At 56.2% G+C, this 139044-nt stretch overlaps 2 protein-coding genes across 4 annotated transcripts; one reads left to right on the top strand and one right to left on the bottom strand.

The window, feature by feature from the left end:
• The first annotated feature begins 34105 nt into the window (after positions 1-34105).
• On the top strand, positions 34106-68420 carry TOLLIP (toll interacting protein). Of its 3 annotated transcripts, none has more exons than XM_031015799.2 (6): positions 34106-34334; positions 48344-48493; positions 53055-53237; positions 54476-54628; positions 56981-57071; positions 65530-68420. In XM_031015799.2, exons 1-6 carry the CDS (start codon positions 34302-34304, stop codon positions 65742-65744), a joined length of 825 nt encoding a protein of 274 aa, XP_030871659.2. In that variant the 5' UTR covers positions 34106-34301; the 3' UTR covers positions 65745-68420. The 3 variants fall into 3 exon arrangements, with proteins under 3 accessions (XP_030871659.2, XP_055211765.1, XP_055211766.1); XM_055355790.2 differs by lacking the exon at positions 34106-34334 and adding an exon at positions 43579-43924; XM_055355791.1 differs by lacking the exon at positions 34106-34334 and adding an exon at positions 46369-46387.
• Positions 68421-80566: 12146 nt separating this feature from the next.
• MUC5B (mucin 5B, oligomeric mucus/gel-forming) lies at positions 80567-120655 on the bottom strand. The gene is made up of 49 exons (XM_063710824.1): positions 120586-120655; positions 117924-117980; positions 117217-117457; positions 116786-117121; positions 116518-116632; positions 116264-116354; positions 115881-115987; positions 114897-115098; positions 114366-114491; positions 113854-113971; positions 113519-113657; positions 113059-113169; positions 112188-112257; positions 111633-111770; positions 110930-111094; positions 110546-110640; positions 110318-110444; positions 109820-110075; positions 109241-109296; positions 108789-108889; positions 108414-108565; positions 107717-107855; positions 107527-107637; positions 106377-106553; positions 105776-106015; positions 103914-104070; positions 103374-103502; positions 102996-103140; positions 102851-102894; positions 102564-102761; positions 90401-102088; positions 89700-89881; positions 89244-89415; positions 87890-88143; positions 87361-87547; positions 86975-87200; positions 86687-86862; positions 86436-86505; positions 85890-85990; positions 85390-85421; positions 84951-85131; positions 84458-84562; positions 84283-84320; positions 83589-83708; positions 82887-82973; positions 82644-82766; positions 82394-82436; positions 82059-82161; positions 80567-81398 (listed from the first exon to the last, which is right to left on the bottom strand). Exons 1-49 carry the CDS (start codon positions 120653-120655, stop codon positions 81179-81181), a joined length of 18321 nt encoding a protein of 6106 aa, XP_063566894.1. The 3' UTR covers positions 80567-81178.
• Between the last annotated feature and the right edge of the window lie 18389 nt (positions 120656-139044).

Here is a 139044-nt window from a genome sequence, read left to right as displayed (position 1 = left end):
GTTGGGTGGATGTGGTTAACCCTTGAATGATGCAGGCTGAGGGGCAATGACGCTTGCACAGAGAAAACCCACATAGAACTTCTTTGACAGGGTCTTGCTGTGTCACCCAGGCTGGAGTATAATGGTGCAATCTCAACTCACTGCAGCCTCGAAATCCTGGGCCCAAGGGATACTTCCTCCTCAGTCTCCCAAGTAGCTGGGACCAAAGGTGCGTGCCACCACACCCGGCTAATGTTTGTGTTTTGTAGAGATGGGGTGTCCTTTCATTGCCCTGGCTGGTCTTGAACTCCCGGGCTTAAGTGGTCCTCCTGCCTTGGCCTCCAAAAGTGCTGGGATTACAGGCATGAGCAACCGCGCCCAGCCTGATTCCCTAAAACTTAACTGTTAGTAGCTTATTGTTGACCGGAAGCCTTCCCCAATAACATAAACAGTTGATGAACAGATATTTTGTATGTTATATATGTCATCTACTGTATTCTTACAATCAAGTAAACCGGAAAAAAGAACGTTATTAAAAAACTCATAAGGAAGATAAAATATATTCACTAAGTGGAAGTGGATGATCATCAATGCCCTCATCGGTGTCGGCTTCACATTGAGTGGGCTGAGGAGGAGCAGGGGCTGGTCTTGCTGTCTCAGGGGTGGCAGAGGCAGAACAAAGTCTTTGTTCAAATGGACACTGGGTTATTAGCCAGCACCATTTATTCAAAATTCCAGCCTTGCCCCTGTGACTTGTGCAGCTACCCGTGTCCTGAGGTCTCCTGTCTGCAGGCCTGGGGAATCTGCACCTGCAGCCACCCGTGTCCTGGGGTCTCCTGTCTGCAGGCCTGGGGCATCTGCACCTGCACCAGACACAGTTTCTTTCTTTTTTCTTGTCGGGGGGACACAGTCTTGCTCTGTCGCCCAGGCTGGAGTGCACTGGTGGGATCTCGGCTCACTGCAAACTCTGCCTCCCGGGTTCACGCCACTCTCCTGCCTCAGCCTCCTGAGTAGCTGGGACTACAGGCACCCGCCACTACGCCCAGCTAATATTTTTGTATTTTTAGTAGAAACGGGGTTTCACCGTGTTAGCCAGGATGGTCTCGATCTCCTGACCTCGTGATCCGCCCACCTTGACCTCCCAAAGTGCTGGGATTACAGGCATGAGCCACCGCGCCCAGCCTGCACCATCCACAGTTTCTGCCTTGAGGTTTCAAGGAGTGTTCTGTCTGCTAGTGTGTTCCCACCTCTTCTTACCTGAGTGCTTTCCTGTAAAAACTTTGCTATCAACCCGTCTAACTCCATAAAACTGCAAAAAAGGTGTGGGGACCTTTGCGGCATTTCACTGACCTCGCCCGATGCTTGGCCCCACGTACATCTGCTCGGGACCACTCAGGTCTCCTTTGGGGGTCTTAAGGTTTTCCCTAGACACGTTTCAGCATTTCTCAAAACGGTGGCCCACTGACACCGCCAGGGTTTTCTTCTGAGTGGCTGCTGACAATTTTGCAAATTCTAACGCTGGCACCTAAGAAAAAATCTCACTGAAGGGTGTTAAGCCAGGCTCCAGCCAGGGGCAGGACTCGTGTTCCTTCTCCAAATCATCCTGAAATGGCGTTTTGCAAGACACCTGCCGAGGGCCACTGCTGTCCAGCCTCGCCCAGGGAGGAGCCGCCCGGGTGGAAACTGCCGACCGTGCCCGTGTCAGCTGTCCTAGGCAGTGCGATGACAGTCGTTAGGAGATGGCGTCCACAGCAACGTGGAAAATCCATGCCTGAGGAGTCACCGACCCAGGACCCCATGAGCATGCAACCCGTAGAAATGGCATCCGTGCATGCACCACGTTAGCAAAGGAAGGAAGAAAATCGCACACTCATCTCCACAGACGCCAAAAGTGCTTTTGATAAAATCCAACATTCATTCATGGGTTTTTAAAAAAACAACAAGAAAACCTAGCAGACCGGGAACAGCAGGAAACATCCCCAGCGTAACTGTGGGTGAGGCACAGGAGCCGTCCCTGACGGCAGGAACAAGGCTGGGGGCCTGGTGTCACGCTGTGTGCGGCGCTGGGCTGAATTCCAGTGCCCAAAAGAAGAGAGATTAGAGGAGAAAGCAAGGTGATGGCATCACACAGGACGTGGTTGGGTGCGTAGAAGACGCAGAAGAACCTCACGTCCCGGGCTGAACTGTGACCCCCGCCCTGCTCTCGGACACTACAGCCCTGACCCCCAGGACCTCAGAGGTGACCCCCGCCCTGCTCTCGGACACTACAGCCCTGACCCCAGGACCTCAGAGGTGACCCCCGCCCTGCTCTCAGACACTGCAGCCTTGACCCCCGGGACCTCAGAGGTGACCCCTGCCCTGCACTCAGATGCTACAGCCCTGACCCCCAGGACCTCAGAGGTGATCCCCGCCCTGCTCTCGGACACTACAGCCCTGACCCCAGGACCTCAGAGGTGACCCCCGCCCTGCTCTCGGACACTGCAGCCTTGACCCCCGGGACCTCAGAGGTGACCCCCGCCCTGCACTCAGATGCTACAGCCCTGACCCCCAAGACCTCAGAGGTGACCTTGTTTGGAGATAGGGCCTTGCAGATGTAATGAAGTTAAAGTGAAGCCATCAGGGTGGGCCCTAATCCAACATGACCAGTGTCCTAGCAGAAGGAGGACGTTTAGACAGAGCTGTGTACGAGGGGGACGCTGTCTACAAGCCAAGGTAAGAGGCTTCAGAAGGACCCAGCCCTGTGCGGGTCCAAGAAGAAAGCTTGATCTTCGGCTCCAGCCTCCAGGACTGTGAGAGTAACTGTTTGCTGTTCCTGCTGCCCGCCCATGAAGCTTTGCTTTTTTAGAAATGGCGTCTTGCTCTGTCACCCAGGCTGGAGTGCAGTGGTGTGATCTCGGCTCACTGCAACCTCCGTCTCCCAGGTGTTCAAGTGATTCTCCTGCCTCAGCTTCCCAAGTGGCTGGGATTACAGGCATGTGCCATCACGCCCAGCTAATTTTTGTGTTTTTTAGTACAGATGGGGTTTCACTATATGTTGGCCAGGCTGGTCTTGAACTCCTGACCTCAAGTGGTCCACCTGCCTCGGCCTCCCAAAGTGCTGGGACTACAGGCGTGAGCCACCACGCCCGGCCAACTGTTGGGCTTTGTTAAGGTAGCCCTAGCCAGCTACTTAATACCACCCACAGGAAAAATCAAGCACTGGGAAAATGCTTAGTGCTGCTGAACTACACACTGAAATGTGTTTAATATGAAAAAATTAGCCGGGCATGGTGGTTCGCACCTGTGGTCCCAGCTACTTGGGAGGCTGAGGCGGGAGGATGGCTTGAGCCCACGAGGTGGAGGCTGTAGTGAGCTGTGATTGTACCACTGCACTCAGCCTGGGAGAGAGTGACACCCTGTCTCAAATTTTCAAAAAAAACTTTAATACAGTAAATTGTATGTTACGGGTATTTTAACATAATAAAGAAATTAATATATAAAAATTTACACATCAGTAACCACTGAAAATCAAATTTGGAAGCGATTATTTATAATAACACCCAAAATATCAAGTGTCTATAAATAAACTTAACAGAAGATGCGGAAGAACACGGTGGTGGAAATTATGACATTTCAAGAGAAATTAAAGATTGTCACTGAAAATGGAGAAATAGACCCTATTTAGGGACCAGAAGACTCGGTGTTGTTAGGGATGTCAATTCTCTGCAAATCCCCACCCACATCTTATTCCAGAGTTTCATGGATGCCTCTGAGGTTTTAGACTACGTAAGACAGACACTGTATGTTTTAGTAGACACCCTGGATGGAATGCAGGGAGTGCTTTTCTATTCCCGATTTCCTGAGACTGCACCCAAGCTCCGGGTGTACTGAATTGCATTAATAGACTTCCTAATGTCAGAACGCCCTCGCATGCTGAGATAAACTTGCTTCTGACTATGACGAGGTGCTATTTCCATCCCTTGCTGGCTTCTGTCTGCTCGTGTTTTATTTAGGCAAGAAAGAAAGCAGCACTGTGTATTACCATAAGCAGCAAGGACGCCATCCTAAACCATGCGGACAGCGGTCACACCGTGTGTTTCCATATGCAGCAGAGACCCCACCCTAAACCATGCGGACAGCAGTCACACTGTGTGTTTCCATATGCAGCAGAGACCCCACCCTAAACATGCAGACAGCAGTCACACTGTGTGTTTCCGTATGCAGCAGAGACCCCACCCTAAACCGTGCTGACAGCGGTCACACTGTGTGTTTCCGGATGCAGCAGAGACCCCACCCTAAACCATGCTGACAGCGGTCACACTATGTGTTTCCATATACAGCAGAGACCCCACCCTAAACATGCAGACAGCAGTCACACTGTGTGTTTCCGTATGCAGCAGAGACCCCAACCTAAACCAGGCAGACAGTGTCAGCTCTGGGGAGGTGAAGGGGCTGGGCCATGGGACAGCCATGGGGGATCTAGGCACTATCTGTGTCGTTGTATCATCTATGCATGGCTTGTGAAATTAAAACTGTAAAATGGAAATTTATAGAATGCTTGCATCCATATTTTTGTGTGATATTGTCCTGTGGTTTTCTCTTTTCCATTTTTTTCTTGCTGTATGTTACTGGCTGTGTCTATGTGTATTACTGGGTGTCTGCCTCTGTGTATTTGTGTGTGTGTCTGTGTCTCTATGGGTCTGTGTCACTGGGTGTGTGTGCACCTGTGTGTTTTTCTGTGTCAGTGTGTGTGTGTTACTGTGGGTGTGTCTGTATTTCTAGATGTGTGTCTCTGTGTGTGTCTGGATGTGTTTGTGTGTGTATATCTCTAGGCGAGTGCGTCTCTGTGTGTGTCTGAATGTGGGTATGTCTGTGTGTATTTCTAGGTGAGTGTGTCTCTGTGTGTCTGGATGTGGGTGCATCTCTGTGTGTGCCTGGATGTGTTTGTGTGTGTATCTCTAGGTGAGTGTGTGTCTCTGTGTGTCTGGATGTGGGTGTGTCTGTGTGTATCTCTAGGTGAGTGTGTCTCTGTGTGTCTGGATGTGGGTGTGTCTCTGTGTGTGTCTGGATGTGTGTCTGTGTATTTCTAGGGTAGTGTGTCTCTGTGTGTGTCTGGATGTGTGTCATATTTCGAGGTGAGTGTGTATGTGTGTCTGTGTCTCTCAGTGTCTGTGTGTGCGTATTTCTGGGCAAGTGTCGTGTCTGCCTCTGTGTGTGTCGTGTCTGTCCATGGGTGGGCCACAGTAGGAGGTCCGGGCGTGCCCAGGTCTGGCCCCACGGCCATGGGAGCTGTCCATCTGTCCCTGGACGCTGTGTCCATGTAACACAGGCCAAGCCTGCTTCTTAGAGATTTGCGGGGCTGGCTCTGCAGGTCTCCCGGCTGCTGGTGGGGGTACAGGCACCATCTTACGTCTTCCTGGTCATGGCTCATGGTTTTCTGCCTCGCTTGGGTCCTGTGAGAAGGTCAATGTCTCAAAGGCGGGGGTCCCTGTCTGTTTGTCTGTCTGCCTCCTGTGGTCTCAGCAGCCTGGCTCCTGGGAGGGCCTCCAAATATCTAGGAACGAATGAGTTAAAGAACAAGTCCGTTTTTCCGACGTTGCTTTAGAAATGACCCATTTCATCAAGGTCTTCAAATGTATCAGTATCAATGTGTGTGACGCGTTCTCTCTTAATTTTCAAATGTCTTCAGAATCTATCCTTGCTCCCTTTCCTCTTTCCCATGGTTGTTCTTCCTTCCTTCCTTCCTTCCTTCCTTTCTTTCCTGTTTCTCTCTCTCTCTCTCTCTTTCTTTCTTTCTTTTTTGGAGTCTTGCTCTGTCGCCCAGGCTGGAGCACAATGGTGTCAACTTGGCTCATTGCAACCTCCACCTCCCAGGTTTAAGTGATTCTCCTGCCTCAGCCTCTTGAGTAGCTGGGACTACAGGCACCTGCCACCACGCCCAGCTAATTTTTGTATTTTTAGTAGAGACAGGGTTTCGCCATGTTGGTCAGGCTGGTCTTGAACTCCTGACCTCAAGTGATCCACCTGCCTCGGCCTCCCAAAGTGCTGGGATGACAGGTGTGAGCCACTGCACCTGGCCAGTTTTGTCTTTCTATTGATCCATTTCTATTTACCTTGGTCAAATTCATTCGTTTCCAAGTCTAGCTTTGGGTTTTATTGAGCAAGTTTGCTTTTCAGTTTTTCTATTTTATCACTTTCTATTTTGCTTTCAATAATTCCTTTCCTCTACTTTCCTGGAGTGTGTTTTACTGCCTTACTCCAGCCTAATTGGCTTGTTTTCTGTCTTTCCTGTTTCATAGTCAAGGCCTTTAAGTTGCCCTCGGAGCTCCCTTTGGCGACTTCGTGGAGGTTTTGCTTCAAGAACTCAAGAGGCCCTTCTTCTCTAAACAGCTTGTAATCTAAGTTTTCATTTCCTCTACAACCAGAAAGTTATTTACAAAGGTATTTGCTTCATGTCAAGGGTACTGATTTCAAAATCTTATTTCATGGCGTGCACGTGCACACTCACGGACATGCCACATCCATGCAGTGTGGAGGCGACACCCTTACGCACGCACGTGTACACTCACAGATGCACGCGTATGATCCCATCAGTTGCATCCCCCACGCCCGGAGCAGTGCCGGATCCCAGTGGATGTACCGACAGATGAGCGCCTGAGAAATGCCAAAGCTGCTCGCCAGGTGCAGGCGCAGCACATTGAGAAGGTTCGTCCTTTCGGGAAGTGGCGTGGGAGTTCCTGCAGACACTCAAGTGCAGAAGAGGAAGGTTTCCTGCTGGAGGCCGGGCAGCTCCAGAACCATCCACCATGGCCCGGTCCCCCACCCCCATGGGACTCTGCCAGCGATCACGACCAGAGTCTTGGTGCTAGGGATGCCTCCGGGACTTGGACAACCTCCAGCCTGGGACACACCTTGTATGAGCCCATTCTCACGCTGCTATCAAGAAAACCCAAGACTGGGTAATTTATAAAGAAAGAGGTTTAATTGACTCGCAGTTCTGCATGGCTGGGGAGTCCTCAGGAAACTTACAATCATGGCGGAAGACACCTCTTCACAGGGTGGCAGGACAGAGAATGTGTGCTGAGCGGAGGGAGAAGGCCCCACGGGGATACTCACTCGTTGTCACGGGAACAGCATGGGGGACCCGACTGCATGATCCAGTCACCTCCACCTGGTCCCGAGATTGACACGTGGGGATTATGGGGATTACAATTCAACGTGAGATTTGGGTGGGGACCCAGAGCCAAACCATATCACTCCTGGAACAGGGGCGAGGAACTGAAAGGGGGTCTCTGGAGGACCAGCAGATGGAGGATGCAGAGAGGTGGAGGAGATGGGGGACCAGAAAGGATGGAGGACGGGGAGGGGTGCAGGAGACGGGCCTCCTGCAGGCTGAGCTGGGGAAGAGGCCGGGCCCGGGCAAGGACAAGAGAGACAGAGATGAGCAGCACGTGGGGTGAAGGGGTGGAGGGGCCCAGGCCCAGAAGAGAGACAGAGAGAGGACAGAGAGATACGGAGAACAGAGACAGAAAACAGAGAGAGACAGAGAACAGAGAGAGACAGAAAGAGATAGAGAGAAAGAGAAGAGTAATGAGAGAAAGATAGAGGCAGAGATGAGAAAGAGAGACACAGAGAGACAGAAATAGAGACAAAAGATAGAGAGATAGAGACAGAGAGACACAGAGAGACAGAAATAGAGAGAGACAAAAGATAGAGAGATAGAGACGGAGAGACAAAGAAGAGACCGAGAGAGACCAGGAGGAGAAGAGAGATTGGCAGAGGAGACTCGGGCTGGCAGGTGAACCTGGGAGGGGCGGCTCTGGTGAAGAAGGGAGTGAGGAGGTCTGAAGCCGGTTGCCCCGTGAATCTGAATTTCGCGAGTGTCCCGGGAGCCCCTCCGTGGCCGCCTCTGTCCCCCGGAGGCGCCCCCCAGGCCCTGGGGTCCCTCCCCGCGGTGGCTCCGGGGACAGGACCGCGCCCTCCACGGAGCCGCCATGTGGCCGCGGGGGCTTCCAGGGGGCAGCGGCCCCGCGGGGACTCGGGTGGGACTTCGGGGCCTCCCACCCTCCCTCTTTTCAACGTTTGTCAGATAAGATGACGCGGAATGAAAAGCGCGCTTGGAACGGAGCGGCCGTGGCCGGTGGGCTGGGAAGACCCCCGCGAGGGGAAGAAGCGAGCGCGCCCCCCGCCCCCGCCTCGGGCCCCCGGGAAGGCGGCGCAGCCACTGGGGAGTCTCAGCGCCAGGCGGCTCCGTGTCGCGTCTCTGCCCCGCGTTTCTGAGGCTCCAAGCTGCCGGGGGAGCTGGGGGTGGCTTCCGAACACGCCGAGCGGAGCCTCGCGGCCTCCGAGGGACCCCGTGCGAGGCGCCATTCCCAGCCGGGGACAGGGGGCTGCGCGGGGCTGGGGGCTCCGAGGCCGCGCGTTCCCGGGAGTGCCAGGCGGTGGTGGGGCCGCGGCTCCGGGGGTTCGGGCTAGGGAGGGACGGGGACCCCCGGGCGGCGGCGACACTTCTTCCTGGAGAAGCGGGAGCGCGAGGCGGGGGCCGGACAGGTCTCACCTTCTCCATCCCGCTGTCCGCGCGTCTCACCCGCACCTGGAGGGCGCGTCTCCCACCGCGGGCGGGGCGGGCTGGACGCGGGGCCTGGGCGGGGGGAAGACGCAGGATCAGCGGCAGCGCGAACCCACAGCCCTGCAGGGTCCCCGCGCCTGGGCCCGGACGCGTTTCGCACAGGAGGAGGCTCTAGCGTAAGCGCCGGGAGCGCTGGGAACCCGGGCCATCTCGAGACACCTGAGGGCCTGGGGTGAGCCCAGCGCCCCACGACCCCGACCTTGTCCCCATCCCCCCCGCCCCCCGGCCTCCCCGCCCCGCCCCGCCCCGCCCCGCCCTCGCCGGGCGCCCGCGTGGCGGTAACTCAGGAACGCGCCGCCGTCCCGCTGCTTCCCAGGGCTGAGCCAGGGACGCTTTGTCTTCGCGTCTGAATGACGGATTGACGGCCGTTTGCAGCGGCTCTGAAGCGAGTGCGGACGGCCTCAGGACGGTTTCCCTGACGGATGCGCTTCCAGGGGAGAAGTGAGGGGGGCACCGGGCGGTACTGGGGGCCCAGGGCCAAAGACGGGGAAGCAAGCGGCCTCTGGGGAGTGGTGGGCGGTGAGCAGCGGGGCGGGGGAGGGGGGTGCACGCCAGTGGGAGAGGGCGGGGGAGGTGGGAGGAGGGAGGAGGGTGGGAGAGAGGGCGGGGGAGGGGGGAGGGCGACGGGGGAGGGGGGAGGACGGCGGGGGAGGACCCCGGGATGGGAGCCATCTCGACACCCACAAGCCCCAGGTCCCTGGCCCAGCCTCACCCCAGGCGTCCATTCGTCCACAGCCAGGAGAGACACACATCTCCTGGGGCCACCTGCCCGAAGGTGCCCGGGAACACCCACGAAAACACAGAAACCTGGGCTTCGTTATGCAGGAGTTTTGTTCCTGAAGATGGCATTGTTTGCAACCTCCCTCCCCACCCCACTCCTTTCTCCGGGAACATGAGCGTCTCTGGATTTCTCAATCTCTGAATTTGCCAACAGCACGAAAATTCACACCCGATGCTTTGCAAGAGCTGCTATTTATAGGAGCGCTGGGCTTCAGTGGATTCTCTCCAGAGTTGCAAAGTCACTCTCTAATGCAGCTGTTTCATCAGGCACCGCCCCGTGTCCTGGGCATCTGGTCTTTTTACATTCCTTTGGGTGCACCCAAAGGAATATATTCTACTGGGGGCCGGAAGAGAGAATTTTGGGCTCCAATTTAGCTTCATCATGCAGAATCGACCTTCCTTTTACAAACTCATCCAGCCATCCACTCACTGTTTGTGTGAACTTAGCAAGTTACTGAACCCCCCCAGGCTCAGTTTCCCCATTTGTAAGATGGGGCTGAGCAGCCCTTATGACGAGTCCGGGGAATTGTGAAGTCCCCGGTGCATGAATGTCACCGGGAATGTTGGCTGTATGATCACCAGTCACTCAGCAACACTTGTGTGCACCTGCATGGGGGCCCTGGGCCCACCAGACTCAGAGGTGACCAATCTCAGTGCTGGTGAGAAGGGCTATGACAGGGGCCCTGCAGGGCACTGGCCCTCAGCCCACATCCCAGGCAGCAGTTAAAGCTGCCAAGGAGACTGAAAAAAGCCACCCAGGAGCAACCCAGGGCTGGGTCTTGATGGGATGAATAGGAGTTTTCCAGGCAGAAGGTGGGGAAGAGGGACTCGTATGCAGTGGAGTCAGGAGTCATTCTCAGGGACAGGTGGAGTGCAGTGGTCTCTAGGAAGAGACAGGTGCCTCATACCACACAGAACAATTAGTTTAAAGTGGGTTAAAGACCTAGACGTAGAAATTCAAACTATCAGTCACTGAGAAGACATAGGGGTGAATCTTTTTGAGCTTGGTTTTCTTAGATATGACCCAAAAAGCACAGAAACAAAAGAAAAAGATAGATAAACTGAATTCCTCAAAATCAACAAATTTTGTGCTTCAAAGGACACCATCAAGAAAACCAAAAAACAACCTGCAAAATGGGAGAACATATTTGCAAATCACTTGTCTATAAGAGACTTGTATCTGGCGTATATAAAGGGGGTTATATTACACAAAGAACAATTCCAACTTGACAACGAAAAGACAAGCAGCTCAATTAAAAAATGGCAAAGGGGCCGGGCGCAGCGGCTCACGCCTGTAATCCCAGCACTTTGAGAGGCTGAGGCGGGCGAATCATGAGGTCAGGAGATTGAGACCATCCTGGCTAACACGGTGAAACCCTGTCTCTACTAAAAATACAAAAAAATTAGCCATGCATGGTGGCGGGCGCCTGTAGTCCCAGCTATTTGGGAGGCTGAGGCAGGAGAATGGTGTGAACCCGGGAGGCGGAGCTTGCAGTGAGCTGAGATCGCGCCACTGCACTCCAGCCTGGGTGACAGAGTGAGACTCTGTCAAAAAAAAAAAAAAAAAGCAAAGGATATGAGTAGACATTTCTCCAAGCTGATGCACAAATGACCGATCAACACAAAAACATGCTCCACATCAGTAGCCATCAGGGAAATGCACCCACTAGGGTGGCTACAATCTCTTAATAATTTTGTTTAACTGGAAAACAGCAAGTGTTGGTGGGGATGTGGAGAAATTGGAAACTTCATTCATCGCTGGAGGGAATGTAACATGGTGCAGACACTGTGGAAAACAGTCGGGCAGTTGTTCCAAACGTTACACAGAGTTGTCACATGACCCAGCAATTCTGCTCCCACATACATGCCCAAGAGAACTGAAAGTGTGTCCACATTAAAAACCTGTCCACAAATGTTCATAGCAGCATTATTGATAATACCCCAATGGGAAATCAACCCACATGTCCATCAACTGATGAAACATGGGCTGCATCCATACAACGGAATATTATCCGGCCATAAAAAGGAATGACATCAAATTGAAGGCAGGGTCTCGAGGAGATGTTTGCACACCCATGTTGCATGTTCATTGCAGCATCATTCATGAGAACAGAGAGGTGGAGGAACCCTGTGGGCTGAAATTGGGGCTGGCCGAGCCAGGTGGGAGGTGGACAGGCTCCCTGGCGGCTCTCCAGGGACGTCCTTCAGGGACAGCTTCGAGGACGTCCCATGAGCAGTGCCCACGTGGTCAAGGGCTTCAGTACCTGGCAGCAGCTCTCAGCCACCTTGACCATAAGCAAGGAGAGGACATATCTGGTGCCTCAAAAGAACATCTTTGCCTAAAGCTCATCTGGGAGAGAGAGCAAGCAGACTGCAACTTTCTGAAACTGCTTGAACCAAGTGCACGAATTTGGTGCATCCTGAAGTCCCTCTGCCCAGAGAGGGCTGCTAGTCTGTGCATGGCAGGATGGACCGCTGCTCTGAGTCACCTTTGCTGAGCAGCCAAGGCTGGGCTTCCCTTGGAATTGCTTCTGGAATGAGATACTCAGGGCCATTCCTTGGCTGTAGTTTCTAGACTTCTCCTCGACAGGGCAGCTCCTTGGTGCAGCTCCTGCTGCACTGCTGGCCCCAGTCTGGCTCTCTTGGTGGCTGTGGCCACCTATGCCATTGTATGGTCCTAACAGTCTCTGTGTATATTCAGCTTGCTTCCTGCTGTGGGGCCCCACTCCTGCTGCAGAACTCAGCCCCTGGTTCAATGCTGACCTTTGTACCCCAGTCCCTTAACTACGCAGGCATCTTCCTGTGTGTGTGGTGTTTTGTAGGTATACATCTCTCTTTCAGCAGCTAGCTGAAGTATGATTTGCATACAACAAGCCACATTTATCTAAAGTGTTATCAGTTGATATGTTTTGCCTTTTGCAAATGACACCAAAAGCATCACCACAATCGAGATAATAAACAGACACCCCCCAAGCCTCCAGTGCCGCTTACCTTCCTCCTGCCCTCTCCCTCCACTCTCTCTCTGCAGCCCACTGACCTGCCTTCTGTTTTCATAGGTGATATAGTTTGGATCTGTGTCCCCACCCAAATCTCATGTCAAATTGTAATCCCCAGTGCTGGAGGTGGGGCCTGGTGGGAGGTGATTAGATCGTGGGAGTGGTTTCTCATGGTTTAGCACCATCCCCACTGGGAACTCTCATCGTCATAGTGAGTTCTCATGAGATCTACTTGTTTAAAAGTGTGTGGCACCTCCCCTCCCCCCTCTTGCGCCTGCTCTAGCCACGTGACCTGAACTGCCAGGTCCCCCTTTGCCTTCCGCCATGATTGTAAGTTTCCTGAGGCCTCCCTAGAAGCAGAAGCCACCATGCTTCCTGTACAGCCTACAATTAAGCCCCCCCCTTTTTTTTTTAAATAAATTACCCAGTCTCAGATATTTCTTTATAGCAATGCAAGAACCAGCTAACACGATAGGTCAGTTTATATCTCCTTACGTTTTGAACACATGGAATCTCTTACAGTGTTTACTATGTCATGTCGTGCCCACTTCTTTGAGATTCTTTCATGTTGTGTGTGCGGATAATTCACTCCTTTTCATGACTGATTGGACCTCCACTGGTTGGATATAACACGGATTATCTGTTTCCACATCGATGGACATTGGGGTTGTTCCCAGTCTGAGACCATTATAGATAAAGCAGCCATGGGCATCCTTCATAGGGACAGGCAGTTTCATGCTCCCCAGTGAAAGGCCTAGGAGAGGAATCATACAGCAGGTGTGTGTTAACCTTTTCAGAAACTCAGTAACAAGAATACAAAACTTTTTCAGAAACTACAAAACTGTCTTCCAAAGCAGCTGCACCATTTTGCTTTCCCAGCGTCAGTGATGGGAGATCCAGTTCCTCCATGTCCCCAGCAGCCATTGGTATAGCCAGTATTTTTAATGTAGTGCTGGAATAGGTGTGCAGTGGCAGCTTGCTGTGCTTTTAGTTTGCATTTCTCTGATGATGGACGTGCTGAGTCTGCTTTCAGGTGCTTCTTTGCCACTTTTTTTTTTTTTTTTTTTTTTTGAGATAGAGTCTCACTCTGTCGCCCAGGCTGGAGTGCAGTGGCGTGATCTCGGCTCACTGCAATCTCCACCTCCTAGGTTCAAGCTATTCTTCTGCCTCAGCCTCCTGAGTAGCTGGGATTACAGGTGCCCGCCACCACACCTGGCTAGTTTTTTTGTATTTTTAGTAGAGACAGGGTTTCACCATGTTGGTCAGGCTCATCTCAAACTCCTGACCTCAGGTGATCCACCTGCCTCAGCCTTCCAAAGTGCTGGAATTACAGCCATGAGCCACCACTCTCAACCTCTTTGCCACTTCTATGTCTTCCTTGAAGTGTGTGTTCCAATCTTTTGCCCATTTTTAGTTGGGTTGTTGGTTTTCCTGCTGTTGAGTTTAAAGAGTTCTTGATATATTCTACTTACACATCCTTTATTGGATATACAATTTGCAAATATTTTGTTGGTCTATGGCTTGCCTTTTTATTCTCTTAGCATCTTTAGAAGAACAAAAGTTTATTCTACTTAATGAAGTACGATTTATTCTTTTTTCTGATATAGATTGTGCTTTTCCTATTGTATCTAGAAAATCTTTACTTTGAGAGTACAAAGATTTTCTACTGTTTTCTTCACTAATATTTATATTTTTACATTTTATACCTAGATCTATGATTAATTTTCAGTTAATTTTTTCATGATGTGAAATACTGATCAAAGTTATTGTTTTGCATGTGGATATACAATTGTCATAGCACCATTTGTTGAAAAGACCATCTTTTCTCAGCTGAATTGCCTTGACACTTTTGTTAAAAATTAATTCATCAAGAATTATTCACAACAGCCAAGAGGTTAAACCAACCCAAATGTCTATCGACTGGTGAGCAGAAAAATAAATGTGAAACATGCTTACAGTGGGACATAATTCAGCCTTAAAAAGGAAGGAAATTCTCACACATGTTACAGCGTAAATGAATATAGGGGTTCATCTTCATAAAATGAGTCAGTCACTAAAAGACAAATACTATCTGACTCCACTAACATGAGGTTTTCTAAGTGGTCAAATTCATATGAACAGAGAGTAGAATGCCGGTTACCAGCGACTAGGGGAGGGAAAATGGGGAGTTGTTGTTTAATGGTACAGAGTTTCAGCTTTGCAAGATGAAAAAGTTTTGGAGATTGGTTGCACCACACTGTGAATATATTTAACACTACTTAAATATATGCTTAAAAATGATTACAGCCTGGTGCAGTAGCTCACACCACTTTGGGAGGCCGAGGCAGGAAGATCACTTGAGCCCAGGAGTTCAAGACCAGCCTGAGCATCATAGTGAGACATCGTGTCTACTAAAAGAAAAAAGAAAAAAAAAAAAACAATTAGCCAAGCACAGTGGTTCCAGCTACTCGGGAGGCAGAAGTGGGAGGATCACGTGAGCCCAGGAGGTTGAGGCTGCAGTGAGCCATGATTATGCCACCACACTCCAGCCTAGGTAACAGAGTAAGACTGTGTCTCAGAAAAAAATGATTAAGGTGGTACATTTTATGCTATGCATTTTTTAACCACAATTAACCACGTATCTGTGAATCGGTTTCTGTCCTCTATGTTGTCCTGCCAACCTACTGTTGATATTGACATCATCAGTGCCACAGTGGCTTGATGACTGTAATTTTATAATATCTCTTGAAATAAATTAGCATAACTCTTCCAATTGTATCCTTCTTTTTCTTTCTTTCTTTCTTTTTTTTTTTGAGACAGAGTCTCACTCTGTCACCCAGGCTGGAGTGCAATGGTGTGATCTCAGCTCACAGCAACCTCCAACTCCCTGGTTCAAGCAAATTCCCTTGCTTCAGCCTCCCAAGTAGCTGGGATTACAGGCACATGCCACCATGCCTGGCTAATTTTTTTGTATTTTTTAGTGCAGATGGAGTTTCACCATGTTGGCCAGACTGGTCTCGAACTCCTGACCTCAGGTGATCCACCTGCTTCGGCCTCCCAAAGTGCTGGGATTACAGGTGTGACCCACCATGCCCAGCCATTCTTCTTTTTCAAAGTTGTTTTGGATTTTCTAGATCTGTTGCATTTTCATATGAATTTTAGCAACAATTTATCAATCCCTTAAAAAGAGCCACTGGGATTTTGGTTGGAGTTGTATTGACTCTCTAGACCAATAAGGGGAGAATTAACATCTTAAAGATATTGAGTCTTAACATGAACAAAATGTATCTTTCCATTTATTTAGCTATTCTTTAATCCCTCAGCCGTATTTTGTAAAAAAAAATTTTTTTTTTTGAGACGGAGTCTTGCTCTGTCGCCCAGGCTGGAGTGCAGTGGCGCCATCTAGGCTCACTGCAACCTCCGCCTCTGGGGCTCAAGGGACTCTTGTGCCTCAGCCTCCTGAGTAGTTGGGATTGCAGGCATGTGCCACCATGCCTGGCTAAGTTTTTTGTATTTTAATAGAGACAGGGTTTCACCACGTTGCCCTGGGTGGTCTCAAACTCCTGAGCTCAGGTGATCTGCCCGCCTCCGCCTCCCAAAGTGCTGGGATTACAGGCGTGAGCCACCACTCCCAGCCTACAATTTTCAATATATAAGTTTTGCACATTTTTGTCAGATTTATTTCTAAGTATTTAAGTTCTTGATGTTACTGTTAATAGAATTGCTTTTTATTTAATGGATGATTGTTTATTACTGTAGAAATACAACAGATTTTTTTTTACTTCCCTTAAAGTATGCAAACTTGCTAAACTCACTAATTACTTCTAGTAGCTACTGCATTCTACAGATTTTGTAGGATTTTCTACATAGGCAATCATTTGTCTGTGAATGAAAACAGTTTTACTTATTTTTCAGTTGGGCACTTTTTTTTCCTTTTTCTTGCCTGATTGGCCTGTTTCCAGCCTGCATTGCAATGTTTAGTAGAAGTAATTAAAGTGGACATCCCTGCCTTGTTCCTGATCTTAGGGGGAAGCATTCCTTCTTTCACGATTGGGTACAATGCCAGCTGTATGTTTTTTTGCAGATGCCCTTTATCAGATAGAGGGAATTCCCTTCTATTCCTATTTTGCAGAAAGCTAATATCTGGAATGGATTTTGGATTTTGTCAAATGCTTTTTCTGCCTCTATTCCGATGATCATCTGGTTTTTCTATTAATGTGGTAAATTACTTGGCAGGATAATTTGCAAGTGTTAAACCACTCTTGCATTCCTGAAATAAATGCCACTTTGTCATGATGTATTATCCTTACTATACACTGATAAATTCACTTTGCTGGAATTTTTGTTGAGAATTTTGCTTGTGGGTTTGTGAAGGCTATTGGTTTGCTCTTTTCTTTTCTTACCATGTATTTGTCTGACGATAGTACCAGCATATGCTATGGCCTCATGGAATGAGTTGGAAAGTATTTATTTCCTCCTACACTATTTTCTGGAACAGTCTCTGTAAAATTGGTGTTATTTCTTTCTCAAATATTTGTATATGTTTGAGACTTATTATTTGGGACTCACCTAGTGAAGACTTTGAGTCTGGAGTTTTGTTTGTAGAAAGGTTTTTTTTTTTTTAAACTTCTTTAATAGATAAATGAATATTTTTTCTATTTTTTCTTGAGTGAGTTTTGATAGTTTATGTCGTTCAAGAAATGTGTCTATTTCATTTCATTATGTTTAACTTAAGTAAAGCTGTTCATAACACTCCCTTATTCTTTTAATGTCTGTAGAATCTGTAATGATGCCTCCTTTCTCATTCCTGGTGCTGGCAATTTGTGTTTTCTGTCTTTTTTTTCCTGGTCCGTCTACCCAGAGGTTTATCAATTTTATTGACCTTCTCAAAAATGAGCTTTTGTTTTTACTGATTTTCTCTGTGGTCTTTCTGTTTTCTAGTTCATTTGATTTCTGCTATGACCTTTATGTATCACTTTCTGCTTCCTTAGAACTTAATTTTCTCTTCTTTTTCTAATGTCCAAAGAAAAATGCTAATATCAGTTATTTCAGATCTTCCCTCTTTTTTAATGTAGATATTTAGTGCTATGAATTTCCCCTTAAATACAGCATTAGCTGCATCCCACAAAACATAATATATGTTTTTATCTTCATTCAATGCAAAATACTACCTAATTTTCCTTTTGATTTCTTCTTTGATGCATGGGATATTTAGTAGTATGTTAGTTTCCAAATATAATGGGAATTTTGCAGATAACTTTTTACTGTTGATTTCTAATTTAATTCCATTTTGGCTAGAGAACGTACTCATTTTAGACTTCTTTTCTGGCCCAGAATGTAGTCTATCTTGATACACGTTCAGTGTATTCTGCTGGTCTTGGGTGGAGTTTTCTATAAATATCAGCTGGATCAAGTTGTTTGATAGTGTTGTTCAAATCTTTTCTACATGCACTAAGGTTCTCTATTTGTTTTATGGAATGCTGAGAAAAGATTGTTGAACTCTCCAGCTACAGTTGTGAATTTGTCTGCTTCTCCTTGCAGTTCTATCAGGTTTTGCTCTTTTGAAGCAAAACTTCAAAGTGTTTTGAAGCTGTATAACTAAGTGTACAAACGTTTAGGATTTATATGTCCTCTGATTTATTTCTCCCATTATCATTATAAAATGGCCCACTTATCCCTGGCAACATGAAGGCAAAACATTTTTGAGTACTCTACTCGGTATCCTGTCAATTCTGTGGTTTTTCACTCTAAATGGTGGGAATAGGAACTATTCCTGGCCCTGTGTTAGCTAACAATGTTATTTCTGAAATTCTTTCCTTGGCTGGCTTCACCAGATGCATGTACTGAGCTGAAGACGCAAGGAGGAGCCTCTGTAGGCCTCTGCTCCTCTTTCACTGTGCAGCTCTCTCCTCCCTGGCACTCGGCCCTGAGAACTCCGGCTTTCCTGTCCTCCCTGGACTCCCAGCGAAGTCTCCTCAGCTCAAGGACACCACGTGTCTTTGCCTATGTTACACATCCCTGTGCTGCAGCCTGGAAACTCTAGGTGGTGCACAGAGGCAATCACAGGGCTCACCTCATTTGCTTTCTCTCTCTGGGGTTGCTGAACTTTACTGCCTTTTACATCTGATGTCTTGAAAACTGCTGCTTAAGATATTTTCCTGGATTTTATAAACGTATGCAAGTGGTTCTGTGAACACCGACTTTATTGTCTCTCTGCACTGCACAGTGTCCCAGAGTGCATATTTATCACATTTTGTTTATTCATTCTTCTAAAGACGAATAATTAGGCTACCAATTTCTGCTACACAAACAGCTGTGCAAAAACAGCCTTGAATGCATTCCCCGGTGAGTCAGTGTGAGCATGTTTACAGGATATGCTCTCGAGAGACAGCGCTCACAGGGCACATTTACTTTCACTAAGCACGTCCATATTACTTCTCAGAGATCCTCTGCCAGTTCCTACTCAGGGATGCAAGAGCCTCCCATCTCCTCAACTCTAATCCAAACTTGATTTCCAACCCCTTTCTAATTTTTACTATTCTGAGGGATGTAAAGTGGTATGTCAGTGTTGTTTTCTTTATCATATTGTGAGAAAACATTTTAAATGGTCCATTTTCAAGGCATGATAAATCTAAGCACTGGCAGCCAGCCTGAGGATGTAACAAACCATACAGCTCATGCGCCTGGAAGGTCACGATAAGCGAACAGAATGTAGAGGAGGGGTCAGCCCATAAAAGGGAAGAAAGTTTCGTTATTGGGAAATCAAAACTTAAGCGGGGAAGGGGACGGGGTATAACTTTATAAGGGGGAAAATGAAACTCAGATGACATTGCGGAAGGTTGTAAACCCATAGTACTTGACCAATGAGGACCTGGGGGAGAGCTTGTGTGCTAGGAGATCAATTACCTGCTGTAACTGCCCGGGGTGTGCCTGCCTACCAGACACCCGGTCTTGCAAGACTGCCATTAAAAGTCTTGCTGGCCGGGCGCAGTGGCTCATGCCTGTAATCCCAGCACCTTGGGAGGCCGAGGCAGGCGGATCACGAAGTCAGGAGATAGAGACCATCCTGGCTAACACGGTGAAACCCCGTCTCTATTAAAAATACAAAAAAATTAGCCGGGCATGGTGGTGGCACATATTAAACACTCGAAGGTGTTTTGTATCATTATTACTCAAGAATCCCACTAACGTTATGCAGAAAACTTGTCTGGGGCTCTTGGTACATTAGAATGTTCCATGACTACTCAAACCTGTGTGTGCCATTATGAGTTGAAATCTAGAAATAGAAAGACCAAGGGGAGTGGAACGCCCATGACAACGTGGAACGGGGCTGGAAGCAATGATGGTTCCACAGGCAGATGACCTCACTCAGGTGATTCACAGGGTCAACGTGCATGCATATCAAGCTCTGGATGTTGGCATCTGCTATCTAAGGGAATGGGAGCAATTACTTGGAGCATCTAACATTTAAGTCAGAATTTCCTTTACAGTCTACACTTAGAACATTCACTTAACTCATTCACTTAACTTTGCCCCCCCTCCTTTGTAAAGAGTCCATTCGTTACAATCTTTCCAGTCATCTTTTCCAGCTATCTTCATATGATTGATTTCTAATTTTAATGTAACTGTGGTCTAAGAGTACAACAGAAATATATCTGGCTGGACCCCAGGCCTCCAGAATTGCCCCTTCTTCTTTTTTTTTTTTTGAGATGAAATCTCACTCTGAAGCCCAGGCTGGAGTGCAGTGGAACAATCTCAGCTCACTGCACCCTTGCCTCCCGGGTTCAAGCGATTCTCATACCTCAGCCTCCTGAGTAGCTGGGATTACAGGCATCTTCCACCACACCCGGCCAATTTTTGTATTTTTAATAGAGACAGGGTTTCACCATGTTGGTCAGGCTGGTCTTGAACTCCTGACCTCGTGATCAGCCCGCCTCGGCCTCCCAAAGTGCTGGGATTACAGACGTGAGCCACCACACCCTGCCGCCCCTTCTTTAATTATCTTGACAAAGATGTCATCTCTGCTTACCTCTAAGGCCACACCACTCCACTCCTTAAAGCCCCACGATATGGCTCATTTTTATACGTTGTGATGGTTCCTAGTGCTCCACGCTAGCATTGGAAACCCTCTTTCTGGCCTACCTCACTCTTATTCTTCCACCCATTCGCCCCCCTGCCTTTCTTAAGTATATTTCATGACTGATTGTCAGGTAGCCTTGGTCTGCTGAACGCCTTTCTCCTGCGTTTGGTCTGCTGAACGCCTTTCTGTCATGTTTGGTCTACCAAGTGACTCTCCTTTCATCATGGAGGGTATCTCCTGACACCTCAGTGGCTGCTCAAACTTTCCGAGATGGATCAGAGGAGAGGCAACAGTTTTTCCTGATTTTATCCTTTCCAAACATGATGTAGACGCTGAATTCATCAAATATTTATTGGATTAATTCCATTAAGAATTGCTTTTCTGTTTGGCATAAGGTAGAGGTGCAAATGGATTTTTTTCATACGTACAGTTAATTGTTGTGGGGCATGTCTTGAAAAATATTTCCTTTCCAAACTGTTCAACAGCGACTGTACGCTCATAAATCAAATAGTCATGTTCCGTTGCACTGGTGAAATTTGTCTATCCCCATATCACAGTCTTAATTATTATAGTTTTATAATACAATTTTATATCTCCTCTGACATTTTCCTTCCACTGCCTCCTTCTCCTTTTCTTTCTTTTATGTTTTGGCTATTATTCAGCCTTTGGTTTTTTTGTATGAATTTTAGAATCCATTTGTTAAATTCCTTTTAAAAACATTTATGGAGTTTTAACGGAAATTGCTTTTTGCAGAATGAGTTAGGGGAGAATTGACATATTTTTAATACTGACTCTTTCTATCCATGAATCTGGTTTATAGTCCTCAATTTATTCAGGTCTTCATTAATGTCTTTCAATAAAGTTTTATAATTTTTCCTTCACACTTTTGCCCACTTTAAAAACATCTTATTTTCTGTTCCCTCCTTATTTGTGTTGCTTTTTTCAGTGATACATTACAAAATTGTATCTTCTGGTTACGGCTGATATTTGGATGCATGTGTAGTATAGTTTCTCAATTCACTCTCTGTCTTTCTCTGCCTTTCTTTGTGACCCAGGAACCTGGTGTCTAAAAAGCTGCATCACCTGGTTAGGCTAATGAGAGGCACCTGCAGGAGATGAGCGGCGAGGAGAAAGGTCAGAGTTCTCTATTTCCTGAGATCCCTCCTTGTAGGCTTGTGGTTTGGCAGTGACTTTATTCCCCTATGTGCGACCACAACTTCTGCCAAATAAGTCCCTTTCTCTGGTAACTATGACCTTCCCTTGTCCTTTCAAGGCCAGGAGTGGTAGCAGCTTCCTGAAGCTAAAAATGTCCTGAGGCTTCACTACACCTTGTTCATTCACTGAACTCTGCCCCTCCTTTGTAAAGAGTCCATTCATTACAATCTTCCCAGTCATCTTTTCCAGCTTTCCTTATATTATTGATTTCTTATTTAATTTAACTGTGGTCTGATCTTACTGTACTATGGTTTTAAATTTGTGAAGGTGTGCTTCATGGCCCAGAATATGGTCTATCTTAGTAAAAATTCCATGAGAGCTTGAGAAAAATGTGCATTTTGCTGTTGTTGGGTGATTTAATCTATAGGAGTCCATTATATTCAGCTGATTGATGGTCCTGTGGAGTTCAGCTATGTCCTTACTTATTTTCTGCTTGCGGTATCTATTTCTGACAAAGGGTGTTGACGTCTCTAAAGTGTATTCCTCAGTTTTAATTAGTTTTTTGTTGTTGTTGTTTTTGTCTGTTTGTTTTTTGAGACAGAGTCTCACTCTGTTGTCAAGGCTGGAGTGCAGTGGCCTGATCTCGGCTCACTGCAACCTCCACCCCCCAAGTTCAAGCGATTCTCCTGCCTCAGCCTCCCAAGTAGCTGGGATCACAGGTGCCTGCCATCGCGCCCAGCTAATTTTTGTATTTTTAGTAGAGATGGGTTTTCACCATCTTGGCCAGGCTGGTCTTGAACTCCTGACCTCGTGATCCACTCGCCTTGGCCTCCCAAAGTGCTGAGATTATAGGTGAGAGCCACCGCGCCCGGCCGATGAGTTTTTTCCTCATGTATTTTGATGTGCTGTTTTTAGACAGATATGTTTTAAGGATCGTTATATCTTCTTGGAGAAGTGATTCCTTTGTCATCACGTAATATCCTTCTTTATCCCTAATAATTTTCCTTGCTCTGAAGTTTGCTCTGTCTGAAATTAGTATAGCTACTCTAGTTTTCTTTTTCATCATGGTATATCTTTCTCTTTTCATTTACCTTTAATCTATATATGTCTTTTTATTTATTTATTATTTATTTATTTATTTATTTATTTATTTATTTATTTATTTTGAGACAGAGTTTCATTCTTGTTGCCAAGGCTGGAGTGCAATGGCGTGATCTCGGCTCACCGCAACCTCCACCTCCTGGGTTCAAGTGATTCTCCTGCCTCAGCCTCCCAAGTAGCTGGGATTACAGGCATGCACCACCATGCCCGGCTAATTTTGTATTTTTAGTAGAGACTGGGTTTCTCCATGTTGGTCAGGCTGGTCTCGAACTCCTGACCTCAGGTGATCTACCACCTTGGCCTCCCAAAGTGCTGGGATTACAGGAGTGAGCCACTGCACCTGGCCTATATATGTCTTTATATTTAAAGTGAGTTTCTTGTAGTCACCATATAGTTGGGTCTTATTTTTTAATCCACTTTGACAATCCCTGTCTTTAATTGGTATTTTTAGACTATTGATGTTTAAAATGATTATTGCTATAGTTGGATTAATATCTACCATGTTTGTTGCTATTTTCTATTTGTTGCCTGATATGGTTTGGCTGTGTCCCCACCCAAATCTCATCTTGAATTGTAGCTCCCATAATTCCCACGTTGTGGGAGGGACCCAGTGGAGTTAATTGACTCATGGGGGTGGTTTTGCCCGCACTGTTCTCGTGGTAGTGAATAAGTTTTATGAGATCTGATGGTGTTTTAGTGGAAACCCCTTTCATTTGGTTTTCCTTCTCTCTCTTGCCTGCCACCATGTGAGACATGCTTTTGCCTTCTGCCATGATTGTGAGGCCTCTCCAGCCATGTGGGACTGTGAGTCCATTAAACCTCTTTTTGTATATAAATCACCCAGTCTCAGGTATGTTCTTCATCAGCAGCATAAAATCAAACTAATACATTGACCTTGTTCTTTGTTACTATTTTTGTCTCTACTCTTTTTCTGCCTTTTGTGGTTTTTACCAAGAATTTTATATAATTCCATTTTCTCTCCTTTCTTAGCATATCAATTATACTTCTTTTCAGATTACTTTTTTTTAATGGTTGCCCTAGAGTTCACAATATACATTTACAACTAACATAAAAGTCCTCTTTCAAATAAAACTATACTGTTTCATGAATAGTGCAAGTATGTTATAATAACAACATAATTCTAATTATTCCCTTCCAGCCCTGCATTATTGCTTTATTTTGTGTAATTACTGTGTAATTACACTTACACTTAAACTATAATCGTCAAATATATTGTTGCTATTATTTTGAACAAGCTATTACCTGTTAGATGAACTAAGAATAAGAAAAAACTATTTTACCCTCAATTATTTCTTCTCAGATGTTCTTCCTTTCTTTATGTGGATCTGAGTTTCTGACCTGTATTATTTTCCTTCTGTCTGAAGAACTTCTTTTAGCATTTCTAGCAAGGCAAGTGTACTGGCAACAAATTCTCTCGATTTTTGTTTGACTGAGAAAGTCTGTGTTTCTGCATTACTTGTGAAGGATTTTCACAGGATACAGAATTCTAGCTTGGTTCAGTTTTATTTTCCTTTCAACACTTTAAATATTTCACTCCACTTTCTTCTTACTTGCATGGTTTCCAAGGAGAAGTCAGATGGAATCATTATCTTTGCCCCTCTATAGGTGTATTACTCTAGCTTCCCTCAGGGATCTTTCACTTTCTGTAGGTTGCATATGATATAACTAGGTATAGTTATTTTGTATTGTTTTTGTTTTTTGTTTATCCTTCTTGGTGTTCTCTGATCCTCCTGAATCTGTCGTTTGGTGTGTGACAATTAGTTAGGAGAAATTCTCAGGCATAATTACCTCAAATGTTGCTTCTGTTCTTTCTTTCTTTTTTTTTTTTTTTTTTTGAGATGGAGTCTTGATCTTGTTGCCTAGGCTGGAGTGCAATGGTGTGATCTTGGCTCACTGCAACCTCCACCTCCCAGGTTCAAGTGATTCTCCTGCCTCAGTCTCCTGAGTAGCTGGGATTACAGGTGTCCACCACCAAGCCTGGCTAATTTTTGTATTTTTATTTTTATTTTTTATTTTATTTTATTTCTTTTGAGACGGAGTCTCGCTCTGTCACCCAGGCTGGAGTGCAGTGGTACGATCTTGGCTCACTGCAAGCTCCGCCTCCCGGGTTCACACCATTCTCCTGCCTCAGCCTCCTGAGTAGCTGGGACTACAGGTGCCTGCCACCATGCCTGGCTAATTTTTTTGTATTTTAGTAGAAACGGTTTCACCGTGTTAGCCAGGTTGGTCTTGATCTCCTGACCTCGTGGTCCACCCGCCTTGGCCTCCCAAAGTGCTAGGATTACAGGCATGAGCCACCGTGCCCGGCCCAGAGCATCAACTTTCAAGCCCCTTACATGATGGACCCGATTAGTTATCCTTCTGAGTATGCCATCGGCTTCATAATGGGACCTTGACTGATACAGTCATTGGTATCGGAATTGGTCCCAAGAAACAGACTCTCAGAATGGGATTCCAGGACTGGATTGCTCATACATTTGATGAACACGGGGATAAATCCTTGCTGGGGGGAACAGAACACTGGGAGCTCACGTCACACAGTAGCACCTCAGTTCCTCACATTCTCATCAACAGCAGCATGGGGCACCATGCACGTGGAGGGAAAATAGATGGGGAATCACATGGCTGAGACACGCAGTTGCTTCAGCAAAAATGGGGATTACAAAGACTGTGGAATGGGCTGGCTTCCTCTGACAGCTCCAGAAAGTGTTCACAAAGGAACAGGACAATTCAAGCTTCGGATGTGCCAATGCCTCCAGCGAAAGACCACCGGGAACACACCTGTAATGAAGCAAGCTGGGTTTATCACTCGTTGCAGTGAAGGAGAGCACACACACACCCTGGAGAACTACAGGTTAACTTCGTAAGAGGGCACCAGAAAGGACTTACGGTGGCATTGGGGCTTGTGGAGGTATTCTGAGGAGGGTTTAAGGAAGTGGGGTTTTGTTCTGGGTTTGATGCAGTCAGGAAGCAGGGGTAGTTCCATGAGTAGGCTTCTTTTTGTTTTTCCTTTTTTTTTGTGAAGGAGTTTTGCTGTCGTTGCCCAGGCTGGAGTGCAATCGCGCCATCTCGGCTCACTGCAACCTCCGCCTCCTGGGTTCAAGCAATTCTCCTGCCTCAGCCTCCCGAGTAGCTGGGATTACAGGCACCTACCACCACGCCCGGCTAATTTTTTGTATTTTTAGTAGAGACTGGGTTTCACCATGTCGGCCAGGCTGGTCATGAACTCCCGACCTCAGGTGATCCGCCCACCTTGGCCTCCCAAAGTGCTGGGATCACAGGTGTGAGCCACTGCACCTGGCTGATTAGGCTTCTTAGTAATTTTTCTCTAGAAGGAGGGAAGAGTAGGCGGAGGCTAAAGTTGTAGTTGGTAAAGCAGCAGCTGTCAGACTGGCCAGGGTAGGTGATGTGGTCATTTGTCTTGGACAGTATTCAGACGTGATTAGAGAGTGGTGTGTTTTTGTACTAATGCATCACAACCACAGAGTGGCTTTGTATGATGCGACTCTCCAGCGAAGTCGATATGTTTAACGGAACACCACGTCCTAACTGGGAGTGCCAGGCCAGCTCATAGCAACACCAAGACCTCGCGAAAAGAGAGCCTTTTCACCTCTTTCTCTGATGGAAATTGGGAAAGCCTCAGTGGAGACTTGACAGGAACTTGTTATCTACACCAGCTTCAGGGCAGATAGGGCTGAGGCACTTAGCAAAGAAAAGGGGAACGGGAAATGGATGGTGGACTAGGGAAGCTATGAGTATCACCACAGGCCTCATCACAGATACAGAAATGGAGAATACAGCAGTTGTATATTCTGTTTCTGGTTATCGTTTTCCCTAACAAGTCACAGTTGGTAGCTAATGCTTCAATTCTTGCTGTAGGTGGCAATATATCTTAGTTGACCCACCCATGAAAATATGGTGGCAAATGGCACCTTGTATTTCTCCTATGCTGGGAACACAGGGCTTTTTGTCCAGAACAAAGAATAAGAATCTAAGTAAAAAACAGTATAAAGAGACAAAGAAGGTGGCTGGGTACAGGGGCTCACGCCTGTAATCCCAGCACTTTGGGAGGAGGCAGATGGATCACCTGAGGTCAGGAGTTTGAGACCAGCTTGGCCAACATGGTGAAACTCTGTCTCTACTAAAAACACAAAAATTAGCTGGGCGTGGCAGCATGTGCCTGTAGTCCCAGCTACTTGGGGGGCTGAGGCAGGAGAATTGCTTGAACCTGGGAGATGGAGGTTGCAGTGAGCCGAGATTGCGTCACTGCACTCCAGCCTGGGCAACAGAGTGAGACTGTGTCAAAAAACAAAACAAAACAGAGAGAGAGACAAAGAAGGTTATTATATAATGATAAAGGGATCAACTCAGCAAAAGGACGTAGCAATTCTACACAAATATGCACCCAACACCAGAGCACCCAGATATATAAAATCAACACCATTTAATCTAAAGGGAGACATAGACTCCAATACAATAATAGGAGCGTCAATAGCCCACTCTCAGCATTAGACAGATCATCTAGACAGAAAATTAACAAAGAAACATTGGACCAAATGTAAATTACACACTAGACCAAATGGACCTGACAGATGTTTACAGCACATTCCGTGCAGCAGCTACAGAATACACATTCTTCTCATCAGCTACACAGAACATTCTCCAGGTTCAACCCTATGTCAGGACACAAAACAAGCCTCAACAAGTTTTTAAAAATCAAAATAATATCAAGAACCTTCTCAGACTACAATAGAATAAAAACTAGAAATCAATAACGAGAACTTTTGAAACTGTACAAATACACGGAAATTAAACAATATGCTCCTGCTGGGTGCAGTGGCTCATGCCTGTAATCCAGCATTTTGGGAAGCCAAGGCGGGGGGATCACCTGAGGTCAGGAGTTTAAGACCAGCCTGGCCAACATGGTGAAACCATGTTCTACAAAAATACAAATATTAGCCGGGCATGGTGGTGGGCGCCTGTAATCCCAGGTACTTGGGAGGCTGAGGCAGGAGAATTGCTTGAACCCAGGAGGTGGAGGTTGCAGTGAGCCAAGACCATGTCACTGCACTCCAGCCTGGGCGACAGAGTGAGACTCCGTCTCAAAAAAAGAAACAAAAAAACAAAAAACAATGTGCTCTTGAAAAACCACTGGATCAGGAAGGCATTTAGGAGTAAACCAAAAAACTTACTGGAAATAAATGAAAATAAAAGCACAACATAGAAAAAACTATACAGCAAAAGCAGTGCTAAGAGGGAAGTTCATAGCAGTAAATGCTTACCTCAAAAAATAGAAAGATTTTAAATAAATCATCAAATGATGTACCTCAAGGAATTAGAAAAGCAAGAACAAATCCAAATCCAAAATTAGTAGAGGAAAGAAATAATAAAGATCAGAGCAGAACTAAACAAAATAAGAGAGTAAAAAGAGCAAAGGATCAACAAAACAAAATGTTGGTTATTTTGAAAAAAAAAATTTTGGTTATTTTGAAGTGTTGGTTATATTGAAAATCAATAAACCTCTTGCTAGACTAACAAAGAAAAAAGAAAAGAGACTCAAATAAGCATAATCAGAAATTAGAAAGGAGACCATTACATCTGATACCACAGAAGACAAAAAATCATCAGAAACTATTACGAACAACTATACACACTAACGAACTGGAAAACTTAAAGAAAATGGATAAATTCCTAGGCACATACAACTTACCAAGATTGAATCAGGAAGAAACAGAAACCCGGAACAGACCAATAATGAGTAATGGGATTGAATCTATAATAAAAAGTCTCCCAGGCCGGGCACAGTGGCTGATGCCTGTAATCCCAGCACTAAGGGAGACCGAGGCAGGCGGATCATGAGGTACAGAGATCGAGACCATGGTGAAACCCTGTCTCTACTAAAAATGCAAAAAAATTAGCCAGGCATGGTGGCAGGCGCCTGTAGTCCCAGCTACTTGGGAGGCTGAGGCAGGAAAATGGCGTGAACTCGGGAGGCGGAGGTTGCAGTGAGCAGAGATTGCGCCACTGCACTCCAGCCTGGGTGACAGAGCAAGACTCCATCTCAAAACAAAACAAAACAAAAAAGTCTCCCAATGCAGAAAAGTCCAGCACCAGATGGCTTCACTATCAAATTCGACCAAACATTCAAAGAAAAACTAATACCAATTCTCCTCAAGCTATTCCCAAAAAAATTAAGAGGAGGGAATTCTCCCTAACTCATTCTACAAGGCCAGCATCACCGTGATATCCAGACAAGTATGTAAGGAGAAAATAAGACTATAGGCCAATGTCCCTGGTGAACATAGACACAAAAATTCTCAATAAAATACTAGCAAACTGAATCCAACAGCACATGAAAAAGATAATATGCCATGACCAAGTGGGAGTTATCCCAGGGATGCAAGGATGGTTCAACATATGTAAATCAATAAACGTGATACATCACATCAACAGAATGAAGGACAAAAATCATATGATCATCTCAATAGATACAGAAAAAAGCATTTAATAAAATTCAACATCCCTTTATGATGAAAACTCTCAACAAACTTGCATAGAAGGAACATACCTCAATATAGTAATGACCATATATGGCAAACTCACAGCTAACATCATGCTGAATGGGGAAAAGTTGAAAGCCTTTCCTCTAAGATCTGGAACAAGACAAGGATGCTTACTTTCACCACTTCTATTCAACATAATACTGGAAGTCCTAGCCAGAGCAATCAGGCAAGAGAAATAAATAAAAGGCAAAAAAAAAAAAGAGGAAAATAATAATTCAAATTGTCCCTCTTTGAAGATGATATAATCTTATATTTGGAAAAACCTAAGGACTCCACCAAAAAGTTATTAGATCTGGTAAATAAATTCAGTAAGGTTGCATGATATAAAATCAACATACAAAAATCAGTAGTGCTTCTATACACCAACAATGAAATAGCTGACAAAGAAATCAAGAAGATAATTCCATTTACTACAGCTACAAAAAAAATAGGAATAAGTTTAACCAAGTAGTTGAAAGACTTCCACAAGTAAAACTACAAAACACTGATGAAAAAAATTGAAGATGATGCAAACAAATGGAAAGATGTCCCATATTCACCGATTGGAAAAATTAATATTGTTAAAATGACTATACTGCCCAAAACAATCTACAGATTCAATACAATGCCTATCAAAATACCAACATCATTTTTCACAGCAATAGAAAAAACAATCCTAAAATATTTATGGAACAAAAAGAGCCCAAATAGCCAAAGCAACCCTGAGCAGAAAGAACAAAGCTGGAGGCATCACATTATCCAACTTCAAAATAAACTACAAAAGTATCGTAACCAAAACAGCATTGTATTCATATAAAAACAGACACATAGACAAATGGAACAGAAGAGAGAATCCAGAAATAAATCCACATACTTACAGCCAACTGATTTCTGACAAAGGCACCAAAAACACACAGTGGGGAAAGGACACCCTCTTCAATAAATGGTACTTGGAAAATTGGACATCCAGATGAAGAAGAATGAAACTGGACTCCTATCTCCCACCATCTACAAAAGTCAACTCAAGATGAATTAAAGACTTAAAGTAAGACCTGAAAGTATAAAACTACTAGAAGAAAACACAGGAAAAACACTTAAGGACACTGGTCTAGGCAAAGATTTTATGGCTAAGATCTTAAAAGCACAGGCAATAAAAACAAAATAGACAAATGGGACTATATTAAACTAAAAAGTTTCTGCACAGCAAAGGGAATTATCAGCAGAGTGAGGAGACAACCTGTTGAATGGGAGAAAATATTTGCGAAGTATTCATCCAACAAGGGACTAATATCCAGAATATACAAACAACTCAACAGTAAAAAATCAAAAAATCCCACTTAAAAGTGGGCAAAGGACATGAACAGACATTTTTTTTTTTTTTGAGAAAGAGTCTTGCTCTGTCGCCCAGGCTGGAGTGCAGTGGCATGATCTCAGCTCACTGCAACCTCTGCCTGCCAGGTTCAAGCAATTCTCCTGCCTCAGCCTCCCAAGTAGCTGGGATTACAGGCATGTGCCACCACGCCAGGCTATTTTTTTTTTTTTTGTATTTTTAGAAGAGACAGGGTTTCACCATGTTGGCCAGGCTGGTCTTGAACTCATGACCTCAAGTGATCCACCTACCTTGGCCTCCCAAAGTGTTGGGATTACAGGCGTGAGCCACCACGCCCAGCCTGTATGTCTTCTTTTTAGAAATTTGTAGGCACTCTTAATACATTTAGACTAACTCTGTCATATATATTGAAAATGTTTTCTTTTTGTCATTAACCTTTTATTGAGATAAAACTTACATACATACATCAAAATGCACAAATCATAAGTTTACAATCATGTGAGTTTTGATAAATTTACACATTGGTATAACCACTCCATCCCAATCAAGATATATAATATTTCTACCATCCCAGAAAGTTCCCTCATGGTCCTGTCTAGTCAATCTCCAGTCCCTCACCTCCAACACACATAGATAACCACTGTTCTGAAATACACTGCCATATCATTTTGCAAGATATTTCAATTGACATATAATTTTTTTTCTTTTAGCACTTTAAAGATGTCACTCAATTCACATGACTTACCTTCTTTCCAATGAGAAGTCTGCTATTATTCTAATCTTCATTCTTCTGGATGTAATGTGTCATTTTCCTCTGTCTGCTTTTAAGAGTTTCTCCTTGCTTTCTGTTATCAGCAGTGTGAATATGACATGACTAAGTGTTTTGTATTTTGTTTATTTGTTTGGAATCCATTGCTTCCTAAATATTTTGTTTGGTGCCTACCATTAATTTGGAGAATTATTGGCCATTATTTCTTCAGATTTTCTGCCTCATTCTCCTTTTTTCTTCTGGAATTCTAATAATGCTTAAGTCAGATCATGTGGCTGTAAGCTTAGTGGCTTAAAACAACACACACTTATCTCAGAGTTTTTGTGGGGCAGGAGTTCAGGCACAGCTTAGCTGGCTTATTGTTGGGTCTTACGAGGCTATAATTAAGGTGTCAGCTGGGTTGCATTCTCATCTGGAGGCTTGACTGGGGAAGGATCAAAGCCCCCTCAGATTCTTGGCAGAATTTGTTTCCTTGAAGTTGTAGGAATTATGGCACCTCGCCTCTTCAAAGCCAGCAACTGAGAGACCCTTGAGAATAAGTCTGAGAGCAAGATGGAGTCTTTTATAACATCAGGTAATCATGGGAGGGACATCCCATCACCACTGCCATATTCTGTTGTTTAAAAGCAAGCCACAGGCTCTGTCCACCCTCAAGACGAGAGGATTATTGAAGGATGTGAACACCAGGAGGCAGGGATCATGTGTCTACCTTACAACCTGTCCACCCCATAGGGGAATAATATTAAGGCAAGAGCTGAATCTAGTGTTTAGCGGAGGTCCTGGTGGGAGATATAGATTTTAGGATCATCAGCATATGGATGGCATTTAAAGGAATGGAACTGGATGAGCTCACTGAGGATGTAGACAGAAAAGATGTGCAAGGACTGAGCCCTGAGGTGAGGCACTCCAATGTTAAGGAGTCAAAGTGTTACCAGTGTGCCCTGGCATCTTGTAATCTCCCAGGATAGAAATAAAGAGAGATCAGCAGACATAGCAGCGAGGAGAAAGAGAAATCTTTATTTAGCTTGTGCACAAGGAAGTCAGCACCATGAAAGGAAAACGGTGGGCTGCCCCGCCGCCAGGGGGTGGCACGTGGGTTAGTTTCACAGGGAAGGGATTGGTCCAGGCATGGATAGGAGGGGTTTGTCTAGTGCTTCTCAGTAGCTTTGCATGCTTCTTCATGCATTGCATGCAACATTCACATTTTAAATCTCTACCCCTAGGTGTGATTTTTAGCGTGAAAATGAGGAAGGGGTAACTGTAGTTGAAGTATAAGTCTAACTGCACATGTGGGGCCTGGGGAAGTCCCTAGGCCCCTAAAGCAGGAACTTGTGGTTAATAGCTTCTTGGGTCTTGTGCTGTGGATTGGCTGGAAGTTAAGCTACAACTTGAGGAAGGGGCTTTCGTTCTTTTTCTCTACACCCCATCAAAACAGGCAAGCGGCCAGGCTGCCAGTTTTAAAAGGAGAGACTGGTAACCGAGACCCGAAGATGTGGTCTTTGGGATAAGAGGAAAGTGAGAGCACATGGTGTCCTGGATGGGGAGTGAAGAAAGCATGTGTAGCAAGAATGACTATCGATTCTGCTGTAGTTCCCGGAGGACGAGGACTGAGAACTGACCACTAACAATATAGATATCACTGACAAGAGTTTTTAGTGGAGTGGTTGTGTTACCGGAAAAGTGTCCTGATCCAGACCCCAAAAGAGGATTCGTGGATCTTGTGCAAGAAAGAATTCCAGGCCACTCCACAGAGTAAAGTGAAATCAAGTTTATTAAGGCAGTGAAGGAATAAAAAAATGGCTACTCCATAGAGCAGGGTGTTCCCAAAAGCACGAGGAGGAAGGCGTCCACCTGGGTACGCTTGTTTATATGTAAGATAAAAGCCAAAAAACATCACGGGGGAGACATGCTGTACTACCTGGGCTCGTCAAAGGATTGCCAATCTTTGCGTAACGCCTGTCCTCCGCAAGCATCTATATCATTATCTTTAAAGCGAAACTTCAACTAAGAATGCTTCTTGTTCTTAAGATACCCGGACATCGGGACCTAAGTTCCGGGTCTGCTGCGTAAACGTTTATTAACCTGTTCCCGTGACCGTAAACGCCCGACTCCTGGGGATGCAGCCAGCGGGGTTCAGCCTCAGTTTACCCAGCGCTGTTCGAGCTGGAGTCGCTCTGGCTGGAGCGCCTGACCGCGAGGGGCGAGGTCAGGCCGGACTGGGGTTCTCCGGAGCGAGCAGGAGGGGAGCGGGGCTCCTGCGGAGCGGCGCGGCGGGGAGGCCGAGGGCAGGGCGGGCTCGAGCTCCGGCTCTTCTGGCAGCGCCTCCATCCCCGTTCCGTTCACCCGGCAGCCGCCCCGTGGAGGAACCGCGCCCCATCTTTAGCCCTTTGAAACAGAAAGGCCCTTCCTCCCGCAAGCAGCTGAGGGAAAGATCGCGCTGGAGGGGATGTCGGGTCTGCCACTGTTTTGTTGCAGGCCACAGTTCCCTCCCTTCTCCGAGCGGGTCGCACGTCCGAAGGTCACCCCCGCCAGGTGGCTAGGCCCTGTCGCCACTCGACAGAGGACCGAGGAGGAACCAACCCACTGCCCAGACTGCAGCGCCGCCACGCTTGGGCCCGCGCCGACGACCGTCATGACTGGGCATGCGCAGACGGCCCCGCCGGGAGCCATTTCGCCGGGCTGCGGGGCTCAAGGAGAGAGCGGGTGCGCAGGCGCCGGGCGAGAGGCTGCGCCTGCCCTACCCTGGAGCGCGCGTGCGCGCGAGAGCCGGAAGGGGCGGGCCTGGCGCGGCGCCTGCGCAGTGGGGCGGTGCCGGGGGCGGGGCGCGGCGGCTGTCAGCTGATTGTGGCGGCGGCGGCCTCGAGGTGACAACTGTCTCCGTCGCAGGCTCCGGCGGGGGCGCAGGAGGTCGCCCGGCGCGTCACTGTCGGGTCGGCGAGCCACGGGGGCCGCCGCAGCACCATGGCGACCACCGTCAGCACTCAGCGCGGGCCGGTGAGGCAGCCGGGCGAGGGTCGGGCGGGGGCGGTGACCTGCGGTTGCGGGCCGGGCCTTGGGTCAGGGCTACTGCTCAGCTGCGGCTGGCGGGCCGGCTCCGCGGCTCTCCCGGGGCGCGCGGGGCGCCTGGCCGGCCGGAGGGGAGCGGCGGCGTCCACACCTCGGGGCGGGGCGGGCCGGACGGACGCGCCCACGCTGCAGGAGGCTTGAGCTCACCCCCGCGCCCGGGCAGAGCGTTGGGGAGGCGGCCCCGGGGGAGGTGGCCTGCGCCCGTTGTGAGCCCCAGGTGGAGGCGGGCCCCGTGCCCCATGGTGCCCCAGAGGGAGGCAGGCCCCGCTCCCCAATGGTCTCCAGATGGAGGAGGGCCCGGTGCCCAGATGGAGGCGGCCCCGAGCTCTGACTCCCGAATGGAGGAGGGCCCCGCACCCTAGTGGTCCCCCAGGTGGAGGCGGGCCCTGCACCCTAATGGTCCCCTAGATGGATGCGGGCCCTGCACCCTGATGGCCCCCCAGGTGGAGGCGGGTCCCGCACCCTGATGGCGCCCTAGATGGAGGCGGGCCCCGCACCCTGATGGCCCCCCCAGGTGGAGGCGGGTCCCGCACCCTGATGGCCCCCCAGGTGGAGGCGGGCCTACACTCTAGTTGGTCCCATAGATGATGGCTGTTTTCTCTTTCTCATTTACACAGAGTGAGGGTAGTGGTGACCACTTCTTGGGCCCAATTGTGTCCCCGGTTAGTGGCCACCGTGCAAAGCCTCAGTTTCTTCATTTGCAAATGAGAGGATAGGCGCCAAGAACTTAAGAGAACCTTTCCTGCTCTGAATTCTCTCCTGAGGGTTGCCTGGCAGTTTCTTCTATAGCATTAATATTGCAGGAGAGCTGGTGTAGACTGACTCAGAGATGATGGGCTCCTGGCGTGAGTGGCCTCCTGGCTCACTGTTGGGGCCTTGCATTGCTGTAAAGGAATACCGAGACTGGGTAATTTGTAAGAAAAGAGATTTAATTGGCTCCCGGGTAGCACGGTGCCGGCATCTGCTCCTGGGGAGGCCTCTGGAAGCTTCCAGTCATGGTGGAAGGCCAAGTGGGAGCTTACACGTCACATGGCGAAAGCAGCAAGAGAGTTGGGGGTGGGGAGGTGCCACACACTGTAATGACCGGATCTTGTGAGAACTCACTATCACCGGGACAGCACCAAGCCACGAGGGATCTGTCCCTGTGACCCACACACCCACCCTGCCAGGCCCCACCTCCAACATTGGGGATCATAATTCAGCGTGAGATTTGGCGGGGACACAGATTCAAACCGTGTCACTCACTGAGGCTGGGCTGGGGCAGGCTGTCGTGAGCGGTACAGTTTTTATCAACAGTGGCTCTGAACGTGCCGTGGATGGAAAAAGTCCTTTTTCACGATGCTCCAAGGTCCCTGCCCTCGCGCAGCCCAGTACTGGACGTGGTGGAGGGATCACCAGGGCTCCCCACCCTTAACACTGTATCCACGAGTCCTGTTTTCTCCTGAGGAGATAATTCTTCAGGTAGAACATTTTTTCTGAATTTAGAATGAAGCCCCAGGTTTTGGGCATAGCTGCTTTTTCTGAGGACTTTGAAGGAAACCTCCTGACACTTATGAGACTCAGGTGTGGAGCCTACGGGTTGGCAGAGGTCCTGGAGGGCCTCTGATGTCAGCGTCTCTACCTCTTCATCTTTACTCCACCACAGTGAGTCCCCGCAAGTTGCTGTGGCAGCCAAGTGCTCCTTTCTGCCTAACCGGAGACTCAGAGCAACAAGGGAACCAGCACCCTGCCGTTGTGTCCTCCTGGAGAGCAGGGGGGCATGGTGGCCAGGCAGGATGGCCCCTTCCTTGCTGTGTGGTCTGGGAGACATCCTCTCCCTCCTGGGAACTTGTTCCTCATCTGGAACCCCACTGGGGTGTAGGACTGGTTTTGAATGCATCAGGTGCTGAGCACGCAGGGGGCAGTGGGAGGCAGGCCCTTCTTGTTCTGAGGGGCACCGGCGTGCAGCGCTGTTGCACCCGCGATGAGGAAGTGGGAGCGGCAGGAGATGTTCTCACGTGCAGGTCCTGTGCTGAGAAGTGCTGAGGTGTCGTTAGAATCTCGTCTTGCCCGGTGCCTCCTGGGCTCTTTCCATCATGTAGACGAGCAGGTATTTCAGGGGCACCCCCATTGACCAGTAAACGCATAGTAACATCAGGTCTGGCTCGGAGCTGCCAGGGTCTCTTAAGGTGTTGTCAGCGACGGGGGTCTCAAGTGTTGCTTGGAGTACATGTGACTTAATCAGCCAGCGTTACCGACTGTGGCGTTTAGGATGGCCATGATGCAGGGGACAACCAGGTGGTTCCTGCCACTGGGGTCTTCCAGGGCAGCATGGTAGACATGGCAGCACATAGGACAGCTGAGCCATGTGGTGACGGCCCGGTGGGTCTGTGATCTTAAGGGTCAGGTGCTAGGAGAGTTTGTAAATGGTGGCCTCACCAGGGCTGGGTGTTGGGGTGAGGACGCGACATCTCTCGGAGGAGGAATGGGAGTGGGGGTTGGGCTGGGAGGGCAGGGCACGGAAAGAGAGGTGTGGGGTCAGGAGGTGGAGAGGAGGGAGCCCCAGGGGCCGAGGATGGAGGGAGGCAGGAGCTGGAGGCCGCCGGAGGGTCCTGGGCACAGGAGGACTGGACTTGCCCTGGAGTTTACCGGGTCAGCGCAGCACTCTGTAAAGTGTTGCCTGGCACACGCAAGGCAGGGCCCGCCTTGGCACCAGCCTGCTTCGCTGAGGACGACCCACCCCAGCCCCTCTGAATTAACCCATAGTGGGCCTTTAGCCAGTTACTAGCACCTAGAGGAGCCCTGCTTTTGCAGGATGTCTTGACACAGTATTTATCATGTCCTCTTTCTGTTACACGTGTGGTGCCAGAGAGGCAGGAGGTTAAGCAGGGCGCTCGCTCAGCTTTCCAGCAGAAAGAGTTGCTCCCAAGGGTCCGGGGCAGGACTCTGGCTCGGGAGACCCTGACTGTGGTCTAGCCATTGCCTCCCTCTAGTGATAAGGGGAGACAGCAAGATCCCATGGGCCGTGAAGGAGCAGAGGGGCCGCTAATGGGGTCCTGGGAGGGTTCTTTTGTCCTTGGGTAGAGGGAGCTTCAGGGGCCCGGGTGGGTAGGTGTGGAGAGGACGTGTGAAGCTAGCCAGCCCGACATCGTTCTGAGAGAATCATACCGTGTTTAGATCTTCAGGATAATGTTTCCCTGAATAGCCACTAAGGGATGCTTCAGCCCTGTGCAGTGCTTCCCTCACGTTTCAAAAAGGCCAGTATTTTGGAAAGATAACCTTTTTTCAATATAGTCTGCACATTATCAGAAAGCATGGGTGAGTACCTGCAAGGAGTACCGTGTGGACCCCTGCAAGGGGTACCGTGTGGACCCCTGCAAGGGGTACCGTGGGGGCCCCTGTGAGGAGTATCGAGGAGTACCGTGGGGGCCCCTGCGAGGAGTACTGTGGGGGCGCCTGCGAGGAGTACCATGGGGGGCCCCTGCGAGGGGTACCGTGTGGACCCCTGTGAGGAGTATCGAGTACTGTGGGGGCCCCTGCGAGGAGTACCGTGGGGGCCCCTGCGAGGAGTACCGTGGGGGCCCCTGCGAGGAGTACCGTGTGGACCCCTGCGAGGAGTATCGAGTACTGTGGGGGCCCCTGCAAGGAGTACCGTGGGGGCCCCTGCGAGCAGTACCGTGGGGGGCCCCTGCGAGGAGTACCGTGTGGACCCCTGCGAGGAGTATCGAGTACTGTGGGGGCCCCTGCGAGGAGTACTGTGGGGGCCCCTGTGAGGAGTATCGAGGAGTACCGTGGGGGCCCCTGCGAGGAGTACTGTGGGGGCGCCTGCGAGGAGTACCATGGGGGGCCCCTGCGAGGGGTACCGTGTGGACCCCTGTGAGGAGTATCGAGTACTGTGGGGGCCCCTGCGAGGAGTACCGTGGGAGCCCCTGCGAGGGGTACCGTGTGGACCCCTGTGAGGAGTATCGAGTACTGTGGGGGCCCCTGCGAGGAGTACCGTGGGAGCCCCTGCGAGGGGTACCGTGTGGACCCCTGTGAGGAGTATCGAGTACTGTGGGGGCCCCTGCGAGGAGTACTGTGGGGGCCCCTGCGAGGGGTACCGTGCGGGTCCCTGCGAGGAGTACCGTGCGGGCCCCCGCGAGGAGTATCGAGGAGTACCGTGTGGACCCCTGCCTTCTGCAGTGAGATCTCGGGATGTTTGCGGGAGACTCCGCTGCAGCCACCGCGGTGCCGTCAGAGAGACCTCCTTGGTAGAGGTGGGTGCGCCGTGCCGTGTCCAGGCTGCTCTGACTCCTTGTCCTGCTTCTGGAGGTGCTGATTGACCATGGAGTCCAGCTGGAGGCGGCCTGGCCTTTCCCTTCCTCCCTGAGAGGCCTGTTCCTGTCCAGGTCCCCTCACTCTTCACATCGTTGATAATTCCTGCCGAATCGGTGACTTCATTAGGGATGGCAGAGGGTAGTTTCTGAACTTTATCACTTCTTCGGTGTTTATTAACTGGGATTGTTTGTAAAGATTAGCTTTCCCCGTCAACCAGTGTCGGCTGGCTGTCCTGAAACACAATTCGTGAAGGAAAGGCAAGTGAGATGCTTTTCCCTCACCTTCCCGTACCTCAAGGAGAGAGTTGCTTTTCTTTGTAGATGTGTGTGGGCTTTCTCTCCCCTGAGTGTCGTCAGGAGCCCATGGATTTTCCTGCATCCTGTGTGTCTGAGCCAGTGGCACTTACCTGTCTCCGCTGGCTCTGGTGGGCTGTTCCTGGGAGGGCGTCCGTTCCTGCTGACTGCACCTGAGCCAGCGGGGAACGCACTCACCGCCTCCTCACGAGTCCTTTCTCTCTGGGTTCCTGTGAACCTTTGCGCTGGATTTTTTAGGCCGGGTTGTGAGTCTGTACAGGTGTGGAATTGCTGTGCTTGCCTGGAAATCACATCTTTTCACTGTGTGGGGACCCACGGGCCTCTTGGAAGATAAAGGCCTCTTGCCTTTAATTGTTTTGTCTGGTACTGGCATGGCCACTCCAGCTGTCTTTTAGAGAGTATTCACCTAGTACTTTTTCCTTCTATGATTTTACATTTTTCTGAAAACTTTTGTTTAAGATAGGTGCACCATTGATAGCACGTAGCTGGATTTTTAAAAAGTCAAATCTAAGAAGACTAAGTCTTTTGATGGGAATGTGCTAGTTTCGTATTTCTAGTTAACAGATGCCTAGATGGATACACAGATTTACAGATTTTTTTACATGTTTTCTTTGGTGCTTTTATTTGTCCTACATTTTCTTATTTTTTTTTTCTCTCATTGCCTTTTGAATTTATTAAACGGAGTTTTAAAAAATTCAGTTGTTTTATCTCAAGTACATACACACTGTGCTGGGAAAGTACAGGGGCTCTCCTGGAAATGGTAACATGCACTTATCAGCTTCTGCCATGAGGGAGTCTCTGAGTGAACTCTGGCTCCGGAGGCTGCCCGGCTAAAGAATAATTAAAGAAGAAGTTAATCATTGTCTGTGCCACCTCCGGATCCACGCGGAGACCTCGGCCGCCCCGTCCCGGCGCGGGTGCTGCTGTGCCTTGTGTGGGTGCCGCCTCCCCTTGGGGCTCCCGCAGGAACGTGTTACTTCTCTCGAGTCAGCACTTGTTTAGATTTCCTTCTGTGTTTCTCTTTTCTTATCCCTTCTGGTGTCTCAGGCCTTCCATTTGGGGTCACTTTTCCTTTAGCTTCAGGTTCATCTTATAGAATTTTCCTTGCTGGCAAACTTGATTTTTGCTTGTACGTGCCTTTTCTCTGTGTCCTGACAGCTATTTTTGTGTGTGTGGAACTCCAGGTGGACGGTACTCCAGGTGGACAGCACTCCCGGTGGACAGTCACTTGTCCTCAGTGCCTCGAAGGTGGGACCCCGCCCTCTCCTGGCTCCTGGAGTGGCTGCTGAGCAGCCCGGGAGTGGACGTCCCTTCCTCTGGCTTTCCTTTGTTTTTGCCCCTCTGTTTGCTGCCTTCTGAATACGCTGCTTCTGGCCTGCCTCCCAGTTCACTTGAGGTCTTTTTTTTTTTTTTTTACATGGAGGCTCGCTCTGTAGCCCAGGCCGGAGTGCAGTGGCACAATCTCAACTCACTGCAACCTCTTCCTCCCAGGTTCAAGCGATTTTCCTGCCTCAGACTCCCTGGGATTACAGGCGTCCACCATCACGCCCAGCTAATTTTTGTATTTTTAGTAGAGATGGGGTTTCACCATGTTGGCCAGGCTGTTCTCGAACTCCTGGTCTCAAGTGATCCACCCATCTTGGCCTCCCAAAGTGTTGGGATTACAGGCGTGAGCCACTGCACCCGGCCCCAACCTCTGTTCATCTGGGCCTCTAACACTGTCCCTTGACCTGCCCGACAGGCCCCTGGTTAGGCCTGCTGTGCAAGTGTTTCCTGTCCCTGAGTCACTGTCTCCAGATCCTGCGGGCCCTGCCCTGGCACCGCGCTGGTGAGGCCTGCCTTGCTGCCCTGTGGGAAGTGCAGCGTGCCCCTGCCACCCGGCCTCGCCCTGTTTCTTTGCACAGCGCCTCCTACCCTTAGCATACAGCGTAACTCATGATGCTTCCCGTTTTGTCTTCTTCCACTCATGTGTAAGCACCCCAGGAGCAGGGGTGCCCCAGCACCTCACCACGGAAGCCTCAGGCACACAGTGACACACAGAGGCCGCCGCAGTGCGTGCCCCGTGCCCGGCGCCCAGGGCCTGCCACGTCACATGCCGTCCCTCTCTGGATCTCTGTCCGCCCTTGGCCCGCTGCTTGACTGGCTTTTCTTTCATCTGAATGAGAAGGGGTTTTCCGCCTCTGCCTTGCTTGACCGTCCCAGCACTTAGGATGCAAGGCTGCCTGCAGTGGAGTTCCTGGCAGAGACCTCATTTAAAGTTGCTTCTTCCGTAGTCAGCTTTTATAATCTATGCTTATTCTCATTCCGTCCTGTACTCTTCCCTTTCACTGCTCTTCAGCTTACACGGGTTCGTTTCAATACTGTCATCTCCCAGCTTCCCTTACACAAATTCTAGTGTTTGCTTTGAGACTTTAGCAGAGCCAGGGAACCTCCTGGCATGTTGGCTTTGAAGCGCCTGTTGTGTTTTGTATAATTAAAGGAAGAGGGGAGGGGGTGATAGGAAGAGGGAAGGAAAGCCCTGTCTGAGGAAGGCCCCGGAAGGGGAGACAAGGCACAGCGAATGAGTGCTCAGCGAGGGCTCCTGGGAGGAGGCTGCTCAGCGGCCGTGGGAGGAGGATGTGGGAACTGGGGACACAGTCACCACTGCCCGTCCACACTGGCGTGGGAGCTGCCTTGCCGAGAGCAGATGCGTGAAATGCCACTTATTTGCTCAAGGGTTGTTTATTCAACATGCCAGTGCCAGGAGACTGGCGTGGAGCATGAGGCCGAGGCTGGCTGGAGTGGGTTTTGGGGAGTGTCAGGAGGCTGGTGTGGAGCGTGAGGCCGAGGCTGGCTGGAGTGCCAGGGGCTGCAGGGTCAGGTACTGGTCCAGCTTTTGGATGCTGGTGCTGTGAAGGGTGGTGGGTGAGGGAGCCAGCAGCTGAGTGGGCATGGGGAATTGCAGTTTTCCTTCTAGCCTTATTTTGGAAAATGCTAAACTTACAGGGCAATGGCAGTGGCCACCAGTGAGCGTCGGTGAGTCCTTCACCTCTGCGGGGCTCCCCTCTTGGCCGTGAGTGTGCAGGCCTGGGGCATGTGCAGGCTGGCACTTCAGTCTCTGAAACCCTGCGCACTGAGGGGTCAGTCAGCCGGGCAGAGGGACCGCCAGGGCCACCCAGGGTCTGTCCTGACTGCCCACGGCCCTGTGCCTCAGCCCTGGTGTGCGTTCCCGCCCTCTTGCACCCCCGGGTCTGGATGTGAATCACACAGGTGTGTGGGCATCGGGTGGACGGGCCATTTCTCCTGGGCCAGACTGAGCTCTGACCTGGGTGTGAACCTAGCAGCAGACATCCCCTACAGGGGATGTCTTACAGGACAGTGGCCTGGAGCAGGCCCCTTGCAGGGCCTTCAAGGCAGGGCCAGCCCCTCAGACACAGCAGGGAGGCTGGTGATGACCTGGGCTCCAGGTTCTCAGCTTCATCTGGACCAACTGTGCCGTTCTATGTGAGTCCTGGGGCCCTGACCGAGTCTGGGGCTCCCTTCCTAGCAGACACTCAGACCTCGCCCAAGAGGCTTTGAGACTGACTTCCACCCATATCCCTAGATGTTCCTACTACGGGGGATTTATTTCTCTCTGTTTCATTAGCTTCCTCTGTCCCTTTAGCCACGAGCCCAGCCCAGGTCTTCCTGCTGTGGGTCCCAGCTCTGAAAGTCACCTTGAATCATGGCCATGTTAGGAACTGGAGAAACCTAGGGCTCGGGGTACAGAGTTTCACTAGTTGGGCATCTGTATTGGGGCCTCCGTGGGCTGGCTTTGTGGCTTCAGGAGCCCTTGACGCTTGTTCTCAATGTGGGGGTGATATTGACCCTGAGCGGGCACAAGGGGTTCTTGGGGGAGGAAACTTCTGGGATTTGGCGGCCGTGTGTGCCTCCCCAGCACAGCTCCTGGATTTCTTGTTCCTTAGTATTTCATTGTCCCTGGGTTTTCTGGGTGTCCCAGCACGTGGATACGGAGTTCTCGGAAGCCCACGACACGTGTGCGAGCTCAGGCCTGCTGTGAGGTGGGTGGGGAGGGTGGGCAGGCGCCCGCGGATGCTGTTTGTGTGGGATCCTCAGTGCTGGTGTGAGACTCTGGCTTGGAGAATTGAATGAGAATCGTCGACATTTTGTGATTTAATTCCACAGAACGTATTTAGCCCATCGCTAATGATGTCAGTTTGCTGAAAGAGTACCAGCCAGCCAGTTAAAAGGTACTTTCTCACATCAAGCAAAAGCTTCAGTTCACTAAGGATATTTTTTATTGTGTTTATATAAGTTGTTTATTTGTACGTGTGATTTGATACATTACAATTTATGTAAATAAATTACACTCAATGCTGCTCAGCGCATAGTCATGAAGTGCTAGAAGCGTTTTAGTTTTTAATTGAACTTCATTCGACTTAGTTATGCTAACCTGGCATTAGCGCTGAGACTCGTTGAGCCTTGCTTGCAGTGTTTACATGCCAAGTGCAGGTGCACGCGTGGCACACAGACACAAACAGCACCTCCACAGCCTTGCAGCGTCATGGGGTGGGAACAGTGAGAAGGTTTAAAAAGGCTCCGCAGGGAGCCAGTCATGGAAGTGGCCAGGAAACCCTGGTCTCCTGCCGCCCGCTTGTGGCCAGCCGTGCTTCCGGGGCGACTGTGGTGCGGCTCCTTGGGGTGATGTCTCCTGGCAGGCATGAGGCCAGGACTGCATGTGTTCAGGACTCCACGTCCTGGGCTGAGCTGGGCTCTTCCTGGGCTCTGTCAAGGCAGAAAGTGTGGCCCAAGGAAGCAGCGTCGCTCTCGGTCGGAAACGTATTCCTAACAGGTGTCGGGCAGAAAGTGTGGCCCAAGGAAGCAGCGGCTCTCTCCGTTGGAGACGTGTCACCAACAGGAATATTCACGGTGGGTGTTTAATTTGTGTGCTTAAAAAGAAAAATTAGCTTTGGATTGACTACACACATTGCATGACAAAAAAGAAGAATTAAGACTTTATTTCTGTGCCAAAACTAAAACTTAGAGTTGAAGAGAAATTGTTTTAAATAGAAGTGAATGTTGGAGATCTCTTTTCTTTCGTGTGGAAAGGTACGCTGCAGTGGTTTAGAGCTCTGGCGTCAGTGAGGGAGGAATGGTCGTCAGTCACAGGCTTGCATCGTGATCCTCTGAGAACGGCACATGGGGGAGGAGAATCAGCAATTCCAAGAAATTTGAAGTTACATTTTTAAACTATATTTAAAACAGACTAATATTTATAAAAGTAGCTTTTATTTTCAGAGAAGATAAAATGCAGAGAGCTCTGTGGGATGAGAGCCCTACCCTGTCCTTTTTATTTTAAAAGTAATTCACGAATGTTTTTTAAAAGTTTCTAAAAATAACTAGCAGGATATAAAAGTATAAATAAATTGAAATAGAATCTTCCCTGCCTGTTTCCCTCGAGTTCCATTCCGGAGTGCCCCTCCAGAGTTGGTGTCGACAGAGGCCTCCTTATGGCTCCCTGCAGCAGGTCGTGCCGCACCTCCGCCTCCGCCTCCGTCCCCCGAGTCTCCATGTGTTCGCGGCAGGGACCGCCGGCTCCTGGTGAGGCCGCGTGGCGGTGCGCTGGGTGGATGTGCCTGGCTGGTGGACGGGGCGTTTTGACGGCACAGGTGACGCAGCCGCAGGCATCCTGTGCTCACGTGCCCGAGTGAGCGTTGACAGGGGACTGGCTCCTGAAGTGGAATTGTCGGCCTTCATACGGGCATTTCGACTTGTTAGTGTTGAATTCAGTATGTGCATCTTATACATGGAACCAAAATTCTAGAAAAATATCCGTTATGTATCAGGAGTAATCATTTTTGTTTTCATATTTCCAAGCCTTTGAACCAGGGTAAAGCATATATTTTTATGTGACCATTGAAATAGTTCCTCCATCATCATATGGCAAAAATAAATTTTAGGATTAGCACCGAATTTAAAAAATAAACTCAAAATACACGTTTACTGAAGGACCGAGTGTCGTCACTGAAACGATAGGGTTTACTTCAGGGGCTGGACTCCCTCCCCTGTGACTCGTGAAGCATGAACTGGTAGGACTCCCTCCTCGTTTGAAGGGCTTTGCTCTAAGTTGAGAAACGAGGGCATTGCAGCAGCAGGCAAGCCGCCTCTCCCTGGTAGGCACGGCAGCAGGTTGCGTAACCAGTATTTGTACGGGGAGGACTGAAGCCTGGTCTCTGTCTCCTCTCTTGCTCTTCCTGTCTTCAGGTTAAGTGGAATATTTTTCTGAAAAACCTTGAATTTTGTAGTGTTCAGTCTTATGACGAATTGAAAAGCTGGCACAAAGAGGTCCTGTGTGTCTCACCCATGTCCCCTGGCCGACGCTCCCCTCCCCGGGAACAGCTCTCACAGCTGTGGCACTGAGCTGGGGGCATGACTGTTGGCTCCAGGTTTTATTTGGCTGTCCTGGTTTTTCGATGACTGTCCCCTGCTGTCCCAGGACCCTGCCTTGCGTTTAGCCATCATGTCTGCCGTCTCCAATCTGGGACCGTCTCTCAGGCTTTCCTTGTGTTTTTGGGACCTTGACGGTTTGAGGACGACTGACTGGTCAGGGATTTTGTCAGATGTCTCTTAATCGGGGTGTGGGTTTTTGGGAAGAAAACCCAGATGTGAGGTGTGTGTCATCTCGGGGAGCTGGACGCGCACCTGCCCCGCCACATGGTGCTGGCTGCGGTCCCCGGGCTGCGTGGGGCTGAAGAGCTCCATCCACAGGGAGCTGCTTCTCCCCTTTTCGTGTTCTGTCCACACGGTTTATGTTTAAAAACCCTGTTTTCCTATTTGCCATTTTATGGTTAAATCCTTGTTGAAAGATGACACTTGATCATTAGGCCTTTGGATATAATTTTATTTTCTCCCAGTAATGAGCAGTCCCGTTGTCTTTAACGGACACCTAAAGAGTGCAGAGCAAGGAGACGGAGCGCTGGACGCCTTCAAATACCGGGACAACCAAGATCCAGAGCAGCGAGGGACCCACAGTGCTCCTCAGAGGCCTCTGAACCCCACGCCCACACGTCCGTGTGACCATCCACACCCTCCCCCGACCGGCTTCTCCATGCTGCTGTCTCCGGGACATGAGTCGCCTGTCTGTCCCCCACGTGTGGCCAGGAGGGCACGAGCCACCTGTCTGTCCCCTACGTGTGGCCAGGAGGGCACGAGCCGCCTGTCTGTCTGCCATGTGTGCCCAGGAGATACGGTGCTTTTCCTGCCATGTCCTCAGAGCTGTGCGTGTGGCACACAGGAAGCAGTTGTCACAAATAAACAGGAATTTGGCCTGTGTATGTTAGTCCTGAGAACTTGGTTAGCACGAGTCTGTTTCTGCAAGATAACCCGTTCCTGGTGAGCAGACAGAGCTAGTCATAGAGCCTGCTGGCATGGGCTGTGCCAGGGCCCTGTGGGGTTGGCGGGGAAGCACGTCTTGCGTGGCCAGGTGTCCCCCGGGGAGAGAGCTCTGGGCTGTGAATCCTTCTGGGAGGCAGGCGAAGGGCCCTGGCCTTCTGTACCCCAGTGTTTCCTGTGTGCCAACAGGAACAGGTGCTTAGCATCTCGTGCCATGGGCCCTCTCAGCGCCCTCCTGAGCCAGAGCTTGCTGGTGAGCTGTACAGCGCCTCGAGAGAGGCTGCCTGGGGGAGGCTGGCCTGGGACTCCTGGCATGGGCCCACTCTGCTCAGGCACCTCTGCACCGTCCTCGATTGTCCGTAAGGGCAGGGGGTCCCTCCGGGCCGTAAGGGCAGGGCGTCCCTCCGGGCCCTGGCCTATGCCGCACCCTCTGGAGGTGAAGCCGGGGTGCTCTGCTTGTTCTCACAGGACGGCTTCTCTCACAGGGCAAAGGTCACTCGTGACGTGTCCCAGTCAAAAACGGGGTAAAGTGTGGGGAAAGGCACAAAGTGTGTTTTGCTTTTTAGAGAAGAGCGGTTGAGCACACGCCATTGCTGGCTGCTCAGGTTGGGGTGCAGCCTGCAGAGAGCTTCCCGAACATGGGGGTCCTGAGTCCGTAACCGCTCGAAGCGGTGCCTGGATCGTCCGGGTCCCTTCTGTTTACTCACATTGGTTGTGGAGCGCTGACTGGCTTGTGCGCTCCAGGCCTTAGATGGGGACACAGGTGAGGAGCTAGACCCTCTCGGGGTCCTTTGAAGTGCCAGGCGCCCAGAGCACAGCAGGTGCAGGGCTTAACTCAGAACCTCCTGGAGTCCTGCCTGGCACCGTGTCATTGGGAGTCCATGGCACAGGCAGGTACGGGTTTCTGGTGTGCACGGCAGAGACGTTCTGGCGGCCTCAGCACGTGCACTTTGCCTAAGCTCACGTCCGACACGCCCAGGGTTCCAGGTTTCCACTCGGTATTTCCTGAAAACAACTGCCCAGGGCACTGGCGCTGACCGGGGCCCCTGCAGACGGCTGGGTCTCCACCCCACTCCACCAGCAACCAGGCCTCCACCCCGCTCCACCAGCAACCAGGCCTCCACCCCGCTCCACCAGCAACCAGGCCTCCACCCCACTCCTCCAGCAACCAGGCCTCCACCCCACTCCTCCAGCAACCAGGCCTCCACCCCACTCCACCAGCAGCCAGACCCACACTCAGGGCCTCATCAGCGACCTTTCACCTGTGGAGCGTGGTTCTTACCCCAGGCCCTTTTGGCCGCTGCAGGTGTGCGGGTGGCATTGTCCTGCCTAGGCCCATCCTCTCTCTTCCCCTCAGAGGTGGCAGTGGTGGACAGAGGGTCAAGGAGACACAGGATGCAGAGTGGGGAGGTCTTTCGTGGTTGTTTGGAATCGATTTACTTCCTGTGTTCTTCTGGGATACTTTTGAATTTCAGCTGTTTCATGTGGAAACATTTGAAGTATATCAGCAGAGGGTTTTCCAAATCACTTTAGACCTGAGGCTTAGCTTTTGTCTCATTCATTTGACCAAGTGACCTGCAGTTCAGTGGCCCTGCCTTTAGCTGTGGACAAGGAGAAAGAAGCCGTGGGCACACATGGTGCAAGGGAGACCCTTTAAAATGACCTGAAAACCCACCTGAGCAGGCTTTGAGGACAGGAACCCGTTTTTAGCGGCAGAAACCTGCATTTGGGGATCTCCTGAGTGAGGGCTGCACCTGTACCGCTGGGGGCCAGGCCCCAGGCTGGACACCCTTGACCCCTCGGTTTAGAGATGAGGAAACTGAGGCTGAGCACAGTCCAGGACTTGATAAGGACATGGGTGGGGGCGGGGCCACGGGAATGCCGGGGGCAGCTGCTGTCGGGCTGCTTTGTGCCCCCACCCTGACTCACTGGCCTCTCTGGTCCCCGGCCCCGCAGGTGTACATCGGTGAGCTCCCGCAGGACTTCCTCCGCATCACGCCCACACAGCAGCAGCGGCAGGTCCAGCTGGACGCCCAGGCGGCCCAGCAGCTGCAGTACGGAGGCGCAGTGGGCACCGTGGGCCGACTGAACATCACGGTGGTACAGGTGGGCCTTGGGGCACCCTCCTGCCTGCCTGGGGCTGGTGCGCTCAGGGGGGTGGGATTGAGGATTTTGGCGTTTATACTGCATTTCCTAAGCGGGCAAACAGAACTTCTGATTCCCGCTTTTCCTGAAACCTGTGTGGTGTTGAAAACGATCTGTGTGAAAGATATTGGCATCGACCCCGGGTTCTACCAAACATAACTCAAGTGATGAGTAGTGGGCGTAGGTGGGCGTCTGCTCTGTGCAGGGTCTGGCTCTTCCACCAGGCTTGAGGACGCCCAAGGACGCCTCCCGGATCCCCGCCGGCAGCTGGAGGAGGCGCAGCCGGCACCCCCGCCACCCGGCGTGTGCTGCGTGAGTGGCTTCCCGTTGGCCTCAGTGCCGGTGCCTGCACCCTCCCTCCCCACAGAGCAGCCCTTGGTCAGCCTCGGGGCCGGCCCGTGGTCGCTTAGTGGTCTTTCAAGTGAAAACCAAAATCAGCAGATTGAACGCCGATTTTGATCACACGAAAACCGTCTGTAAGACCGCAGGGAAAGGAGACACACTGTGAGCCACGCGGCTTTCGTAGAAATGCAGGGAAAGGAGACACACTGTGAGCCACGCGGCTTTCGTAGAAATGCAGGGAAAGGAGACACACTGTGAGCCACGCGGGCTTTTGTAGAAATGCAGGGAAAGGAGACACACTGTGAGCCACGCGGCTTTCGTAGAAATGCAGGGAAAGGAGACACACTGTGAGCCACGCGGGCTTTCGTAGAAATGCACGAATACAGCAGGCAGAAGAGTCGCCATGGACCTCACAAGTAAGACTTGCTTTCAGGGGCTTCATGGTGTGGTGAGCACAGCTGCACCATCACCCCTTCCTTGCAGCGTGTCTCAGACCCTTGCTTGTGCAGCTGTTACTGTGCTGGTGTGGCCGATCCCTCTGCCCACCCAGTGAATTCCCGTAAGCCCATGTATTCCTGCGCCAGCTGCCACCAGGCCAGCCAGTGCCATCACCCGTCCTCAGCCGCCACCTCCTGGCAGGGCCTGGTGACCGCAGGGCACTCCACCTCACACAGTTCAAGCTCCAGAGCTGGCTGGGCCTTGGAGGTGGCCCTGGCGTTGCCCACGCCTCTGGCCCCCCTTGGTCCTCTCCCGCACCCTGGAGCCCACCGCAGGCAGCCTGTTCCCTCCACGTGAGCTCACCCAGCCTTCTGTGGTACAGCTCCAGTGGTGGGAAACATTCCTGCCTCCTCACTGGGCCACGTAGCTCAGCCCCTGTTTCCTGCTTCTCTTGGCTTCTGGGCGGCCACACAGGTGGTTCCCTGCTTGCCCCACCTTGCTGCTTCCCCTTGTTGTCTCCTGGGGCCCCAGTGGGATGCCAAGGGGTCTGGTCCTCAGCCCTCCTCCCCTCTCTGCCCACACACCCCGGTGACTTCTGCATCCCTGTAGGTCTAAGCACCCATGTGCTGGCCCCGGCCTGAGCCGGCTACTCAGCTCCACCCCAGATTCCTAGGTACGGACCATGGCCACATGGCCTCCCCAGGTGTTCCGTGGGCACTCCGGAGTCCGTGTGCCCAAGGTGGAGCTCTCGGGCCACCCTCCCGGCTTCTCCCCCGTGTCCGCAGGTGGCTGCCCCACACTCTGGAAGCTGAGGCCCAAAGCCCTGGTGCTGCTGGTGCTCCAGGTTCATGTCCACCTCTTGCCCTTCAGGCCTGACCCTCAGCACAGGCGCCACCTTCAGCCCGTCCAGGCCTGGAGCCCCCTGCACCCACCACGCTCAGCCCCTGCAGCGTGGCCAGAGGAGGTCCATTCCCGCGCGGGCCTTTCTCGTGGGCACTGTCCTGCCGAGGTCCTGCCGAGCCTGCTCCAGCTGGGCCCATGTTTTCCTCACCCTAGTCACTCCTGACCTTCCTCTTCCCTGGCCGTTCTCCTCCCGCTTCCTGCAGCTCTTCCTCCAGATCCTGCAGCCCGCACACCCGGTCCTCCTAGCTGGTCACTCCCTGCAGTGGTAATGCCGTCTGCTGTGCCGTGTGTCTGCCGCGCATCTCTTGCCCGTTGCGGGGAAAGCAGCCGTGCCTGTGTGTCCCCACGGTGTCTGCTGTCTGACGTGCATCTCTTGCCCGTTGTGGGGGAGGCGGCGGTGCCTGTGTGTCCCCACGGTGTCCACAGTGTCTGCTGCACCAGAACAGCATGTGGTTGTGTGCAGTCATAGTGAATGGGCAGATGCTTCCATAAACATCGAGGAGGTCACTTCAGCAGAGCAGTTGATGTCACAGGACGCTCATCCTAGAGTTTTCTGGCCACAGTGCAGAGGGCAGTGGGAGGAGATGGGAATAAGAGGATGAGGCTGAGTGTGGCAGAAGCAGGCAGGATCCAGTGTGAGCAGGCATCGGTGACGGGCACGGGCATGCTGGCGGGGGAGTCCCACGTGCCACCCAGAAAGCTGGCTTTGCTCAAAGCCTTCAAAGTTATTAATAAAAATAAGTCATAGCAGCTAGGCAGAAACAGCACAGTTACCTGAAAGCTTTGGAAAATCACGCTGGTCTCAGACTTTCCTGCTACATACTCTCCAGAAAATAGGGCAATTTCTAAGGAGTTTACAGGGGCAGAGTTTCGAGTGTAAGAGCTGATCTAGCAGATGTGTGGGTGTGCAGCAGAAGGGAATTGGAAGCTGCTAGAGGCTGAGCATGCCTGTCGCCCAGGAGCTTCCGGAAAACTGTCACTCCATAGTATTCCGGAGTATGCTGTGGCCACCCAAGAAACACGCTAAAATTAAGGACCCAAGAATGGGGCAGTTTTGACCTAAAAGGACCGGCCACAGCTTTGGTTAGAAGTGAAAGGAGGGAACTTGTATGTGGACGAGAATAGAAAACAGAGGGCCGGCAGTCCAGAGATGTGGGCACAGGAGGGGAGAGTTCAGCTGTGCGGCGAGGGTTGGCGTGGACGGGACGGCCGTGCCCTCGGGGGTCGGCGAGGACGGGGCGGCCATGCCCTCAGGGGGGTCGGCGAGGACGGGGCGGCCGTGCCCTCAGGGGGGTCGGCGAGGACGGGGCGGCCGTGCCCTCAGGGGGGTCGGCGAGGACGGGGCGGCCGTGCCCTCAGGGGGGTCGGCGAGGACGGGGCGGCCGTGCCCTCAGCGGGGGGTCGGCGAGGACGGGGCGGCCGTGCCCTCAGCCGGGGGTCGGCGAGGACGGGGCGGCCGTGCCCTCAGGGGGGTCGGCGAGGACGGGGCGGCCGTGCCCTCAGGGGGGTCGGCGAGGACGGGGCGGCCGTGCCCTCAGCGGGGGGTCGGCGAGGACGGGGCGGCCGTGCCCTCAGCCGGGGGTCGGCGAGGACGGGGCGGCCGTGCCCTCAGCGGGGGGTCGGCGAGGACGGGGCGGCCGTGCCCTCAGGGGTGCGGTGAGAACGGGGCGGCGGTGCCCTCAGAGAGGGTTCAGTGAGGACGGGGTGGCCGTGCCCTCAGAGGGGCATCAGTGAGGATGGGGTGGCCGTGCCTTTGGGGGGGGGTGGTGAGGACAGGGTGGCCATTCCCTCAGAGGGGGTCGGGGGGCAGTGTCTGGACTCTGTTCCACTGGGAAGGAGGAACTGGCGGGCTCCATGTGGGTGGGAGGGCCGGGATGGCTCCCGGGGTCTCTATCACCAGCTCCTGGGGGTGAGCCGGGTTGGCTGCAGGAGAGCGGGTGGCAGTGGTACAGGGAGGCCGTCTGCATTCCAGGCAGGACACTTTACAGGTAGCCGGAGCTACAGGGCTGAACCCAACCCAGCTTACGAGGGCTTTTCTCCTGGTTTTTTCTTGTAAAGGTTTTACAGTTTTAGGTTTTGTATTTGAACCTGCCATCCATGTTGAGTTTGTTTGCTGAGCAATCATCTTACTTGCCACGGTCTTCTGTCTTATTCTGAACACACGTTCACTCCCACCCCGAGGACCTCAAATGTCCCCGCCCAGCTGAGCACCTGGCCTGAAGTCGAATCTCATGGTCTACATGTGATGTGGCTCCTTGTGATTGGGAGACACAAGAAAGACAAGTTCCAGTCCCCAAAACCCCACGTACTCCGATAGCACAGGCAGGGCTGCTGCCTTCACGAGGGAGGAAAGCAGCCACGTGGCGTCTGAATTACACGCAGCAGGTGTCCTCGCTCTTAACTAGAGCGAGGATGCACCTCTCCCGGGTCATCATGCTCCGGGGGCAGGTTCACACTCCCTGTCATGCTCTGGCTCTCAGCTCTGTCCCGGGACCTCCTCTTTCCCTCCTCAGCCGCTTCTGAGGAGGGCATTAGAGAGTGCGCCCTTCATGGTGGGTGAGTGGCGGCCTCAGCTGTGTCTGTGAGCGTCGTAGGTTTCTGCTGTCAAGGACGAGCCACGTGCTTTGTCTCAGAACTGCACGATCCGTCTGTGGCTCACTCTTCTTGCTCCTGGCCTCCTGGGAAGCAGGTCACAGCCGTGTTCAGGCGACTCTGAGTGGCTGTAGTCTATGTGTTAGGAAAAGGCCTCGTGGAAGGGTTCAGGGAGGCAGACGGCCTAGAGAACTCACCCTCTCCTGATGGTTGGCACCTCCTTTTCCTGACATTGGCTTCATTCCAGGCAAAATTGGCCAAGAATTACGGCATGACCCGCATGGACCCCTACTGCCGACTGCGCCTGGGCTACGCGGTGTACGAGACGCCCACGGCACATAATGGCGCCAAGAATCCCCGCTGGAATAAGGTCATCCACTGCACGGTGCCCCCAGGCGTGGACTCTTTCTATCTCGAGATCTTCGATGAGGTGAGAGGGACGTGCCAGCTGTTATGGAGACTGCACGTGGCTGAGCGTGGCTGCCGTGGGAACACACCTGCCAACACAGCCACGTTCCTGGCTGGCTTCGAGGCGTGGCTCCCCACCTGGTGTTTCATTGGGTGCATGACAGGGTCCTGCTCTCCCCAAAGAATGTGAAAAAGGGATTGTTTCCAGCTCCTTGAGCACCCTTACATTTGGAAACATCCCCAGTGACAAGCATGACCCAGGGATACAGCGTGCACATGTCCCCTCCGCTGGGCGCACAGGGTCTGGCCGCTCACCAGCAGGTGGGATTTCCAGGGACAGAGCGTGCACGTGTCCCCTCCGCTGGGCACTGATCTGGCCGCTCACCAGCAGGTGGGATTTCCAGGGACAGAGCGTGCACGTGTCCCCCGCCACTGGGCACTCGTCTGGCCGCTCACCAGCAGGTGGGATTTCCAGAGAGTGCGGCTGCCTACTGGGTGGGAAAGCTGTTCTTGGTGGTGCGAGTGGTCGTGACCCTTGAGGGTCCTGAGTCCCGTCCGTGGCTGCACCTGCAGCGCTTCTGAGGCAGAGTCAGAAGGTCAGAGGGGATGTAGCGAGGCTGCTGCTCAGTGTGGTCCCGGCACCTCGCACCTGTGCATTGTGAGGCTAGAGACTGGGTGGGGGCCAGGGAGCAGTGTGGGGCAGCCAGGCCAGCAGACGGCCAGCCCTCCCTGCCTGGGCCCTGCCTTTTCCTCCCGGCTTTTCTCTCCCCGTCCGTACCTGCTTTCCCCTCCCTGGCCCTCAGAAGAGTAGAGAGCGCATGGGAAGTGCAGAGTCAGCTGTGGGAGGCAGACCCCGTGTCCTTCCCAGTCTGCACCCCGGCTGCTCTGGGGCTTGACAGGTGGCAGCCGGTGGAGCAAGGATGGGGCCCCGAGGGCTGGGGAGGAGCAGTCAGTGTCCCTGAAGCGGAACTGGAGGAGGACAGCAGCCCAGGGCCCTCGCTTTCCCCAGCCCCAGACCTGGCCCTGGCCCTGGCCCTGGCCCATCCTGGTGGAGAGAGGGAAGAAGTCCCCTACGGAGGCTGATAAACGATCATGAAGCCTGCGCTGCCCGAGGGGTCTCATCGATGGGGTGTTGGTGCAGGTGGGAGCCCTGTTCCACAGATGAGACGGGGACTCGAGGCGGGCCCACGCTGGTGCGGCCGCAGGGGCAGGGTGGCCCCTTCCCTGATGCCTGGGGCCTCTCCCTCTTGTCTCCCGCAGAGAGCCTTCTCCATGGACGACCGCATTGCCTGGACCCACATCACCATTCCGGAGTCCCTGAGGCAGGGCAAGGTGGAGGACAAGTGGTACAGCCTGAGCGGGAGGCAGGGGGACGACAAGGAGGGCATGATCAACCTCGTCATGTCCTACGCGGTGAGCTGCACGCCTGGGCGGGGTGGGGCGCATTGGGGTATGTTGGAGCACGTCGGGGCTACGCCGCCCCGCAGACACCCTCGTCTCTTTCCTGGAGGCACTGAGCCCATAAAACAGCAGGGCTCACGTTCTGAGGACAGAGGGCAGGGGCCCTGGGTGGTTTGGTGGCAGAGAGGGGCTGCCCTGCCCACTGCTCCTGCCCATGTTCTCTGTCTGGGGAAACAGCATAGGGGTTGTTTGTGTACCTAAGATGAGCCCACCCTTTGTGGTGGTCTCCACTGCAGGCCCCTGTGTCCTCGGAGGCCCCCCACAGCCCTTCCAAGCTCTGCTCTTAGGGTCCAGCTGAGCAGCCCTCCAGGGTCTGAGATACAGCCCTGGGCCCTGCAGGACACCAGGCTCCTCCCCACAGGGCAGGCATTGGCCGTGGTGTGGCAGGGCATCTCTGGAGATGTGGGGGAAGCCTGGGGGCTGCTGCGCTTGGGGTCAGGAAGTCGAGGCCTGGCTGTGGGGCCAGCACGTCAGCACCCTGGCTCCCAGCCATCTCCATCCTCAGGGCACCTGCAGCTCCTGGGGGCATCAGGAGGGCCAGTTAGAGGCTCCAAGACGCAGAGCTCCTGCCATCTCGTCTGTATGATCAACCAGAGGATTTTTAGGCTGTTACTGAAAAATGGTGCTGTGGGAAATGCCAGGCAGATGTGATGGCAGAGAGGGTGCAGCAGGGAGGGTGCAGCAGAGAGGGTGCAGCAGGGAGGGTGCAGCAGAGAGGGTGCAGCAGAGAGGCCGCAGCAGGGAGGGTGCGGCGGGGAGGCCGCGGCGGGGAGGCCGTGGCGGGGAGGCCGCCGCGGGGAGGGTGTGGCGGGGAGGCCGCCGCGGGGAGGCTGCAGCAGGGAGCTGCTTTTCTGGGCCATCTTGGCTCCTCCCACCCCCTTTTTGTTAAAGCTGGGATATTTTAAAGCATGTCCCGGCCGTGAGTGACCATGTGTAAATGTCTCATGACACGTCTTTAACAGACGCTTTCAAACAAACACAGAACCATCATAACGCTCTAGTGATTTTACCTACAGTTGACAGTTTCGAACTCAGAGACGACAGCGGTGCAGTGACTTATCTGCAGCTGACAGTTTTGAACTCAGAGACGACAGCGGTGCAGTGACTTATCCGCAGTTGACAGTTTTGAACTCAGGAGACAGCAGTGTAGTGACTTATCCACAGTGGACAGTTTCGAACTCAGAGACAACAGCGGTGCAGTGACTTATCCACAGTTGACAGTTTTGAACTCAGGAGACAGCAGTGCAGTGACTTATCCACAGTGGACAGTTTCGAACTCAGAGACAACAGCAGTGCAGTGACTTATCCACAGTTGACAGTTTTGAACTCAGGAGACAGCAGTGCAGTGACTTATCCACAGTGGACAGTTTTGAACTCAGAGACAACAGCAGTGCAGTGACTTATCCACAGTTGACAGTTTTGAACTCAGGAGAGAGTGGTGCAGTGACTTATCTACAGTTGACAGTTTTGAACTCAGAGATAACAGCAGTGCAGTGACTTATCCTCAGTGGACAGTTTTGAACTCAGGAGACAGCAGTGCAGTGACTTATCTGCAGTGGACAGTTTTGAACTAAACTTAGAGATGACAGCAGTGCAGTGACTTATCCATAGTTGACAGTTTTTAACTCAGGAGACAGCAGTGCAGTGACTTATCTGCAGTGGACAGTTTTGAACTAAACTCAGAGACGACAGCAGTGCAGTGACTTATCCACAGTTGACAGTTTTGAACTCAGAGACAACAGCAGTGCAGTGACTTATCTGCAGTGGACAGTTTTGAACTAAACTTAGAGACGACAGCAGTGCAGTGACTTATCCACAGTGGACAGTTTTGAACTCAGAGACAACAGCAGTGCAGTGACTTATCCACAGTGGACAGTTTTGAACTAAACTCAGAGTTGACAGCAGTGCAGTGACTTATGTGAAGTTGACACTTTCACACTCAGACACCACAGCAGTGCAGTGTGGTTACCCCCAGGCCGACTCGACACCTACACTGGGATGTCCCTCCTGTCACCATCCTCTCTCAGTCACATCCCAGTTAGAGGGGGGATCTGTAAGCCCAAGCCATGTCACCTCCTGGATTTGAGGAGGCGGTGCAGGGGTGGGAGCGGGCCCCGGCGTCCCCTGTGCACTCAGGGCTCACATCTGCGCTCAGGGCTGGTGTAGCGAGGGTGATTCTGGGCTGGCATGGGGAGGGTGATTCTGGGCTGGCGTGGGGAGGGCAATTGTGGGGAGGGCGATTCCCGAGGTTCTGATGGGTGGATGTTCCTCCTTGACCCCGGGACCATCTCCACTGTGTTTCAGCTGCTTCCAGCTGCCATGGTGATGCCACCCCAGCCCGTGGTCCTGATGCCAACAGTGTACCAGCAGGGCGTTGGCTATGTGCCCATCACAGGTGCGTGTGCTTCCTCCCTGGGTGCCTCTCCCCTGGTAGAAACCCCAGGGCCTAGGGCAGGTGCGGGAGGAGGGAACGGGGCTTAGAGCGCCGGGGTGGGGACGTCATCCATTCTAGAATCCTGCAGACGTGCTGACCGCACACAGATCCTTTCAGGCCAGGGAGCCAAGGGTTACGTTTGAATTTTGTTTGCATATCTAGAAAATAGAATTGTTTTTTTTTTTTCTAATTGTTGGCAGAAATGAGGTGAGTTGAAATTTTCAGAGATGTGGAAATGTGGCTTTGAAACCCCGTTGTGCCCAGCTCTGTGCAGGAGAGCCTCACGCCCCTGTCAGGTGACGTGTGCTCTGCACTGTGCCATCGTGTCCGAACCTCACGCCCCTGTTGGGTGACGCGTGCCCTGCGCTGCGCCGTTGTGTCCGAACCTCACGCTCCTGTCGGGTGATGCGTGCTCTCTACTGCGCCGTTGTGTCTGTTGTCGTGTGTCACTGTTATGAGTGAGCAGCCTGTGGCTGCAGCAACACCAAGCTGGGATGTCGCTTTTCATGCTGTTGCATTTTCGGTCCAGCTGTGACTGTGGTAGCAGCTGGTGCAAGACCGGCCCCCACCGTGGATGGGCCCAGCCGTCTTTAGCAGGCGGGGAGACCGCAGCCCCTGAGAGGAGGTGCTTGGGGGGAGCCTGTGGTCACCCTGGTTCTCCTCCTGAGGTGGCCTCTCTCGTTCTGGGGAGCTGGTGTCCAGGCAGAGCAGTGGTCCCTCTGCACGGAGGGTGGAGGCCAGAAGCCCAGGCCATGGAAGTGGCCAAGTTGCGGGCAGGGCGCTGGGGATGCGTGGTGGTGTTGGGGGAGGTGGTGTTGGGGGAGGGTCTCGGGGCTGCGTGAGGCCCCGGCTGCTTGTGCTCAGGGGCTGCTTTGGGGTTGGGGCGGGACAGAGCTGCCGGCAGGCGAGAGTGCTGTGAGGCCAGTGCTGGTGTCCAGCCCAACTGGAGTGGAGAGGCCTGGTCAGCACCCCAGTCCCGCCAGCATCCCGCACAGATGCAGAAAGGCCACCTTGGGAGTCGGGACCTCGCCCTAGACCCACCTGATGTGGCCTGAAACCCAGCCCTGACGATGGGAAGGAGGAGACGGCACTGGGAGACTCCGGGCTGTCCACTGGTATTCAGGACATTCTCGGACAAAACTGCCTGTGAGAACAGCATGGCCTCGCCCTCACTTGCTCACATTATAGACTCTGTTTCCATGTGAAGCCGCCCGCGCAGGTGCCAGGGCTGCCTTTCTCCAGAGGAAAGAGCAGAGCGTGTGTCTGAGAGGGCCTCTGTGGTGTCCAGTGTCTTAGAAAACCACCAGCCCGGGGCTGGGCGCGGGGGCCGGGCGCAGGGGCTCACGCCTCTAATCCCAGCACCTTGGGAGGCCGAGGTGGGCGGATTGTGAGGTCAGGAGATCAAGACCATCCTGGCCAACACGGTGAAACCCCGTCTCTACTAAAAATACAAACAAATTAGCCGGGCACGGTGGTGGGCGCCTGTAGTCCCAGCTGCTCAGGAGGCTGAGGCAGGAGAATGGTGTGAACCCAGGAGGTGGAGCTTGCAGTGAGCCGAGATTGCGCCACTGCACTCCAGCCTGGGCGACAGAGCAAGACTCCATCTCAAAAAAAAAAAAGAAAACCACCAGCCCAGCAGAGGCAGCACCTGCGCCCCGTCACCGAGGAAAGAATGCTTCATAGGAGGTGACCACAGGTGAGCCAGAAATGCAGCAGCAGCCTTGAGGCGTTCAGAGTTAGAGGAGGGCGGGCATCTGGGTAAGCGGAAGAGCCAGCACCTTGGCAGAGAAACGGGGACGAGCATGGGAGCCCCGCAGCTGTTCCTGAGCCTAGACCCTGGCCAGGGGAGCTCTGCTGCCCTGGGGGCCCTGATGCGCCCTGGCTGCCCCCCAGAGTGGCTCCTGGAGGTTCTGATTTGTAACTGGGACAGCCCAGAGCTGCCGTCGTGGGGTCAAAGTGCCTTCTGTGGTGTGCAGTTCATGGGGCTAGTGAAGTTCTGTCTGGTTGTCCTGAGTTGGAGGCCGATGGCCAACCTGAAAGAACAGAGACCCAGGCCCTCCGGCTGCCTGAGGCTGGAAGTCCAAGCCCCGGTAGGCAGGGCCACTCACTCGCCAAGGCTGTGAGGAGGATCCTCCCCGTCTCCTCCAACTTCTGGGCCGGGCGCTCTGTGGCTGTCTTTTTGTGGGGTGCAGTTCCATCAACTGGATACAGCGCCGGGGTGTATCTGGCTGAAAGAGCATTCAGATGACAGATAACATTGATTGACTTACCTCTTTCTGGTTCCTATCCCTAATTCTCTTTGTAGATGCCTTTCAAGTTTGCTCTAAAACGTTTATTTTAGGAAAAGCTAGACAAACTTTGAAATTTTCTTTTGATAGACATTGTAAATTTTGAAACAGCCCCGCACTTCATAGAAAAGTTCCCAGGGAGATGCAGGGACATCTGGCAGAGCCCGTGAGGACTCGTCCACCTGACGCCCCACCGGAGCCCCCAGCCCCATGCCCAGGCATGCGTTTCCAATAAGCAGGGGCGTCCCTGGCACAGGACGGCCATCTAGATGAAGCTGACACTGACGCATTGGGGCTGTACCCTGCTTGGAGCCCGTCTGAGTCCGCAACATCCAGGCCGGGGTCACTGGCCCTCCATGGCCTTGCCTCCCTTGGCCTGGAGGAGTCCCCATCTTGCTCCTAGGGTGTGTTCTGGTCAGGGACCTGGTGGGGCTGCTGACGTGTGGCCTTGCAGGGTAGGGCTGAGTTTCCCTGGGGCTGCTGGCAGGGCCCCCGCATCTTACCCAGGCAGATGCCACCACCGCAGATTCCACCCAGCGCAGGTTTGCCCAGTGCAGGTTTACCCAGTGCAGGGCTAGTGGTGTGACTTGCTCGTCCCTCACGGCGGGCTCTGCCTGGCTGCTCCCCGGGAACTAAAATATGTCCTGTGTGGGAGGCACCCCAGGACCACGTGAAGATCCCGCCCTTGTCAGCCCCTGAGTTTATCCGACTTCCCCAGCAATGTGGATTTACAATTTCCTATTTTATTTATTTATTTATTTTAATTATATTTTAAGTTTTAGGGTACATGTGCGCAACGTGCAGGTTTGTTACATATGTATCCATGTGCCATGTTGGTATGCTGCACCCATTAACTCATTTAGCATTAGGTATATCTCCTAAACAATTTCCTATTTTATTTATTTATTTATTTTAATTATACTTTTAAGTTTTAGGGTACATGTGCACAATGTGCAGGTTTGTTACATATGTATCCGTGTGCCATGTTGGTGTGCTGGACCCATTGACTCGTCATTTAACATTAGGTATTTCTCCTAAACAATTTCCTATTTTTTTCCTTGGGTCAGAATCCCTTATGAATGTTATTTTTTCACTCAAATTATTCCAGATTTGGCCAGAGGGAGCCCCCTCAGGCGGGATCTTTGTTCTTTGGCCTCCTCTGATCCTTCTCTGGGCCCCTCCCTGCTTCCTGGCACTGCAGGAAGCCCCAGGCTCTCTGCATTTCCGGCCTTAGCCCTGGCGTTAGCTGTTTCTCCCAGGAGCCCTGGTTCCCATTAGGAGAGCATTGCTTTTAGAAGCCTTTGAAGTATTTTTTAATTATCTAACAGTACTGTAGAGTGTGAATAAGGCACCCTTCTTCACTGGAAGCTGATGCCCTAATTTTCTTCTGAGTACCTGTGATCACAGCCCATCCTCCCGGCAGCCACTGCCAGCTGAAGGGCGAAGTCTGCGGAGACCTTGGAGAGGCTGGCGGCTGCGTGCTCAGGGCGTCTCGGGCTGACTAGGCAAGCATGGTGGAGTCACACCAGGGTTTTCTTCTCAGAAGTGGAATCTCAAAGTGCATCTTGGCCAGAGCGTGTGTGTCGCCCACAGTTTCAAGTGTTTATGACTCCCATAGTGGAGAAGCCTGTGCCGTGTGCTCTGCCTGGCTACGCGGTGCTGGCTGCGTGGCTTCGGGCCTGTGTGCACGCAGGGCGGCCTGGCCAAGCCCTCTGGTGAGACGGGGCTGCCGGAGTGGGCCAGGAAAGGAGAGCCCGGCTTCTTAGGGCCCTGCTTGTCGCCAGCCCCTTCAGCCGCTCGTTCATTCAGCTGTCGCCTGCTGATCGCTGCCCAGAGACCCCTGCACAGGGTGCAGGTCTCGGGGGCTCACTGTGCACATTAGGTGGGCTCAGGCCCCGAGAGCCTCCCGTGTTGTCTGAGCCCAGCTGCCACCTCTATGGAGAGTGCACGCTGGAGACTGAGGGCTGAATGCTGGCTGAGCCCTCATGAGGACCGTCCACTTTCCTCAGTGAAAAACCAGAGTCCCCCACAAAGCAACTCAGAAGCCGGGGCGCTGAGGTCAGACTGTCTCCTTCACAAAAATAAAGTGTGACCACATCAGTGAGGAAGGGAGGCTGGAACACAAAGCACAGCTTGATTATTAAAGCTTTTACGCCATGATCATGGCCCAAAGAGAACAGTTTTAAGTTTTGATTTTTTTAAACGAAGTATTATTTTGATTACCAAATTAGATACTTTACAGATTTCAAATAATTCGTGGTACGCATCATGTGGTTATAGGGGGTTTTTTAGCCTCAATTTTAAGGAAACATCTAGGCGTGAAGCATCTGGAGACCGCGTGGCCTCATGAAGCACGTTCTCTTCCACGGAGCTGCAGAGCGGACAGAGACTCTCCGCCAGGCTGGCAACAGCAGCCAACTGCTCAATTTCCCATGCGTTCTTCGTGCGTGAGAGACCAGCGCGGGCGCCACTGGGCCTCAGCCCTGCCTGCACTGTCCCTCCAGCTGTCCCTGGCACAGAGGGGCACTCAGGCTGCAGCCACTGCCAGGGGTCTGCCCTGAGGGTCCCCACGAGACTGACAGGCGCTGAGGTGGAAGGTGGTGCCGGCCGCGCTGTCCTCTGGGGCCCTCCTCGCTTTCCCTCCTCCTATTGCTTTCCACCTCCTTCTGCTTGGTGGTGGGAGGAGAATCGGCGTGGAAAGTGGGGTGTCCAGCGCCTCCCCAGCCTGGCCTGCATAGGCAGCACCAGGGTGTGCATCAGCTCATTCTGTGCTCACCGTGGCTGCAGCTGCCCGTTGATGCTGTTTCCATCTGTTCCCTCATGCACCTCCATTTCACATGGGCCTGGAGTGCTTTTCTCTTTTCTCTGCTGCCCCCACGTCCTCAACGGCGCAGTCCCTCCCGTCATCCTGGCCTGCGTCTCTGTGGACACAACCCCCACTGGTTTCTGTGGAGCCGACCAGACCGGGACATGAATGCCCGTCCACAAAGTATGAAGACAAAACATGCAGGTGGACGCCGCTGCTGGGATGGACAAGGGGGAGGCCCATAGAGAACATGCACGCGGTGGCACAACACACGGGAGCAGCCGGCGTTTGCAGCGCCTGTGAGTTCCAGAGAGGGCCAGCCAAGGGCTCACCCAGCGGCCCAGGCATGCTTCCCCTCGCACGTGGAATTCCAGCGAATAGGGAGTTTGCAGCTGAGCAGCACATGCCATTTAAAATACGAAATGGTTCCATTCAAAATGAGAATTGGATGCTTAAAAGTTTCTGAGACAAACTGTCACATGGAACTCTCTGCTGTTGTGTTTATTAACCCGCTAACTTGGTCGCTTTGAAACAAAGAATCACGTAGGTTTTCTTCTTTGTGATAACGCTCTGTGGAGTGAGAAGCAGCAACAAGCCTTGGGAGTTCCGGAACAGTCTCTGAGCTGGACGGTCGTCCCCACCTGCTCTTTGGATGTCTTTCCACTGTCGTGCGAGACGTCTGGGGCCCAGGGCCACATGCCTTCAGCCTGAGCAGGGCCGATGCTCCCCTGCCCACCGGTGGCCGGGACTTACCATGCTGCATGGTCTGAGGTCAGGGCCTTCTCGGAGCAATTTTTCCTGAATGGAAAAGGGACAGGTTTTGGTTTTCCTGGGTACCCTCGTGTTTGTCAGTACAGAATTTGATTTTGCCAGGATATGACAGCAGATTCACGCGGCGTGAAGAACGTGAGGTGGGGCCTGTCCTGTGCTGCACATCCGTCCGCGTGGGTGCAGGTGGCTGGTGGGGCTGAGCGCGGCAGATGGCAGGGACACAGCAAAGCCGCCCATCACTCCTCCCAGGGCCGCTACAGGTGGGGTCTGGGCTGCCCCGGGCTCCCGTGGCGTCCTCTCTGCCCACATTTTGGGGACTTTGCTCTCCGCCAGGCCCCAGAGCTCCTGGTCTGTCCTCCTGAAGTCCCCAGGCAGCCTTGACACATACGCTCACCGTTCCCGGAGGGCTTGATGGACACATCCACGCTTGGTAACCAGGATGGGCCGGCTCAGGCCAGGCACATGGCCTCTGCCCTGCAGGAAGGAGGGGAGTGAGCCAGGCCACTGCCCCTCAGCCCACACCGTGGAAGCACTCACCTCTTCCCCTGGGGGTGCCTGCTCCCCAAGTGAGTGTGTTGGGGCCGTGCTGTTGGGATTCACTTGAGGGCCAGTCGGCGCCACATCCCCTCATTGTCAGCAGAGCAGTTTTCTCGGGGCACCCCAGGCCGTGACGTCGCAGCGTCACAGTCACCGTCGTCGATTTTGCAGCAGTTCCCCTCCCGTCCCTTCCCCATCAGACTGGTAAAGGCTGGAGAGAGAGGGAGCGCGGTGCCTCCGTTCCTCATGTTCCCACGCTGTTGGGAGCTGTGTGGGCAGGGACAGGTGATGGCCGAGCCCCATTCCTCTTGTTGCCATGCTGTGGGGAGCTGTATGGGCAGGGACAGGTGATGGCCAAGTTCCTGCCCACCTGCCAGCCGGGGCACCCAAAAAGCCACGGGGATCCCAGGGGTCCCTCCAGGACAGACAGCGCCCAAGCCTTTGTCTTGTTTGAGGAAGAAGAAAGGGTGGTGAGGGTGGCCACGTCCCCACCTGGCCATGGTTCGGTTTATTTTCCCTCATTGCCGAAAGGCTGACGAGCATGGGGATGATGCTTCCCCAGTGAGGTGAGGTGTCCAGTGGCCAGGACAAGAGGCAGGTGTGGGTGTGGAGGAAAGGTGGGCCTGGCCCTGAGAGAGCCGAGAAGCAGAGGAGGCAGGGGTGGGTGTGGAGGAAGAGTCGGCCTGGCCTAGAAGGAGCCGGGAAGCGGCGGCCTTCCTTGCTGAGGAGTCCTGGCCTTTGCAGCAGGTGCTGGAGGCTTGGCGGCAAGCCCTGTCCGCTCCATTTACACCCCTGCAGGTCCTTGTTGCTGGTGTTGGTTCAGGCCGGGGTTGAAGTGGCTTCTGCTGCCTTTAGGATCCTCCGAGTGTAGAAAGGAACAAAAGTCCTATGCTAAGATTGGGGCTCTAGCGCTCCAGTGATCCTAGCTGGGAGATGGTTCGTGCTTTTAAAGGTGAATGAACGGGTGAGCGGTGAACCCTTGCACTGCTGCAGCTGCTGCTGCAGGAGGAGCTCTGTGCCTCACTGGTCGCCGAGCCCCGCGCACGCTGCCTGTGCTCTGTGCCTCGCTGGTCGCCGAGCCCCACGCATGCTGCCTGTGCTCAGGGCTGCTTGTGGTTTTAGGGAGCGGCCACCAGGCTGGGAGGCGAGTCTTAAGTCCGGCCACACCATGCCTTCAGGGGTGTGTGCGCTGCAGTGGCTGAACCGCCGTGCGTCTCCTGCTCGATAGATTGCATCTCAGTGTGTCTTCCCGCATCAGACACGGGGCGAGGGGCCTGCGTAGCTGTGGGGTGGAGATGCCAGGAACCCTGGACGGTGGCCCCAGTGCACTGAGGGTCCACTGTACACCGCACCTGCTGACCGACTTGTTTGAGTTTTGTGAGCATTTTCTTGGTGTAGTTTGTATGTGTGTGTGGGGTTGTCATTCTGGGCATCGGCTGCAGCTTTGCTGAGGTCTTCAGTGCCCGTGGTGATTGTTCCCCACCGGCACACAGTTTAGTGACACACTTGCCAAGCTGCAAAAGCATCTTCTAGAATGCCTGATAAAGGAAGAGGCTCAGACCGTGCAGTGTTTGGATCAGCGGGCGTGACATTCCGTGTAGTCCATCCCCAGATGCAGAGGACTCTGTGAGCCCACTGGTCAGTGAAGACGAGCGTGTGCAGTGCAAATTCACAAGTTCTGAAGGGATCAAAACACCACCCCCAGCCTGCTAGTTTATAAAACAGACTCGGGTGAGATTTGAAAGATCAAACTTTGATTTTTATATGGAAGGAAGATGAGTTAGTGAAGGAGGCGTCACAGAGGGCCCTGCCCACCTTCCCCGTGGCTGTGCCTGGGGTTGCTGTTTGGGGGTTTACCTTTCCAGGGTGTCTTGCGGGACTGGTGTTTGCTGAGACCCGAGGTGGCCCCTTCCTCAGGGAGGCCGGTGGGATGCGTTGTTTTCTTCCTTCAGCAGGAGCTAGTGTGGCACTTCTGGAACTTTCCGACGTTTTTACCGAACTTGATCTTTGCTTCCAGGGATGCCCGCTGTCTGTAGCCCCGGCATGGTGCCCGTGGCCCTGCCCCCGGCCGCCGTGAACGCCCAGCCCCGCTGTAGCGAGGAGGACCTGAAAGCCATCCAGGACATGTTCCCCAACATGGACCAGGAGGTGATCCGCTCCGTGCTGGAAGCCCAGCGAGGGAACAAGGATGCCGCCATCAACTCCCTCCTGCAGATGGGGGAGGAGCCGTAGAGCCTCTGCCTGGATGCCGTTTCGCCCCCGCTCTTTGGACACGCCAACCTGGCGCTCCCCAAGGAATGCTGTCCCAACAAGATTCCCGTGAAAGAGCACCCGTGTCGCCCCCTCCCGTGGACGTCTGTGCCGCCCCGTCCACACCTGTTCTTGGGTGCATGTGGGTTTTCGGTTCCTGGCGGTCCAGGACGGGGCGGGGGCTCCCCTCCCATCTCGTGCTGGGAGGTCTCAGCGCGCTCTCCTGTCCCTGGGACGTGCGTCTCTCCTTCTCATGCCGTTCTGGAAAATGCTCTTGCTGTAGAGAGCAGCTGCTTCTGCCAGGGTGTTGGAGGTGGTGGAGCGCCTTCCGATTCCATTCGTGGCATTCTGTGATGTGATGTAATTGGAATAGAGCTGTTGATTTAAGGCACACACAATCCCTCACACTGATTTGTGGGTTTTTTTTAGAACTTCCCAGACGGAAACTCACGCCCTTGCCCTAACGCGCTTTGCTGTGAGCCTGGCCCCTGCCCAGGGCTTGGGTCTGGTGAGCTGAGCAGCTTCCTGTGGATGGTGTGGGGCCGGCCTCTGGCCTGGCTCACCTGGCCACTGTCCAGCCAGCCTTGTGACAGACTCCGGCCTGAAGGCAGAATGAACCCACACCTGGAGTGAGGAAGGGGGCCTGGCACGGTTGGCCAGGCTCTGCCTGATTGCCAGCCAGCGGGCATCTGAAGCCGGGTCCTTCGCTCGCCGGAGGCTGCCGTCCGTCTCTCCTGCTGCGCTCGTGCCAGCTCCGTGGGTGTCCTCCCAGGGAGCTTCTCTTCTCAACAGGCCTTGCGAGGCTGGGGTGGGAGGTGATAGAGGCAGCACTGTGCATGATTCTGAGAGGGTGTGGTGGCACTGCCAGCCGACTGCTGACAGCTTGGGAGCTGCTGTGCCCAGGACCTGGGTTCAGTGTGGGCGAGGAAAGCCTGGCGAGCGTGGCCCTGTAAAAGCTTTGTGAGGCGGGAGGCGCTCGCTTACCTCTGACCGCCTGGGCGCCACGTGCAGCATCTTGGTTCACAGGACAGATTTTAGGTGACACCTGGTTATGAAAGTCAGAAATTTGAGAAGCTTCTCACAAGTGATGCACTTTAAATAATCTGCATGCCATTGAGACACCTGCATGTCTGGTGTTTGTGGTTCAAGTGTCTTGCCGCCAGCCTTCGGATGTAAACCCACTGATGACGGACAGAAAGAGAATGCCCACAAGTGGGTCTTCTGTGGAAGATGCAGAAGGAGGAAGTTAGTGCTTACATTTTAGTCTTTTTCTCCCTCAAAAAAATAGGTTAAGTTTCAGTGCCAGCTAGAAAATACTGCTTTCTGCCACCGATTGGGGGTGGTTTTTGTCAAATATACTGTTGATAAATATTTATTTTTGTAAACTTGAAGTGTGTGGTGGCCGTGGGGGAGGGACATGCTGGCAGCAGGCGCCTTCTTCAGCCGTGGGTCCTAAAGGCCTTTGATCCTTTGAAGAAGAAAGACATGGTATTTGTTCAGCAGACGCCGACCACTCAGATGGAGGGGACCCTGGGATTCCCTGTCTCAGATGGCCTGGTCTTAACGCCTGTGTAGATTTCTTCTCCATTGGGAATGAAGGTGTCAGGCGGGACTGGAACGTTCTAGATGGTATGTTCCGTGATATTAACAACTCTAACCCAGGACGGACCACCAGCCACACTCAGAGGCCTCACTGTGCTGGGGGCTTCAGCGTCCAGGCGCCCAGGTGTGGCCACCAGCACCGGTTTCTGCCTTCGCGTTGCTGGGCTGCAGTGAGACTGCCACACGCGTGCACATGTGGCTCTGTGGGTGTCTCCTGGAGAGGACATGGCCCCTGCTGCCAGCCCCTGAGCAGCCCGTGTGGGGCCCAAGGGACCCACACAGTGGGGGCCAGCCTCGCTGGAGGGAGAGCAACCCTTTGCCGATGACCACGCTTGCCGCCATCTCTTAGTTTTCTTTTTCACGAGCGCTTTATTTTTTTAATAGACAAATCACATTTTGTAAGGCCTTTAATTAAATAAGATTCTTCTTTCCTTCATTTTATGCTTTATTTCCTGTTTGAAGGCTTACTGTAGAAGTGGCTTACTGTAGAAGCAGCTTGCTGAGCCCCTCCGAGCGGTCCCCAGAATTAGCTGGTTCACAACCCCCACCCTCCCCCGCCCCCGCCCCTGCCTGTGTCAGGTGTGGATGAGGTCCTCACACTCAGAAGGACATGCTTGTCTGCCAGCTCACAAGGGGAGGCTGCAGTGGGTTTGGGAGCTGGGTTTAGGCCCCTGGTGTCTGAGGGCCCAGGCCTTGCCAGGCCTCTGCTGCTCCTGCTCCTGGGTTTGAAGATGCAGGCCGATCGCCAGCTCCGTGGCAGCGGTCACTAAGGACAGCCTGACTGTGCCATCTCGGAGCCTCAGGCGGGGCTCCGGAGATAGAAGACAGGTCGCCGGAGGCTCCCCCTCCTCTCCTCTCCCCTCTGCAGATGCTCCCTGGGCGCTGCCCTGCAGGGTGCCAGCAGGAGTGGTCTCAGAACGTGCGCTTCTGATTATTTTACTGGGGTCCATTGTCCAGATTTTTCTTTGATTGTAAAATATATTTTTACTTTTTAGTCTTCTAATTTAAATGATCCATATAAAAATAGAGAAATAAAGTCCTTTAAGGGAAGGTTTACCATGTTTGTTCCCGAGTATTTTTTAACTTAATTCACAATACGCAGGAGTAACGAATCAGTCAGAATCAGAGTTCACTCGTCAGCAGACTGGGAGCAGGAACCTTACACCTTCAGACCAAGCCTGGCCTTTGTTTCCCACATTGAATTAGAGGAGGGAAGTCCCGGGTGCTCCTCCCTCAACAGTGGCAGTGGGCGTGGGTCTGCTCTTCCAGCCCAGGCACCCTCTCCCCACTGGGTGGTTCTGTGGTGCCTTTTCATTTCCAGGCCATTTCCATCTGGGAGTGAGCGTGGAACACGACCCCGTTCTGAGAGAGCGCACTGGGACCATGGCACCCCCATCTCAGGAGTCTGAGCCCTTAGTGATGACTGGCTCATGCTTAGGGAGCAAAGCACCCATAAATGTGAGCAGCACTCTAGAGACCCCGAGCCACCCTGGCACCCGGGCACGGACGCATTGCTGGAGCGTCCATGGACACGGTGGGGTGTCTGCCCCCTCTCTGCTGCCCAACCCCCGAGGCATGCCTGCTGGTTCCCTGCCTCCACCTGAATGTGGCCTTTCTGCAGTGTTGACTCCACAGCAAACTTCCAGCCGTTACCTCTGTGGCTATGACTGATGGCATCAGTTCTTCTGTGGAAAAGACCCCTGGGCGTGGGACTCCTGAGCAAAGATGGACCCGCCTCCCCTGCCCAAATCCCAACCTGCTTCCTGGTGCCCTGTCCCCATCGCCGGGCGTCCCCATCACTGGGCGTCCCCATCACTGGGCTGGCCTCTCCGTCCCAGTGCTGTCTTGGTGCAGCTGCAGTTAGGATCTCTTTATTTTTTATTTTTTGTATTTTTATTTTTTAATTTTATTTATTTATTTATTTTTTTGTTGAGACAGAGTCTGGCTCTGTCACCCAGGCTGGAGTGCAGTGGCGCGATCTCGGCTCACTGCAAGCTCCGCCTCCCGGGTTCACGCCATTCTCCTGCCTCAGCCTCCCGAGTAGCTGGGACTACAGGCGCCCGCCACCACGCCTGGCTGATTTTTTTGTATTTTTAGTAGAGACGGGGTTTCACCATGTTAGCCAGGATGGTCTCGATCTCCTGACCTCGTGATCCGCCCGCCTTGGCCTCCCAAAGTGCTGGGATTCCAGGCGTGAGCCACCGCGCCCAGTCAGGATTTCTTTTTTTAGGAGCGAGGTTGAGCTCAGCCTTGCATTCCAGGCCCGTGTTTCCCGTGGGGCTGCCTTTTTCTTTTGTCTCCTCAGCTCTTTCCACGTTACAGACGGTAACTCCGCGATATGCGCTGCACGTTCTTTCCCCGCTTTATCATTTGTTTCTTTATGTTGCTAATGATTTTGTCCCGTGTAAAATTTTTTTTTAATGTTGTCACGTGTTCATCTTTTTCCTTATCGTTCCTGGATTTCTGTTTATCATTAGGAAAGTTTTTCCACATTCAGGTTTGAAAGGCTCTTCTCTCACGTATTTTCCTTTTTTTTTTTTTTTTTTTTTTTTTGCCCTTCATCACGGACCCCACTGGAGGCACCGGGCCCGCTGCGCAGGATGGACCGACCCTCACTGTGTGGCGGGTTCGCAGCCCCCGGATCCCTGGGCCCGGCCTGGCCTTCCCGGCACCCTCTCCTCCTGCATCCCCGCAGGGCTGGCCCGCGCCCGGCTTCTCCCTCTAGAGGCTTCCTGGCTGTTCGTGTTGGGACTTACCAAGGAACTTCTTCCGGATAAGCTTGTTCAGAGCTCATTTAATGAACTCGGGGAAAGTAGCTTCCCACGCGCGCATCCATCGTGCGGACCCCCCGGGGGCCGCTGCGCTGAGGGGTGAGGGGGTCGCTGGCCGCCTGTTGGCCTCGCAGCTGCGCCGCCTGCGGGTCCCTGAACTCCGGGGGTTTCCAGCCTTCTCGAGGTTTCCATGGTTACCTGGCTCCGAAAGAGACGACTTCTCTTTCCCTCCACCCTGCTGCAGCATCCCAGGCCCTCGCTGGGGGATGAGATTGGGGAGGGGCGGAGGGTTCCAGGGCGCGGGGCAGGGGCCGCAGGGCGGGGGGTTCCAGGGCGTGGGGTGGGGGGGGCGCAGGGCAGGGGACTGGGGGCACAGGGCGGGGGCGGGGGGGTTCTAGGGCCCGCCTCGCCTCCCCACCCAGACGCGGGAAGCGCCCACCCTGGGGTGCTGGAGGCCGGGGCGCCGCAGGTGCCGGTGAGAGGAGCAGGGCCGGTCCTGGGGACCCGCTGCGGGGGTGGGAAGGGGCTGCGAGGCGGGGTCCTGCTCCCTCCCAGCGGAAGGCGGCCTGGGACCCAGTCAGACCGCGGTGCATCCCAAACGTCCCAGCGACCCTTGGTTGGAGAAACGGGCAGAGACCCTGCAGGGGGTGGCCCGGGCCCCGCGTGTCCTCTGGGGCCTTTGCCGCGGCCCCTCCTGCGCCCCGCACCCCCCTGGACGTGCTCTGTGTGGGTGGGAGGCTCAGCCCTGCGCGGTGGCCCCAGGAAGTGCTGAAATGAACGAGGTCCTCTGGTCCCCGCCCCCGGGGCCTCCGAGAGTAAAGGGAACCACAGCACCAGCAGGGTGCCCCAGGCTTGGGGGGGGTCCCAAACGCGGCTCCCAGATCCCTCCTTCCCAGCTGGAGTGGAGAAGAGCCCTCTCAGCCTGGTTCCTGCCGCTGAGCAAAGGGCGGACACTTTTCTTGGATTTTAGTTTTGAAAACAGTGTTCAAAGCGTCTCTTTGAACTGTAGATTTCTGCAGAAAAACGTTTTTGGGAGCAAAACCTTGATACCAAGTTTTACTCGAAACAGAAAGTGCCAGGTAGGGAACAGAAAAGGAAGGCCTGCAGGTGCACGGCTTTTCCCAGAGCTTGGCAAAGGCCTTGTTACCTTAAATTTCTAGCCTCAAAAATAAAATGCTGGTGCCACACTCCCCGACACAGAGCCGGCCTCACTGCTGAGCGTGAGAGTCAGGCTTGAAACATCTGCCTTCCGTTGAACGTGCTGGTGGGCATCGCTGTGCAAAGCATGACACCTGACCCCGTAGGAAACCCCTTCTTACTCATTTGCAGTGTCACTGAAAGAAACTTATCTCCCGTGCCTGTTAACTGTCAGGTATCACTAAAGTTAAAGCAATAAAGCTCACTTAAGAGAAAATGGAAAAGTGAGAAACAGCAAAAATGTTAGTGCAGACGTCACAAACTCAGCATGAGTTTCCTCGAGGCATGACACGGGTTTGCGATTATGACCGGCAGGCTGAGCAGTGCCCAGCGTGAGGCGTTTGCCCCAGTGCAGGCAGGAGGGGCTGCGGTGGGCTCCGCCTCTCGGAGGACCCAAGGCTCCCCCAGGGCCCTCCCAACGGCCCCTGCTCGCTTTGTGGAGTGGGTGAGACTTGGCCTTCTCTGCTGACTCACCATACACCGCTCCAGGCCCCGCTGCCCCAGGCCGGCTCCCTCTGCCTCCTCAGCGCCTGTTCTGGGCCCCAGAAGAGGCTGGAAGGGTCGGTCCTCAAGACCTCGATGGCCTCCGTTCAGCTAGGGAGCAGATTCGGGGGAAATGAGGAGGGAGGTCCCCAGGGTCACCCAGAACCGAGGGAAAATTGTGGCCAAAGAGCTGCTCGCTTCCCACAAACACCACAATCACCCCTTGCAGGATAAAGTTTCGCACAAGTTGCTGAGTGCAGAGAGCCTGGGCCAGAAGGCCCTGAGTTCTGGAACAGGCGAGGACCCACCCAGGCTGCCCCATCCCTCCACCCTCAGTGAATGGCGACAGCCTCTGGGCTTTCTACTGCCTCTTGGCCCCCAACCCAGACCAAGCCCCTTCCCTCTGTTGAGCCTGGCCGTGGAGAGGGGTTCACCCCGACGGCTGCGTCCAGGCGTCAGCAGGGCTGGAGGAGCCCTGACAGAATGCATGTGGCCCACCAGGCCGGGCATGTAGCGATGGATCAGGGTCCTTTCTGGTGGGCCAGGGACTCCCAAGGCCCAGGACCAGGGTTCCAGAGGGAAGGACAGCAGGGCCCCAGCTGGATCCTGCATCCAGGGCTGGGGCATGGGAAGAGAAAAGTTTCAGGAGCTGAGACTCGGCCCTTGGCCCCAGAGTCTCAGAGGGCAGGGCCAAGGGCCAGGTAAGGACCCACAGAGGCAGGATGGTCTTCAGCACAGACACCTCATTGTTAAGCTCTTCCTCTTGACGCTGTAGACATGTTCTCCTTGACTATGGAGAGGAAATGGAGCCAGGGGGATGCAGCTGGTACCAGCTGAGAGAGAGAGCTCAGAGAGAGTGTGTGCGGGCACAGGCTCCAGGGATGCAGCTGGTCCCAGCCGAGAGAGTGAGCTCAGAGTGTGTCCAGTCACAGGCTCCAGGGATGCAGCTGGTCCCACCCAAGAGAGAGAGCTCAGAGAAAGTGTGTCCAGTCACAGGCTCCACGGGGAGGGGGAGCAGGACTGAGCCTTCCTCTGCCCACAGAGCCTCAGTCCTCTCAGTGGGGACCACAGGACCTGGGCACATCAACCAGTGCTGGCAGAGTCCCGAGGCCTCTCCCAGGAGAGCTTTGGCCAGAGGTCATTAGAAGCCAAGGGGTGTCTCTGTGTTGCAGACACTCACTGGAGCAGGTGCACAGCCCCAAGGGGTGGGTTTACAGCAGCTCAGGCGGCCCCCTCACAGGAGCCTCCAGAGCCCCTTGATGTGGCCACAGCACAGCTGGCCCCTTACAGGGTGTGCGTGGGCAGAACTGATAGGTACTGCTATACCTCTGAGGCCTGTATCCTCTCTTGAAAGGGGACACCTCATCCCAGAAATCCAGCAAGGTGGATTTATTGAGACCATCTCACTGAAAACAGCCCAAAATGATGGATATCATGTTTTTAAATTCTTCCTGGAGTTTTTGAAGAGATGACAAAGGAAAGGCGAACCCAGAGAGGCTATTGCAGCAAAGTTAAGCTTCAGTCCAGGTGGTCTTGTGGGGATGGAGGGTGGAGATGTACAATGTTCATGGATTGAAATAGTCAATATGTAAAGATGTCAGCTTCTCTCAAATTAATTTAGTCAGTATAATCCCAAAGTCCCAGCAAGCCCCGTTTTGTTGTACTGTTTTTTTGTAAAGCTTGATAAATTAATTCTAAATAGCTAGGAAGAGTCAAGACATTCTTGTAAAAGAAGCACAAAATGTGAAAGCTTGCTCAAATAGATATCAAGGCCAGGTGGCTCACACCTGTAATCCCAGCACTTTGGGAGGCCAAGGCAGGAGGATCACTTGATTTCAGGAGTTTGAGACCAGCCTAACATGGCAAAACCCCACCTCTACTAAAAATGCAAAATTAGCTGGGTGTGGTGGCGGGCACCTGTAATCTCAGTTACTCAGGAGGCTGAGGCAGGAGAATCGCTAGAACCCGGGAGGTGGAGATTGCAGTGAGCCGAGATCGCAGCATTGCACTCCAGCCTGGGCAACAGAGCAAGACTCTGTCTCAAAAAAAAAGGGCTGGGCACGGTGGCTCACGCCTGTAATCCCAGCACTTTGGGAGGCCGAGGTGGGTGGATCAAGAGGTCAGGAGTTTGAGACCAGCTTGGCAAACATAGTGAAACCCCGTCTCTACTAAAAATACAAAAAATTAGCTGGGCGTGGTGGTGGGTGCCTGTAATCCCAGCTGCTTGGGAGGCTGAGGCAGGAGAATCGCTTGAAGCCAGGAGGCGGAGGTTGCAGCAAGCCAAGATCGTGCCATTGCACTCCGGCCAGGGTGACAGTGCGAAACTCCATCTCAACAGAAAAAAAGATATCAGGACTATCAAGACTGTTGTCTACAGTAAGACAATAAAGAGTCCAGGGAACAACACAGAGACTGTAGAGATGACAGGGTGGGGAACAGATGGCCTTATTAGTACATGATATTGGGCCAAGCAGCAAGATCTGTGAAATAAAATGGAGTCAGACCCCCTACTTCGTGCCACTTTCATACACCAGTTCTGGATGGATTCAAAATGTAAAGGCAGAAGGCAAAATTGCAGAGCTTTTAGGAAATAATTCAGAAGACAGTATTCCTGATCCCAGGGCAGAGAAGGGTTTTCTTAAATAAGACCAACAGGCACTAACCACGAAGGACTGAGTCACTAAAGTTAGCAACTTCTGTATTGTGACCTGTGGATTTCTGCTGGGTGCGTTTCTTATTTGGATATAACAGGGCGTGTGGGCCGGGCGCAGTGGCTCACACCTGTAATCCAGCACTTTGGGAGGTCGAGGTGGGCGGATCACCTGAGGTCAGGAGTTTGAGACCAGCCTGGCCAACATGATGAAACCCCGTCTCTACTAAAAATACGAAAACTAGCTGGGTTTGGTGGTGCATGCCTGTCATCCCAGCTACTCGGGAGACTGAGGCCAGAGAGTCACTTGAACCTGGGAGGCGGAGGTCGCAGTGAGCCGAGATCATGCCACTGCACTCCAGCCTATGCAACACAGTGAGACTCCATATCAAAAAAACAAAACAAAAAAACCAGGGCATGTCACCCATTTCTTTGCTCACCATTATGGCATGCGTGTGACTGCACTTGGCCGCTGGCCACCTCTGTTAGTAGCTCATTCACAGAGGATCTGTGGGAAGTGACCTTCTCAGTCCCTGTATGTCAGAAATGTCCTTGTCACTCTTAAATGACAGTCTGGTTGGAATAGAATAGAATTCTGTGTTGATTTACCTTCCCTCAGCGCTTTGAAAAATGCCATGGCACCATCTTGCTGCATCCAGTGTTACTAATGAGAAACCAGATACCTGTCTGGTTCTCATGCCTTTGTGGGTGAACTGCCTTGTCTTTCTGGTGGCTTTGAGGTTTTCTCTTTCTCTTGGGTGTATTTTTGCTTGGCCCGTCTTGGCACTCATTGAAAGCTTTGAGCCTAACTAAGACATCATGTTTTCGGTTCTGAAAATATGGCCTCTCTTCCACTCTCTCTATTCTTTCCTTTTGGGGCTCACTAGAAAAAGCGTTGAGATTTCCAGATCTGTCCTCCAAATCCTCTATTAAACCCGATAGCTTGAGCGCATTGCCTTTGTCTTTCTCTACTGATGGAGCGTTTGCTCTCCTTCAGGATGTTAGCATCTCTGAGCTGCTTGGTGGTTTCAGGCTGAATGCCCATTTTCTATAAAGAAAAGTGATGTCAGCCTCTGTGTCCCCACCCAAATCTCACCTTGAATTGTGTCTCCCAGAATTCCCATGTGTTGTAGGAGGGACCCAGGCAGAGGCAATTGAATCATGGGGGCCAGTCTTTCCCGCACTATTCTCATGATAGTGACTAAGTCTCACAAGATCTGATGGGTTTATCAGGGGTTTCCACTTTTGGTTCTTCCTCATTTTTCTCTTGCTGCCACCATGTAAGAAGTGCATTTTGCCTCCTGCCATGATTCTGAGGCCTCCCCAGCCGTGTGGAACTGTAAGTCCAATTAAACCTTTCTTTCTTCCCAGTCTTGGGTATGTCTTTATCAGCAGTGTGAAAATGGACTAATACAGAAGTTGGTACCGAGAGTGGGGCATCGCTGAAAAGATACCTGAGAATGTGGAAGGAATTTTGAAACTAGGTAACAGGCAGAGATTGGAACAGGTTGGAGAGCTCAGAAGAAGATAGGAAAACGTGGGAAAGTTTGGAACCTCCTAGAGACTTGTTGAATGGCTTTGACAAAAATGCTGATAGTGATATGAACAATAAGGTCCAGGCTGAGGTGGTCTCAGATGAAGATGAGGAACTTATTGGGAACTGGAGCAAAGGTGACACTTGTTAGGTTTTAGCAAAGACACTGGTGGCATTTTTGCCCCTGCCCTAGAGATTTGTGGAACTTTGAAGTTGAGAGAGATGATTTAGGGTATCTGGCAGAAGAAATTTTTAAGCAGCAAAGCATTAAAAAGGTGACTTGGATACTGTTAAACATTCCATTTTAAAAGGGAAATAGGCCGGGCACAGTGGATCACACCTGTAATCCCAGCATTTTGGGAGGCTGAGGCGGGTGGATCACCTGAGGTCAGGAGTTCGAGACCAGACTGGCCAACATGAAGAAACCCCGTCTCTACTAAAAATGCAAAAATTAGTTGGGCATAATGGCTCATGCCTGTGATCCCAGCTAGGGAGGCTGAGGCAGGAGAATCACTTGAACCCGGGAGGTGGAGGTTGCAGTGAGCCAAGATTGCGCCACTGCACTCCAGCCTGGGTGACAGAGCGAGTCTCTGTCTCAAAAAAATTTTTTGTTGTTGTTAAAGAGGAAAACAGAGCGTAAAAGTTCAGAAAATTTGCAGCCCGATGATGCAGTAGAAAAGAAAAACCCATTTTTTGAGGAGAAATTTAAGCTGACGGCAGAAATTTCCTTAAGTAGCAAGGAGCCTAATGTTAATCCCCAAGACCATGGGGAAAATATCTCCAGGCCATGTCAGAGACCTTCACGGCACCCCCTCCCATCAGAAACCTGGAGGCCCAGGAGGAAAAAATTGTTTTGTGGGCTGAGCCCAGGATCCCTGTTCTGTGTGCAACCTAGGGACTTGGTGCCCTGCATCCCAGCCTCTCCAACTGTGGCTGAAAGGGGCCCAATGTGGAGTTCAGGCTGTGGCTTCAGAGGGTAGAAGCTCCAAGCCTTAGCAACTTCCACGTGGTGTTGAGTCTGTGGGTGCACAGAAGTCAATAACTGAGGTTTGGGAACCTCCGCCTCAATTTCAGAACATTTACGGAAACACCTGAATGTCCAGGCAGGAGCTTGCTGCAGGGGCGGGGCCCTCATGGACAACCTCTGCTAGGGCAGTGCAGAAGGGAAATGTGGGGTTGGAGCCCCCACAGAGTCCCTACTGGGCCACCGCCTAGTGGAGCTGTGAAAAGAGGGCCACTGTCTTCCAGACCCCAGAAAGGTAGATCCACCAACAGCTTGTACCATGTGCCTGGAAAAGCCACAGACACTCAATACCAGCCCATGAAAGCAGCCAGGAGGGAGGCTGTATCCTCCAAAGCCACAGAGGTGGAGCTGCCCAAGACCATGGGAACCCACCTCTTGCATCAGCGTGAACTGGACATGACACCTGGAGTCAAAAGAGATCATTTTGGAGCTTTAAAATTTGACAGCCCCACTGGATTTTGGACTTGCATGGGCCCTGTAGCCCCTTTGTTTTGGCCAATTTCTCCCATTTGGAACAGCTGTATTTACCCAATACATGTACCCTCATTGTATCTAGGAAATAACTAACTTGCTTTTGATTTTACCGGTTCATAGGCAGAAGGGACTTGCCTCGTCTCAGATGAGATGTTGAACTGTGGACTTTTGGGTTAATGCTGAAATGAATTAAGACTTTTGGGGATGGTTAGGAAGTCATGATTGGTTTTGAAATGTGAGGACATGAGATTTGGAGGTATCAGGGCAGAATGATATGGTTTGGCTGTGTCCCCACCCAAATCTCACCTTGAATTGTATCTTCCAGAATTCCCACGTTGTGGGAGGGACCCAGGCAGTGGTAATTGAATCATGGGGGCCAGTCTTTCATGTGCTGTTTTCACGATTGTGATTAAGTCTCATGAGATCTGATGGGTTTATCAGGGGCTTCCACTTTTGCTGCTTCCTCATTTTCTGTTGCCACTGCCATGTAAGAAGTGCCTTTCATCTCCCACCGTGATTCTGAGGCCTCCCCCGGCCGTGTGGAACTGTAAGTCCAATTAAACCTCTTTTTCTTCCCAGTCTTGTGTATGAAGACAGCGTGAAAACGGACTAATACATCCCCGTGATCCCCACATGTCATGGGAGGGACACTGTGGGAGTGATTGGATCACGGGGGTGGTTTCCCCCATGCTGTTCTCGTGATAGTGAGTGAATTCTCACGAGATCTGGTGGTTTCCGAAGCATCTGGCATCTCCCCTGCTAGGTCTCATTCTCTCTCCTGCCACCTTGTGAAGAAAGTGCCTGCTTCTGCTTCACCCTCCACCATGATTGTAAGTTTCCTGAGGCCTCCTCAGCCAGGCAGAACTGTGAGTCAGTTAAACCTCTTTTCTTTATAAATTACCCAGTCTCAGGTGTTTCTTTATAGCAGTGTGAGAATGGCCTCATACAAAAAGTTTTGGGCCCCCCCTCTCAGCACTTCCCAAATGTTTCCTTTTCGGGATATCTGCTGGCTTTGCAGATGATTTGCTTTCTTCTTTTCAATTGCTGCTATTTTAAAGTTTCTTTCTATCATTGTCACAGTTTCTGTGTCTGTAGGGGAAGACAGGCCCACTTTTCCATCTGGAAACCAGAAATCCCTTTTAAAACGTCTTTAAAGTCTAAGTAACATTGGTTTGTATTCACTGTGTTTGTTTGTTTGTTTATTTATTTTATTTTTTTTTGAGACAGAGTCTCACTCTGTCACCCAGGCTGGAGTGCAGTGGCGCAATCTCGGCTCACTGCAAGCTCCGCCTCCCAGGTTCACGGCTTTCTCCTGCCTCAGCCTCCCGAGTAGCTGGGACCACAGGCGCCCGCCACCACGCCTGGCTAATTTTTTGTATTTTTAGTAGAGATGGGGTTTCACCGTGTTAGCCAGGATGGTCTCGATCTCCTGACCTCGTAATCCGCCCGTCTCGGCCTCCCGAAGTGCTGGGATTACAGGCGTGAGCCACCGCGCCTGGCCCACTGTGTTTATTTTTATAGTTACTTGCTCTGGGGCATTGCAGAGCCCTGTGGTTTTGAGTGTGGCCTTGACTTGGGCTGCCTGGATGTGAGCCCAGCTTTCCCCCTGACAGAACCACACCTTTTCGTTGCTTTGTGCCTCAGTGTTCCCATCTGTGGAGTGGGAGACACAATAGCAGACACCACACAGGGTATTGTCAGGATTGAATGATACGGTTCTGGGGCACAGAGACAGCACAGCATGGGGCTCTGAGAGGGGTGCTTGTACCCATACACCGACGTAAATGGGTCTAAGGAAACCATCGCACCATGGGAATGACTGAGGTTTCGGAAACCATTTGTTTACACGTGGCGGAATGCAGACCCAGGTCAGGCAGTGACCTGGCGCAACCTCCAGACAATCAGCCTCGGAGACGCAGGGTAAACCTATAGAAGCTCACCCCAGTGGTGACCAACCTAGCCCACCGCCCACCAGAGCCCACCTGCAACCTTGTCAGGCCCCTGACTATCTCCAGCCCAGTCCTGGGGTGGCTGGCCCTGCTGGGCCTCGGCAAGGAGGGCAGGAGAGGCTGGAGCTCTGGAGCGCTGGCAGGGGCCCTGCCAGACCCCCAGGAGCTGGGAGCTGTGTAACTGTACAGTGTGATGGCATCACTTCCTGGGCAGGGCAGGACCCACCCAAGGGCACAGGGGAGAGGCAGGCCCCGGTGTGGGGAAGGCCCCGCTCTGCACCCACACCACAGGCTTCTGCAGCCAGGCACGAGCATTGCTTTTGTCTCCCCAGGCCACGGTCTGCCTGTAGCCACCCCCTGCCCAGTAGGAGGTCATTTTGTGTCCAAAGCTCCCTGCATCCCGCTATGCCTAGGTCCTGGCTGGCACCACCTTCACTGTCTTCCCTGCCCACACCTGCAGCCCCAGCTGCTGACCCCACCCATCCCACAGGCTCCCCGATACCCTGCTGTCTGCACCGGGTGCTCTCTGCTCTGGACAGAGCAATAGAAAGGAAGGGCAGAAAGCCCTGCCCGTGCATGTGGAGGCGGGACAGGAGGCAGGACAGGAGGCCAGCAAGCTCACGTGTCACTTGTGTAGCAAGTGTCCCAAGGAAAGCATTCCCAGAGAGGTGTGCATGGAACGGGGTGAAAGGTGGCCCCGCAGGGCCCAGCACCAGCCTGGGAGCATTGCGCCTGGCTCCGTGCACCTGCCCTGGGGGGCAGCTGCCTCCCCGCTGACTGGGCCTGGTTGCCTGCTTGCCCCACTGACTGCCTCCATCTTCCTACATGAGCTGGTTTCCTCACACAATCCCCTACGCTGGAAATAACAGCCGGGGTGACCTCTGGGTCCTGGCGGCCCCCTGCCCGCTGTCCCCTGGGCAGTGCTCCCACAGCCCAAGACTGACTCTCAGGGTGCCCACAGGGGCATGTGGATGACCAAGCGGCTCCTTGTCCCCCACCCTGCCTGGCCTTCCCAGAGGCTTCCTGGTCCTTCAGTGGCTGCTGGGGGTCCTGGACCGTCCCCCGGATGTGTCTTCCAGCCTGCAGGCCCCAGGCAAGCAGCCCACAGAGGACCTGGACAGCCTGGGAGAGACGGTAGGCAAGAAAAGACGTCAGGACAGGAAACGTACTCAATGCTCAGGGTTTATTTGCAAAACTGGGCTGGGTTGAGCAGAGGGGGCTTTGGGATGCTGACCCCTCTCTGACCTGGCCGTTGCGACCTCAGCCCTGAGGTACCCTGCAGCAGGCATGGACAGGCGGCCGCCTTGCCTGTCGCAGCTTCCTGGCAGCAGCTGGCCTTGCCTGGACCAGCCTGTCTGCCCCAGCGGCCGGACGTGGCCAGCTGGAATCCGTGCTGCATGGGCGCTCCGGCCGTGGCAGGAACACATAGGCCTGCACATGCTTAGTTTGTTCCAGGGCGTCCCAGTGACATCAGGGAGGGGCAAGGCCAAGGTGGGCCACAGGCTCTCCCAGGGTAGGACTCCTGAGTGGCGCCCTCCCGAAAGGGGTCCTGCTGGCCCGTCACCCTTCTGGGGCTGGTTTCACCCACGGGGTGGGCAGCAGGAGCACGGAGCATGGGGTGCCACACACAGAGGCCGGGGGGCTCTGCAGAGCAGGCCCAAGGTTTTCATGATCGGACAATGCACGTCCTGGCTCCAGGTGGACAGAGCATGGGGATGGAGGCAGAACGTTCTCAGACAGCAGTGGCCTCCTGGGCCGGGAAGCCACGGGTGTGTGGGGGAGCCATGGGCGCAGGGACACAGAAGGGCGTGCAGCCACACTCATCCACGTGGGTGTAGGTGTGCAGGATGGCCGAGCCGTTAGGACAGAGCAAGGGCACCGTCTCCTCGTGGACCCGCCTCTCCTGGCAGCAGGTGCACTGGTGCTGCACGGCCTGGGCCTCTGCTGAGTACCTGTGGATGCAGGGTGGCCCTCACATCAGCCACCTTGGCCCCGCCGTTTCTCTGCCCAGCCATGGTGACACATGGGCCTCTGGGGTCCTGGGCCAGACGGCCGCCCCCTTCTGTCCACAGTGGCCTGCTCTGTGGGCACGTGAGGCTTCACCTTCTCAGGATGGGGCGGCTCTGGGCCCCCAGGGTCCCTTGGCTCCCGGCTCTGTCTTCTGTGGCCTGCACTTCCCCTGTCTGAACCAGCTCCTCCAATCCTGCTGACCCTGAGCAGCCCTTGACCCTTCCTCCTGCCTCTTCCAGCTAAGGGTCAACCCTTCTGGCCCCTCCTGCTGACAGCCAACCACAGTGGCAAGCCATGGGGGGCTTCACAGAAGGCTCTGGTTCCACCCACCCTCCCCAGGGGGACACCTGGACCTGGGTTCGCAGCCGGGAGCTCTGTGCCATGTGGCTCGGCTCAGCCGGGCCCTGGCCTGGCTAGGAGAGCGGCCCCAGGCTTCCTGCCAATGGACGTGGAGAGGGGGAGCCCTGTTGGGGAGCCCCTTCCCTCCTTCCTGGAGCTGGCGTAGGCCCTCCTGACCCAGAGCAGGCTGCCAGCCAGCTGACGGGCCAGGGCGGACCCACCACATGCAGGTGCTCTTGGCACAGGGCCGGGAGCCCACTCACTTGGACGCTCCAGGGCAGGAGCCCTCGCAGAAGGTGATGTTGACCTCGGTCTCGCAGCCCTGGTGCCACAGGACAGTCGTGTTGACGCGGACTTGACAGGAGTCTGGGAGGAGGAAAGGCAGATGTGGAGCCCCACTGGACCCTCACTCTGAGGGCCTGGACCTGCTGGGCCGACCCTCCCCACGGGACCACCCCTCCCATGGCCCTCCAGGACCGAGGGTGGAGTCTGGACATGGGCATCCCACTGTTGCCCAGTGCAGATGTCTGGGCAGGAATGGATGGGTGGCGACGGGCTGGAGCTGGAGGGCTGGTGTGGGAAGGTGGCTTCCACTTACCCTCCTCACAGGAGTAGCAGCAGCCGGTTTTCCTGAGGCTCCCCTGGGGGGGGCCAAAGACAGGGGGCAGGGCTGTGGGCGGGGCCTCCCTGGTGGGTGCGGCCTCCTGGGGAGGGGCCCACCCAGGCAGGGGCATGGCCTCCCAGGCAGGGGCGGGGCCTCCCAGGCAGGGGTGGGGCCTCCCAGGCAGGGGTGGGGCCTCCCTGATGGACAAGGACTCCCAGGCAGGGGCAGGGCCTCCAGCACACACCCTGCAGCTGGACACATCTGGGCAGGATGCAGGCTGTGGGGTCAGCAAATGGACTCCACCCTCAACCTCACAGAGGTACACGGTGCAGTTGTCCACACGGCTGTTGACCCAGGTTTGGTTCAGCTGAAATGCAAGGGTGAGTGTGGAAGCTGAGTAGGGATTACCTCTTGTGCAGAGCCCCATTGGGGGTGAGGGTCTCCAGGGAGGGAGCTGAGACCTGCCCCCACATGCCTCTGCTGTTACCTGGACTGGCTGGCCATCGGGCGTGAGGCAGGCGGTCTGCACGCACTCCCCACAGCACTGCCCGGCCACTCTCTTGTACTCAAAGCCCTGTGGGGACATGAGGGGCGTCAGGCCCTAACCCTCTCCTCCAGCGCATGCCCCGGCCCAGCCTGCCCTCCTGTCTACACCCCAGTGGTCCAGGACCCCTTAGCCCTGTCCCTGCCTGGGCCTATACCCGAAGAAGTTACCCCCACTCAGTTATCCCGGCTCAGCCTCACCCCAGTTTCCAGCACCTTCTCTCTGCCTACCCCTGCCTTCCTGGAACCTGACCCCAGCCCCTGTCCCCAGCAGCCTGCAGGTCCTGTCCCACCCCCAGACCCCCTCAGTTATCCTCCTACTTCATACCCTCCCTTTGGAAACAAACAAGACCCCAGCAGTGGCTGAGCTAGAGAACCCCAGGGAGCCAGGATAAGTGACTCAGGGCTGGGTCTGCCCAGCAGCTGTGGGCTCACCTGGGGGCAGGTGCCTCGGGTCTCACTTGGGGGCAGGTGCCTCAGGGACTCACCTGGGGGCAGGTGCCTCAGGGACTCACCTGGGGGCAGGTGCCTCGGGTCTCACTTGGGGGCAGGTGACTCGGGTCTCACCTGGGGGCAGGTGCCTTGGGTCTCACTTGGGGGCAGGTGCCTCAGGGGCTCATCTGGGGGCAGGTGCCTCGGGTCTCACCTGGGGACAGGTAGTATTGTTGCAGGCATCCTCCTGACATTGCACCGTTGGGTCCTGGGTGTCCCCAGAGAGGCAGGTACACATGTGGCAGGGAAGGGCGCCTGGGAAGGTTGCACCAACCTGCAAGGGGTGGGAGGGTGGCACTGAGGGCACTGGTGGGGCAACAGGGCCAGGACCCCTCCCCATGACCCATTGGGGCCTGCAGGGAGTTTTTCCTTCCTCAGATGGAGCATAGATGCACCCCTGGCTGAGCATGGACCCAGGCAGGCAGGGAGCTGATGCACACAGGGACCACAGGTGGGCAGGGAATCCAGGCAGGCAGAGACCCCATGTGGGCAGGAATCTGGGTGGGCAGAGACCCCATGGGGGCAGGAATCTGGCAGGCAGGAATCCGGGCGGGTAGGAATCTGGGCGGGCAGGCGGGGACCCCAGGCCAGCGTGTGCTGCCCCCAGGCTGTTGCTGGGAGCCCCTGAAGGGACCTCTCAGAGGCAGCAGGTGTGGAGCTCATGGCTGTCGACGTAAGGTGCCCCCGAGTCCCAAGCATGTCCCAGCTCTGACGTGTCCAGGGCCCCTGTGCGGATCGGCCCTCAAGGCAGGAATGTCAAGACAAGGAGTGGGGCTCAGAGAGCCCCGGGGCATCCCACACACATGTTCAGGCCCCAGGGCCACACCCACCCACTGCTGTTCCCTTACCCCGTAGAAGGTGCCATTGTATGAACACAGCTGAGGTCCTGGAAGGAAAGGGAGCTAAGCCCTCGACAAGTGGTGGGGAGCATGTGCTCCAGCGCCCCCACCATCCTGCACCCCCCACCCCCAGGCAAGAGGCCACCCAGGAGCCCGGCCCCAGCCCCGCCCCAGCCCTGCTCACTGCAGCGGAAGGTGGGACAGCAGTCGCCCTCCTCCTGGGTGCAGATGGACTCCTGCCCTGGCGGGCACACAGGCAGGCTCTGGGGGCAGGTGGTTGTGTTGCACTCTGCGGGAGGATGGAGGCCACTGTCCAGGCGCTGCGCATTCCTCCTCCCGACCACTTGTTCCCAGAGTAAGTCGCAGGCGTGCTTTGCCCCGAGGACCTGACCACTTCACAGCCCCTGGGGGCTCCCTCCAGGCCCCTTGCTTGGCCACCTCCCCGCTGCTTCCCACATCCCTGGGCCACTCCTGGGCAGGCCAGAGGTCACCAGCCTCATCCTTAGGAGGAGAATGAAGCACCTGGAGGCCATCTCTGCCGAGTGGTCCTGCTGCGGTCACGCCAGGACACAGTGGCTCTCCTCTGCTCTCCTGTGCCCAACCCACAGGCCCCTGGTGGGCACCGGCTCTGTCCCCCCTCACCCTATGCCGGGCACCTCTGCTCTGCAGGGTCTTACCGCACACCGTCTCAGGGCAGCAGGGGTTGTCGGCCCGGGGCCTGGTCACGGTCACGAAGCCAGGACGGTTGCACGGCGGGGGCTGACCCTGGGCCTCACAGGGCAGGGGCTTGCACTGCACCGACACTGAACCCTCGTCACACACGCAGGACTGGCAGTTGCTGACCCACCGCTCCCCGGGCTGGAAAGGATCAAGGGGGTCCCTGAGGGCTCCTGGACAGACACAGGTCAACCCTGGGCACCTGTCCAGCCACCCCCTCCCTCGGGCTGGTACCCGAGTGGCCCAGAGTGATGGGGCAGGAAGCGCACACCAGCCACTGGCACGTCCACATCACACTCGGGCGCCCCACAGCTGCCCTGTGGGATGGGGATGCTCCTTCCCTCCCTCCCTCAGCTCTCGAGAGGGTGGGGTAGGGCAGGTGGGGGTGGAGCCACTCACAAATTTAGGAAACCCATCGGGTCCCACGCAGGCTGGAAAGAAAACAGCATGGCATCACGGAGGGTGCTGAGTTTGCAGGCGGAGGGGCCTCTGGCCGTGGGAGGTGCTCTCAGGCCTGGAGCCTGCTTCCCCCCGGGATGGAAGGCCCTGGAGAACTTTTGGGGTGTCAGATGTGGCTGGAGCTCAGGCCAGGGCACCGTGAGCCCAGCTGTCAGTGCATGGAAGCCTCGTCCATGGTGGTGGGAGGCAGGGCTCAGGGGAGGGACCACCACAGGATCACACAAGGACAGAGCCTCCCTGTGGGGCTTCAGGGGACCGTGGGGGCTCTGCAGGGTTCAGGGCCACTCTGGGGCCATCCCGTGCTCTGGTGGGGCAGAACAGGTCACAGGGGTCAGCTGGGGAGAGGGGAGAGCACATCATGGTCCTGGGCGGCTCCTCCCACCCTGTGTGTGCTTGGGTCGGGCCCAGGGTCGTGTCCCGCCGCAGGTGGCGGAGCTTACGGCAGGCCTGCACGCAGATGCCCATGTGTGCGTTGAAGAGGATCTGGTCCTCAGGGCAGAAGCAGCCCTCCGCCAGCCCCTCCAGCTGTGGGCTCTGGTTCCTGCAGGATGATAAGAGAGGCCCTGAGACCTGGAGATCCAGGAGGCCTCCACTGTCATCCACGTGAGTCCCCAGGATGGGCAGTGGGGAGCGGGGAAGGAGATGGATGGGTGGAGTGCAGGGCTCAGGGTGGGCGGGGCTGGGGGCGGGGACGTGTGGGGCTGGGATGGGGGTGGGCGGGGCTAAGTGTGGGCGGGGATGGGTGGGGCTCAGGGGCGGGGCCAGGTGGGGATGTGGGGCCAGGCGTGGCCAGGGATGTGCACCCTGCCCGGCTCTGTCTCTAAGGCATCTGGGAGCAGCAGGGGATGTTTTCCAAGGAGTCCTGGGCTCGGGCACCCCAGAGATCTGTGGCCCACAGTGGGACACCCTCTGGCCTCCTCCTGCTCCCCCAAACCGGTCAGGCAGGCCTCGGTGGCGGGGAAGGCACCAGCCATCCCTGTACTCACCTGGAGTTGCAGGTGGCAGGCTGTATGGGGCCACATGGCTTGTACACTTTGGTGGGTGGGCAGGTGAGGTCTGTGGGCACAGAGAGGTGTCAGACAAGCCAAGGGGTCTGGGGGGCCCAGGGCCACCCCCACTCACCACACAGGCCACTCAGGCTGAGGGGTCTAGGGGGGCCCAGGGCTGCCCCCACTCACCGCACAGGACACTCAGAGAGGCCGAGGGGTCTGGGGGGCCCGGGGCCGCCCCCACTCACCGCACAGGCCGCCGGTTGCACCTCGCCAGTCACTGCACACTCCCCGGGCGCGGCAGAGCTCTGCGTAAGCCTCCAGGCTCTGGCAGGGCACCTCGAGGCGGCCCCTGCAGTGGTCGCTGATGCAGGCGTTGAAGAATGGGCCCGGGGGCACAAGGTTGTGGCACTCAGCAAAGACCCTGTGGGGCAAAGCGATCAGGACGGAGGGCCCCCAGCCCCAGGGAGCTGCGTGCGTGCGTGCGTGCGGGCGGGGGCGCCCCAGGGCCTGCAACCCCCGAGGGGAGGACTCACTGGCTCAGCATCAGATCACAGAGCGGCTGCGGTGGGCATGGGGTGGGGGTGGGTGTGCTAGACACCGGGGCTGGGGGGCTGGCAGTGGGGGGTGTGCCAGTCGGGGCCCAGCAGCCATCCTTTCTGCTGTCGGGGACCAGCCAAGTCTTGGCCATGTCCTTGCAACTGGCGGCAGTGGTTCCGTCCCGCTGGAGACAGTCGTCCCTCTGGTTGTTGGTGCAGGTGCCTGGGAGTGGGGGCGTCACCGCGGGGCTGGAATCTGGGGAGCCTTTCACAGCCCCCACCCCCCTCCCCCACTCATTCCCCTCCCCAGGCTTCCCCTATGCTCACTGGGTTGTCAGGCCCAGCAGCAGCCCTGGCCGGGGCAGGACCCGCCGCCCACTCACCGCACTGGCCCTCGGTGTTGTTGTGGAAGAGGCTGTAGGGCAGCCGGGCCTGGAAGACTTGGCCATTGAAGGTGACACTCACGCCCAGGACAGGAATGTCCACACGCATGGTGGTGGTCCCCGGCACAGACACAAGCACGCCGTTCTTGCTGAAACCGCTGCTCACCGGAATTTGGTCAAACAGGATCTGGGGGAATCCGGGGGAACCCTGAGCCGGGAGGCAGTGCCAGGTGGGCTCGGGGAGCAGGGCTTCTCTTTGGGGCTCTGCCTCCATGTGCAGAGACCCCCCTGTGTATCCCCCACCCCAAAGCCCAGATCTTCCCTGGGGGCCTGGAGTCTCCAGTTGGCTGCATTTAGGCCACAGGGTGTGCTCAGCCTTAGGCGGCTCCGCAGGCCTTCCCTGCCCCCTGGGAGATGTCTTGGGCACTGGGCCATCGCTGCGGCACCTGGGTCACCCCGGCCTGCAGTCGGCCTGCCCAGGTGCGGTTGGGACTGGGCCAACACTGTGCCACCTGCAGCCTGGACTCACCAGGCCCTCCTCCTTCCCATGCACCATGGTGACAGTGAGGACGATATCCATGGACTTGTAGTGGATGCTGAGGGCGCGGGGGCAGCGGGCGGCAGCGGCAGAGGCCGCGCAGTAGTGGTTGTCCAGGTAGAGGCTGAGATTCCCAAAGCGTGCATGGATCTCTCTCATGAGAACATAGGTGCAGTTGCCCCGGAAGGTGTAAGAGGTGCCGTCAAAGGTGGAATAGTGGGAGCCGCCCCACATGCTGCAGATGCCTGCGGGACAGAGATGGACGGGCTGGCAGGCTCCGTGGTGGTGCCCTCGCTCCCCAGGCGTCATGGCAGCCAGCGTCACCACTGTGACTGCCGCCTCGGGGAGCCACTGAAGCCCCTGGGGCCTCAGCTGCCTCGTCTATAAAAATGGGTCCAGTGTGTGGAATGGGGTCCCCCAAAATCTATGGCCACCCCAGAACCTCCACATGTGGCTTTGCCGGGAGAAAGTGTCTTTGCAGATGGGATTAAGGGAAGCATCTTGAAATGACATCATCGTGGACTAGCTGCGTGGGCCCTCAATCCAATGACCAGTGTCCTTACGGGAGACAGAAGAGACACAGACACAGAGAGGGGAGGCCACAGAGAGGCAGAGGCGGAGATCGGAGGGATGCAGCCACAGCCAAAGGACACCTGGAGTCCCCAAAGCTGGGAGAGGCAGGAAGGACCTCCCCAGACCCTCAGCAGGGAGTCTGTCCCCGCCCGCCTGGATCTCAGACTTCCAGCTCCAGGACGGAGAGTGCGTTTCTGTTGTATAAGCTCCCCAGCTTGTGGCAGTTTGGAACAGCAGCCCTGGGCCAAGGACATGGGGAGGAGTGAGAACGCCGTGACCTCTTAGCGGCGGGTCCCGCACAGTGATGGAAGCCACTGTTAGGACCCAGGAGACAAAAGCTCCTCTGGGCTCCCGCTTCCATCTTGAGCTTCTCCTGGCCCCAGAAGCCCCTGGGCAGGGTCCCTTTCAAACCACACAGGCTGATGTGCAGAGAAGCTCAGCAAACCAGCCTCTGCTGCCTCTCCCTTGGGCCGTGTCAGCATTTTCAGCCCTGTGGACACGGAGCCTGCATACTAACAGCTCTCACGACGTGCACCACTGAGGCCCAAGACAGCATGGTACATGATGGTTTCCTGAAGGGATGCCAGCGATCTCCCAAACACCACCACCACACCCCACCATGCCCCACCATGCCCCACTGCACCCCACCATGCCCCACCATTCCCCACTGCACCCCACTGTGCCCCACCATGCCCCATTCTGCCAGCCTAGCCGACGGTGCACTCTGCTCCACCTGCCCCCAGAGTAATCCCGTGGCCACCGACGCACTCACACTCGCACTCATAGTGGAAGTCACAGGGCTGGCTCGGGTCCAACACTTTGATGGGCAGGTGCTTGTTCACGCAGGTGACGTTGGCCACAGGCTTTGGGTCCAGCAGGATGACACGGTTGTCACCCACACACCTGGCCACCGTGCAGTTCTCCAGGGTCCAGGTCTCATTCACCTGGGGCAGGGAACACACACGTCCTCACCTGGACCGGCTCACGGGACCCATCCACGGCTCATCCCACCCCTCATGGCCCAAAGCCCCGGGTGGCCACAAGAGCCTGCCTGGGGAGGGCGGCCCCCGTGCTAGCCTGGCCCCTAGACCCTGTGTGCCTCCTCCAACTGGAGATACTGGCGGCGGGGTCACTGAGACGGGCCTCGGGGGCTGGGCTGTGGCTGTGCCTCCAGCCAACCCAGACTGTGTGCACACAGCACAGGAGGTGGAGGGCAGGCGGGGCCCACCTGCCGGAGAGGGATGGCATTGTCACAGCCAGGGGCAGGGGAGGGCGAGGACAGTGGGGCAGAGGACACTGGCGGTGGGGAGGTGGGACAGGCGCCCTGGAAGCGGTCGATGTCACAGTGCTGATTGCACACTGCGTAGAAATGGCAGCCGGCTCGGTCGGTCTTATTGTAGATGACTTCCCCTGTGAAGAACAACACCATAGAAAGAAAAGCCATTCCCAGAGACGGGTAAGCCAGAGTTCTGGGAGAGCAAAGGCAGAGGTCAGAGCAGGAGGGAGCAGCGGTTCCAGGGAAGGGAGTGGAGAGGGCAGAGGCTGAGTGTGGCCAGTGGGGACCAAGTATGGCCAGTGAGGACGGATTGTGACCAGTGGGAACCGAGTGTGGCCAGTGGGGATGGATTGTGGCCAGTGGGGACCGAGTGTGGCCAGTGGGGACTGATTGTGGCCAGCGCGGACAGATTGTGGCCAGGGGAGACCGAATGTGGCCAGTGGGGACTGATTGTGGCCAGTGCGGACGGATTGTGGCTAGAGGAGACCCAGTGTGGCCAGTGGGGGCTGAGTGTGGCCAGGAGGGGCCAAGTGAGGCCAGTGGGGAACAAGCATGACCAGCAGGGAGAAAGCCACTGGCTCCCAGGACAGGCAGACCCAGGTTGGCATAGCATGTGGGGAAAGGGTACAGCAGCGTTATCCACATGCACTCACCAGGCGAGAAAAACTGTCCAAATGCCCTGCAGAAGCAGGGAGTAGAGAAGTGGGAGCTGGGGAAGCCAGTGGGTCTCAGGGTGGTGAGGACTGAGGAGGACACAGTGGACATGCTGAAGGTTGGCAGGCTGCTGGGGAGCACTGCGGGGGTGCGGGTGGTCCCCAGGGTGGACGAGCTGGGAACCGTGGAGCCAGTGACTGTGGGTGTCGTGGCCGTGGTGGTCAGCACTTTGGGGGTGTGAGCTGTTCCCAGAGTGGAGGAGGCGGTGGCCGTGGAGCCGGTGGGCACGGTCACGGTGGCTGTAGCGGTTGGCTCTGTGAGGATCCAGGTGGTCCCTGGGGTGGAGGACGGGGTGGCCGTGGGGCCACTGGCTGCAGTTGTAGTGGCTGCTGTGGTCAGCTCTGTGAGGATCCAGGTCGTCCCCGGGGTGGAGGAGGGTGTGGCCGTGGAATTGGTGGCCCTTGTCGTGGTAGCTGTGGTGGTCAGCACTGTGGAGGTGTGGGTGGTCTCTGGAGTAGAGGAGGTGTGGATTGTGGACCTGGTGGACATGGGTGTGGTGGTCTGTGCTGGGATGGTCCAGGTGGTCCACAGGGTGGAGGAGGGGATGGGTGTAAAGCTGGTAGCAGTGGATTTTGTGGCTGTGCTTGTCAGCACTGGAAGGGTGGTTGCAGTCCTTGGACTGGAGGAGGAAGTGGCTTTGGAGCTGGTGGCTGTGGGTGTGGTGGCCGTGCTGGTCAGCACTGGGGGGATGGGTGTTGTCCCTGGAGTGGAGGAGGGGGTGATGGTGGAGCCGGTGGCTGTGATCGTAGTGGCCGTGGTGGTCAGTGGTGGGGGAGTACCAGGGGTCTGTGTGCTAGAGGAGGGTGTTGCCATAGAACCAGTGGCCACAGTTGTGGTGGTGGTGGTCAGCACTGTGGGGGTGTGGGTGGTCCCCGGGATGGAAGAGGGGGTCACCGTGGAGCCACTGTTTGTGGGTGTGGTGGTTGTGCTGATCCACACTGGAAGCGTGCGTGCCGTCCCTGGGCTGGAGGAGGGGGTGGCTGTGAAGCCTGTGGTTGTGGTAGTCAGCACTTTGGTAGTGTGAGCTGTTCCTGGGGTGGAGGAGGGGGTGGCCGCAGAGCCGGTGGCCCCGGTTGTGGTGGCCATGGCGGTAAGCACTTTGGAGGTGTGGGCAGTCTCTGGCGTGGAGGAGGGTGTGGCTGTGGACATGGTGGTCGTGGGTGTGGTGGTCTGTGATAGGCGAGTCCAGGTGGTGCCCAGGGAGGAAGAGGGGATGGCTGTAAAGCTGGTAGCTGTGGGTGTGGTGGCTGTGCTTATCAGTGCTGGAAGGGTGGTTGCAGTCCCTGGACTGGAGGAGGGAGTGGCTTTGGAGCTGGTAACTGTGGGTGTCGTGGCCGTGGTGGTCACATTTGGGGTGCCAGCAGTTGCCCGGGTGGAGGAGGCGGTGGCCATGGAGCCGGTGGGCACCGTCACGGTGGCTGTAGTGGTCGGCTCTGTGAGGATCCAGGTGGTCCCTGGGGTGGAGGACGGGGTGGCCATGGATCCAGTGGATGCAGTCGTAGTGGCTGTTGTGGTCAGCTCTGTGAGGATCCAGGTCGTCCCCGGGGTGGAGGAGGGTGTGGCCGTGGAATTGGTGGCCCTTGTCGTGGTAGCTGTGGTGGTCAGCACTGTGGAGGTGTGGGTGGTCTCTGGAGTAGAGGAGGTGTGGATTGTGGACCTGGTGGACATGGGTGTGGTGGTCTGTGCTGGGACGGTCCAGGTGGTCCACAGGGTGGAGGAGGGGATGGGTGTAAAGCTGGTAGCAGTGGATTTTGTGGCTGTGCTTGTCAGCACTGGAAGGGTGGTTGCAGTCCTTGGACTGGAGGAGGAAGTGGCTTTGGAGCTGGTGGCTGTGGGTGTGGTGGCTGTGCTGGTCAGCACTGGGGGGATGGGTGTTGTCCCTGGAGTGGAGGAGGGGGTGATGGTGGAGCCGGTGGCTGTGATCGTAGTGGCCGTGGTGGTCAGTGGTGGGGGAGTACCAGGGGTCTGTGTGCTAGAGGAGGGTGTTGCCATAGAACCAGTGGCCACAGTTGTGGTGGTGGTCAGCACTGTGGCGCTGTGGGTGGTCCCTGGGATGGAGGAAGGGGTCACCGTGGAGCCTCTGGTTGTGGGTGTGGTGGTTGTGCTGATCCACACTGGAGGCGTGCGTGCCGTCCCTGGGCTGGAGGAGGGGGTGGCTGTGAAGCCCGTGGTTGTGGTAGTCAGCACTTTGGTAGTGTGAGCTGTTCCTGGGGTGGAGGAGGGGGTGGCCACAGAGCCGGTGGCCCCGGTTGTGGTGGCCATGGCGGTAAGCACTTTGGAGGTGTGGGCAGTCTCTGGCGTGGAGGAGGGTGTGGCTGTGGACATGGTGGCTGTGGGTGTGGTGGTCTGTGATAGGCGGGTCCAGGTGGTGCCCAGGGAGGAAGAGGGGATGGCTGTAAAGCTGGTGGCTGTGGGTGTGGTGGCTGTGCTTATCAGTGCTGGAAGGGTGGTTGCAGTCCCTGGACTGGAGGAGGGAGTGGCTTTGGAGCTGGTAACTGTGGGTGTCGTGGCCATGGTGGTCACATTTGGGGTGCCAGCAGTTGCCTGGGTGGAGGAGGCGGTGGCCATGGAGCCGGTGGGCACCGTCACGGTGGCTGTAGTGGTCAGCTCTGTGAGGATCCAGGTGGTCCCTGGGGTGGAGGATGGGGTGGCCGTGGATCCAGTGGATGCAGTCGTAGTGGCTGCTGTGGTCAGCTCTGTGAGGATCCAGGTCGTCCCCGGAGTGGAGGAGGGGGTGGTCATGGAGCTGGTGGCCGGGGTGCTGGGGCAGCGGCTATAGTTGCAGCAGAACACACGGATTTCATAGTTGAAGCACATCTTGAACTTCCCCACCTGCTCACGGTTCCTGCAGACCAGGCCAAAGTCCAGGCTGCATTCCACCACCTGGCCCAACTCCCGCAGGGGGACACCAGGCTGGGCCTGGGCACGGCACTCGAGGCCCAGGGGCTGCTCACAGACGGCCCTTCCGGCCGCACGGATGTTGGAGTAGGTGTCAAAGTCACCGCCAGAGGGCCCTGGCATGGGGTAGCTGTAGTCCAGCCAGTCCGACCAGGCACACTGGGGCTCACAGCCTGTGGTCACCACCGGGGTCGTGGGGGCCGGTGTGGGGCTGCTGGGCAGCAGGGTCGAGGTGCTGGTCTTGCTGGGTGTGGCCGTGGTCCTGGAGGTGGCCGTGGTGAGGCCCACGGTGGTCTTCCCTGGAGAAGGGGGTGACTCGGTGGTCCTGCTGCTAGGGTGAGGGCTGGACACGGCTGGAGTCCAGTAGGGGGTGGTACCAGTGGTTCCTGCTGGGGTGTGGGAAGTCACCGTGGATGGCTCTGTGATGTGGGTGGTGCCCAAGGTGGCCGAATTGCCCGAGGTGGCCAAAGTCCAGGCTGTGGGCACCGTGTGGGGACTGCTGGGGGACAGGGATCGCCCGTGTGTGGTGGCCGTGGTGTTCGGCACTGGGGGTGTGTGGGTGGTCCCTAGGGCAGAGGAGGGAGTCACTGTGCTGCTGGTGGCAGCAGGTGTGGTGGCAGTGGTGGTCAGCACTGGGGGCATGGGTGTTGTCCCTGGAGTGGAGGAGGGCATGGTGGTGGAGCCGGTGGCCGTGATCGTAGTGGCCGTGGTGGTCAGTGGTGGGGGAGTACCAGGGGTCTGTGTGCTAGAGGAGGGTGTTGCCATAGAACCAGTGGCCACAGTTGTGGTGGTGGTCAGCACTGTGGGGGTGTGGGTGGTCCCCGGGATGGAGGAGGGTGTCACCGTGGAGCCACTGGTTGTGGGTGTGGTGGTTGTGCTGATCCACACTGGAGGCGTGCGTGCCGTCCCTGGGCTGGAGGAGGGGGTGGCTGTGAAGCCCGTGGTTGTGGTAGTCAGCACTTTGGTAGTGTGAGCTGTTCCTGGGGTGGAGGAGGGGGTGGCCACAGAGCCGGTGGCCCCAGTTGTGGTGGCCGTGGTGGTAAGCACTGTGGAGGTGTGGGCAGTCTCTGGAGTGGAGGAGGGTGTGGCTGTGGACATGGTGGCCGTGGGTGTGGTGGTCTGTGATAGGTGGGTCCAGGTGGTGCCCAGGGAGGAAGAGGGGATGGCTGTAAAGCTGGTAGCTGTGGGTGTGGTGGCTGTGCTTATCGGTGCTGGAAGGGTGGTTGCAGTCCCTGGACTGGAGGAGGGAGTGGCTTTGGAGCTGGTGACTGTGGGTGTCGAGGCCGTGGTGCTCACATTTGGGGTGCCAGCAGTTGCCCGGGTGGAGGAGGCGGTGGCCATGGAGCCGGTGGACACCGTCACGGTGGCTGTAGTGGTCGGCTCTGTGAGGATCCAGGTGGTCCCTGGGGTGGAGGATGGGATGGCCGTGGGGCCAGTGGCTGCAGTTGTAGTGGCTGCTGTGGTCAGCTCTGTGAGGATCCAGGTCGTCCGTGGAGTGGAGGAGGGTGTGGCCGTAGAACTGGTGGCCTTTGTCGTGGTGGCCGTGGTGGTCAGCACTGTGGAGGTGTGAGTGGTCTCCGGAGTGGAGGAGGGGTGGATTGTGGACATGGTGGCCACGGGTGTGGTGGTCTGTTCTGGGAGGGTCCCGGTGGTCCCAAAGGTGGAGGAGGGGATGGGTGTAAAGCTGGTAGCTGTGGATTTTGTGGCTGTGCTTGCCAGCACTGGAAGGGTGGTTGCAGTCCTTGGACTGGAGGAGGAAGTGGCTTTGGAACTGGTGGCTGTGGGTGTGGTGGCCGTGCTGGTCAGCACTTTGGGAGGGGGAGCTGTTCCCGGGGTGGAGGTCGGGGTGGCTGTGGAGCCCATGGCCACAGTCGTGATGGCTGTAGTGGTTGGCTCTGTGAGGATCCAGGTCGTCCCCGGAGTGGAGGAGGGCGTGGCCATAGAGCTGGTGGCTGGTATGCTGGGGCAGTGGCCGTAGCTGCAGCAGAACACACGGATTTCATAGTTGAAGCACATCTTGAACTTCCCCACCTGCTCATGGTTCCTGCAGACCAGGCCAAAGTCCAGGCTGCATTCCACCACCTGGCCCAACTCCCGCAGGGGGACACCAGGCTGGGCCTGGGCGCGGCACTCGAGGCCCAAGGGCTGCTCACAGATGGCCCCTCCGGCTGCGCGGATATTGGAGTAGGTGTCAAAGTCCCCGCCAGAGGGCCCCGGCATGGGGTAGCTGTAGTCCAGCCACTCTGACCAGACACACTGGGGCTCACAGCCCGTGGTCACCACCGTGGTTATGGGGGCTGATGTGGGGCTGCTGGGCAGCAGGGTTGAGGTGCGGGTCTTGCTGGGTGTGGCCGTGGCCGTGGCCCTGGAGGTGGCCGTGGTGCGGCCCGGGGTGGTCGTCCCTGGAGAAGGGGGTGACTTGGTGGTCCTGCTGCTAGGGTGAGGGCTGGACAGGGCTGGAGTCGAGTGCTGGGTGGTACCAGTTGTTGCTGCTGGGGTGTGGGAAGTCACCGTGGAAGGCTCTGTGATGTGGGTGGTGCCCAAGATGCCCCAGGTGGCCGAAGTCCAGGCTGTGGGCACCGTCTGGGGACTGCTGGGGGGCAGGGACTGCCCCTGTGTGGTGGCTATGGTGGTTGACACTGGGGGGATGGGTGTTGTCCCTGGAGTGGAGGAGGGCGTGGTGGTGGAGCCGGTGGCCGTGATCGTAGTGGCCGTGGTGGTCAGTGGTGGGGGAGTACCAGGGGTCTGTGTGCTAGAGGAGGGTGTTGCCATAGAACCAGTGGCCACAGTTGTGGTGGTGGTGGTCAGCACTGTGGGGGTGTGGGTGGTCCCCGGGATGGAGGAGGGGGTCACCGTGGAGCCACTGGTTGTGGGTGTGGTGGTTGTGCTGATCCACACTGGAAGCGTGGGTGCCGTCCCTGGGCTGGAGGAGGGGGTGGCTGTGAAGCCCGTGGTTGTGGTAGTCAGCACTTTGGTAGTGTGAGCTGTTCCTGGGGTGGAGGAGGGGGTGGCCACAGAGCCGGTGGCCCCGGTTGTGGTGGCCGTGGCGGTAAGCACTGTGGAGGTGTGGGCAGTCTCTGGCGTGGAGGAGGGTGTGGCTGTGGACATGGTGGCTGTGGGTGTGGTGGTCTGTGATAGGCGGGTCCAGGTGGTGCCCAGGGAGGAAGAGGGGATGGCTGTAAAGCTGGTGGCTGTGGGTGTGGTGGCTGTGCTTATCAGTGCTGGAAGGGTGGTTGCAGTCCCTGGACTGGAGGAGGGAGTCGCTTTGGAGCTGGTGACTGTGGGTGTCGTGGCCGTGGTGGTCACTTTTGGGGTGCCAGCAGTTCCCGGGGTGGAGGAGGCGGTGGCCATGGAGCCGGTGGGCACCATCACGGTGGCTGTAGTGGTCGGCTCTGTGAGGATCCAGGTGGTCCCTGGGGTGGAGGATGGGGTGGCCGTGGATCCAGTGGATGCAGTCGTAGTGGCTGCTGTGGTCAGCTCTGTGAGGATCCAGGTTGTCCCCGGAGTGGAGGAGGGGGTGGTCATGGAGCTGGTGGCTGGTGTGCTGGGGCAGCGGACGTAGTTGCAGCAGAACACACGGATTTCATAGTTGAAGCACATCTTGAACTTCCCCACCTGCTCACGGTTCCTGCAGACCAGGCCAAAGTCCAGGCTGCATTCCACGACCTGGCCCAACTCCTGCAGGGGGACACCAGGCTGGGCCTGGGCGCGGCACTCGAGGCCCAGGGGCTGCTCACAGATGGCCCCACCTGCCGCGCGGATATTGGAGTAGGTGTCAAAGTCCCCGCCAGAGGGCCCCGGCATGGGGTAGCTGTAGTCCAGCCACTCTGACCAGACACACTGGGGCTCACAGCCCGTGGTCACCACCGTGGTTATGGAGGCCGATGTGGGGCTGCTGGGCAGCAGGGTCGAGGTGCGGGTCTTGCTGGGTGTGGCCGTGGCCGTGGTCCTGGAGGTGGCCGTGGTGTGGCCCGGGGTGGTCGTCCCTGGAGAAGGGGGTGACTTGGTGGTCCTGCTGCTAGGGTGAGGGCTGGACAGGGCTGGAGTCGAGTGCTGGGTGGTACCAGTTGTTGCTGCTGGGGTGTGGGAAGTCACCGTGGAAGGCTCTGTGATGTGGATGGTGCCCAAGGTGCCCGAGGTGGCCGAAGTCCAGGCTGTGGGCACCATGTGGGGACTGCTGGGGGGCAGGGATCGCCCCTGTGTGGTGGCCATGGTGGTCGACACTGGGGGGATGGGAGTTGTCCCTGGAGTGGAGGACGGGGTGATGGTGGAGCCGGTGGCTGTGATCGTAGTGGCCGTGGTGGTCAGTGATGGGGGAGTACCACTGGTCTGTGTGCTAGAGGAGGGTGTTGCCATAGAACCAGTGGCCACAGTTATGGTGGTGGTGGTCAGCACTGTGGGGGTGGGGGTGGTCCCCGGGATGGAGGAGGGGGTCACCGTGGAGCCACTGGTTGTGGGTGTGGTGGTTGTGCTGATCCACACTGGAAGCGTGCGTGCCGTCCCTGGGCTGGAGGAGGGGGTGGCTGTGAAGGCTGTGGTTGTGGTAGTCAGCACTTTGGTAGTGTGAGCTGTTCCTGGGGTGGAGGAGGGGGTGGCCACAGAGCCGGTGGCCCCAGTTGTGGTGGCCGTGGCGGTAAGCACTGTGGAGGTGTGGGCAGTCTCTGGCGTGGAGGAGGGTGTGGCTGTGGACATGGTGGCCATGGGTGTGGTGGTCTGTGATAGGCGGGTCCAGGTGGTGCCCAGGGAGGAAGAGGGGATGGCTGTAAAGCTGGTAGCTGTGGGTGTGGAGGCTGTGCTTATCGGTGCTGGAAGGGTGGTTGCAGTCCCTGGACTGGAGGAGGGAGTGGCTTTGGAGCCAGTGACCGTGGTGGTCACTTTTGGGGTGCCAGCAGTTGCCCGGGTGGAGGAGGCGGTGGCCGTGGAGCCGGTGGGCACGGTCACGGTGGCTGTAGTGGTCAGCTCTGTGAGGATCCAGGTGGTCCTTGGGGTGGAGGACGGGGTGGCCGTGGGGCCAGTGGCTGCAGTTGTAGTGGCTGCTGTGGTCAGCTCAGTGAGGTTCCAGGTCGTCCCCGGAGTGGAGGAGGGTGTGGCCGTGGGATTGGTGGCCCTTGTCATGGTGGCCGTGGTGGTCAGCACTGTGGAGGTGTGGGTGGTCTCTGGAGTGGAGGAGGGATGGATTGTGGACATGGTGGCCACGGGTGTGGTGGTCTGTTCTGGGAGGGTCCCGGTGGTCCCAAGGGTGGAGGAGGGAACGGGTGTAAAGCTGGTAGCTGTGGATTTTGTGGCTGTGCTTGTCAGCACTGGAAGGGGGATTGCAGTCCTTGGACTGGAGGAGGAAGTGGCTTTGGAACTGGTGGCTGTGGGTGTGGTGGCCGTGCTGGTCAGCACTTTGGGACGGGGAGCTGTTCCCGGGGTGGAGGTCGGGGTGGCCGTGGAGCCCATGGCCACAGTAGTGATGGCTGTAGTGGTTGGCTCTGTGAGGATCCAGGTCGTCCCCGGAGTGGAGGAGGGCGTGGCCATAGAGCTGGTGGCCGGCGTGCTGGGGCAGTGGCTGTAGCTGCAGCAGAACACACGGATTTCATAGTTGAAGCACATCTTGAACTTCCCCACCTGCTCACGGTTCCTGCAGACCAGGCCAAAGTCCAGGCTGCATTCCACGACCTGGCCCAACTCCCGCAGGGGGACACCAGGCTGGGCCTGGGCGCGGCACTCGAGGCCCAGGGGCTGCTCACAGATGGCCCCTCCGGCTGCGCGGATATTGGAGTAGGTGTCAAAGTCCCCGCCAGAGGGCCCCGGCATGGGGTAGCTGTAGTCCAGCCACTCTGACCAGGCACACTGGGGCTCACAGCCCGTGGTCACCACCGTGGTTATGGGGGCTGATGTGGGGCTGCTGGGCAGCAGGGTCGAGGTGCGGGTCTTGCTGGGTGTGGCCGTGGCCGTGGTCCTGGAGGTGGCCGTGGTGTGGCCCGGGGTGGTCGTCCCTGGAGAAGGGGGTGACTTGATGGTCCTGCTGCTAGGGTGAGGGCTGGACAGGGCTGGAGTCGAGTGCTGGGTGGTACCAGTTGTTGCTGCTGGGGTGTGGGAAGTCACCATGGAAGGCTCTGTGATGTGGGTGGTGCCCAAGGTGCCCGAGGTGGCCAAAGTCCAGGCTGTGGGCAGCGTCTGGGGACTGCTGGGGGGCAGGGACCGCCCCTGTGTGGTGGCCATGGTGGTCGACACTGGGGGGATGGGAGTTGTCCCTGGAGTTGAGGAGGGGTTGGTGGTGGAGCCGGTGGCCGTGATCATAGTGGCCGTGGTGGTCAGTGGTGGGGGAGTACCAGGGGTCTGTGTGCTAGAGGAGGGTGTTGCCATAGAACCAGTGGCCACAGTTGTGGTGGTGGTGGTCAGCACTGTGGGGGTGTGGGTGGTCCCTGGGGTGGAGGAGGGAGTCACTGTGGAGCCTCTGTTTGTGGGTGTGGTGGTTGTGCTGATCCACACTGGAAGCGTGCGTGCCGTCCCTGGGCTGGAGGAGGGGGTGGCTGTGAAGCCCGTGGTTGTGGTAGTCAGCACTTTGGTAGTGTGAGCTGTTCCTGGGGTGGAGGAGGGGGTGGCCACAGAGCCAGTGGCCCCGGTTGTGGTGGCCGTGGCGGTAAGCACTGTGGAGGTGTGGGCAGTCTCTGGCGTGGAGGAGGGTGTGGCTGTGGACATGGTGGCCGTGGGTGTGGTGGCCTGTGATAGGCGGGTCCAGGTGGTGCCCAGGGAGGAAGAGGGGATGGCTGTAAAGCTGGTAGCTGTGGGTGTGGTGGCTGTGCTTATCGGTGCTGGAAGGGTGGTTGCAGTCCCTGGACTGGAGGAGGGAGTCGCTTTGGAGCTGGTGACTGTGGGTGTCGTGGCTGTGGTGGTCAGCACTTTGGGAGGGGGAGCTGTTCTCAGGGTGGAGGTCGGAGTGGCTGTGGAGCCCATGGCCACAGTCGTGATGGCTGTAGTGGTCGGCTCTGTGAGGATCCAGGTTGTCCCCGGAGTGGAGGAGGGTGTGGCTGTGGAGCTGGTGGCCGGGGTGCTGGGGCAGTGGCTGTAGTCGTCACAGCAAAGCACACGCACGTTGTAGTTGAAACACATGTTGAACCTGCCTGTCTGGTCCTCGTTCTTGCAGGTCAGCCCCGTCTCCAGGCTGCAGGTCAGCACCTGCCCGACCTGGTCGATGCTTACCTCGGGGTAGTTCTCTGCCCGACACTCTATGCTCTTTGGTGCCCAGCACATCTTGCCCCCAGCAGCCCTGATGTTTTCAAAAGTTTCCATGTCCCCGCCTGCAACCCCTGAGGTTGGGAAGTCCACGTCAAACCACTCTGTCCACTCACACTTCGGTTGACAGCGGGTCGTGCCCTGGCTCGTGGTGGCGTTAGTCAAGGGGCTCATTGTCGTCTCTGTCCTGGGCGTGCTGGTCTTGGCCTGAGAGGTGGACAGCTTGCTCGTTAGTGTTGGCGCCAGGCTCGTGGTCCCCGGCCCTTTGGAAGCGGTGCCGGCTGTGCCTGTCGGGTGAGCTCTGGAGGTTGCCATTGTTGTTGGGGCCAGCGTGGGTGGCTGTGAGGGGCGCCATGTGCCCAAGCTCCCCGTGGTCCCTGGAAGGGCTGAGCGTGTTGGAAGGCTGGATGTGGCCACCTCTGGGACCGTGGGTTCTGTGGGGCCTGCAGGCGTCGTGGGGCCTCCCGTGGTGGCTGTACCAAGGGTGCTTGTGTATCTGGGGGATGTCAGTCCTTCTGAGAGGGTGGGGACTGCTGTGGTGCTGGCCGGGGGAGCCCTGGTCACCCCCGGGCTACTCGTAGGCTGCAGTGTTGAGAACAGGGCCTGGGTGGTGGTGGTGGTGGCCGTCTCCAGCTCTGTGGTCGGTGGCGGGGTCGTGGCACGTCCCCTGCAGTGGTCGTCCCTGCAGCAGAGGACCCGGATCCTGTAGTTGTAGCACATCTTGAAGACGCCCTCCTGCTCCCAGTTCCTGCACACCAGGCCGAAGCGGACGTCACAGTGCACCTTCTGCCCCACCTGTGCCAGGGTCCAGTTGGGGAAGCTCTCGGCCTGGCACTCTATGTCCTTAGGCTGCTGGCATAAGTGCCCCCCAGTGGCCCTGATCTTATCGTAGGACTCAACGTCCCCTCCAAGTTGTTCAGACTTGGGGTAGTCCTCATCAAACCACTCTGTCCACTGACACCGGGGCTGGCAGGTGGTGGTACCTGGGGCCGAGGGTGTGACCGTCATGGGGCCTGAGCTGGACCCAGTCTGCGAGGTGAGGGCCGCCGTCGACCGGACGCTCGGGGTCACCCATAGGGTGGTCTTTTCGGTTGCTGTGGTCTGGGTGGGGGTAGGCACAGCAGGCTCCGTGCTGGCACTGAGGGAGGGCTGGGGGCTGGTGCCTGGGGCCGGGGAGGGGCCACAGGGCACGTATTCGCAGCAGAGAACCCGCAGCTCGTAGTCGTGACAGAGCGGGGGGCTCTGCTGGCTGTTAGCGCACATCAGCCCCCGCATGCGGTCACAGTCCACCTGCTGGCCCAGCTCCTCCAGCGGCATGTCGGGAAGCTGCCCCGCCCGGCACTCGATGTCAGCCGGCACAGGGCATACCTGGTACCCTCTCTGCCTCAGGTTTTCAAACGTCTCAAAGTCTCCGCCTCCCAGGCTGGGCTCTGGGCGGTGCCCATTGTACCAGCTGGACCAGTGGCAGACCTCGCGGACACACACGGTGGAGACCGGGAGGGCCGGGCCTGCAAGGGGCATGGGAAAGGGGTCCTGGCTCAGCATCCTCCAGTCCTGGCCTCACAAGGTGGAGGGGCCCCAGAGGACCCTTTCCCCAGGGCTGGCCCTGCCCCTGTGGGATACTGGGGACCCCAGTGCCTGCCTCAGCCTTGGTTAGAGCCGTTTCTGCATGAGGGACTGGGGCCTGGCAGCCTGGCCTTGAGGGAGCCGGCTGGCTGGGATAGGCCGTGCTGAGGGATGGGACGGAGTCCGGGAAAGCTTTATTGTCCCCTTGGGGTATCCCATCAATCATTGTGCTGAGGCTTCGTGGGGAGCCCCTGGAGACACGCAGGGTGTTGAGGGGCCGTGCACCCCTAGACAGAGCCCGGAAGGTCAGTGGATTGGGACTGTCGCTACTATCCAGGGCACCTGCACTAAGAGCCCAGGGGGTCCTCCTTGTCGCCCAGACGGGACTGGGCCTCAGGAGAGCCAGGCAGGGCTTACTTGTCGTGGAGTGGGGGACCCAGGCGGTGGTGAAGGTGAATGGCGTTGTGGCCGGAGTTCCAGGACATGCCACAGCCTTCCTGATGATGGTGCCATTGCTTCCGCAGATGGCGATCAAGCAGGCGCCAAGCCCATCGGTGGTGTTGTAGATGACGTCCTGATAGCTGTAGGTCCTGTCCTCATAGGTGCAGGTGCAGGCTGGGGATGGAGCCGGCAGAGTCACCCAGGGCCTCTGAGCCCCTGGCCCCAGCCTTCACCGGCCCACTAACCCCCCGGCCCTTCCTTACCCTCAAGGCTGTGAGCGCACTGGATGCCACTGGGTGTGCAGTTACTAGGGGTGGGGGAGAGGCGAGCTGAGGGCCTGGGGGGCAGCCTGCAGGGCCTGCTCCCCAGCCCTGCTCCCCCAGCGCCACCTGCTTCCCACCCCCTCACCAGCTCTGGCAGTTCTCCGCTGTGGGGACCCTTGCACTGACATCATAGTAGTTTCCATCCTTGTCGTAGCAGCCACACTGGGCCACGCACTTCATCTGGTCCTCATTGAAGAAGGGCTGGCTGGGTGGGCACTTCGGGTAGCAGCCTAGGGCCGGCAGGGTGAGCAGAAGACTCACCAGGGCCCTTTAGTCTCTCCAGCCAGGGGCTCCATGCTGCAGGGAGTAGCCACCCCCCACCAGCCAGCAGGGGCCTGCCCTCAAGGCTTGCATTGTGCAGTTTACAGGAGCCTACACCGCGTCCCTGGGGATCCCCGCCCCCCCCACGTACACTCGGGAACCCAAGGAGAGGAGGCTCCATCCAAGAAAGGCTGCCCCTCACCTTCCAGGCCAGGCAGGTCCACCAGGCAGTGCCCACTGGGGTTCCGGCAGGTTTTTAGGCAGGGTGCCCCGCAGGGCTGGTAGTGCCACTCACAGCCCCCATGTGGGTTGTAGAAGTCACAGAACAAGGCTGGGGCACAGAGGGCAGAGGCTAAGGAGGCGCCCACCGGCCCTCACCCCTGTTGTGCAGGGCAGCCCCTACCCCGGGCGTGGGGGCCGGTGTCCCCAGAGCCAGACCCAGGCTTGTCCCAGACATGCAGGGCCTCGGGCCGGGTGGTGCCTCACCTTCCCCTCCACTCCCCAGCCCTGCCCTTGGAACTCTTGTCCCCTAGGAGCTGTCTCATGCTGGGGCAACCTGTCTGGTGGTTTTGCACAGGTCTTCCTCTGTGCATAGGGACGTGTGCACTCACATGGAGGCACATGCGTGTTGGACGTCTGTGTGCGGCTCAGGCCCAGGTCAATGCACCTACGGAGGCTGCCACACCTTCTCCCCTGCCCCGGCAGCTCCACCCTTCAGCACCACGGACAGAGCCCGACTCACGGCAGGTGTCCGGAGTCCGCCAGGACACACACAGGCCCGCGTCGTGGCAGGCCTGGGCGTAGGCAGCCACAGCCGTGCAGAAACACTCGCAGTCGCCACCCGAGTCGCAGGCACACGCGTCGTTCACGCAGGCCTCGTAGTACTTGGTGGAGTCAACCTGCGGGTGAGGCCAAGGTGCAGCTCAGCCAGGACAATGGCCCCTCTGGCCAGGGGGTGGCTGGCCCAGGGCCAGTTGCTAGAACCATCTGTATTTCAACACCCCCCATGGCAGCTCTCTGAGCTCCTGGGGCCTGGAATACCTCAGAGCGTGCCCCAAATGGGAGCTGCCCCAGCACTTCTCCAGCCCACCTGTGCCCTCGTCCACCTATATCCCTGCCCACCTGCCCATCTGCCCACCTGTCCATCTGCCCACCTATGCACCTGCCCACCTATGCGCCTGGCCATCTGCCTGCCTTCACATGTGCTCTTTGGATCTTTCTATCACATGGATCTGGTCATGTGGCCCACAGGTTTCAAACCCATGTGGAGCATAGCACCCCTGCTCACCCTCTGCCCTCGCCCCCACCTCCCTCCGCTGCAGTCGTACTGGCCTCCTTTCCACCTGGGGGCCTTCCCTCCAGCGGACCCAACCCCCGGCCAGGGCCCTCCACATCCTAGCATCCGACCACCCAGCACCCGCCGCGTTTCTGCCTCCTCTGGAAGCTCTGTGAGGGTCAGCCTCGTCCCCTGATCACTGGGGTGAGCCCAGAATATGCCAGGCTATTCCAGGCACCCAGTGAATGTGCACTAAGGAAGGAGTGGTCACTTCCTTTCCAGACCAGCCACGCGGGGAGCTGAGCTGTGAACGCGTCCTGACCATGGGAAGCTGCCTGCTTCCTCCAGGCAGCCCACACCCCTCCCAGGCCCCATCTGAACCTGGGCTCAGCTTTGTCAGGCCACAGGACCTTCCAAGGGGTCACCAGCTGCCTTCTCAAGAGGGCAAGCGGCAGCCAACATGAGAGTGCTTCAGGGCCTCCCACGAGCGAGTATGCCCACTGCTGCCCCTACGCCAGCCCCTCATCTCAGCTCCTGAGCCACCATGCTGTGTGCCTAAGTGGGCACTCAAGTCTTCCTTAAGATGACAGGAAACTGCTTTTTGGTTTTTTGTTGTTTTGTTTTGAGACAGAGTCTCACTCTTTTTGCTTAGGCTGGAGTGCAGTGGCACGATCTTGGCTCACTGCAACCTCCTCTTCCCAGGTTCAAGTGATTCTCCTGCCTCAGCCTCCCGAGTAGCTGGGATTACAGGCACACACCACCACACCCGGCTATTTTTGTATTTTTTGTAGAGACGGGGTTTCGCCATGTTGACCAGGCTGGTCTCAAACTCCTGACCTCAGGTGATCCACCTGCCTCAGCGTCCCAAAGTGCTGGGATTACAGACATGAGCCACCGCGCCCAGTCAGGAAACTGCTTTTTGGAAGTCTCTGCTTAAGGCAGATCTCTGATTCCTCCCTGGCTGAGCGGGGAGCCAGGCTGGCATTCCAGTTTGTGCTGAGGACTGGGCAGGTCTGGGGATCGTAGATGAGGGTGGCTGGGGCCACACAGAGGGCTGCCCCTCCCTGTGAGCCTCTGGGTGTGACTGAGGCTCTGGTCAAAGGAGTGGCCGGGAAACAGCCAAGATGGCTTTGTGCCAGGGGCAAGAGGCACAGGTGTGGGGCTGACGGGAGATCCGGACTTGGGACCTGACATCCAGGACCGTGTGCCGTGGGACATGGTCAGACCCTCCTTGGGGCGCTGCTGTCTGCCCAGAAGACCCAGTTCTTGGCGGGAAGGAAGCAGCTGCCATCCCCACCAGACCCTGCCTGCCAAGACCAGAGCCCCACCTGGGAGCGGCAGGCGGCGAAGGTGGGGCCGTGGAGGATGCTGCACTGCTTCTGGGCCCAGGACTTGCGGAAGGGGTTGGCCGTGCAGGGGTCCTTGGGCGCCAGGGCGTCCGGGCAGGAGGGGGAGAGCTTCCAGCTGTTCCCAAACTCCAGTGCGTCCCCCACCACGGACCGGCTACGTGTGGCAAAGTCATTGATGGCATTGTCGTCGAAGTTCCCGCACAGGCCGCAGACCCTGCCCTGCAGAGGCAGCGAGAGAGTGGGGCCCTGGAGCTGGGGCCACAGGCACCCGTGGGAGGCAGCACAGAGCCCACCCTGGGCTCCAGAGCCCTCGGGGGATGGAGGGAGGGCAGCCGGTTCCCCAGGCAGTGCCTGGTGAACTTGCAGGAGACAGGTGTGCAGTGGGTCCCTGGGTGGGCTGCTGGGTGGCACCTGCTTCCCTGCAAAATCCTCTGCCCACTGTGGAGGCCACAGGCAGGGCCCTCACCAGCCAGGCTCACGCACCCACGGGTCAGCGAGTCCCACAGGCCCACCTGGCACCAGGGTTTCTGTCACTGTGAGAGGGTCCTGCAGGGCCTAGGAGTGCACGGCCCGAGCTCACCTTGTAGTCCTGGTGCAGTCGGATGAACACGCTGGTCTTCCGGTCCCAGGACACGGCCATCCCGTGGGTCTCAATGACCAGGAAGATCCCCATGTAGCGGATCTTGTAGGGTGGGTCCCCACCCGGCCCTCTCGCCACTGCCTTAAAGGTCCCCTCTTGGAGGATCAGCTCGTAGCTCTGCAGGGGAGGTAGACGCTGCCGGAAGCCGACCCTGTGGCCCCCAGGGAGGGGCCTGAGACCCAGGGATGCCCCACCCAGTGCTCTGCAGGTGCGCACGGGCTCTTAGCACAAGGGGCTGGCGTTAGGGATGAGCTGGGTCCGTGAGACCCTCAGCGAAGGTTTGGCAAGAGGCTAGCCAGGAAGTGCTGGGAACAGGGGCTGCCTGGGAACCTTGGGGCTGCACGGGAGCAGCAGAGGCTGCAGTAGGCCCGCTCCACCCCACCCTGCTCCCCATCCAGCCCTGCAGCCCCCACGCCCTCACACCAGCCTCCCCTGACCCGCTGCGGTCCTCAGCCCCTCCCGCCATCTGCAGGGAGCATCCCGGCCAGCGGCGCTGCTTTATCCCCTGGGAGCTCCGGCCCCCCTTTGCTGGAGTGGGTGTCTCTGGGTGTGGCAGGGTGAATCGCGGCTCCTGAAAATGCCTGTCCACATGCGAACTCCCAGAACCTCGGCCCGGGCCCTCACTGGGAGAAAGCATCTCTGCAGACGGGATTAAGTGAAGCATCTTGAAATGAGATCATCCTGGACTACCTGGGGGGGGGGGGGGTGCCCTAAATCCAATGACCAGTGTCCTTACAAGAGACAGAAGAGAAAAACAAAGAGAAGACAGACGCAGACACAGCGGGAGGCCACAGGCAGCCACAGCCCAGGGACGCCTGCCGCCCGTGAAGCTGGGAGAGGCAGGAAGGACCTCCCCAGACCCTCGACAGGGAGTGTGGCCCTGCCCGCCTGGATCTCTGACTTCCGGCTCCAGGACTGAGAATGCATTTCTGTTGTCTAAGCCCCCTGGTTTGTGGCTGCTTGGAACAGCAGCCCGGGGCCAGGACACTGCTGAGAACCTGTGGGTGCAGCTAAAGCCTCACGAAGCTTCCCTGGGGGCCGGCTCGTTGGCTGCAGGGTCGGCGGGGCTCACAGCTGGGGCCGTTCTCACCTCCACGAAGAGCTTGATGGCCTTGGAGCAGGTGGTGCCGGTGGTCCCACAGGGGATATTCTCGGTGACGATGCGGAAGGTCCCGTGGGTGGTGTTGTCCCCACAGTAGTCCTGGGCCAGAAAGAGACAAGCTGCTGGCCGCAGGCTGGAGTGCGCCCAGCCTGCAGGAGCGGGCGAGGGGGCGGCGTACCTGGGCCAAGATGTACTCGCAGCTGCCTTCAAAGCTGTAGCGATCGCCGTCAAAGGTGATGAAGTGGCCATCCCCGTAGGCCACGCAGGTGCCCAGGCAGAGCCGGTGGCTGCACTCCCACCTCCGGTTCCTGCAGGTGCTGCGAGGGGCCACAATGGTGCCTGCTCACAGGGGCCTGCTCTCCCGGCCTTCCTGAGACCCGGCACCCAGGCCTGTGCAGGTCAGCACGGGGCCTCAGCCTCCCCAGGCCCAGCCTGATCCCTCCTCCGTGGAAGGAGTGGTGTCCCCCACTGTGAATGCAGGGCACGCAGCCCCACCAGGCTCCTGGTAGCACCACGGCCCCTGGGCCACCTTCCAGAGGATGCACAGGACGGCCCATGGCTTTCCTAGCAACTCTCTCCTGCCACGGCCCCACCTCACCCTGGCCAGCTGGCCCCCTGCCCTCCCCGCCCGCTGCCCTCCCCGCCCGCTGCCCTCCCCGCCCCCGCCCTCCCCGCCCCCGCCCTCCCCGCCCGCTGCCCTCCCCGCCCCCGCCCTCCCCGCCCGCTGCCCTCCCCGCCCCCGCCCTCCCCGCCCGCTGCCCTCCCCGCCCCCTGCCCTCCCCGCCCGCTGCCCTCCCCGCCCCCACCCTCCCCACCCGCTGCCCTCCCTGCCCCCGCCCTCCCCACCCGCTGCCTCCGAGACACTCATGACCCACCAGGTGTTGCAGTCGACCCTGATGGTCTCTCCAGGCTTGTAGGTGGCCTCGTTGTGCACACAGGGGCAGTCCTCCTCGGCAATGCAGCCCCCACTCCCATCCGACACCAGCCCCGGGGGACAGACACAGCCGGACACGCAGTGTGTGCTGAACTGTGGGGCCCAGGCAGGTACCGGTCAGGGCTGGACACCAGGGTGGACAGGTGTCACTCACCCTCTGGGACAGGCGCACCCAGCAGTGCCCAGGGCAACGCATGGGCCAGAGTGGAGCTTCCAGGTGGGTAAGTGTCTCCAGGACCACCAGATCCCTGGGCTCGGGAGCTGCGAAAGCTGGGACCCCTTCCCTGCCCACCCCTCCCTGAAGCATGGAACTCACACAGCCCACGTCCAGCGTGTGGCAGCTCCGGAGGCACTCGGCCCCAGGGGTGCCCGCCGAGCTGTTGCTGCAGTCCAGGTACACCATGGGGGCTGCACACCCTGGGGACAGAGCTTGGTGGGAGGGGTCCTGGGGAAGGGCAGCCATGGCCCTCAACTGACCCCAGGCAGCCCTGAGCCTGTCCTGCTGATCAAGTTAACGGCCCCCGAGCCAAAGCTTCCATGACACCTGCAGCCCCCAACCCCAGGACACCCCGGCCACACTGCGGGGCAGAGACCCACTGGCCCCTCCGTCCCTGGCGTGTCAGGGCATGGGTGAGGACTGACCTGGCCCGGCAGGGCTCAGGTGGGGTGGGGCAGGGTGGGGCGTGTTGGGGCCGGGCCAGGCAGGGTGGTGCGGTGCAGGGCGGGGCGGGGCGGGGCAGGGCGGGGCAGGGCAGGGGTGGCACTTACCTGTGCTTTTCTGCAGAGAGGCTCCCAGGCAGCTTAGCTTCCCACCCGCACATGAACTACAAGAGACGGACGGCACAGCCTGGACCTGCGGTCCTCACCCCGCAGACCCCACCCCTGGGCTTCCGAGCCCCCGCCGAACGCTGGGCCTCCCCAGCCTGGCCACCTCCTTGTAAGGCCAGACGGTGCCTGCTGCTGTGTTTGCTGGGAGCCCCCAAATCCCCTGGAGGCACATGGGTAAATACACACAGGGGGGCAGCAAAGCAGCCAGGACCCTGGGGTTAGGAGCGGCCTTTGAGCCCAGGGTGGGAGTGGGGGCCACCCACCTTTCCTGGCAGGGGCTGCCGTGTGGACCCAGCTGAGAACAGCCAGCAGGTGTCCTCCCAGGGCCACCTCCTCTCCTGACCTCTTTCCCAGCTGGGAATTTTCTCTTCAGAATGTGCTGGGTCCACCCTGCCCCACTCTCCCCAGCCTGGCCCCTCGTGTCTCAGAACCCTCAGGGGGAGGCACAGAAGCCTTCGGGGAGGGCGGGAAGTGGCTTTGAGGAGCACCTGGGGGCCTGCTTTCCCCCCAGACCCTTACCACACGGCGTCTTCGTCGTGCACCACCTCTCCAGGAGCCAGCACGGTGCCGTGAGCATAGCAGGGGCACTCCTGGGCGGGCACACAGGCGCCCGCGTCATTGAGGAAGGTGCCCGCGGGGCAGGTGCAGCCGTCCACAGGCACGAAGGAAACGCTGCAGGTGACGTCGGCCTCACTCAGGCCGCGGCAAGTGGGCTGGCAGGCATCCACCACGTAGGCGTAGCGCTGGGACTTGGGGCAGTTCTGCATGTACTTGGCTATGGTCAGTGGGGCCAGGGGGGACAGGTCAGCGGCCGAGCAGCCTGACCAGCCCCCATCTTCAACTCAGCATCCCCGTCTGTGACGTGGGGATTGCAAGGGCATGAGGTTCTTGCGAGGCTGGGATGAGGAAGTGCAAAGCTCTGGGCTGAGAACCGTGTGAGTGACGGCTGCTGCCGGCCAGGGTCCCCCGCACCCCCACGCAGTGTGGACACATCCCACCCCCAGCGCGGGCACTCACTGCAGACGCCGTCCCTCCAGTCGCTGAGCTGCACACCCTTGGTGGCACAGGCGTGCACGTAGGAGGACAGCGCAGCACACAGGCAGTCCTCGCTCCGCTCACAGTTGCAGGTGTCAAACATGCAGTTCTGCGGAGGTGGGAGGCGTTGGGGCGTCAGAGACCCCAGCCTGCCAGGGCTCCCCCACCCATCCTGCCCAGGCGTGGGGGTCTGGCCTCACAGCCTCTCACCGAGTGGAAGGGCTTGGGGTTGATGACGGAGTGGCAGCGCGAGAAGGCACTGTTGGGGTCGGTCAGGCGCGAGCACCAGTGTCGGGCGTAGTTCTCTGTGGGGAAAACCTGGCCTCATCTCCATGCCCTGCCCCGAAGCTCACACCCCTGACACGCAGGCCTGTGCACCCCTCAGCCCGGGGAACAGTGAGTTGGAATCTGCGGCTCACCTGCTGCGCCTTGGGGGGTTCTGTCCGCCTGGCCCCAAGCACCTCCTCCTGATGCCTCCCACCTGCCTCCATGGGGTCCCCAATCCCACCCAGGGGTCCCCATGGCCCAGGGGACAGGAAGGTGCTGGGTGGGACTTGAGCCTGGGGTGACTGTGGGGGTGGGGGCGAGGAGTACCATTCTCCACACTGAGGGAGCAGGGGTCCTCAAAGCTGTTCCTGGCATTGGCACAGGCGGCCTGGGCCTTCCAGGTGTTGGCGAAGGCTGCGCCCGTGGCCTCCACCACCCCGCTGAGGGCCGTGAAGTCGTCAGCCTGGTTCTGGTTAAAGTTCCCACACAGGCCTGGGGGCCAGGGTTGGGGGATGTCAGCGGCCGCTGTTGGGCCCACCTGGCTCCTGGCCCCTGCCATCCCTCCAGGCACCACACAGGGTGGAACGGCTGGGAGCCCTGTCCCAGGATTCTGCTCCCAGAACCCTCTGCAGATAAGCCCTGGCGGGGGGCAGCCCATGTGCAAAGTCGCCTCCTGTGCAAAGTCGCCTCCTGTGCAAAGTCAGCCCCTGTGCAAAACCAGCCCCTGTGCAGTTGGCCCCTGCGCAAAGTTGGCCCCTGTGCAAAGTCGGCCCCTGTGCAAAGCCAGCCCCTGTGCAAAGTCGGCCTGAGCCAGGGCAGGGCTGCCCGCTCCATCCTCCCAGCTGGCTGCTTCCGGGGCCGCCGGTCCAATGCTGGTGTCCTGCGCTGGCACCAGGGTCTCCGCCATGCCCTGGGGGCAGCCCCCTCCCCTGTCCCCTGCCCGTCTCTGCCTGCCCCTCCCTGCAACCTGGCGCTAGTCCAGGCCCCGTCCCCAATGGCCCTGTCCCCGAAGGCCCCTGCCCAGCCTCACCGCACATCTGGCCCTGGTGGGCGGGGTCCAGCCTGACAAACACCTGCATGAGTGGCACCAGCTGCACCAGCAGCTGCAGCCCGAGGCCTGTCTGCACCACGATGAAGAAGCTCGAGGGTGTGAACAGGGTGATGTTGGCTGCCGGGAGTGTGGGGGAGAGGCCGGTCAGGGGTGCAGGGACAGATCTGGCTAGATTGGAGGGGCAGGGCATCCAGTGGGCCAGGCCACCCCACTGAGACCCGGGAGTGAGACCCAGGAGTGGCCAGGAGCCCTCAGGCTCCCTGTCCCATGCCTGTGGCCGCCAAGTGGGCTCAGGTGGAGACTGGGCTCCCTGAGAGAGTGGGGCTGAGTGAGCTGGATGTGGGGTCCCTGCCGCTGCCGGGGTGGGAGCCTGGCATCCCCACTCTGCAGATGAGAAACCAAGCTCAGGGAGCTCCTGGAGCTGCCCGAGGCCACAGAGAACTAGCAGGGATGGAGCGGACGCTGCCCAGGCTGTGGGAGCTGCCCCTGCAAGGAGGCGCCACCCGGCCCGGCCTTCCTGGGAGAGCCGCGTACCTGCCGACAGGGGCAGCTGCGTGTAGATGGAGTTGAGGAACACGCCGCCGTCCGCTTGGACCCGGATGGCCTGCGGAAGGAGGCGGGCGGGAGGTCAGCTCTGGGGAGGAACCCATTCCCGACTCTCAAATGAGGGGGTGGCCTGCCCAGGGGCCCCCACTGGGGACAGAGCCCACAGAGAAGCTCAGGCCTGGACCTGCGGTGGGCTCTGCAATTGCCCCCCCGGGAGGACCTGACCTCAGGGCTAGACAGGGGACCTGACCTCAGGGCTGGAGGGGGCACCTGACCTCGGGCTAGAGGGGGGACCTGACCTCGGGCTAGAGGGGGGACCTGACCTCAGGGCTGGAGGGGGGACCTGGCCTCGGGCTGGAGGGGGGACCTGACCTCGGGCTGGAGGGGGGACCTGACCTGGGGGCTGGAGGGGGGACCTGACCTCGGGGCTAGAGGGGGGACCTGACCTCGTGGCTGGAGGGGGACCTGACCTCGGGGCTGGAGGGGGACCTGGCCTCGTGGCTGGAGGGGGGACCTGACCTCGCGGCTGGAGGGGGGACCTGACCTCGGGGCTAGAGGGGGGACCTGACCTCGTGGCTGGAGGGGGACCTGACCTCGTGGCTGGAGGGGGACCTGACCTCGGGGCTGGAGGGGGACCTGGCCTCGTGGCTGGAGGGGGGACCTGACCTCGGGCTGGAGGGGGGACCTGGCCTCAGGGCTGGAGGGGGGACCTGGCCTCGGGGCTGGAGGGGGGACCTCAGCTCGCGGCTGGAGGGGGGACCTGGCCTTGGGGCTGGAGGGGGACCTGACTGTGCTTGCTCCCCGCACACCTTTGCATGCCCCTTCCTGTCCCAGCCCAGGGCCCCAGCCAGGTCCTCACCGTGTCCCCGCCGTCCAGGCTGAGCGTCACCGCTTTCAGGCAGTTCTCGTTTTCCGTCAGGCCACACTTCCGCAGCTCAGCCAGCACGGTGAAGCTGCTGTCAGCACATTTCTGGGGAGAAGGACCCACGCGTGCATTGGGCCTGGCTCGATGATGTGGGGTGCCCCCCAGAAGTGTGCTGGGGATGCCCATGTGGGGGATGTGGCTCTGTGGGGAGGTGGTCTTTGGCACCTCTGGTCACCTCCCAGCAGCTTGTCTCAGGGCCTGGGGGCTCCTTGGCCCCATGCCGCTCAGCAGGGAGAGCCATCCCTCTATGACCATCATGGGGACCCAGGGCTCCCCCCTCAGCAGGGACATCCACCCCTCTATGACCATCATCGTGGGGGCCTCCCCTGGGTGGAAGGGGCATGAGGGTCCCAGGAGGGTCTGGGTGTCTGAAGACCCGGCCCCAAGCCCAGACCTTGGACAGAACGTAGCTGCAGTCACCATGCAGGTCGTAGAGTTTCTCATCATAGGTGGAGATGTGGGCCCCGCCCTGCACAGAGCAGGTGCCAGGGCACGGCAGGTCCTGGCACTGCCATAGCCCCCCGGAGCAGGTGCTGGGGAGGGAGGCCGTGAGCAGAACGGGCATGTCGGGAGGAGGTGGGCCCCACCCTCCACACCCCCACCGCAGGCGGAGGCTGGTGGTGCGCACCAGGAGCTCCACACCCCCACCCCAGGCAGAGGCTGGCAGGTTCATAAATACCAGGAGCTCCACACCCCACCCCAGGCGGAGGCTGGTGGGCTCATAAGTACCAGGAGCTGCAGGTGTTGTTGAAGGAGGTGCCCGGGCTGTAGGTGCGGCCGCCGTGGGTGCAGGGGCACTGCCCGAGGGGCAGGCAGCCAGAGTGCGTGATGTCATCCAGCACCGTGCCTGTGGGGCGCGGCGTGAGGCAGGGCCGGCCCATGCACGGGGGACACCAAGGTCAGAAGACACCAGCCTTGGGGACAAGCTGCCTCCCTTGGGGAGGAATTCCTGCTCCAGGACACCGCCCCCGCCCTGAGCTGCACTCGCTTGGATGAACACCAAGCACCTCTGGGCCTCAGTTTCCCCACCATGCCCAGCTGGCTCATGGCACTGCTCTACCTCCGTCCACGCGTTGGCAGGTCTTCCGGCACCCTCCCAGCCAGTGCCCTTCCCACCCTGGGACCTCTGGTGGGACCTTCTGGCATGAGGGGCTCTGCTTCCAGGCCTGATGAGGCTGGGGGCGGGGTTGGGAGCAGGGACCTGAAAGCCCCCTGAGGGGTCCAGGGCACACAAGACCTGCCTGGGGGGCAGAAGCAGCCGTCCACACAGTGGTCCTCGCAGAGCTGCGCGCGCTGGGGGTTGGAGCAGGTGTCTGTGCAGGGTGAGCCACACTCCTGGTGCTGCATGTTGAGGGGGCAGGTCCGGGCTGCGCAAAAAGAGGCGGGGCTGGGCCAGGGGAAGGGCCCTGTACTGCCCGTGTGGTCAGCCCCAGCCGCCTTCCATGGCCTTCCACATGCCATCAAGTCCACAGAAGCCAGAGCTAGGCCCCAGGGTGGCCCTGACGCCCCTCATCGTGGGCAACTCCACCCTCCAGCCCCAGCCCCCGCCACCTGCTGCACAGCCTCACCACAGCCTCTCCTTCTCCTGCAGCCCCCGGAGGCCCCACCCCCTCCTGGGGTGCTGGGGTGGCCTCTGCCCACTATGCCTGGGGTGGGTCCTCTGCCCTCCACCCCTGTCCCCCAGGCCTCCCCACCCCCCAGTGGCCCCCAAGGCGCTCCCCCTGCCCCTTCTCTCCGGCACAATCCCTGGCGAAGGCCCTGGGAGCACTCACGGCAGAGCTCAGGGCGCCTCCAGTTCCGCGGCTGGCCCCCCGCATGGGCGCACTGGCGTGAGTATTCCACAAAGGTGGCACACGGGCAGGTGGGGCAGCGGCACAGGTCCTGGGCGCAGGCGGCCAGGTACGCGGTGCTGTCCACCAGTGCGTGGCACTCCGCAAAGGCCGGCCCCAGCAGGGTGCGGTGGCAGATGCCCTCCTGGGGAGCACAGTGGGCCAGGCTGGGCACCCCTGCCATCCATGGGGGCTGCCACGGTGCTGGAATAGGACCCATGGCAGACCAGGCCGGGAAGCCCTCTCCCCGTCGGGGTTCCTTGTACCCAGCCCCACCCCTTCCACCCACTGTGGCCATGCAGAGCTCTGCTTGGCCCTTGGGGAGTGACCCGTGACCCGGGATCCCCTACTCCGGATGTGCCTGCCCGTGGAGTAAGCGCCCAAGAAAGGTGCAGACCCCCGCCCCAGGAGGCGGAGCCAAGGAGGGGAGGTGGAGGCCCCGCCTCTCTGGGCAGCCCAGCAGGTTCAGGGCAGTCCAGTGCTGAGTGTCCTCCGTCCCCAGGCCCAGGGCTGCCGGCTGCGGGGCCCAGCTCACAGGGGGGCTAATGCTGTCATTCACAGCACAATTTAAGGCTCAGAGATCCTGCTGGTTTGGGGATCCTGGAGCCTCCAGGCCCCTTCTGAGTCCCCCTGCTGGTGGGAAGGGCTGGCTTCAGGCTCCCCGAGTGCCTACCCTCAGCCCAGCCTGTGCAGCATGGGCCTGTATTTGCTCACACAGATGGGCACAGGCGTGGCCTGATGAACACGCACATCACCACACTCGGACAGTGTGTACCGTGGAACTGAGCACACAGAGGGTGGCTGCCCGGCCTCCCTCCAATGGCACCATCTCTCCACCAGCTGGGAACATTCCTCAGACCTTGGCCCAGCTCCCCCTGGACCTGGAGGCCGTCCCTGCCCAGGAGCTGGGGGTGGGGGGGGACTCACCTCGTCCGTGCAGTTGCCAGCCGGCAAGGGCAGCGGGTCCGGGCACTGCTCCGTGGGCCCATCCAACTTCTGCAGGTTCCCAAACTGGAGCGGGGTCAGCCTAGCGTCTGCCGGGAAGAAAGCAGGGGTGTGGTGGCTCTGAGGGGTTCCTGGGGACAAGATATGGGCTCCCACTTCCTGAGCCCAGGCCAGAGGACTCCCACTCCTGCCTAGGGCCCAACACCCCCAAGGGGCGCTCCTCCCACCATGTAAGGCACAGTCCTCGTGGCCCCTCCCTGCCCGGTGCCCGGTCCCCACTCCGCCCCCTCCCGGCCTCCCCGGGACTGTGGCTCTTCGTTGGCTGACATAATCGGTCACCGCCCCCTCACCCAGGTGGCACTCACTGTGGGCATAGAACTCGTTGAAGGCCGGGAGGCCGTTGAAGTCCCCACACAGGCCACAGGTCTGGTTGGCATATTTGGGGTCCAGCTCCAGCTGAGAGTGGGGGAGGGGCAGCTCTAGCCTCAGGACCTCTGATCCCCCCACTGGCAACATGCCCCAAGCCCTGTGACCCCAAGCCCAGGGAGGCATCCCTCGACCCCCGGTGGGGGTTTTGTGTCCAGGCCTGAAGGGGCAAGGGGCGAGGGGGCTTCCTCACCAGGGCACTGTCCTCTCCGTTCCACAGGAATGTCAGCACCAGCCGGATGCTGACCTTGATGTAGTCCCCGCTCTGCTCCACCAGGAGGCCAGTGCGGCTGTAAGGCAGCTCCTCCCTGCGCAGACAGCGGGGTCTCTCCCTGGGCCCCGCCCTCCTGGCTGCCTGCCCGCCCAACCCCACCCCAGCCCTGGCCCAGGTCAGACACGGCCGTGTGGGGAGGTCACACCGTGTGGCCCGGCCCTCGCCCCTCCCCAGGGGGCCGGCTCACCGCTGCCCGTTGACGAGGACAGAGCCGTTGGACGCCTCCAGCACCAGCCCCTGGGCCTTGATGACAACACGGGTGACCACAGGCCTGGAGCCCACTAGGCCTCGGCGTAGCTGGACGTTGAAGTCCTCGTAGGCGGCGCCGCAGTGCTCAGAGAACACGTAGTTGCAAAGGCCAGGGAAGCGGAAGACGTCGCCGTCGAAGGTCTTGTAGTGGAAGTCGCCCCAGGTGCTGCACACCCGCCCGTTGTGCGCCGGGTTCAGGGCTGTGGGGAGCGTGGGATGAGGCCCATCCCCATGCCAGCCCCCCACGGGGTAGCCTCCCCTGGGCCGAGGCACCCTGGTTTTTGGAATGGAAAAGCCCATGGTCGGCTGCTGGCTGTGCCCTGCCTGGCTCACCCTGGACTGCCTCTCTTTTGCTCCAAGACCCCTGACCGGTCCCCATCCCCCAGGGTGGCCAGTGACCAGGAGACCGCCCACACGGAGGACTCTGGGTCTGGCCCAACGGCCCCACCTGGTGGCAGCTGCACCCCTAGATCTGGGCCCCCACCTTTGGGACTGGCAAACACCCCCTTCCCGGCTGGCAGGGGCAGCATCTGCTTACGGCTCAGGCTGGGGAAGACAGTGACGGGTGGAACAAAGCTCACGCGCCGGGTGGGCGAGGACGTCAGGGCACCTGTGGGTGAAGGCTGGTCACCCCAGGAACGTGGCCAGGAAGGGGAAGCAGAGACACCCTCCCCGGGGCCCACCCTCCTCGCCAGCCACCAGAGTTGAAGGGGAGCCCAAAACTGATGGGCTGGGGCAAGGCAGCCCCTTTACCCTTGGCCCTGTCTGCCCCGCAAACACTGCTGCCCTTGTGTTTTGGCCTGTGTGTGCACACGTGTGTGTGCCAGTGTAAGTGTGGGCACGCATGTGCCTGTCCACGCGTGTGCGTCTGTGTGCATGTCTCTCTGCTCTGCACTTTCCTCTTCTTTGGAGCGCCAAGCTCCGCCTCGGGTGCTGGGTATTGTCCTGGGCAGGGGACCCAGGGAGGGTCTCTGTCAGACGCATGGCTGCTTGGAGAGGCGTCTGCCTGCCCCAGCCCAAACTCCAGCCCCTCCAGCCTGGTCAGGAACCCCCCACCCCCGAACCTGGCCACGTACCGCCATCCGTGGTGTGCCCTGCGTTCCCCCAGCTCGGCTCCACAGGGCCCTGGGTCTCTGTGGGAAGAGGGGATGGGAGTCAGTGAGGAACCAGATGTGGCTGCCAGCCGCGAACCCAACCACGGACCTGGCCACATCCCTGGTGCGGCAGCCGCATGTGGGGTCCTTGGTGGCGGTCTCCACGCCCTGCAGGTTCACCCTCACGACACACTCTGGCCAAGGCCGGGACTCCTCCCCAGCCACTCAGGCCACCCCAACCGTCAGCCGCAGACGCCTCCGCTGCTGCTCAATGCTATGGAAAGCCTGCGGGATGGAAGCTTCCAGCAGGGAGCCCTGAGCTGCCCCCAGCACGGCCTGCCCCGTCCCCGACTGACAGGCGGGGATGGTGCCTCCTTCTCAAGGGATGGGGGAGAAAATGGAATCAGGAAAAGGCGTTGGCCGCCCCAAGGGGGGATTTCGCCCCATCCCACACATCCCTTGGAGAAGGACAAAGACCAGCTTTGTTAGGAGGACACACTTGGAGCCTTCCAGGCGTGACTTAGCAGAAACCTAAACACAGAACCAGTTTCGAACTAGATCCTAAGTCAGGGCGAGTGGGGCAGGCTGGGGGCAGGACTCCGGGCCGGGCAAGCCGTGTGGCCGTTGATACCGGGATGGCCGCCCAAGGTCCCCCAGGCTGACCACCGCCTCCGGGCAAGGCCTCACCCACCAACCCCATGGAGGCTGGACTCGGCTGAGAGCCTGGGAGGAGGCAGCTCCAACCCACAGGACTCTGAGGCCCCCCAGCCATTGTCTGCCCAGTTTGGGTTGGGGCGCCCCCTTCACAGGACCCCAGAGCTCCTCCCTGGAGCCTGACCTGAGACGGCCCAGCCCAATCCTGTGCTCTGTGGGGAGGTGGGAGGTGAGGCCCCAGCCCCCACAGCATGGTCAGGGCTCAGCGAGGGGCCGGCCCTGTGGTTCGCGCTCTGGCCTGGCCCTGCCTGGCTTTTCCAGCCAGGTCCTGCTGACATCTGGGAACCACCACAGGGGCCGCCTCCAGAGATCCAGGTTGACTGCCTTTCCCAGAAAGCCAGCCTCTCCCTGTGTCCTCTACCCTGACCCACAGCCCACAGCCCTGCCCCTGTGTGCCGGCCCAACCAGCCACTCCCACGCCCCGGCTCCCGCCACAGGCAGCCCCTCCCCACCCCAGCAGCCCCTCCCCAGCCCCAGCAGCCCCTCCCCCACCCCAGGAAGCCCCTTCCTGGCCTGACAGCCCCTCCCCCACCCCAGGCAGCTCCTCCCCTGCCCCAGACAGCCCCTTCCCCACCCAGGCAGCCCCTCCCCAACCCAGGCAGCCCCTCCCCAACCCAGGCAGCCCCTCCCCCACCAGGCAGCCCCTTCCCCACCCAGGCAGCCCCTCCCCTGCCCAGGCTGACTGCCCTTGGTTATCTGCTCCGTGCGGTGCCCTCCTTGGGCTGGACCACCTGGGCCTCCATCTTGCAGCTAGAGAAGTGCCCACCACCAGCCACCCCATCACCTTGGGGTGTGTCCCCTAACATGAAGCTGCTCTGTGCAGGGCCCGCCTTCCCCGGCCACAGGACATGCATCTGGTGACTAAAGCACAGTCCCTGCCAAGGGCTTGATCTCCCCAACTTGGACGTGCGTGGAGGACAGGAGGACGGGTGGGCTGACAGTCCCTAGGCCCTGCCTGCTCAGGAGAGGGGAGCCAAGGCTGCATGGCCCGGAAGAATCAGATGCAAGGAGGTGGCTATTCTAGTCAAACCAGCACCCAAACCTTGCAGCCAGAGGCAGCTCCCCCCGGGCCCAGGCTGGGAGCCACTGGGGGAAGCCCCCTGCCTCCAGCCCTGCTGACCACCCAGCCTTCCTTCCACAGATGGAGAGAGACCCCAGGGAGCCTTGCCTGCCCAGCCCAGACCCCAAGCTTGGGAGGGGGCGGAGGGCGGGGCAGGGAGGGGCTGCAGCAGCCTCATGGCCAGCCCGGCTGGGTGTCTCCCGGTGGCCCCTGGGGCTGCATCTTTCTCTATTGACAGTAAGTATTAATGCTGCGGCTCTGGCCAAGAGACAGCAGACGAGGGAAAATGCTCGGCTGAGAGCCAGGCAGCCCGTGCGGCCTGAGATGCACACAGATGGGCCGTGGGAGTCGGGCGTGGGTTGAGGCCGGGGCTTTTGCGGCTGGCTGTGCAACCCTTGAGGGTGGTACCCTCACCTGCCCTGCCAGCTGTGATCCCCAGGGAGGTCGTGAAGGGTAGAGCCGGTCCTGGACAGGGGTCCACACTAAGCCTGCCCCTGCTCACTCTGATGCCTGGGCCTCATGGGGCTCCAGAGAGACCCCCAGCCGTGACCCCCTCCCCCATTGCCCACTCCTGTCCCGCCCCCAAGTCCAAGACCCTTTCGTTGGTCTCCCAGGGGCCTTGCCCTGCGGTCAGGGGCCCGACTTCTCCTGGACACCCCATCCAAGCCAGCCCCTGAGTTTCCTGACACTGTGAGCCCGTGGGGCCCCAGAGCCCTGTGTTGGGGACGGGTAGGGTCCCATCCAGGACACTCAGGGAGTCGTAGGGGGATCTGCCCGTGCACTCTGCAGGAGAAGCTCCCAGGCAAGCGACCTGCAGAGACCCCCGCCGTGAAGACGGCATCGAGAGGGGGCGGAGTGGGGGGCTCTTACCTGCCTGCGGCACCACGAGCATGGCCGCCAGAGCCAACACCAGCGTCCGGCACACGCTCGGGGCGCCCATCCTGGGGGCTGGCACGGGTGGGGGGACGGGGACGGGCAGGGAGGGAGCCGGGCCGGGTGCTTGCTCCCCTGGGGGCCTCAGCTTATGTAGCAGGGAGCCTTGGCCCCAAGCCAGGCCAGGCCACGCAGGGCACCGTGCTCTTCCCCGCTCCAGCCACGTGTGTTTGCTCTCGGGGAGGGGCTGTGGCAGGGGAGAGGCCTGAATCAGGAAGGATTTGCAGCTCTGTGCCCTGAGGCCCAGGACGCCCCCACCCCCAGCAGCTTCTGAGAATCGGAAGGGAGAGGAGAAGGGCCTACCCCACCTGGCACCCGTCCTAGATGGCAAAGCCGCTGGAAGGCAGGGCTGGCCTTGGACGCAGGGTCCATGGAAACAGTGGTCAGCCAGCCTGCCTCACACTCAGCCCCACTGCGGCTCCTGCTGGAAGGGAACCCCAGCCTCTGGGCAGCACCCCCAGCCACTGACCATGGGTCCCTGAGGCCCGGGGAGGGCCCACGAGGCTGGAGCTCCTCTCCCACCACTGCTCAGCCCACGGGGAGGCCGGGAGGCTCCTGCTGAGCTCAGGCATGCACATGGCCAGGATGCTCAGTCTGGGTGGCTTGTGGGGGTCCCTGGAGGAGGCCCTATTTCCAGAGACCCCAGCCCAGCTGACCAGAGCCCCTTGAAGACCGTGGGAGGTCTCTGGGCTGATCTGTTTCAAGGTTCACGTTCAAGGGGAAACTGAGGCCCAGAGTGTCTCCTGGCCATGCACATCGGGAATCAGCTGTGCTTGTCCAATGCCAGCCCTGATCCAGCCAGGCCAGAGGCTCCAGCCCTGAGTCCCATTTGGCCTCCACCTCACTCTGGGGCCTCCTCATTAACCCTGGCAGGGTTGAGGAAGCAGCTGCTCCAGGGGGTCCTGGACCTGCCCGGGGTCCTCCGCCTGCCCCAGGTGGGAGCCGCAGAAGCCTAGCACCTCCGGCTGGTGTCGGGTGGGCTTCCCGGGGGCTACGTGGTAAACCTCCTTGACGAGCGTCATCTACAGGACAGACAGCGTCATCTGCAGGACACTCTGTCCGCGCTGCAATACCTCTTGCAAACACCTCCTGCCCGTGTGACCTGCGCCTCAGATGCTCCCACCTCCTGGCTCCCTGGCCACCAGCGTCCTGAATGCTCTGTGGCGCAGACCCCAGGCGGGAAGCACCAGGTCGGGTGGTGTGGCCTCGTCCGGCCCCATGGGGACCCTAGGGTGGTGTCCAGGTCGGGTGGTGTGGCCTCGTCCGGCCCCATGGGGACCCTAGGGTGGTGTCCAGGTCTGTTGTTTTATTTGCGTCACAGTCCCTGTCACAGGGGCCCTGCACCAGCTCCCCCGCGTTTGTCTTTCTGAAGTTAAATTCTTAGAGCTGGAATTTCTGGGACAAGACGAAAGCCCATCTTCAAAGCTTCTGACCTGTCTCACACTCAATAGGATGGCGGAGATCAAGAAACACAGGAAGTAGGAAGTGTTGGCAGAGACGTGGGGACCCGGAGCCCTGTGCCCTGCTGGTGGGGGTGACCAGCAACTCCACTCTGGGTCTGTCCCCAGAAGAACTGAAGGCGGGTCCTGAGGGACATTTGCACACCCACGTCCACAGCAGCATCACTGACAAAGGGCAGAAGCTGCCCATGTGTCCCTGGGCGGAGGACTGGGTCAGTCCGTGAGGCTGACCGTGAGGCTGATCCATGCGGTGGAATACGGTTCAGCTGTGAAAAGGAGAGGCTGGCCCAGGCTGCTCCATGGGGGACGCTGGGGACACTGCAGAGTGAGGCAGGTGGACACAGAGGACAAAGGCAGGAGGGGCCACTCGTGTGCTACTCCTGGAGTCATGAAACCCGCAGAGACAGAGTGTGGACGGTGGGCGCCAGGGGCTGGCAGAGGGGATGGTGAGCTGGTGTTTCATGGGGACAGGGTTTCAGCTTGGGAATATGAGAACGTTCTGGAGATGGAGGGCGGAGACAGCTGCACAGCAACGTGAACGGAGCTGGCCCGTTTTGCCACCTGTCACCCCTCATGGCTGAGGCCCCCAGGTGGCTCCTCAGAGCACGAGGGCTGTGGTGGAGGCTGGGACCCGCCTTCTCCCTTTGTTCTTTGTGATGGTTTCTTTAACTCAGGGCACACCTCGGGCTTCTGCCTGGCCCTGTACCTGGGTGGGGGAAGGGGGTCTCCCAGATCTCAGCACAGCTCCCCGCTCACTTCCGGGACTCCAGAGCCTGTGCTCCCCCCACCCACCCCACCGACGTCACTTCCAAAGCTGAAGGTTCCGAGGTCTCTGGGGTCTCCAAGCTCTCTTTCATATCCGGGCCGGTAGACCCGCTGCAGCACGGCATGGTGGGAGGGGTGGGCGGGGATGCCTGGGCCAGTGGGCCTTGAGGATGGTCTGAAGGGCGGGCCAGAGTCCCCACCCCTGGGCTCGTGGCTGTGACTGCGCCCAGGCCCCAGCCAGACCCCTCTCCCCGGCCTTCCTGCCTGCTCCAGGCCAGGCTGGGCAAATGGGGGGCTACCGGCCGCTGTGGCGCCTCGTCCCTCGCACCGGCGGGAGGGGTGTGCCTGCTGCCCGGGCCTCTGCTGCAGACGTCCCCCCGACGCACCCACCCAGATCTCCCACCTTAGCCACAAGCCCTCGTGACCTCCCCCCTCCCTGCCCGCGGCTCCAGCTCACAAGCCGATGCCCACCTGGGTGCTGGGGCCAAGCCTAGTGTCTCCCCTGCTGGCCCCCACTGCCTGTCCCCTGCCCTCCCTGACCACGGCCAGTGCCCACGGCCTTCATGGGGGCTGGCGGCCCACTGGGGAGCAGCCCCCTCACCCCCAGCTCAAGCAGGCCGGGCACCTCTGCATCAGCGAGATAGCGTTTTCTCCATGGCAGAGCTGGGACCCTCAGGCAGCTCCTCTGTCCCCGCTCAGTGCCTGTGGTCCAACCCTCCCCGCCTCCACCCTGGAACAGCCTCGCCCGCCAGTGGCCGCTGGCACGCAGTGACACCAAACAAGTGGGGGCCCCGACTTTGCCCTCGTCCCTCCCACTAGGCACCTCCCCGGGCAGAGGGCCCCTTGGGAACTGGGCTGGGTCCGGGGCAGGGGTCCGAGGTGGACGTCAAGGCCACAGCTATTGAGACATCCCGGATGCGGCCCTGGGAGTCGGGCCTGTTTGCTCAGCGTGTTTGAAGAGTTCACCTCTTCACAGTTGAAGGCGCTGAAAACAGAAGATAAAGGAAGGAAAGGGACACAGCCGGTTCCTGCCGGGAAGGGGGGCCAGGCACAGCCTCCTGGAGCGCAGAGGAGCCTCCCACCTCGGACGTGCCAGGAACCTGCCCTGCGGCTCTGACGGAGTCTAAGCCAGGCCCAGCCCTGGGTGGGTCACTGTCCCTCATTCTGGCCAGGGGGCAGTGGGACAAAGGGGCGGCCTGGACCACACAGAACCCGAGGGGGGTTAATCCTGCCATGAATGGCGACCCGTCCAGGACCCCACAGACCCCTTCAGAGGCCGTCCAGGCACCAGTGATCAGGGCCACCATTTGCTGTCACCAGCTGCCCCAAGCCCAGCCCCTCAGCCCTGGGGGACACCTGGAGGGTTTGGCCACCGCAAAAAGTCGTCACTGGGGCTGGGGTCCCCACGTGGCTCAGCCCTCCCCTCCCCCGACCACAGCGGTGCAGGTTTGAGCCAGGCCCCAGCGTCCATCAGCCACCAGGCACTGAGCCGGGCCCCAGCTCCACGCTGGACACCTGGGGTGTCAGGCACAGCCCAGGGGGTCACAAAGCAGGGATGGGCTCTTGGTCTGCTCAGAGCCAGGCCCCAGGATGTGTGCTCAGAGCCAGGCCCCAGGCTGTGCTGGGGATAGGGAGTGGTGGCTGTGTGGGACCCTCCACCTCGGCAGCCTCCTGCTCCCTGGCACGGGGGCCCCCCAACTCCTGGGGTGGAGGCCTTACCAGGCCAGATGCACGCTCCTGGGGGCTCACCTGCTGATGGGCCGAGGGTCCCATCGTGTGACCAAGCGGGACAGGTCCAGGGCTGGGTGGGCCCAGCAGGAAGGTGTTCCAGGCCTCGGGGCCCTGGGTAGGTGACGGGCTGCTTGCTCCTGGGTGTTGGGACGGCCAGGCCCCTGTCCCCTGGCCCAGTACACCTGGGGAGATGTCCAGCAAGGCCCGGGGGTCTCAGAGCCAGTGCCTGGTGTCCAGAAGTAGCAGGTGGGGGCATGCTGGGTCTTCACGGCCCTTAGACCTCGGCCCACTGAGCGACAGGCACAACCAGGGGTGCCGAATCACCCGGCAGGAAGTGAAGCTGCGGGATGGCAGGTCACCTTCCACCTGGGCGTCCCGGTGTCCTGAGCTGCCCCTGCTCTGAGGATGCCCTGCACAGGGGCTGCAAGACAAGGAGACCTCCCCGGGGCGGCCCCTGCCCTGTGTGAAGGTCTCAGCCCCCCGCCATGACCTGTCTCTGGTTTCTCCTGGTCTTTGCACAGACCCCCTTCTCTGCCTGTCTCCCCACCCGATTCCTTCCTGCCAGTTCCGAGGAGCCCCAACTGGGTCCTGGTGCTGCCATGGGCAGTGGGATTTGACAAAAACTAGAACAGAGTCCCCCCTACTTCGAGGCTTCCAGTAGCATGGACTTTGCAGCAGCAGCACCAGCTTCCAAGGAACAAAAGACGATGGTCCTCTGGGTGGGGTGGGAGGATGACGGTTGAGCTGTAAACCAGGGAACAGCAGGTGCAGAGACGCCGAGGCAGGGATGAACTCGGCGCCCTGGAGGGTCCAAATGCACCTGGTGTGGCTGGGGCTGGGGCACAGGGGGCTGAGGGGAGCCAGAAGTGAGGGCAGGGTCAGGTGTGGGGAGGAGCCTGGGGGAGTGGGGCGAATTGATCTGATCATTTAAAGCAGGAAAACTATAGGGCATTTTTTCTAAAACAGTGGTGAAGTGTATGTGACATAACATTGATCATTTTAGTCTTGTTTGTTTGTTTGTTTTTGTAGAGACGAGGTCTCACTCTGTTGCCCAGGCTGTCATGAACTCCCAGCCTCAAGCGATCCTCCCACCTCAGCCTCCCGAAGTGCTGGGATGAGAGGAGTCAGCCACCACACCACCCAATTTGCAATTTTTTTTTTTTTTGAGATGGAGTCTTGTTCTGTCGCCAGGCTGGAGTGCAGTGGCTCGATCTCAGCTCACTGCAGCCTCGGCTCCCTCGGTTCAAGCGAGTCTCCTGCCTCAGCCTCCCAAGTAGCTGGGACTACAGGTGTGCACCACCACGCCCGGCTAATTTTTGTATTTTTAGTAGAGACGGGGTTTCACCATGTTGGCCAGGATGGTCCCAATCTCTTGACCTCGTGATCCGCCTGCCTCAGCCTCCCAAAGTGCTGGGATGACAGGAGTGAGCCACCGCGCCACCCATTTTGCCATTTTTAAATGAATATAGGAGCATTAAGTCCACTTACACTGCTGTCCAGCCATCCCCAGAGCTTTCCCATCGTCCTGCACTGAAACTCCGTCCCCATGAAACACCAGCTCGCACTCCCTTCCCCGAGCCCCACACATCCACCAACCTCACCTCTCCGTAAGTTTGGTCCTCTACAGGACCTCGTATAGATGGACTCATACAATACCCATTCTGATGTGACTGGCTTGTTTCATGGAGCACCATGTCCTCAGGTTTCGTCCGCGTTGTTGCCTATGTCTGGGTCTCCTTCCTTGTTTAAGGCAGAGTCATTTTCCACTGCGTGGATGGGCCCCGCTGGGTTCATCAATTCGCCCGTCGGTGGACCCTCGGGCTGCTTCTGCCTTTTGGTTTTGTGAATGAGGCTGCGATGGACATCGCGATGTGCCCAGGAATCTGAGTCCCTGTTTCCAGTTCCTCATCTGGAGTCCCTCTGGCTGGGGGCGGAATGGCTGGGTCACACAGTAAGTCTGTGTTTGGCTTTCTGAGCAGCTGCTAGACTGCTCCACAGCGGCTGTGCCGTTTTATGCTCCCGCCAGCCATGCACGGCGGTTCCAATTTCTCTATATCTTCACCAACACTTGTTATCTTTTAAAAAAAAAAATCACCACGTGATATTTCCCTGTGGTCTGGACTTGCATTTCCCTAATAGTGATGTGGAGTGTCTTTGTATGTGCTCATGGGCCATTCACACATTTCCTTTGGAAAAATGTCCATTCAGTCTGGGCACAGTGGCTCACGCCTGTCATCCCAACACTTTGGGAGGCCGAGGCGGGTGGATTACTTGAGGTCAGGAGTTCGAGACCAGCCTGGTCAACATGGTGAAACCCCATCTCTACTAAAAATATAAAAATTAGCCAGGCGTAGTGATGAGCACCTGTAATCCCACCTACTCGGGAGGCTGAGGCAGGAGAATCTCTTGAACGCGGGAGGCGGAGGTTGCAGTGAGCCGAGATAGTGCCATTGCACTCCAGCCTGGGTGACAGAGAGAGACTCCATCTCAAAAGGAAAGAAAGAAAGAGAGAGAGAGAGAAGGAAGGAAGGAAGGAGAAAGAAAGAAGGAAGGAAGGAAGGGAAAGAAAGAAAGAGAGAGAAAGAAAAGAAAGAAAGAAAAAGAAAGAAAGAAAAGAAAAAAGAAAAATGTCCATTCATGTCCTTTGTCAATTTTTTAGTTGGGTCTATTGGGTTTTCTTGTTGTTGCTACGTTTTAGGAGTTCTTTATATGTTCTAGATATTGATTCTTTATCAGGTATATTATTGGCAAATATTTTCTCCTGGGCTTATCTTTTCCCTCTCTTTTGATGCACAAGAGGTTTCAATTTTGATGAAGTCTTATTTATCTATTTTATTGCCTGTGCTCTTACTGCATGTTCAAGAAATCCTTGCCAAATTCAATGTCATAAGATTTTCTCCTATGTTTTCTTCTAAGAGTTTTATAATTTTAGCTCGTATGTTTAGGTGTTTGATCTATTTCAAGGATTTTGAAAAATCTGTCATAAGGTAAGTGTTCAATTGCACTCTTTTGCATGTGGATATACAGTTTTCCCAAAGCCATTTGTCAAAAAGATTGCCCTTTCTCCATTAAGTGGTTTTGGCACACAAGTTGAAAATCAACTGACCAGGCCAGGCATGGTGTCTCACGCCCGTCATCCCAGGGCCAGGCACGGCGGCTCACGCCTGTCATCCTAGCACTTTGGGAGGCTGAGGCCGGTGGATCACCTGAGCTCAGGAGTTCGAGACCACCCTAGGCAACATGGTGAAACCCTGTCTCTACTAAAATACAAAAAATTAGCCACGTGTGGTGGCAGGTGCCTGTAATCCCAATTACTCAGGAGGCTGAGGCACGAGAATCACTTGAGCCTGGGAGGTGGAGGTTGCAGTGAACCAAGATTGTGCCACTGCACTCCAGCCTGGGCAACTGAGCAAAACTCTGTCTCCAAAAAAAAGAGAAAAAAATTCAATTGATCATATATGCCAAGGTTTATTCCTGGCTCTCTGTTCCAGTCCATTGCTCCATATATCTGTCCTTATGCCAGTACAGCAACTTGATGACTGCAGCGTTGTCATGTGTTTTAAAAATAAGAAGTATGAGTCCTCCAATTTTGTTCATTTGAAAGACTATTTTGGCTATTCAGGGTCCCTTGATATTCTATACAAAGTTTAGCATGGATTTTCCTATTTCTACAAAAGTACCATGAGAAGTTTGATAAGGATTGCATGGAATCTGTACTACCTTTGGGTAGTATTGTTACCTTATCAATATTGTCTTCAAACCCATGAACACAGGATGTCTTTCCACTTTATGTCTTTAAATATTTTTTCCAACAATGTTCTGTAGTTTTCAGTGTACAGATGTTTTGCCTCTTCGGTTATGTTTATTTCCTAAGCATTTTATTCTTTTGGATGCTATGTAAATGGAATTGTTTTCTTAATATCCTTTTCCCATTGTTCATGGCTAGTGTGTATTGCTGAATGCTTTAATCAGCTTCAGTAGTTTTGGGGTGGAATTTTGGGGGATTTCTATATATAATAGCATGTCATCTGTGAACATAGTAATGTTACATCGTCCTTACCAATTTTCGTTTCTGTTATTTCTCGTTCTTGCCTTCTTGCTCTTGCTAGAACTTCGAACCCTATGTTGAATACAAATGGTGAATACAAGCCTTGTTGTCTTTTTCCCAATTTTAGAGGAAAAGGTTTCAGTCTTTCATCACTGAATATGAGGTTGGCTGTGGGCTTTTTACATATGGCCCTTACCATGTTGAAGTAGTTTCCTCCTATTTCTAGTTGGTTGTTTTGTTTTGTTTTGGTTTATTTTTAACCATGAACTGGTGTTGAATTTTGGCAAATGCTTCTTCTGCATCCATTGAAATGATCATGGATTTTTTTCCCGCTTCATTCTATTAATGTGGTGTGTTTAAATGGTTGATTTTCATATCTTGAACCACGCTTGCAGCCCAGGAAGAAAACCCATTTGATCATGGTGTAGAATCCCTTTAGGAAGTGCTGAGTTCAGTTTGCTAGTATTTTGTGGAGGATTTTTTTCATCAATATTTTTAAAGGATATTGGTCTTTAGTTTTCTTGACTTGTTTTGTCTTTGTCTCCTTGGTATCAGTGTAATGCTAGCTTCATAGAATGAGTTAGGAAGTTGATATGGGTGCCGTTCTCAGGACAGTGAATAAGTCTCAAGAGATCTGATGGTTTTATAAAGGGCAGTTCCCCTGCACACACTCTCTCCGCTGCTGCCATGTAAGATGTGCCTTTGCTCCTTCTTTGCCTTCCACCATGATGGTGAGGCCTCCCCGGCCATGTGGAACTGGGAGTCCATTAAACCTCTTTTTCTTTATACATTACTCAGTCATGGGTATTTCTTTAGCAGGATGAAAACGGACTAATACAGAACGGTTGCCCTTTTTTTCCAATCTTTTGGAAGAATTTGATACATATTGGTGTTAATTCTTCTTTAAATGTCTGTTAGAATTAACCAGTAAAGCCATCAGGCCCTGTGATTTTCTTTACATAGGAGGGTTTTGATTACTGACTTAATCTCCTTTTCTACATCTACTCAGTTTGCCCATTTCTTCATGAGGCAGTTTTGCTACATAGAGTGCTTTTGAGGAATTTGCCTATTTCTTCTAAGTTGTCAAATTTGTTGGCAGATAATTGTTCATAGCATTCTCTTATAATCGTTTTTGTTCCTGTAAAATTTGTAGTAATATCCTTTTCATTTCTGATTTTAGTAATTTGAATCTTCTCTTTTTTCTTAGCCAATCTAGCTAAAAGTTTGTCAATTTGGTTGATCTTTTTAAAGAACCAACTTTTGGTTTCATTGAAGGCTTTTTTTTCCCATTATTTTTTAAAATTCCTTCTTTTATTTATTTCTGTTGTAACCTTTATTATGTCCTCCCTTTTGGTAGCTTTGGGTTTAGTTTTCTCTTCTTTTTCTAGTTCCTTAAGGTATACAATTAGGTTATTGATTTAAGATATTTCTTCTTTTTTGATTTAGTTTTTTCTAGCTATACATTTCCCTCTCATTACTACCTTTGTGTGTCTTATAAGTTTGGGTACATTGTGGTTTTGTTTTCATTCAAGCTTTAAGAATGCCTAATATCTTTGGTGATTTCTTCTTTGACCTGTTTGTTATTTAAGGGTGTGATATTCAATTTCCTCATATTTGTACATTTTAGTTTTTCTTTTATTATTGATTTTTAGCTTAATTCCTTTGTATAATACTTTGTGTGATTTCAATCTTTTAAAGTTTATTAAGACTTGTTTTGGATCCTATCACATAGTTTCTCCTGGAGAATATTTCATGTGCACTTGGAAAAAAATGTGTCTTCTGCCATTGGTAGGTGAAGTGTTCTGTGCATGTACATTATGTCTAATTGGTCTATAGTGTTGTTCAAGTCCTCTGTTTCCTTATTGATCTGTCTGGTTGTTGTATTGATTATTGAAAGTGTGGTACTGAAGTCTTCAGCTATTGTTATAGAACTATTTATTTCTCCCTTCATTCTGACAATGTTTGCTTCATGTACCTGGAGGCTCTGTTGTTTGATTCATATATATTTATAGTTGTTATATCTTCTTGTTGAATTGACTTTTTTTTTTTTTGAGACAGAGTCTCACTCTGTTGCCCAGGCTGGAGTGCAGTGGCATAATCTTGGTTCACTACAATCTCTGCCTCCCACGTTTATGCCATTCTCCTGCCTCAGTCTCCCAAGTAGCTGGGACTACAGGCGCCCACCACCACGCCTGGCTAATTTTTTATATTTTTAGTAGAGATGGGGTTTCACCATGTTAGCCAGGATGGTCTCAATCTCCTGACCTCATGATCCACCTGCCTCGGCCTCCCAAAGTGCTGGGATTATAGGCGTGAGCCACCATGCCCAGCCAATCATGGTTTTTTAAAAATTGATTTTAACCAGTCTCTGCATTTTAAATGGAGAGTCTAAGTCTATTTGCATTTAAAGTAATTACTAATAAGGATGTACTTACCACTGCCATTTTACTATTTTTTTGTATGTCTTCTAATTTTTTTGTTCCTCATTGTCTCCATCACTGCCTTCTTTTGTCTTCAGTTGATTTTTTGAAGTGACAAATTTTTATTCCCTTCTCATTTCTTTTTGTGTATATTCTATAGCATTTTCTTTGTAGTTACCCTGGGGATGACATATAACATCCTAAAGTTATAACAGTCTAGTTTGAATTGATACCAACATAACTTTAATTGCACACAAAACCCTCCTTCTACACAGCTCCACCCCCTCCCTTTATTTCATTGATGTCACAAATTACATCTTTATACCTTGTGTATTCAATAACATAGATTTATAGTTATTTTTATGCATTTGCCTTTTATATCTTGTAGAAAAGAAGAAGTGGATTAAAATCAAATTTACAGTAATACTGGATTTTTATATTTGGCCATGTATGTAGTTTCAGTGAAGATCTATTTCTTTTTACCGCTTTGAGTTACTGTCTAGTGTCCTTTTATTTCAGCCTGAAGGACTTTGTGTAGCTATTCTTGCAGGGCTTGGCTAGTGGCAACAAATCCCTTACCTTTTGTTTATCTGGTAATGTCCTAATTTCACCCTAAGTTTTGAAGGACAGTTTTGCCAGATATAGAATTCTTGGTTGACAGTGTTGTTGTTGTTTTTTAATTTCAGCACTTTAAATGTTATCATCCACTACCTTGCTGGCCTTTAAGGTTTCTGATGGTAAATATGCTGCCAATCTTACTGAAGATCCCTTAAATACGACAAGTCACGTCTCTTCTTGCTTTTGAGACTCTTTCTTTGCCTTTATCCTTCAACTGTTTGATTATAATGTGTCTCAGTGTGGATCTCTTTGAGTTTATCCTACTTGGAGTTTCTTGAGCTCCTTGGATTTGTAGAATCATGTTTTTCATCAGTTTTAGAAAGCTTTTGGCCATTTTTGTTCCTTTGAATTTTTTTGAGTTTCTTTGAATAATTTCCCCCTTTCTCTCCTCCTGTAAGACCCACTTGGTGATCAACAAGTACCTCAGATTCTATTCACTTTTCTTCAATCTTTTTTTCTTTCTGCTCCTCAGACTTGATCATTTCAATTGCCTTGTCTTCAAGTTTGGCTGAGCCTTTCTTATAACTGCTCAAATATGCTGTTGAACCCCTCTAGTGATTTTTTTTCATTTCAGTTATTATAATTTCCAAGTACAGAATATCTGTTTGGTTCTTTTTAAAATGATTTCTGTCTCTTTGTGGGTATTCTCATTTTGTACGTGCATTGTCTTACTGACCTCCTTTGGTTCTTTGTCCGTCTTTTGCTTTAGTTCTTTGAGCAACTTAAGACAGTTGCTTTAAAATCACTGGCTAGTAAGACTGATGTCTGAATTTACTCAGGGATAACTTCTCCCAGTTTATTTTGTTCCTCTGAATGGGCTATATTGTTTCTTTGTAAGTCTTGTGATTTTTTTGTTGAAAATTGGGGATTTAACTATTATAATGTGGTAACTCTGGAAATCAGATTTCCCCCTTTTTCTAGTGTTGGCTGGGTTTTTTTTCTTCTTTTTTTATTATTGAAGGCTGTAGTGATCCATTTGAGATATTTTTAAGTGAACTTTGCAAAGGCTATTTGTTGGTGTTTTGTCTTTTTTTCTTGACAGAGTCTTGTTCTGTTGCCCAGGCTGGAGTGTAATGGCACGCTCACTGCAACCTCTGCCTCCTGGGTTCAAGCAATTCTCCTGCCTCAGCCTCCCAAGTATCTGGGATTACAGGCACCCACCACTACACCTGACTAATTTTTTGTATTTTTAGTAGAGACTGGTTTTGCTATATTGGTCAGGCTGGTCTTGAGCTCCTGACCTCAGGTGATCCGCCCTCCTTGGCATCCCACAGTGCTGGGACTACAGGCGTGAGCCACCACACCTGGCTGCCAAAGACTATTTCTTGTCATGTGTGATCATGAAGTCTGTGTTCCTTTAGCTCATGTTCAACTGATGTTTTGACAGAGATTTCCTTGAATGCCGGGAGCTCTCCCAGTTTTTAGAGAGAAAGACTAAGAAAAGTGGGAGGAATTAGACTCATTAATGGATATTGACACTAGTTAACGCACAGCAGCTAGGGAGGAATAGAATAACTATGTGGTCCTGAAGCACCTCCCACAAGAGACTCCTTAGCTCCAGGGGAGGAGATGGCAACTTTCTGCTGGGACCAACTTGGTCGGGGAGACCCTAACCCAGCGGCACTAGAGGAATTAAAGACACACACAGAAATATAGAGATGTGGAGTGGGAAATCAGGGGTCTCACAGCCTGCAGAGCTGAGAGCCTCGAACGCAGATTTACCCACATATGTATTAACAGCAAGCCAGTGATAAGCATTGTTTCTATAGATTATAGATTAACTAAAAGTGTTCCTTATGGGAAATGAAAGGATGGGCCGAAATAAAGGGATGGGTTTGGCTAGTTATCTGCAGCAGGAGCATGTCCTTAAGGCACAGATCACTCATGCTATTGTTTGTGGCTTAGGAACGCCTTTAAGCGGTTTTCCACCCTGGGTGGGCCAGGCGTTCCTTGCCCTCATTCCAGTAAACCCACAACCTTCAGCGTAGGCGTCATGGCCATCACGAACATGTCACAGTGCTGCAGAGATTTTGTTTATGGCCAGTTTTGGGGCCAGTTTATGGGCAGATTTTGGGGGGCCTGTTCCCAACAACTTTCCAGTGGAGAAAACCAGCAGACACCCCTGAACCAAGTGATGAAGGCTGGCGTCCCAGTGCTGGGTCCAGTCGACATCACATCCTCTGGAGACGCACAGCTTCCCTGTGGTGACCCTGCCAGGGTACAGCCCAGCTGGAGCACAAGCAAACCTCAGACAGACTTAGGGGTGCCACGCAACATAACCAGCCTACTCTCCTCAAAAGACCACGGTCGAGAAACAGAAAAGCTGAGGACAGATTCCAGATACAAGGAGACTGAAGAGCTGGCAGTGGTGGGACAGGTGGTCCTACGTCAAATCCTGGGGTGGGAAAGATGAAAGCTGTGATGGACGTGGGCAGGACAGCAGAGGGGTCTGCCTCTGGGCTGTGATGTCGCGTCACCAACCCGTCTGGGTGTGACCCCTGCTGTTTCTAGGCGACACGTCTGCGTATATAAGGGTGAAGGGACATGCTTCTCAAACACCAGAGGTTCAGAAAAATATGTAGCTACGGACAGCAAATAGCACAAGTCCTTGGAACAAAACGCAAACCCCGGAGCCTGAGGAAAGGCACGGAGGAGGTCTCTGTTCCACTCATTCAACTTACCTGCAAGTTCAGAACCTCAGCGAAGGAGGACTTTCCCCAGAGGCATGAGGCCACCAGAGTGCGTCCCCTGCAGTAGCCCAGTGGGGCCTGGATGCCGGGGTGCAGTAGTGAAGGGGGACAAAAGGGAAAAGGGAGAAGTGGAGGGGACACGTGTGGAAGGAGGAGGAGGGGGACATGGCAGAGACAGCCTGAGCAGGCAACAGGGATGCAAGGGGCTGGCGTGCCGTGGCCAGGCGCTGAGGCCAGTGTCGGGGCTGTCCTGGCTCTGGCACCGTGGATGCTTAGTGGCTCCCCAGCCCTGAGAGTCTCCTGGGGAAGCAGCACCCCCATGCAGGGCCAGAGTCTTGGGGTGCCTCACAGTGGTGGGCAGGCATGACCTCAGTGTGGCGGGCAGGCGTGACCTCAGTGTGGCGGGCAGGCGTGACCTCAGTGTGGCGGGCAGGTGAGGATGCGGGCAGGGTGTGGACAGAGGACAAGGCCGAGCCAGGCCCCTTGGCCACATTTGCTCAGGATTAAGACAACTCGAGTCAGAGCAAACAGGAGTGGGGCGCACGTTGTCCGGTTCCCTGCCAAGTGTCAGCGGCAAACAGGCCCTCCCTTCCCTCCAGGAACCCCGATGTTGACTTAGCGCCTGCAGGGCTGGCAGAGGGGCCAACGTGGTCCCGTGTGGCCAAGGCCACCTTCCCCAATGGCCCGGTGCTGGGTTAGGCACCTGATACCAAGGCCAGCACCCACACCCAAGCCCTACAGGCTCCTGCTACTGCCGGCTCCTGCCCCACCTGGCCCCAGGGCCCCTGCAGGAACTGGGAAAGGGAGATCCAGGCCCAGCCCAAGGGACCCACCACAGTCCTGACTCCCGCGCCGGGATGGGGCAGGCCGAGCAGCAGAGGGGCAGCCCACTTGCAGGGCCCGACCCTCACGGGACACAGGCCCAGGTGTGATCCCCGCCCCTTTCACCTTTGGGCCCGGCTGCCCTGTCTGTGCACTCAGTCTCACCAGGGCCCTGCCTGCCCCACATCTGGGATGTGGCTGACGTTCTGAAAGCCTGTGTGGTCTGAGCAGATGGCGGCGAATGCGCCCACACCCCTGTGGGGTACAGAGTCAGAGCTGCTCCAAGGGCAGTGGTGAGTGAACTCTGAACTCTGACCTACGACCCCATTCAGAGGTCAGGGTGGTCAGAACGGCTCAAGGGGCACAATGAGGACTTGTTTGTGGGGGACAGGTTGGCGACCAGACCAAGGCCTCACGCCCAGTTCTACCCAGCCGCGGGGACACGAGGGGCAGCCTCGCCCATGGCCGGCCTGAGGCTTTGGCAGAGTTTGGTCGAGAGCTGCTGCCAGGCCCCTTTCTCAGAACTTACGGTCGCTTAGCACCGACCCTTTATTGCCCAGGAGGATGGTGGGACTGGCCTGGGGTCAGCAGGGGCCCTGCCCTGGCGTTGCTGAGCCTCTGGACGGACGGGCTTCTGCCCAGCTGAGCAACCCCACGCTCTGTTTCCAGGGAAGGGGAGCAAAGCCCCAGGCCCAGCTCTTAGCAGGGCTGAAGAGGCATTTCCAAGCCTCTGTGTATCCACGTCCGTCTGTCTGCACGTCCGCCCGGGGCCTTGCAGCTCTGTCCATGCAGCACACACGTAGGCAAACAGGAACCACCGCGCACGATTCTCCAGAGGCAGAGTCTGCAAACCAGCTCGGCCGGTGCTGCTGTGGAGACCCAAGTGGAGGGGGGGACATGGCCCCGGGGACAGCTGAGACACCCCGGGAGAGGAGGCTGGTCTCAGTGGAGCTACCAGTGGCTTCCTGAGCTGCGCACAGGCGCACGGGTCCACGGCAGGCGGGGTGGGGTGCCGGGAGCAAGGCCATAGTGCCTCTTGGCTCTGGGGACCTAAGGCACATCCTACCACCAGGGTGTGGCCTGGTGACCTTCCTGCCCCCAGGGGCTTCTTCCTGGACCCTGTGAGCTGGAGGCAGCCTGTCAGGGCCCCTCCTGGCAGGACGTGGATTCTCAGTTTTCACTAAATTCTGAACCTTCCTTTCGTGGGAGGGTGGAAGCTTGAGAGCCATCGACTGGGGACATCAGCTTGGGGGCCCTTCCCTGGCACCCTCCTGCCAGCCCCCGCCCAGGCATCTGAGGCCTCCAGGGTGGGTGCTGGGCGAGGCAGCCTGAGCCCCCGGGGCCTGCAGGGGTGGTGCATCAGGGCTGATCTCCCTCTGGGTGGGACAGTCAGAGGAGCAGCCCCCCAACCCTGCCCGGGTGGGAATGAGCCTCTGGCTCAGCCCAGCCAGAGAGGAGCAGTGGGACGCTGGCCTGGGATGGGTCTGGATGGTTTGGGGTTCAGGACCTCTGCCTCTGGTTTGGTAAGCACCGCTCTCAGGGCCCCTGCAGGGTCTGGGACTAGGGTGGCACGTGGTGGGTCGTGAGCAGGGCGAGCTCCCGGAGGTGACAGAGCTGCCTCCACCATTGACAGGGGCCCAGCCAGCGGCCTCTGAGTCCCCCAGGCCTCACAGCGCAGGTGGCCCAGTCTTCATTGTCTACCTTCACCTGGTGAGGGCGGGGCCAGCACAGGAGCCCCCACCCCACAGTCCCAGCTAAGGCACCAAGGCTGGGGGACCCCAGGGGTGGGCTCCGAGGGTTGTGGAGCCCCCCATTTGGAGAAGTGGGCGGGCCGGGCAGGGATGGTTGTGCGAGGCAGGGAGCGGGGTGAGATTGCGGTGAGGGGTGCACGTCGCCTTCGGATAAACAGTCAGTCCGGACGACGATGGCGGATGAGAGCAGAGAGTGCGGCACCAGCGTGTCCTTCCCGCTGGGCCTGTGTCGGGGCCGCCGGACGCACTGCGGCCTCCCAGCCACATAGTCCTGCCTGCAGGCGCCTTCTTTCTGACCTGAACTTGCTGCTCTCCATGTCCTCCAGGCCGCCGTGTCTACGCCTCCCAGAACCTCAGTCATAAAAATGTCTTTCTCCAGGGCCCAGGATGCACATACTTTGTCACAGTCACCCTCTGGGGTTTTATTTTTTATTCTATTCTGTAAAAATACAGCAGCCTGTGTGTGACCTCCAGGTGGGTTTTATGAGCATTGAGAAAGCCCCAGGGTGAGTGAGAAGCAGCAGGATTTGAGGCAGACTTCAAGGTGCCTCTACTGGGACCTCCAAAGCCCGCCGCACTCGGCCTGGCCTGGCCACCTCTGTATCCACCCCTCCTGGCCCACCTTGGTCCAGCCACCCTGGCCGGGGGCTCTCTCGCAGCCCTGCTCCCAGCGGGCCTCTCTGTCCCGCCACCCCCAACCCCACACGCACCCCAGGCTCCCGCAGGCTCTGGTCAGCACACCCACAGTTCTAGCCCCAATATCTTGAATTCTCCTTTTCTGCTTATTTTGCTCTGTAGCTCCAGTTTGGGGTTCCTTCCACCCGGTAATCTCATCTGCTCTGCTCACTGTGAGGGCCAGGCTCCATCCCTGGGCTCTGGGCTGTGAGCACTCAGCGACCAAACCTTGCAGGCCTTCCAGCAGATGCTCAGGAGCCGACAGCCCTGCACACTGCTCCTGCAACACAGCGAGGCCCCAGGGACACGGGCACCTCACCGGGCCCTCAGTGAGTCCCTTTGGCCTGCGTGGGGCAGTCCACACAGCACGGCTGCTGGAAGCCACTGTGACCCAGGGGGAGGGGCGCTTTCTCTGCGATGATTGCCAGGGAGCCCTCCTGGGTGGCAGGGCACTGCACTCTTTGCTCGTGCCTTTCAACATCCACCTGGATATTTGAGGACCTTTTTCAGTCCGGGTAGATTCTACGAGTTTGCCAACTTCCTCCAAAGCTCTCACCAGCTGCCATCGGCCTGGGGGAGCCACGCCTGTGTGTGCAATGCCCCTTCCGTCTCTGAGTCCTCCTCTGCATCCCTCCAGCCCGCTGCTGGAGACACGGACATTCACTACGCAGCTTCACACAGCCAGAGACGTGGTCGTTTTCCGGTGGTGGTCCAGGGTGTGGAAGAACCACGCTGACTTTGGGCCGCTCTAGCCAAGGCTCTGTGGGTCTGTCCCGTCAGCACCCATGGCTCCTCTGTTGGTTCAGTCGGGTTCTCTACATAGGTGGTCATCTCTTCTGCAGTCTTTTGTCCCCCACGAGGCTGTCCCTTGGTCAAACACGTTCCGGGTCCTGCCTAGAGACATTCGAGCACACAGTCAGTGCCTGTCCTGAATACAGGCACACCTGGGGGCAGGAGCTGTGCCCAGGGTGAGTGGCCAGCCCCGGGCAGCTGCCCTGCTTCCCTACACTGGCCCCAGCCTCCTTAAAATCATCCTCAGGTCTCTCTGCTCCCAGGGCTTCAGCTGGCATCCATGCCACCGCAGCATCCATCTCTCTGCACCTGGGCCAGGCAGCTGCCCTGGATCTCTGCTTGCTCCGAGAAGTCACCCTGCTGCCCGGAGCTCAGAGCTGCTGCCTGTGCACACCCCAAGATGTGGCCGACCGCGAGGGCCCACCCTGCTGCCCGGAGCTCAGAGCTGCTGCCGGGGACACCCCAAGACATGGCCGATCGCGGGGACCCATCCTGCTGCTCGGGAGCTCAGAGCTGCTGCCTGTGCACACCCCAAGACGTGGCCGACCGCGGGGACCCACCCAGCTGCCCGAGAGCTCAGAGCTGCTGCCTGTGCACACCCCAAGACGTGGCCGACTGCGGGGA

Source organism: Gorilla gorilla, chromosome 9, assembly GCF_029281585.2.
Source record: "Gorilla gorilla gorilla isolate KB3781 chromosome 9, NHGRI_mGorGor1-v2.1_pri, whole genome shotgun sequence".
In the NCBI taxonomy this organism is placed as follows: Eukaryota; Metazoa; Chordata; class Mammalia; order Primates; family Hominidae; genus Gorilla; species Gorilla gorilla.
Note: the sequence above shows the minus strand (reverse complement) of the source record. Positions and strands in the feature narration are given on the sequence as shown.

Coding starts and splice junctions, on each gene's coding strand:
- TOLLIP (XM_055355790.2), top strand. CDS start 43,700: ATGTCTCCTGGCAGGCATGAGGCCAGGACTGCATGTGTTCAGGACTCC. Junction 48,494..53,054: donor TGAACATCACGGTGGTACAG/GTGGGCCTTGGG, acceptor GCTTCATTCCAG/GCAAAATTGGCCAAGAATTA. Junction 53,238..54,475: donor ATCTCGAGATCTTCGATGAG/GTGAGAGGGACG, acceptor TGTCTCCCGCAG/AGAGCCTTCTCCATGGACGA.
- MUC5B (XM_063710824.1), bottom strand. CDS start 120,655: ATGGGCGCCCCGAGCGTGTGCCGGACGCTGGTGTTGGCTCTGGCGGCC. Junction 112,258..113,058: donor GCCTGGACGGCGGGGACACG/GTGAGGACCTGG, acceptor CTCCTTCCGCAG/GCCATCCGGGTCCAAGCGGA. Junction 110,641..110,929: donor CTCCCTCAGTGTGGAGAATG/GTACTCCTCGCC, acceptor TTTTCCCCACAG/AGAACTACGCCCGACACTGG.